At 37.9% G+C, this 121,896-nt stretch overlaps 5 protein-coding genes and 4 long non-coding RNA genes across 17 annotated transcripts in view; 4 read left to right on the top strand and 5 right to left on the bottom strand.

Moving 5' to 3' along the window:
* Nucleotides 1-3,210: 3,210 nt before the first annotated feature.
* Nucleotides 3,211-16,677, top strand: hnf1ba (HNF1 homeobox Ba). Of its 2 annotated transcripts, none has more exons than XM_082178931.1 (9): nucleotides 3,211-3,727; nucleotides 5,997-6,196; nucleotides 6,967-7,237; nucleotides 7,324-7,559; nucleotides 10,935-11,095; nucleotides 11,817-11,943; nucleotides 12,021-12,200; nucleotides 12,294-12,412; nucleotides 15,017-16,677. In XM_082178931.1, the coding sequence occupies exons 1-9, from the start codon at nucleotides 3,360-3,362 to the stop codon at nucleotides 15,035-15,037; spliced, it is 1,683 nt and encodes a 560-aa protein (XP_082035057.1). In that variant the 5' UTR covers nucleotides 3,211-3,359; the 3' UTR covers nucleotides 15,038-16,677. The 2 variants fall into 2 exon arrangements, with proteins under 2 accessions (XP_082035057.1, XP_082035058.1); XM_082178932.1 differs by lacking the exon at nucleotides 3,211-3,727 and adding an exon at nucleotides 3,754-4,950.
* A 5,618-nt stretch (nucleotides 16,678-22,295) lies between these two features.
* synrg (synergin, gamma) lies at nucleotides 22,296-69,671 on the top strand. Of its 6 annotated transcripts, XM_082181008.1 has the most exons (24): nucleotides 22,296-22,361; nucleotides 27,596-27,636; nucleotides 27,806-27,930; nucleotides 28,032-28,159; nucleotides 28,237-28,342; nucleotides 29,279-29,390; nucleotides 31,106-31,408; nucleotides 33,345-33,620; nucleotides 34,922-34,996; nucleotides 35,095-35,291; nucleotides 36,867-37,106; nucleotides 37,190-37,326; nucleotides 38,670-38,788; nucleotides 39,073-39,135; nucleotides 40,136-41,095; nucleotides 50,043-50,588; nucleotides 53,117-53,280; nucleotides 53,449-53,502; nucleotides 56,536-56,632; nucleotides 57,489-57,637; nucleotides 59,221-59,331; nucleotides 59,998-60,036; nucleotides 65,044-65,076; nucleotides 68,570-69,671. In XM_082181008.1, the coding sequence occupies exons 1-24, from the start codon at nucleotides 22,327-22,329 to the stop codon at nucleotides 68,699-68,701; spliced, it is 4,242 nt and encodes a 1,413-aa protein (XP_082037134.1). In that variant the 5' UTR covers nucleotides 22,296-22,326; the 3' UTR covers nucleotides 68,702-69,671. The 6 variants fall into 6 exon arrangements, with proteins under 6 accessions (XP_082037134.1, XP_082037135.1, XP_082037133.1 ...); XM_082181009.1 differs by lacking the exons at nucleotides 59,998-60,036; nucleotides 65,044-65,076; XM_082181007.1 differs by lacking the exons at nucleotides 65,044-65,076; nucleotides 68,570-69,671 and having other exon boundaries at nucleotides 59,998-60,836.
* Nucleotides 41,102-46,782, top strand: LOC309507021. The gene is made up of 2 exons (XR_014208997.1): nucleotides 41,102-44,339; nucleotides 44,787-46,782. It is a non-coding gene; the product is annotated as an uncharacterized lncRNA (long non-coding RNA).
* A 1,013-nt stretch (nucleotides 69,672-70,684) lies between the features above and the next one.
* Nucleotides 70,685-79,807, bottom strand: dusp14 (dual specificity phosphatase 14). The gene is made up of 2 exons (XM_082181076.1): nucleotides 79,557-79,807; nucleotides 70,685-72,402 (listed from the first exon to the last, which is right to left on the bottom strand). The coding sequence occupies exon 2, from the start codon at nucleotides 72,282-72,284 to the stop codon at nucleotides 71,634-71,636; it is 651 nt and encodes a 216-aa protein (XP_082037202.1). The 5' UTR covers nucleotides 72,285-72,402; nucleotides 79,557-79,807; the 3' UTR covers nucleotides 70,685-71,633.
* Nucleotides 79,808-87,441: 7,634 nt separating this feature from the next.
* The window catches only part of LOC309507011, a 53,227-nt gene continuing 18,772 nt past the window's right edge, over nucleotides 87,442-121,896 (bottom strand). Inside the window, exons 2-7 of one of the 2 annotated variants that reach the window (XR_014208985.1) lie at nucleotides 89,271-89,349; nucleotides 89,148-89,181; nucleotides 88,978-89,064; nucleotides 88,680-88,835; nucleotides 88,259-88,518; nucleotides 87,442-88,166 (exon numbers count right to left, since the gene is read on the bottom strand). This is a non-coding gene — a long non-coding RNA (uncharacterized lncRNA). The remainder of the gene's footprint in view (nucleotides 88,167-88,258; nucleotides 88,519-88,679; nucleotides 88,836-88,977; nucleotides 89,065-89,147; nucleotides 89,182-89,270; nucleotides 89,350-121,896) is intronic. The other variant, XR_014208986.1, reaches the window with a different exon arrangement.
* On the bottom strand, nucleotides 90,657-94,306 carry LOC309507012. 2 transcript variants are annotated; one of them, XR_014208987.1, is made up of 4 exons: nucleotides 93,220-94,306; nucleotides 92,280-92,477; nucleotides 92,093-92,142; nucleotides 90,657-90,793 (listed from the first exon to the last, which is right to left on the bottom strand). It is a non-coding gene; the product is annotated as an uncharacterized lncRNA (long non-coding RNA). The 2 variants fall into 2 exon arrangements; XR_014208988.1 differs by lacking the exon at nucleotides 90,657-90,793 and adding an exon at nucleotides 91,731-92,047.
* tada2a (transcriptional adaptor 2A) lies at nucleotides 97,413-115,322 on the bottom strand. The gene is made up of 15 exons (XM_082181040.1): nucleotides 115,009-115,322; nucleotides 114,392-114,498; nucleotides 114,229-114,288; nucleotides 113,891-113,982; nucleotides 110,667-110,830; nucleotides 107,914-108,002; nucleotides 107,743-107,815; nucleotides 107,399-107,462; nucleotides 105,904-105,947; nucleotides 101,842-101,952; nucleotides 101,450-101,521; nucleotides 101,156-101,288; nucleotides 99,288-99,331; nucleotides 98,024-98,097; nucleotides 97,413-97,917 (listed from the first exon to the last, which is right to left on the bottom strand). The coding sequence occupies exons 1-15, from the start codon at nucleotides 115,031-115,033 to the stop codon at nucleotides 97,732-97,734; spliced, it is 1,338 nt and encodes a 445-aa protein (XP_082037166.1). The 5' UTR covers nucleotides 115,034-115,322; the 3' UTR covers nucleotides 97,413-97,731.
* On the top strand, nucleotides 99,342-100,858 carry LOC309507019. The gene is made up of 2 exons (XR_014208995.1): nucleotides 99,342-99,845; nucleotides 100,028-100,858. It is a non-coding gene; the product is annotated as an uncharacterized lncRNA (long non-coding RNA).
* LOC309507009 (uncharacterized protein) overlaps nucleotides 115,984-121,896 on the bottom strand; it is a 9,890-nt gene continuing 3,977 nt past the window's right edge. The window contains exons 6-9 of the mRNA XM_082181078.1: nucleotides 118,238-121,896; nucleotides 116,889-117,013; nucleotides 116,313-116,365; nucleotides 115,984-116,170 (exon numbers count right to left, since the gene is read on the bottom strand). The exon at nucleotides 118,238-121,896 is cut by the window's right edge and continues 964 nt beyond it. The gene's annotated coding sequence lies outside the window, so the exon portion shown is untranslated. The remainder of the gene's footprint in view (nucleotides 116,171-116,312; nucleotides 116,366-116,888; nucleotides 117,014-118,237) is intronic.

The raw sequence follows: 121,896 nt of genomic DNA, 5'->3' as shown, positions 1-121,896 counted from the left end.
TTCCCCAAGACATGTATTTCCAATCAGTGTATTCGGTCACCAGCATATTTTAAGGAAACAAAGAAGTCAACAAGCCAATAATTCAACCTCAAAGCCTGTGCGATTGGACAGGTCTTAACAAATCAAAGCGGTTGATTCACTGGCCCTACACACACCTCTTGTGCTTGTAAGAATAAACACAACAAGGAGACTTTCATGTTTTGGGCACCATTCAGGATAAGTGTACACATACCCACACTTACACTCTAGTGTGTGTTGACTGAGCCAACAGTGTGTCAGTCAGTCGGTCAAGGCCCGAGACAGAGAGCCACAGCCAATCACAGGCCCTGTTTGTGTAGCGGGAGGACAACCTGCAATCAGAACTGCACTCTATTGGGCTTCGTCCTCATGTCGTTTTCGGCTGTGTTGTTTCCACATCTGTTTTAGACACTTTTCAAAAGTCTGATTCAACATGAACTCCAGCATCTTCAGATTCTTTCATAAATAATCTGCTCTTTAGAGACATTTTATAGCTTTTCGCTATTATGGTATTGTCTCATGTATGTCTGTTTTTATTTCTTCCATTTTAGGAGAAACAGTAGATTCAAAATTGATCCTTAAATGAAACGTATAGTTGAGAACTCCCAAGTTTCACTGGGACAGATCAAAGCTTCATTTGCTTTCAGTGGAAACTCTGTGATCCAATCAGATCCCCTCTTAATCAGCGTCACTCATGCTTCATTCAGCGTTTCACAGTGAGAGGATGTATCAACTCTTCCCAGGTTTTAAATCAGCTTCTCATATCAGAATGTTTGTGTCACTTTGGACACTAATAGTCAAAATGGCCAAATTTACCGCCATTTACAATTCCAGCAAGTTGGATGTTTTAAAAGAAAAACAGGCTCTTCAGTAGAGTGGAACGGTCGGAGGGTGCATGCTGGGGGTAAGGTCCAGGTTACTGTGTGGAACGAGACATGATCAGCGGCTGCTGAATCTCTCACACACACACTTCGCTGCCCTTTTCGCCCAAAAAGTTTCCAAGCGTTCCGCTCTGTGCCCCAGACTGTGATGGAGGGAGGTTGAGGGAGGAGGAGGGGGTCACCGATCCAAATGGCTGCCAAGCACAGTTTGGGTCAACCTGCTATGCTCATAGTTAACCTAAAACCTCTTGCTTCATCCCATTCACACTGAAACCACCATGAACTGACTTAAACCGGATTAAACTTGCTTTTGAAATTGGCCCATTTTTAGAAATCTTTAAAAAAAAAATGTAACACAAATCATGGAAGTACCAGCGTGCATACTGAGAATACAAAAGAAAATGACTCCGTTCCATCTGTTGCTATTCTTTTACCACATAGTTTTCATTTACAAATATAAAATCTATATTCAAATATCAGTACCAGTATATACAAATATTCCTACTTCGAATTGTTAGGAGTAGAAATTCATAGAAAAACTTTACTCAGAATTACTTCGAAACATTGGATGTCTTTAAAATCCTGTGTTCCTGTGATCATGAATGTCAGTTATGGAGCTCAGGCAGCTGGCAGCATGTCAGGCCGTAAATTATATTTGCATGCGCCTTTACTGCCCTTCCAACTGTTCCACAAACCCACATATTCAAAGTGCCCCTGCTGGTGCATGTATGAATAGCAGTTATGTCCTTCTATATTTTATGTTTTGCTGTTATTTAGAATAATGATGTAAATGTTTAGAGATGCATCATGGATTTTTTACTCTCTTCACTCTATTGAAAATTCATTTGAATCCAGTTAAGACAAAATTTCGACTATAGGCATAGCTGTTTAAGATGGTCTCTAGTCTGAACAGGTAAAAAGTGTCCAAAGTCATTCTAACTGACCAGACTGGGACACCGACAAAGACGCAGACGGTTTAAGCATCTTCTGTTTTTTTTTCAGTAGTGCAAACATATCTGATTTTTATAGTCGTGTGGGGTAATATATATGGTCTACCTTCTCTCTGTGAGATGTCTGTTTCTCGATACGCTTTACTACACAACCTGCTTTCACAACAGAGATGAGCCATTGCTTTTTTGCTGTTTGTTATTATTTGTTGTTAATGGTTAAAAAAGACATGGGAAAATTACTCATCCAAGCCTATCTTCATGTGGCCTTGAAATATGTTTTGGGAGATGAGTAAATAAATGAATAAATATTTTGTTTTTGCTGTCAAATCGATTAATCGCATCTAACATAAAAGTTTGTTAATATATGTGTGTGTGTGTGTGTGTATGTGTGTGTGTGTGTATATATATATATATATATATATACACACACAAAACCTTGTTATATGCGTTTAATCGCAATTAATCAATTTGACAGCACTAATAAAAATAAATACACACATATAAAAGCTCATACCATTAGTAAAAAATAAATAGCCAGAATTACCTATTTAGAATTTTTTTTTTTTTAAATCAGATTTTGTAATCATAGTATCTATCTGTTGTTTGAAATTGTCTGACTCTCTGAAAACTTCTAATTAACTCTTAAATCACAGTGATTTATGTTTTATTTCTGTTCACTTCTGCAGACCATCCTGAAAAAAGGAGTGAAGTTTTATCAGGCGATAGAATTATCATGCACCACGGCTAAAGAATTTAATCACATTCTTCTGAGGAACTTATTGTTGTTTTTAGTAGTGAAAGTGCACATATACTATCTCTGCTTCTCTGGAATTTTGCATTACATTTGCAATTTTGATGATAGTCACTTTGTCTTTATCCCTAGAAAAGATGTTAAGAAAACCTAAATTGATTTTTTTTTTTAATAGAAATCTCCTGTTATTTGAGAACAGACTATTACTAGTCTGATGAGCTGAGACAAAATCAAGCTAATTATTAAATTTAGATAAAGTTATTATACATATTGAAATATAGTTAGTCTAAATCACTTGGCGTTTGTTTTATCAGTGTGATCTCAGTTATGACCTATAAGTTTATACAGCAACATTTAGCCTAATAAATAGGTAGCCTACAGATTCTTCTAAACATATTTAATAATTTATTATTATTATTATTATTATGTGCTTTAACAAGAGTCGACAAAGTCCAAAGTTCTTTGGAGTTGTGCTGATAACAGCCAGTCAGTGTAAACACGCTGTACCTGCGCGTTAGTCAGTGTGGCCCAGGACAGCTCATTTGCATAAAGGCCCTCAGCAGACGCCCACTCATTACCATATTTTATATCGCCTGTCCTCTGGAAGCATCATGGCAAGTTATATCATTCAGTCCGACAGGGAAGTGGCCTAACTTTTCGGAGCAGGTGTCTTTGGAGGAACTCATTGGAGGAGTGAAGAGGGAAAATTTCACTTTCTGCATTTCCCTCTTTACACCTCCCTGCGTAATAAACATTTAGATGTTCGCAAAAATGGTTTCCAAGTTGACGTCTTTGCAACAGGAGCTTTTGAGCGCCTTGTTGGACTCTGGAGTTACGAAAGATGTGCTCCTGCAAGCTTTGGAAGACCTGGACCCAAGCCCGAGCGCTTTTGGAGTTAAACTGGACAGTCTTCAGATGTCGCCCTCCGGTTCCAAACTCAGTGATACGGATTCAAAGCCGGTGTTTCACACGCTGACCAATGGACACAGTAAAGGGAAGTTATCAGGGGATGATGAGGGCTCGGAGGACGGGGATGATTTCGACACACCGCCGATACTGAAAGAACTGCAGTCTCAAAACACAGAGGAGGCAGCGGAGCAGAGGGCAGAAATAGATCGGATGTTGTCGTAAGTTTTTAACTTGTATAATATAATCATAGGCTATTGCTACAAATCAAAGAGATAGAAGTGAGAAAGAGACAAGGAGCAGCTGAACTGACATTGTAATGTAATGCGGTTAAAGGCCGACTGTTACTGTGAAATTAGTCGTTTGACAAGCAGATACTTTTGTCGTTATATGAAAGCACAGTTCATTTATTCGTTATAATACAAACATTTTCACAGAAAAAGTTCACATTTTCAAAAAATGTGCGGACATAAAAAGTTATTCATAATGAAATCATCCCACTAAAACGTTTAATTGTTGCCTTCTAAAATCACAGGGCGTTGATAAGGTCATGCACTTTTTATAGGCTAGGCTACCACTTTTAATTTAATTTCTGATTGAAGTTCTGAAAACTGATTAAATGTAGCCTAGTAGGCTAGTTTATAAATCACTGCGATACGTTAAATCGACGGAAAATATGTGGTTATAATGTCATGACCAAACTTTTCTCAACCGCGTAACATTGGCCTGAAATCATGGAAACGAAATTCAGTGGTTTTTCAGAACAGATTTAAACTAGCTTACTGACTGCAGTGTGTTTACAAATTTAAAAGCACGCGCCAGTGTTTCCTCTTTTCACATTCTGGTTACTAATTATCTACGTGAGTTATTTCTTTAGAGATATATCAACTAAAGAAGATCTATTTATTATTAACCACCTCTGCCCTCTCGAAAGAAAATAAATACACGCGCTCTGTTGTCTGATTTCATCTCTTTTGACTTTGTCCGTAAATGTATTTTAGGCCATGTAAATACAATTATTGATGATAATTGTTGTATTTCTTATTATTATTTCTATTATAGGTCCACTATAATTATATTGTTATTTAAAATACAATTGCAAAAATAAATAAATAAATCAAACGTCTAAACGAATGTCCAATTGCATTTTATATTATAGGCCTAGGCTATTTTTATAATTCAGCAAATGCTATAATCAACATCGACGTCACGAAATAAAGCTGAAAATCAAAACTAAAGCACGTGGAGTTGAGTTATTAATTTTATCCTATAAATCATCAACTGAAAGACACACAGTGACGAATGATTAGCGTGAAAGGAGATCTAGTTATTCATTGTCGAAAGTTATAAAGCAAGCTCGCGGACGGACATATATGTTGTCAGTCTCCAAATCAAACCGTCTGGACAGATTTCAAGAGCAAAGGTTTAATCTGAAATTACTATGGTAAGACTAAACCTCGTTTTAATGCATCTTAAAGCATGTCTGCCGCTTTTCGCGTTTTCTCTCCTTTCTTATTTATTTAGGTCTATTTTTTATTTAACTTAGTAATAAACATTACACGGCTTTTAAATTAGTTTTTAATTTTTATTTTTAGGAATAGCCTATATATTTAATAATATATTATGTTGCATTAACAGCAAACTTACCAGCCTACGGACTCGAAAATAAGCTAGGCTATAGGCTACATGATTCTGTCTATTCTTATATCTTTCTAGATATTTCTCTTTGATTTTAGGCTATAGCCTATATAGGCCTATATCACGTAAAGTTCATGTAAAGCTCTTCAAATTCACCAGATAAATTGAAATGCTCTCTGAATGTGAACGGTAGACTAATGTAGGCCTATTTCTTTTGAAATATGAATGGAGTTCTTTGGATTTATTAGCATCCAACAACTTTTCTGTTGATGAATAAAAATTAGCCTATTGTTATTATCTCGAAGCTAATTCCATAATGCTATATTTATTTATTAAGCCATGTCAAATTCGTTTAGTTTCTCTAATCCTATAACCAGCTTTTTTTTGTTTGAGTTTTTAGCAATTTTCGTCTCACGCAAAATGTTCTCCTTCTCTCTAAAATACAGAGCATTTTAAAAGCATGTTTGATTATAGCCTACTTTAGGGCCTTCTAAGTATTATTGTTTTTGAAATGGCTTTACAATGTTCTCGGTGAACAATATAGCTGTCGTGAAGTCCTTCAGTTGTCTCTAACTTGTCCTTTTGTAATTAAATCACAGTAGTTGGATTGCGTGCAATGAAGTCTTTAACCTTTGGTATTATTTACAACCTATTGAATACACTGATTAACGATTGTTTATTAGCGCTGGGAACAATTGACCGCACTTAAAAAACAAATAACATGTTAAACAGATTAATAAATTCACTATCATAAATATAAAAGAATCGAAACCAACAGTTAAAAGGTGACTTAAACTAATGATATAAAATGAGTTTGTTGTAGTTATTGTTTTATGTTTCCGGTCTCTTCAGGGAGGACCCGTGGCGCGCGGCCCGCATGATCAAAGGATACATGCAGCAGCACAATATCCCTCAGCGCGAGGTAGTGGATGTGACAGGACTCAATCAGTCGCACCTGTCACAGCACCTGAATAAAGGCACGCCTATGAAAACGCAGAAACGCGCTGCGCTCTACACCTGGTATGTCAGGAAACAGCGGGAGATCTTGCGACGTAAGTTAATATTTGTATTTCTTGCTGCATGTGACAGTTTACTAGAGTGCTACAGTGAGAATATAGGCCTTGTAATATTAAACTGCCTGAATCAACTGCATGATATTAAAAAGTAGCCTAAAGCACCACTTTCCACCGGAATTCATGCATGAATTATGAGGATTATGCTAAATCTATTTATTCTTGTTCTTAAATATCATTTTCATTCTTCTTATTTTTTTTTCATATGTAATTTTAGAGAGATACGTTTTCTGTTCTCCTAAGAACCTCCCAGTCAATGGTTCTAAAAAGAACATTCTTTGAACAACAGTGTGAAGAACATTAAAAAAAATCTTAAGAACCATTTTCCAATATAAAGAACCTTTTGTGGAATCGAAAGGTTCTTCATGGAACCAAATATGCCAACAAAGAACCTTTATTTTTAAGAGTGTAGGCCTATTATTATAAAAATTGTATAATGTTTTTGGGGGGAGACTGACTACTTATTGCATCATCATTTTGAATTTATGTTGTCATAAAAAGTGCAATGACATATAAAAAGGACAGTCATATAGAATTATGCAAAGTTCAAAGGTTATCCCCCATGGTGATTCGGTGTAACATCGCACCCTGAAAGCTTAAAAATGACTGCATCAAAGGGTTAAATATCCATTTCTTTCAAGAGATGTTACCTTATTTATCTAGGATTAAAAGCATATGCTCATTTAAACTTTATGTCCTATATGAAAATTCTGAAAGTGACATCAAAATTCCTCTCTTTTACGTTTCAGAATTCAACCAGATCTCACATGGCTGTGGCAGCAACATGTCAGACAAAGGCAATCAGGATCAGGTGCTACTTTTTTTCTCAGACTTTAGTCAGTCTGCGCAGGGTATGGTGCAGCCAGGGGATGATGCTACCGTTGAACCTGCTTGCAAGAAGCTCAGACGCAACCGCTTCAAATGGGGGCCTGCATCCCAACAGATCCTTTACCAGGCTTACGAACGGCAGAAGAACCCCAGCAAAGAGGAGAGGGAGGCACTGGTAGAGGAGTGCAATCGGTACGGAAGAACTTGCTATGAATGTCAAAACTACTTCCTCACTTTCATCCCAGTTATGCTAATATGTTTCTCTTGACTACATTCAGGGCTGAGTGCCTCCAGAGAGGAGTATCGCCATCCAAAGCACATGGGCTTGGCTCCAACCTGGTCACAGAGGTGCGAGTCTACAACTGGTTTGCCAACAGGAGGAAGGAAGAGGCTTTTAGACAAAAATTGGCCATGGATGCCTACAGTGGGCCAACGCACAGCCTGAACTCCCTCCTTTCACATAGTTCCCCACATCATCCACAAGCCAGCAGCTCCCCACCAGGAAAGATGCAAGGTATTGACACATTCATTGTAATCTCTTGTCTATTATTTGATATTGCTGTTAGCCTGTGAATGTGGCTTAGGGTTGGAAAATACATTTATTGATCATTGTCTCCTCTGCGGTATGGTGTGGCAACGAAGTTGAAGAAGAGATGAGGTAGTTGATGAGATCAGGGGGAAAGAAAGAGAGCAGGGCAGTGATCAATGAGTGTGACAGAGTGAGCTGAGCAAATGGCATTGTTATTCCCAGCTTTGAAACACATACCAAGAACAATCTGCATTGTACCTGCAATCTCAGCTCTACTGAAGTCAGCAGGCAAGAGTGAGGCACAAAGAGCAGCCACCCTTGGACAGGACACAGGGTCAACCCTGGGTCATGCGGCTCAACTCACTCTCGAGTCCTAGTTATACCTGTAGGGTCACTGTGGTTTACTGCAGGCCCACTCCTCTGTTATCTAATGAATTGTATTCCCAGAAGGATTTATTGACTTAGTTTGATATGGCAAAACTTCGGCAGTAAAAGCAATACACTCTTTGACTCAACCAGCTTATTACCTATTGTTGCTCTTTCATGTTTGAGCGGCAAAGAGCCAGAGTGCTTTCGCAGTGGGTGTTTTGCTTGTTTCTACGCATGTGGCACAGCAATGAGTGGCTTGTCTGTTTGCGTGTGGTGTTTCCCTCTGCACACCTGACCAGTCAGTGACCTCAGGTTGTGTTAATTTGGAGGAGAAGGGGGAGGAACGGGATGGTATCGGTCTTCTCTTCCGTGCTTTTAGTCGAGGGTCTTACAAGGTGTCCCGCCAGATCCCTGCCAGCAGAATCAGCTGTTTTTTGGTGTCAGAAGCAGGCCTGACAAGAATGGCTCAGCAGGACCCCTCATCACGTTGCCAGGGCACAGCCTGTATTATGCATGCTTAATTGACAATTAAAATCCTCAGCTACTACATCTCCCAGGCCTTTGATAAGGGAGTCCCTTCTTCCCTGCTCTCTTTACCCTGTCTCAGCAGGGAACCCTTTTGTTTATGGTATATTAGAAGACTGTAGTGACTGTAACCGAGGTTCATTTATCTCTGCTGGGCCAGGGGGAGGGACAACTCGGATCCCCTCTCACCTTTATGGGCTGTGGTATAGAAGCAGTAGCTGGGCTCTGAGCAGAACAGCAGGAGCTGTCCGCTGGGCTTTGGCTCTTTTCGGTCCAGACAGGACTGATGAGCCCCTTCTGCTCGAGGTATGGAGGGTACTGGGTGATTCCCGGTCTCAGCCCCCCTCTCGGAAACTACGCAAACCCAGGTTTTGTTAAGAGGTCGTTACCAGGTCAGATCGGAGAGAGACTCTACTTTTTTTTTTTATTGATTCAGGTTTGGCCTGTTGATAACAGACAGGCCATTTTGCCGCTGCTGGAAGGTCAACTGATATGTTTTTGGGGCCTGACTGTGATCTTCCCTATGTTTGTGTTGTGGTGCCGTTGGGAAAGCAAACCGCTTCCAGAATGCTTTTTGATAACATTTAGGTAGAAAATGTTGGAGTGGTTGTCTAAAGCAATAAAACTGTATCTATTAATCTAAATCTTGAAATCTATTAGTAAAGAAACTTGTATTTGAGACCGTCACCTCATGACCAAGGAAACTAGAAAATGTACCCTTTAAGTAATGATTTTTAATTTACCCTCGATATATAATAGCAAAAGAGAAGCAGAGAACAGGAGAGTTCAACTATCCTTGCTCAGTCTATTGGGGGCCACAGAAAGGCTGAAAGGCCGAGTACGTCCTGCTAAGACCCAGGAGGCCTCTCATATGCGGCAATGCTATAATGAGCACTGCCTGGGGATGAAGAGCAATGCTTTGATATTACATGCATCCCAGGGAGAGCTGAACCCTTTAAAATCTGCTGCAGTCTAATGCTACCACTCCCCTTTAGGATTTCCCACCGCCTTCTGCCTCTAACCAAAGTTTGCGGTTGCAGTTTTTGTATTGGTCAAGCTATACTAAAAGGCGACTACAACGTGAATTGTTAAAGTTGAAAACAAAGTTGATTCGTAAGTAGTGACAGAATAAAATCTTGTCCAGGGAGATTGATAAGCCAATATTTAGCTATTTTGAGAATATTGTATCAGCCAATAACCTTATACACTGTCTAGATATAGCAACCAGCAATGGTTGCTGAAAGTGTCTGTTGCTTTTCTGAATAGCGTAATTAAGACTTGGTTTATGATACCATTCCATGTAACTTTTATGTTGTGGTCTCAGAGGTTGTATTTCGGTTCCTGGTTCCCTCAGAAACCGAGCCCTCCTGCTGGTCAGCATGGCCCAGACAGCGCAGACCTGAATGATTGAGCGTGAGAGGAGATCCCTGCAGTCCGAGTGAATGCCTGACGGAGTCAGACAATAGCCTGTTCTCTCTCTGACACTTTTAGTGGGTGCGCGGTAGTAAAGTAAAGACTGTTTATGGTTGCTGGCCCATTGTGTGCTGAGCAGGTTGTAGGTCCAATGGAGTGCTTTATTGTCCTGCACTGGTGTTTACAAGACACTGTAGAGAGCTGGCAATGCTGTAAGTGTGCAGAGGGGGGCAAAGTTGTGTCTGCAGAGTTTCCCTGCACAATGAAACACAAAAAAGGATCAATCGATTTGTTCTAAGACCTTTCTGTCATATTTTTGCTGTTCTGCTAGTCTTTTTGTTTGGTGCGTCACTCTGGGAGCACTCTGGGAAAGAGGTTATCAAAAACAAAGCCTTATTTCATTTAGCTGTGTCGTCATCTTGCTTGGCTAGCCAAACCTGGTATTTGAATGTAGGAGTAAAGACTTTTGGACTGAAAAATGCGTATGACATTAGCATTAATTGAGTAATGTTTACCTTGTTCATATCTGTGGAGCTTGGGGTTGGCAAACACCCATTCGATAGGAGACAGGCTGAATTCCTGTGGCCCTGAATGTTCAAGAGTACCCACAAAAGATAAAAGGTCTAAACAGAGAATTAAGCTTCAGTAGAGCATTATTATCTCATAAAGCTTTATTTCACGTAGATTTCACATAGACCTCTCTGCAGAGTTTAGCCTGGAAGTTTCTAGTAATCCTGAAGACCTTGAATAACAGGTTTGGGTGTTTAATTCGGTTAGCTGGAGCCAACCTCAGCTAGAAAGTGACCCTCCAGGAAAAGGATTGGATACTCCTGACGTAGATTATGAAGTTCTGAAGATCAGTGCAGCATAGTTTTCAGAGTTGCAGACAACCCACATGTACACATTCAGATGACCTTGACCGTTCAGGGACCAGGTGCGGAGGGCACTGTTTGTTTACTCTGCCCTAACTAATAGATACAAACTGGGCCAAATTGGCAAAGCATTTAGGAGACTAAATCTGATAATTTTCTCTCTTGCTTTCTTCCTTAATAGGTGTCCGGTACAGCCAACAAGGACCTGGTGAAGTCAGTTCCTCCTCGACGATCAATCACCATAGCAGTAATGCCATGGTAACCAGCCAGTCAGTATTACAGCAGGTCTCTCCGGGTGCAATGGACCCCAGTCACAGTCTCCTGTCACCTGACGCCAAGATGGTGAGCACTTCTGAGCCCAGATAAGATAACACATGCCTGCTCTTGACACAGAAACACAAATTAGGGCCTAATAGATACCTACCTTCACCCTGTAAGTGGGATTACAAATGCTGCATTGTACTTCCCAGTGCTAAACCTAGAGGCAGACGGCAGGCCTTGGCCCATAGTGCACTGCATGGCCGATCTTAGCAAATGTTAGTCAGTGGAAGTGAGAAAGGGGCACGGCCGTGGCTGTGCCAACAAACCTGACAAAGAAACATTCTGTTTGTATTGATTAAATGCCCCACAGAGGAGGAGAAGGGTGCAGTTGTGCTTGTTCTCTGTCGGTTGAGTGACACCGGCGCTCAATGGAGTTGGTTATCTGAATACTAATGTTTGAGTTGGGCGAGATTTTCATGTAGCTTTTTGTTTTAGGACAATTTTCTATGCATTAATTTTTCTAGCAAGGCTGCGGTGTTATGTTATAGGTCAAATTCATCATGGTTTAGGGTGGGTTTCTGTCAACGGCAGGGTAGGAGGAAGGGAGTATGACAGCAGCTTATCTGAGTAGTCAGACGGTTGTCTGAGCATGGCCAACTCTTAACTCGGCTTATTCAAATAAACCTCTGTGTCTCTGTCAGGGCTCCGACACCTTCTTAAGATAAGAGTACAGTTGAAACAGTTCTGACAGAAGCATTCATTCTAGTCAGTCCGTTGAACTATTGGTGCATTTTCTTCACAGATCTCTGTATCAGGTGGAGGTCTTCCTCCAGTCAGCACCCTGACCAACATCCATGCATCTCACCATGTGCACCAACAGACCCCCAACCTCATAATGCCCCTCTCTGGAGTCATGGCCATCGCACAAAGTGAGTGACCCACCTTGCTTTCCTTTTCAGATTATTGATACATTCTCCACTTGACGCCTCATTGTTCTCGCATCCAGGTTTGAATACGTCGCAGGCACAGACAATACCTGTCATCAACAGCGTTTCAGGCAGTCTGGCAGCGCTGCAGCCGGTGCAGTTCTCGCAACAGCTAAACGTCCAACACCAGCAGCTCATGCAACAGTCAACTGGCCACATGAGCCAACAGCCCTTCATGGCCTCCGTCTCACACTCACACAGTCAGTCCACGTTCCCTGTCCAGTATCTACTGATCTAGTCAAGTTCTTTCAAATACCTGTTGATGTGAATTTCTGTTTGTGTTATCTTTACAGTGTACTCACACAAGCAGGAGCCACCCCACTATTCTCACTCGTCTCGGTTTCCCCCCACCATGGTGGTGACAGATGCCAACAGCCTCAGTACACTGAGTTCAATGTCCTCCAGCAAACAGGTCAGTCATCCACAACATTTACCAACACAGATTTAAGTCTGTTAGGCTACGTTCAAACTGCAGGCCCAAATCTGCTCACAGTTTGCTCAAACAGTACAAACCACATGGAATCTGATCTTTTCAATTCTGATTTGTGCCACTTCCATATGTGGGACTAAATCCGATACAGGGCGGATGTTTAGCAATGCGACCACAGTCTGACCAGTCATATCGGAAATCACGCAGAGCAACATTCGTCACAATTCTAAAAAAAGGTAGTCAGTGAAGGATAGTGATGTGTCAGAACCCAAAGTATTACAGTGACAGCTCTATATACAACCAAAACATGAGGGCTCGTATTATAAATGTTAAAAAACTCTGTCACTTACTTTAATGTCCTCCGTGTTTATTTCCGTATGCCAGTGTGTTGCTTTATCGTTCTTTTGCACTTGCGGGTCAGTTCAGAGCCATGATCTGTTCACACTGGAATCTAATATTGGCCACATTTAAAACAACAATGTGAACAGCTATACAAAAAAATCGTATCTGAGCAATAAATCTGAATTGAGCACTAAGGCTCGCTGTGTGAATGTGGCCTTTGATCTGTTCTAACAGAGCTGATTGGTTTCTTTGTGGGTGCTCAAGTCTATCTGCATGTCCGTCATACTTCTTCAAGCTTCTTATGGGTAAATAAAGCCATGTGGGATGGAATTGTTTACTTTAATTACTTTTAGCTTCATTAAAGCTACAAAGATGCTTATGACATGATCCACAAACCTTTTTAAGCCAGCTACTATTCATATTGCAATCGAGTGACTTTTTTCGATCATCTGCTATATTTATGACAATCAGTTGGGCAAAGTAATGGTGGCAAAGAGGGGGAAAAAACCCAGATATACCAAGAAAAAAGTTTATCATAAAAAAAAATTTCATACCAGATTCCAAAAAACATTTTACATATCTGTACAATATTACATTACATATATTAGCACAGACCCTACCAAACATTCACAGATTTTTAAAATATTTAATCCCCAATCCGTCTCCATATACTGGCAAGAGTATATTGATTGTACAGTAAAGTTTCATGTATGTTTGATGTAACTCAGAAAATTGCTTTTTCTGCACCATTTATCAACATTTAATTACTAACATTTCTTAAAGTGATCAGCTTAAGATTTCTGGATAGGACTGATGTTGAGTTTTTCAGTTAGATAAAGGCCAATGTGGTTTTAATCAGGCAGAGAATCTGCACACAAACCCAACCTGCTTCAGTGTCTTTGTTTAGCTGGGTTTGTTGCACATCTCGATCAGTGAAGCGAACCAACGTGGATACTCCTCAGAATTCCTATTTCCTTTTGAACAGCTTGACCAATCAGTCACCCGTGATCCAAGCCTGAGCACGACTTGATTGATGAAACCGCCTTTCGCTTTCTTTGTCACACTTTCTTTCTCATTCTTTCTTTCTTTTTCTTTCTTTTTCTTTCTTTTTCTTTCTTTCTTTCTTTCTTTCTTTCTTTCTTTCTTTCTTTCTTTCTTTCTTTTTCTTTCAGTAAAATTATTTTAGTTATATATACAGTATATATATATATATATATATATATATATATATTTATATATATATATATATATATATATATATATATATATATATATATATATATATATATATATATTACATTACATATATTTATGTATAATATTATATTATATATAATATTAGTTTTGTTTTACAGTTTTTTTCTATCTTCCTTTCTTTTCTCGCTCTCAATGCAGTCGTTCCTGAGTCCAGTTTAGCAGTGAGTTCAGGAAATGATCCTCACTGTTAATCAAAGCCCTCGTGCTCCTTCGGCTCCGCTGCCGTGGATGGGAGTGTATGAAGTAATTGCGTCTTTTCCCCTGCGCTCTTTGACCACTCTAGCCTGAAATGCGGTCTGCAGTCGCCGCTTTTACATGCCCAATTTCCCACGCTGCCACATCATCACTAGCAGCACAAACCCTGGTGGCTTGAACTTCCTGCCAGAATTTGCTTCACTTATCAAGATCTCGTCTCTAATTCTGAATAATATGCAAATGGCCTCAGTAATTCACTTGTGTGAGATTATTGGAAATGTCGGTTGAAAGCATTTAGATATCCCAGGTATGCGGTTCCTCAACCCCCCCCCCCCCAGTACTGAGAGAGCAATTTCAAGCTCTTATCAGCCTGCTGTATTTGGACTGGGTGGTGCAGTGGGCACTTTGGGGGACATTACAAACCACGCTCTGTCTTTATAACCCTCCTGTTTGCCGAGCTATCCCACTCAGCCCAACAACAAAACCTCACCTCCATTTGGAGACCTGCATCTAATGAGTGTAGTCTGAGCAGCTGGCCGGCACCTTTATCAGGTGCGTCTGTTTGTCGGCCAGCGGGTCACGACAGGGTCACCTGCCTCTCCCTCTCCAAAGAAAGAGTAAAAACACCCAAACAATACGAAAATGTCAGTTACAATGGAAAAGAGCGCACAGGGATGAGGTATATATTTGGTCAGGTGTGGCTGATAAGGAAATTCCACTCTCGCAGGATTTGTTCACATTTCATACGGAATGCTTATGTGACCATTTCTTGTTTCTCTCTTTATTTTGCAGTGTCCGCTGCAGGCCTGGTGAGCGTGTATCCCTGACTTCCTCGATGCCTAGCAACAGGAGCACATCGTCCTTACCTCCATTCCCCCTCATCGTGCCCGTATCTGTGGCAACCCATAATAAGTGCTCGCGGCGCGTTGGATGATGAATTTGTCAATAAACCAAGGGCTGCAGTGGAGGGCAAGACCGAACACTGTTGGGTTGTTCAAGAAGTCTGGCTCGGATGATCAACAAGAGTACAAACTTTAGTGACAGTATTTTCCTTCTCAGTGATGGACGAACCATATTAATGAACATGGGTGATCCTGAAGAACAAACAAATAGGAAAAACATGGTCAGGCAAAGCTACAGATACAAAACGGCACCAGAAAGGAACGAAAAGACACCTGCTTTCCAGCCAGTTCCTGGAATAAGAGCACAGTATGTTTCTAGATGTGCTCAGTGAACTGTATGGAAACAATGACAATCAGCCAATGTTAGAAGCATCTGTAAGGTTTTATGTAACGTATAACTGTGATGCAAAAACGTCTTCCATTAAATCTGAATGCTTAGACAATGTTCTGTACAGTTGGATGTAAATACAAGCAATTATTGTATCACTATTATTTCATTATTATGAAGGATGTAAATATTTGATATCCATGTGGTGTGCTTTTATCTGTCTAAACATGTAAACTGTGATTTAGGATGTGACAATCTAAGGAACAGGTATGACGTATTGGAATATGCAATGTGACGGAGCGCGCAGTTGTTTTTTCGACAACAATCTTAAAAGTGAGATAAATGTTAAAGCACATTCAACAAAACCTGAACCTATCGACCTACCTTTAAGCCTGGTTTTTAAAATAGACACTACTGTCAATGTTGACTATTTGCATTGGTGTCGTCAGATAGATAAGACTCATCTTTCTGTGCCAGCGCTCAGATGGAGGAACTCAGAGTAACAGACTCCCATCCAAGGAATACCGGATTAATTTTCCGGTCGATCTGAGAGACAGATAACTCTATCCGCATAGCCGGTCACCATCTTTGTGATACCGAAGGGAACGGCCATGAATCATGACGACGTGCCTTTCTAATCTAAATATTGACCAAAAATCAAACTGTCATTGTCATGGTGGAGAGATATGTGAAAAAGAGCGTCCTGTTGAATTGGTCTCTTATTGGACAGTGTAATTGTTATCAGTAGGAATTTCATGAAAGTTGGGAAATTGAGCCCGTTCGCCATTTCAAACAGTATTATTTGCTCACACACAACTCTGAACTACCAGGAAGCATTGTGAAATCGTTTTTATTGTGGCTCTTTACCTTTTTTTTTTTTTTTTACTGCCATGTAAGTCCATGAATTGAAAACTGACATAGTAATTTTGGTAAACTGAAGAAACTAGTACACACGTCCCTTTTTTAGCCCCATCTGAGAGTTTGAATACTTGTCAAAAGGTCACTTCAATGTTTTTTTTATAATGTTGTTGACTATGTTCCCACTGCCAGTTGACCTGAGGTTACAGGACTGGTTTAGTCTCCTGTTTATGCTGGATTTATACAAAATGTGATTCTTTCCACATTGTATTATTTTTGTATAAAATGAAATCAATCTTTTAAAATCACTATTTATGCTTTACAAAAAAAAAGTCAAGTAAAGTTTTTTTGCTCAAGATTGATAACAGTGTTTTGTCTCTGATTTGCAATGTGAAATTAGATACAATTCTGTATTTCTTATACATTTCCTCATACTGAATATCATAGTCTAGTATTTGCCAAGTTACAGTATTATGAATTTTACTGTTCCTTGCTTAGTTTTTCTTTTGAACACAATGATTTTTATGACATGGGTGTTAGGAATGTGTTTCCGTTCAGCAAGGGCCCATTACCAACCAACGCCTCCTTCCTGCGACAAGCACTATCTGTCTTGTTAAATCCCGTATACTTTATAGGACACATGACTTCTTCTATGGTGGTGTTCTTAAATCTTTTTAATTTGCACAATATTTTGACAATTTAAGTCCAGGTGCTTCTCATTAATTTCAAATATGTTGTATTTTGTATGTTGTTCAGCAGCGTGAGAGAGGATGGGGTGCATGTTTGGAAGAAAACCTCCCTGTTGCTCTTTGTTTTCCTCCTACAGGTCTGAAACAACAATTTTTTTAATTCCCCACATGGCTATTACTAAACTTGGAGAATGAGCCGCACATTGTTGATGGAAACAAAACCAATGCCACTCAGAGTAGGGTGGAAGAGCATGCTGGGAAAACATGATGGCTCCATGAAGACAATACACTGTAGACTAGGCGGTTGTAATTAGGTGGACTTAGGTACTTACGCACAACATTTATTTATTTTACATGGGTCTCTTTTAATAAAACAAGCATTGTAGTTTTAGTGATAGTCTTCTGTTTTTATTTAACTTCTTGTTCACAATCCTGCATACATTTTGTCTGTGTATGTAGAGATTACTTTATATTTCTTCTTTATTTACTGTTGTGACAGTGACACTCCAGTATGAATTTAAAAAAAGTGTTTATGGGAATTTGTACATTTCAGGCAGGTCTTTATGGCCTCTGACCATTTTGTTTATCATAACCACGGTTTTTGTTGTTGTCATCTAACAAATTCAATTTTTATTACCCTTGGGTGAAAAAGATTGGATATTTCAAATATGTTTTGAATATGACCAACAATTTGGAAATGAACAAATCTTTTGACTTGTTAAACCTAATTCCATAGCCAGCATTTTGCATTTCCTAAATACACCGAATTAAATAATATTTTCACACTTTTGAAGGGTTATAGCATGACTGGAAATGATGACCAATAAAAATAAGTGATATTTACAGATGTTTCTTTGTTTTCTTCAAACATCACATCTTTTCACTGACACTGTTGTCTCCTTGGATACAAAGTTCACCAACTTAAAAAAAAAAAAAAAAAAAAAAAAACCAACTGGTTACACTTTATTTTAAGGTGTCAGTATTACAGTGTAATTATACATTTTAGAACTGAGTAATAATAATTAACTACATGTACTTACTATAGGGTTAGGATTAGGATGAAGGTTTGGTTTAGGGTTAATTGCATGTAATTATGAATTGGTCAGTAATTATGCATAATTTATAGTTATTACTACAGTAATTACATGTACAATATGTAACAATGACACTGTAAAATAAAGTGTTACCAAAAAACTTTCTTAGGGGGAACATTGTTGGAAATTACATCATAGATGTCATAGACAGCCCTATTTTTGGGTAAAACAATTACATCTATGCATATACCGTTCAAAAAATGTGGGGTCGGTAAAATTTGTTAATGTCTTTGAAAGAAGTATTTTATTCTCACCCAGACTGCATTTATATAATAAAAAAAAAACACAGAAATATTATGAAATATTATTACAATTTAATATATCTTTTTTCTATTGTAATATATTTTAAAATGTAAGTTTTTCCCTGTGAAGCAAAGCTGAATTTTCAGCATCGTTACTCCAATCTTCGGTGTCACATGATCCTTCAGAAATCATTCTAATGCTGATTTGCTGCTCAAGAAACATTTTCTATTATTATCAGTGTTGAAAACAGTGTAAGACATTTGAACATTTAGCAAAAATAAAACTCGCTTGTAGTTGAAGAGACATCTAAAACCACATTTCGAGTAATTCTCTAGCTTGATGACAGGCTTATAGCAACTCATGTTAAACGTCAAAACTTTGTTCTGTTTTTTGTTTTGTTTTTGAGTTGAATGTGCCTTAAAGTCACTCATAGAGTTATGAAAGAGAGCGTCCTGCTGGGTATACACTTGTAACCCAATGATGTCGCCCTGTTTGGTTATCAATGAGGCCTTTGATTTTGCTCCCAGGGAGCCACTAAAGATCTTACTGTTGCTCTCTTTTACTGCGCTGCCCTGAAAAGAGCAGAGGAGCAGCGAGAGAGAGAGAGAGAGAGAGAGAGAGAGAGAGAGGGAGAGAAATGCTTATTAGCATTCTGAGGAGGTGCTGAGTTAACAAAGCAGTCAACAACAATAATTATAACAAGTATTAGTTCAATTTAAGACCAGCGCTGTAAAAGCTGCCTGTAATTCTTGTATTTTAACAAGGCGAATGGAAAAAATACAATAAAGTGCTAATATTGGTGAAATGACTTCAGATTAATGATGTTGAATGTGGTGAATTTTGTGGTAGTGAAACAATTACAGACTTTATATTACCAATATTTTGCTGTTAATCTGATGGTTTGTCAATATGCAGGGGAGAGTGGGGTAAACTGTGCCACTTTTGTCACAGGGAAGAGGAAATGAGATGTATAGACCAGAATACATTTAAATAAAAATGTAAAATATAAAACACAATTTCAACTGCTATGTAGGAAGGAAGTTTTTATCATAAAATATCACTCATGTGCGTCTTGCAATCACAGGCAGTTGTGTTTCATTTTCAGTTCAAACATAAAGCAATAAGCATTTGGTACCCAACATGGCAGGGGAGGACTGGATCTTCGTTTCCGAACAAGACTCAGAGGTCAACACAAGAGCAAGATGGACACACAGAGAACAGAGAGACGGGACAAAGGGACAGAAAATGGAAGTTACAAACTGAATGTAGCTGTGTATTTAGTGGTCAGAAGAGAATGGGCACTACATCAACTCCAGCTGAGCCCCAAAGGGTTTTAATGGGCAGGAGAACCCAGCAGGGGTCAGAGGTCAGGAGGCCAATCTCTGCCAGGGCTAATTGGTAACATTGTGTCAAACTGAGATCAAAATTAGCCTTTGAAGTTCTGAATCTGAACAGTGTATAATACGCTTTGAAATACAGTTATATTTTATTACATGTTAACATAATTTGTATATGATATAAGGTAATAAAACATAATACAGGCCTATGATTTATAAACAAATTACATAGTATAAACTGTAAACTATTTATGTTTTTTTATGTACTATTTATGTATCTCATAGATATATGAGACAGATGGATTATATCCCATACTTTTGATTATTTAAATAAAGAATTATTTTTTGGATTCATTGTTATTCATAATATCCAGTCTTCAAAAAAAAAGAAAGAAAAAGGAAACAACAAACTAGAAATTCACAATGTTCATAAATTCAGTGAATTCAAACAGTTCATAAATATCAAAAACATACAGTCAGTGAAATAAATCATAAACAGCTTAATGGCTCGACAGGTTGACAGTAGCTGGAAGACTTGAAGCAAAGATGGCAGAGAGGAATAAAAATGTCATTATTAATCACATCATTGTTCTGCATCTATTGAGGGGAAGCACACTGCATTCAAAATACAATTATAGTGAAATCCTTACAGATGAGAAACTGTACGTAAACAGACATTTTCATGACCCCACACACTCCGTGAAGGAATTCGTCATCCCTGCCTGTGTGATCCTTTGGCAGTTTATTGATCAATTCTAAACTCAAGACCCACATAGAGGATTTTGGAATGAGAATAGATCCATTCGAGCCATTTGTGTCTAAATGGGAGTGAATAACTTCAGCCTTTCAGCTCAGAGACGAATCATACAGTAAAAGGGAGTCCTGTCGGAGAGCAGTGTCCACGCTGATGTGTGATTTATGGTGATTGGTGGGATGCTCTGAGTCAGTTGTGGGTTAATGTTCACCTGGGTCACAGGGACACTGCTGGAACCTGCCTGTATTCACATCAGGCTCTCTGATGAGGCTGGCCTCAAGCTAAACCCACTACTCTCAGTGGGGAAACAGTGTCCTTCAGAGCTCCTCAATGGACCCTAATGGTAATGTAAGGTGGCTATTCAGAGAGCTGAATGGGCTTGGGTAGAAGAGAAATATCAATCTTGTCCAATGTATTAACACAGCCAAACTCAATAGCCCCCCCACCCCCCCACACCCTTTTCCATGGTACCATTATTCAAAATAAATGAATACAAAGTACTGTAACTATACTGTTTTCCCCCTCTATTCAGTGTTTAACTGTACAGATAACTAATAATCAAGTAAATATTACATTAGTTATTGGCAATTCATTTGAATTTAAGTTTATTTTATAGCTAGTGTATTTTCACAAAAAGTCTTGGCATAACCTTGTAGTTTCATCTAATTAAAAATATTGAATAATGTGGACAATTAACAAAAATAATGTGAGGGCAATATCGGGGGACAGTGTCCCAGGACCTTTTTTTAAAGCATTTGAGACACAAACAATGATTTAATTTCCTGTCCAAAAAAAAAAAAAAAAAAAAAAAAAAAAATCATGTTTATTTATGCAAAACATGCATTTATCAAATAACTTAATTTAGTACAAGACTAGACACTGCTAGCAACAGTTTAATTTAGGCCAAATATATGATTGTATGTTTAAGTATATTTAATTATTTTTGAATTTTATAAACATTGTCTGTTAAATGTTTTCAAGTTTATTGCTAGAAAATACACTCCAGGGATAGTTTACTAAAACCAAAACCACAAAAAACACATAACTTTGCATTAATTGAAATAAAATAAACATATCAAATAAAATATATAAAAACCTAAAACTATTTTATTTCAGTTATAGTTGCCAGGACAACATATGATGTACTAAAAAATAAAAAAATACACTTAAAAAAACAACTAATAAAAGCTAGTAAAAAACTAAACACAACTAGCCTACTTAAACTAAAATCAAAATGGAAAATATAAAATTTAAACTATTTCGAAATATTGATAAAAACTATAATAGTATATCAACAATAATAATATAACACTGGACTGGACCACACAAATCTGAATTTTAAATAGTATTTAGTCACGTTCCAATAAAGTCTGAAAATGAAATAGAAAATAAAAATACACAATTAGAAAATGAAATAGAAAGTAGTAGAAGAAGAAAGAAAAAACTTTTTAGCGCCTATTTTTTACCCTTGTTCCTGGAGGCCAAAGTAATGTTTAGCGCCCCCTGGGACAATCCAGAGCCCATTTACGATATCTGGGACAAATACTACAATGGCGCCATCGCCTGTACAATTATAGGTACTGCAAAAAGCACAGGTGGTAGATCATGAGAAAAAACTGTACTATTTACAAATGATAATAACGTGTAAAAAATACTCACAATAAAATAACTTAAATTTACAAATATGAGTTTACATATCAAAAGGACTCAAGTTTATTATTAGATTATATAATAAATCATGTTCAAATTGAAAAATGAAACGTAAAACGCTGTAAATAAGTATATAAAAAGTATTGAAAATAAATGCATCAGATGAGGTGACGCAACTGGTGGTGTGACCCCGGAAGTGGCGCATGTCTGTTCTCAGCGATGACGTCATTTCATTGAGCTGTTTAAGATGGCGCTTCGGCCCGGAACAGGGGGAGGCGGCAGGTACAGAATTTCATACTTTAACGCTTTGTTATTTATTTGGTTATTTATCTCGTATGACACGTATACGCTTTCTAAAGCCAGTACGTGTTAATTCACGTGTCTGTTAGAAAATTCATCCGTTGATCCCGCAGTTTCCCTTTATTTAGCGTAACGTCTGCGGTGTTAATGGCTGAGTCTGGTCAGCTGTGATGGTGATGTGACGTTTGTCATACTGCATCAGAATGATCACCCGTCACATTCATAATCGTTTCTTCTTCTTTGCGGTTTTTTCTTTGCCATACACGTGGATGCATAACGATATTGATGTCTAAACGTTATCAAACCGCTTGTCAGCAGACTGACTAACACCCAGAAATGGATATTTACTGGCCGTGTCTCAAAACCTAGTGAACTGCCTACCTAGACAGCATTTTTGGTGTTCATAGGTTTGTTCGAACGTTCTATTCGTTGATGGCGTCCTAAAATTATATACGATCGCATTGTTTCCTACAGAATTGTTCGCAGATACTGAAATGTTTTGCAGCACTTTCCACCTTCGCTGTACATGTATAGATAATACAAGCAAATGTATTCATGTTTGTATACATTGTCATTTTTTTCCCTCTTTGAAATGCTTTAACTTCACGTTGTCATATGGACAATAAGTCATGTAATGATTCTGGTTCATGAACCTTGAGTACACTAGGGTAAAATGACAACAGTGTACTGAAAACGATTAAAATCTCTGTATTATGCAATGCTAGTATTATGCGATGTCACTTTGAATTGAAAAAACTACACTATAGACAACACGTAATACGCATGTGCATGACGTCACTGTTTTCACAAATGAACGTTTTTGTAGTTTTCACGGAGACAATAACCATATCGTTTTCAAAAACGTGCATTTTGAATCCTGTTATCAAAATGCATAAAAAGTTTAAAACAGTGTCGTGCAAGCGACCCCTAAATTTCGAGAAGGACATAGCCTAACTATAGGGGCTGTTTTACATGACATCGGTTTCAACTAAAAACGAAAAACCTATTTTTATTTTTGTGCCATTCATTTAAATTTTTACAGCATTTTTGAGGGCCTGAAAACACAAACTTTTGAAAATGGGAAGTGCAAGTTTTTGAAAACGATATTGTTAATGTCTCGGTGTAAACTACTACAGAAACGTGAGTTTGTGAAAGCGGTGACGTCATGCGCAGGTGTATTACGTATTCAGTCCATAGGTGCGTAGTTTTTCTTTACAAGGTGCTTGTGGAAATGTTTTGGATTGTGTGGATTCTTATTCAAATAACTTTTTCGCCTGTGAAAATTTGTGAACAACAGTAAATTTAACCACTCCTAAATGCTAAACTGCTGTTCAGTAAGTGAGTCAAATGTTGATTCAGTGAGTTAATTCATTAAAGCATTCGTAAGACTTCCTCAGTCTGGTAACTACAAATTCTGAGAGTATTTTCAGCGATTAAAGGAACTGGCTCATAAGGGTCATTTTTTCGTAAGTCGGACTACACTGTTTGTGTTGTGTATCTTTGTTTTTGAAAGTAAGCAATCCAAAGCAATGGAGGAACCACTCAAGAGTGTTTTAATATGCCCAAATATTCTATTCGAAGTGTCCATTCTGACCAAATATACGATTTCTTTATTGATGTCCAGATTTGTTTTTATTAACATTTCAATTAATCATTTCAAAAGAGAATTTTGAGTACACAAAATGTTGATATACAAAACTTACATTTGAATGTTCGCCCGTGTGCAAATGCATCTGAAGTTTGATTCAAATATTATTGATGTAATAATATTAATGATAGATGGTGATATTCATTGTTTGCTGGTAGCTGATATACATGTCAGATTCTGCAATGTTTTGGTATCAAAGTTAAAGGGATTGGTAGACCACCAGACCAGAGCCACCCTGACCAGCATGATGGATGTTTGGAGATGAGGCATCAGGTCTGTGACGTGGATCTGGTGACTTGACAGCTCCCATAAATATTCATAGTTGCTGCTTTTCATGTTGCGTATAGTTGACTGGATCAACATAGTATCGCCCTCGTGGGTGTCATTGAGCTTACAAATATTGATATCGGGCCAGTAAGGCACTTAAAAAAGTACCAAAGTTTTTATAAAGTAGAGCACATAGCTGTCAGAATGGATGGAAAGGCCAGCTTCATGTTTTATTTATCTAAAGGGCTTTAGTCTCTGCTGAACTGCTTGAATAATGAATGTCTAGTTTCAAACGGAGCAGCTTCAGGTAATACTGATACCTGCCGTGAAACTAAATAACCACAGGGTTCTACATAGAGCTGCTTTATTTGGCAATATAATAAAAGTTCAGCAGCATAAGTACACTCTGAATTTACAGGGAAGGACTTGTAAGATGAGGAACAGGCTAATGTGATGTCAACGACTTTGTAATGCAAATGAAATGCTGTTTACCTTCTATAAAGAAGTAAACAATGCAAGAGTTATATTATGAGGCACTTTTTGGTTGATTTATATGACAGGATTTAGTAGTTTGCAGAAGCAGCAGCTCCATGAAGTTAGGTCCAGTCTGGTGGCTAAAGCTGTGATGGGCATCTTCCATATGGCCGAGGCTCTCCGACAGCTGCAGTGGAGGGCATAGGGAGCTTATTAGAACAGGTGTAATTGTATTTTTGCTGCCAACACCCTAAAAGATGCTTATCAGGTCTGAGAGTTCAGAAAAAAGACTGAAGACAGCAATGTCATAGATGCAATCTGTTATTCTGTGTGAAAGTCAGTGACTAAATAAATAAGTCTGCCGGCCCAGTGCCCAGCCTCACAGACCCAACACAAAGGAGTTTGAGGCGTTTGACAGCTCTCAAATTCCCGTATCCATTTGGAAAGTAAGAGCTGATTATCTGTGACAACCTCAAAAAGGATTTAGGGACATTTCTGAAGTTTATATCCCATTTAAAGTATTGTTTGGTTGGAAAGTTGGATTGAAATGCTATATTGTAAGATAGCCTATGTTTTTATCTCACTTTTGCTTTTGTTTCCACTGTCAGTCAGGTTTAGAGTCGGACGTGTATTATTTTCAAACCCAATAGAGCATTATAGGGATAGTTCACCCAAAAAATTGTCATTGATTATACCCTCATGTTGTTCCAAACCCATAAGACTTGTGATTTCCATAAGATTTGTGTTTCGAAGATGAATGAAAGTCTTACGGGTTTGGAACGGGTGAGTAATTGATGGCCGAAGTTTCATTTTTGGGTGAACTAACCCTTTAACGCCCCTGACATTTCATTTCCGAGCTCACTGGACACTTCTTATGAACACTTTCATATAAACCTGCCAGAAGCCACGTATTATAATTTTGCAGTAATGTCACCACATGCACGTTTTTCCAGTGAGTCTAGTTTGGAAGTATTGAGTGTTACTGGTTAATGCAGTGGTTTATGATTTGTCACATTTATTTATTTATTTTCGTAGGAAAACTTTGTGGAAAAAACAAAATAGGAAGGAAAACTTCACATTTGTCGTTGATATTCCAACAGGAGATATTTTGCAGAATGTTAATGCTGCTTGTTCCCTTGCAGTAGAAGCACACAGAATGCAGGTTTGGGGTTAATGATGTATAAAACCAACAAACAAACAATTATTGACTTTAAAAAAGTCAATTTTTTTAATGTATATTCAATAATTTACTAATTTTTACCAGAATTTCAAATTTTGTCAAATTTTAAAGCTTTTGTCAGCAAATAATTATATTAAATTTATTTATTTGAATAAAGCTAATGTATTGACAGCCCTAATACCTATTAATAAACAAGAATATATATTAGAATGAATATGTACAAGAAATATGAGATTTGAAAGCTTTGATAGAGATATGATTGTTTTGTTAGCAAAAACAAAGAAACTCATTTATGAATTGAAGAGTCAAAGATTTCCTAGTTTATTATGATAAACACTTTGCTATATAGCTAGCATGAGATGGGATATTTGGTGGAAGTCCAGTGGGAAAAGCAGTTCTTCAGTATATCACTGGGTTTTAGATAGAGCTAATAGCCTGTTCAAGCATTGATATCTTTGAACTGAAAAATGGTTCATAACTGTTTAAATACGTTTAAATGCTACTTGATTGTGTTGATTTTATATATTGGTTTGCAAATGTATTCCTTATAAATAGTTTTATTTCTATTGTGCTTATACCAGTTTATCTTAACTCTGCTCAATATTGTTAGACTTAAGAGAGAAAATCTTGAATGGACTATTATTAGGTGAATGGCTCAGCATAACGTATTAGACAGCCATTAATATGCTGTATCAAAGCTGCTGTTTACATGTTTCTCAAAGACAAAAATCCTGTCAGAAAAGCTCAATCTCAGGTTTTGTGGCTGTAACCATGTTTGCTCATGGATGGATGGATGGATGTTGGCAGTAACAGTTTAAAATGGTGGATAAATGTGATCTCCCCACCCTGATGTCACAGCAGATCTCTCTTTGAATGTTAATCTGCCTTAATCCAGTGTTTTTATTTTTTTCTCCTCCCTCTGTTGTATCACAGTCTCTTTGAGCGCTGTAAAGCTGTGAGCCTGCAGGCAAACAGATGCAACACACACAGACAGATCGCTTTGTGCCAGAGAGCCTCAGTGGAGTGTTAGCCCACATTTCATACTATTACAAAAGCAAACAAAACAAGGCTAACTCTCGATGAGTTACTTTTACTATTAAGACCCCAAATATTATTATAATTTTTTTTGTGTGTGTGCTTTTTCAGCCGAATATGTTTGGCTGCCAAAATGTCTGTTTGTGAAAATTTTGGCAGGTGCAAAGTCTTTAGCTAGTACCACAAATTTTCATTAAAGATGAGCCATGATTGTTTTTACGTTTACTGTTGTAGGATCTTCCTCTGATCATAACAATATTTGCAAAATGCTAATTTTATGCTTTCATTCCATAAGGAAAATGAATCTATTTCTGCTTTATTGTAATGTGTTTCTTAGCTGTGAAAACAGTGTAAAGAAGGGCCAATACTGGAATGATTTTGATTTCCTCTGTGGGGCAATAACATGAAGAACCTTCCAGAATAATGGACTTCGGCTGTTTTCATAAATGTTTTCTCAGTTGAATGATTGATTGGTTGCCTTTAGTCGTCTCTTGAATGTGGAGGGCGACAGAGTAAAGACATTAGCTTGACACTGAAATGAGCTTCAGGGGTTTGAAATGGGCAGCCTGGTAAATGACTACATATTGAATGTGCCTGTCTTTTCTGTTTTAGTTTTATGTACCCTGTCGGAGGGGGTATTGGACCACCGCAAGGTAAGCTTGCTGACATTTTGCCTCTATTTTGCATCTTTCCACATTAGATCATTTTGTATTGGATACGTTTCTCCAATACAACATCTTTTATAACATTTAAATACATTTTTTTGAATGGTTTTACATTTGTCATAAAAATTGACATTTTTAAACTGTTATTTAATGTCAGGAATGATGCCCATGCAGCAGCAACAGCAGCAGGGCTTCCCCATGGTCCAGGTCATGCAGCCCAACATGCAAGGCATGATGGGAATGAATTTTGGAGCACAGATGCCTGGTGCCATGCCAATACAGGTCTGTCCTGTTTCTGTTTCTGTCCAGACATGCATTAAAAATAACAAATGTGGACTCCAGAATCGTTAGATGTCCTAAATATCTTTCTCCCGTGTTTCTAGGGCGGGATGGCAATGGGCATGCAGACTCCCGGGATGCAGTTCATGGGTCAGCCTCAGTTCATGGGCATGAGGGGCCCGGGGCCACAGTTCCCTGTGGACATTCAGAAGCAGATGGCGGAGGAGCATCAGTAAGGCTTTACATATTCCCGCTGCCGGAAAGTTGTTTGCATGCCAGAACTCGTCTCTGATTATTGTGTGTCCATAGAAAACGTCTGGAGCAGCAGCAGCGGATGCTGGAGGAGGATCGAAAGAGAAGACAGTTTGAGGAGCAGAAACAGAAACTGCGTCTACTGAGCAGCGTCAAACCCAAAGTGAGCAAGTCAACATGACATAAACAAATGATCATATTTACTTTCTAAATATTAGGCCTGTGGTTGTGATTATTAGAGTAATAGAGTAAAATGTAGAGTAATATGCAATGATAGTAAAAATGAAGTGATGCTTTTAAATATGAAATTAAAACCGCCAGTAGGTGGCGGCAAGTCACTGTCTTTATGAGTGAGTAATTGATTGATTCATTCGTTCAGTAACGAAGCAAGTGGCTGTAACTATGAATTCATTGAATCATTGAATCTCACGATTTGTTCAAAGCCGCAGATTCGTTCACAATCGCTGCTGTGGCTTTCGTTGGAGCTATTATTTTGTTGCAAAAAAATATTGACAATACTGTTTAAAATGAACATCACTTAATATTAATACCTTTCGTTTGTTGAAATGTATAAAATCAATGTCACATTTGCAATCGTGTGGATATTCATATAATGTGATCAAACAGGAACTCATACAGGGTATATTTTTGCATCGAAGAGAGTTTGAATTTTAAATCTATCTCTATGCACAGTCTGTGTCTGTATTTGTTCTTTGTGCTAGTAAGTGCAAAAGATGAGGTAATTTGATCGGATGTCATGTATTTACGGCATTTTACCTGCCAGAAATACATGCTCAGTTTTAATGTTATTTTTAGTTGGGGTAGAATTAAATGAATGGCAAAACTCAGCATTTTTTTCCGCGTACCCCCTTCTGTCTGCGCACCCCAGTTTGAGAGCCACTGATTTAACCTAATCATGATTATTGTCCACTTTATATTCCAATCATAAATTGCCATCCAAATAAGGTATATGATAGACAATATAGCTGCAGGAGAAGTTAATTAAAATAATGAGTTATAATTGCTGCTGTATCACTGTCTGTCTTGCTATATACTTTTTCTTGCAAATCAACTCCTCCAAACTTCTATTTTTGTACAGACTGGGGAGAAGAGTCGTGACGATGCCTTAGAGGCCATCAAAGGAAATCTGGATGGGTTCAGCAGGGATGCCAAGATGCATCCAACACCGTCTTCACAGTCTAAGAAACCAGGTACATCCAGTGATACGTTCCAGCTGCCTGACTGCCTTCCGGCCATTTGCCTTTCAAGTCCCTGCTCATGACGTCAAGGGTCACAGCTCAGACAGCTTTTGACAAGTCCAGAGTGGCTGTCAAGAGCAGAAGGACATTACCAGGGACACACTCACACACTGTTAAAGGGATAGTGCTCCCCAAAAATAAAAATCCTGTCATTTACGCACCCCCGTTTCTTTCAAACCCAATGACGACTTGTCCCCCAGTGGAACACAAAAGGATGATTTTGAAGAATTGTACTGGATGCTGTTTTTGTTTGTGCTATTTTATATATATATATATATACAGGTTTGGATTGTCATGAGGGTGGGTAAATGATGACAGAATTTTCATCCTTTAAAAGCATTTCTGCTCTCTCAACACAAACACACCACACCTTTTTCATTGAGCCGAACAGCTGTTTTCTTCCCAGCAGCCACCAGGAGGCTCTCCAGATTTTTCCACTGAGTGTTTGCTGTTTCCTCATCCTCCATATAACACATCCTCCACCTTCACACTCTTGCAGTTTCACCCCTCACACCTGGTCCACCTGGGTCCAAAATTAACTTTTTGCAACCCCTGCAATTTGCAGGTGAATTAGAAAAAATAAACTGGTCAAATTCTTTATCACCGGCTAAAAAATTCAGTTTGAATGATTTAATGTGAAGTTTGGGGTCAGTTTTTGACTTTGTTGAAGTTTTTTAAAAGTCTCTTATTCTCAGGCTGCATTTAATTGGTCAAAAATACAGTAAAACAGTAATATTGTGAAATGTTATTACAATTCAAAGCAACTTTTATATATAAAATTTTTTTTTATTTCTGAGATGACCATGTCTTCACTGTCTATTTCAAACAATTGAATGCATCCTTGCTGAATTAATGTATTAATTTATTTTTTAAAAAATATCACTGATCCCAAACTTCTGAATGTTTTTTTTTTTCTTAGTAGAATGTTCTTGGATTTGAATTGCATGCATGTCATCAGTCAGGTCAGATTGTCGTTCTTAAAATTGGACCTAAACCATGTCTTTTTTTGAGTTTGTTGATATAAGCCAACTGGCAAAGTAACTGTTTAATCTCTTACCAAAGCCAACTTTTACTCTGATTTGGTATGAACGTTCACATCCTGTTTTATCGTGTTAATGTGACATATTTTTGAGCAAAACAGGTCAGGATATTAAATAAAAAAATGTGGGCAGTAATTAATTGGATGGTGAGAAGTCAATGTTCCATGACAGAATGAGAATGCAGTCAGAATGAGACTTTGCTCAAATAATGCTTAAATATCTATTTGGGTTTTGTATAACATTATCCATCAGCATGGATGGCCTAAGTGATGTTAGCAGAAAAGGAAAGACGAGCATTTTCTTTGGAATAACATGCACCGGTGAATCATTCACAGTAAGACCAGAAATGAGTGTCAAGTAAATGAATAGGATCAATTTTGATTTTAATTTTGGACCCTGTCAGTAGTTGTTTATACATTTTTCATTTTAATACAACAATTCAATATCCATTGACATTTTCATTTTCATTGAAAGGTTGAGTTTGTTTTTGTTAACACCAGCACCACACCTAATGAAATTCAGTACCTTCCTGTTGTTCTTTGTAAAACTGTTTCTCTTTTTTTTGTGTGTGGTCATAACTCATGATGTGCGTTGTGTCTGTTTCACTCTCTTGTTTGGTTTTTGCAGACTCATCGCCATCTCATACCTCTGTCACCTCTCACTCGCTTCCTCCTGCTTTCCCCGATGACGACGATGAGTTTAGTGACTTTGTGCAAGGCCCCGTTGATGCCTCCTCTTCTTTCCCCCCTTCATCCCTCCCTCCATCCTCCCCTTCACTAAGAGCCACTCAAGTTAGCCAGCCATTAGAGTTGGGGCCTGGCCAGCATCCCCCTTCCTCTCCTCTTCCTCACACTGTCCCTTCATCCCTCCCTGTCTCGCCTGTCATCCAACACTCTTCTGTCATCTCCAGCTCCCAAACTGCATTCCAAGGTAACGCCCCTCTCACAATCGCTCTTTTTCTATCATACCATCACTTGTTAGAACACGTACCCATGGGTCAGATGCCATAACTACACAAGGGCCGTTAACACAGAACGCTTTTTTCCAATGCGCTACTTTTCCATAGTTTTTCTATGTAAACGCTAGATGGACGTGTATGACCATTGTGCTCACGTATTGCGTCTATTGTATTGCAGCAACGAGTGCCTCGTTTTTAAGACGCCGTGTCAAGATAAAAATATTCAACTTTTACACGCAGCGCCACTCATCAATGTCAGTTCCAAAACAGTGGACCAATCAGAAGACCCCGGACGCGGGGCAAGCGTTGCAACATTTTGTGTACTATGACAACTGTTTTATTTGACTGGAACTAGCTTTAGCTCTTGATGGTATGCCCTGTATTTATATCTGCATTGGAGGATGGGGTGAACCAAAATGGATCTCGGTCCTGGCGTTCTGACACAGTTTTTATTAGGGTCAAATGCCATAGCTGGTGCAATTTATTTTCTTTTTTTCCCTTGTCAATAGTATCCATCTATTCTGCTGTTTAGCTATTTTTGTTATTGCATCACGTCTCGAAGTGCATCTCAAAACCCTTGCGTTCTGTGCTGTATTTTTTTTTTTTTTAAACCATTCCCGAGCGCTGCATCTCGCGTTTTTAGATGCAAAGATGCGTTTTGTGTGAACGGCCCCTTAGTGTTTGTTTCTCCGTTGTAGCCCATTTGAAGTTTCGGATCGGTAGATTTTTTTTTAATGTTTTTGAAATCTCTTGTTCTCACCAAGACTGCACTTATTTAATCAAAAATAGTGTCATGTCATATTGTGAAACATTATTACGATTTAAAATATTTTCTATTTTAAAACGTGCAAATGAATTGTTCTTTTGACCTGGTGTTTTACAGTAAGCTAGTTGATTGCGTTCTCAAACCAGTTCTAATTTCGAATGATCATTCACATTTACAGCTCATGTAATGGGCTCAGATAAAAAGTTGTGTACAGTAAGTTGGGTTTGTATGCGCCAGCCAAGCAACTCTTATTGAGATGAATGTGAATGTTAACAGATACCCTTCTCCAGTTCTTGAGGACCTTTTTGCCCATAAACGCTAGCTTGCTGTGTTCTTGACGTAGAGTCAAAAGTCTGTCGGGGTTTCTGATTCAGATATGATGGTCACCATCTGTGAGATTTGCACTGTGATTCTGACTCAACCGTCACCTCCCTTCAGTTTTGTCAGGTTGCAGATGGTGTCCCATATGCTCTTATAATTTAAGCTGGAGTAATATCAGAACACCAGCACATGCACACAATGCCGATTGTGACAGCGCCCTGTTAAGGCTCAAAGTGAAGCCTGCGTGGAAGTGTGTGTTTGAGTATTACTGGTTCAAAACAAGTTAAACTCTACTGACAGAATTTATGTCATGAATGATGTCTGTTACCACAGAAAATAATTTAATTTGGACTAGAGCATATCACAGACTGTGGCTTAATATTTTGTGATGTTAGCAAAATATTAAAAGCATTTAACATTTGCCAGACAATTGTATCATGCTTAAACATTTCTTGTTTCACCCCGGGCTTTGTGAAAGGGGTCAGTAATTAAAATAGTCAATATAAAGGTACATTTATTGTTAAAATGAAGCTGTTTTCCCACTGACATTGGTTACTTACCTGGCTCGCTTAGATGTTTGATCAAGTGAAGTGAAGCGGTTTAGTCATAGTTGGACATTATCTGTTTCAAAACCCAGTGAGCTTCCTTGTTGTATGCTCTCTTAGGCAGCCTCATATCTCTAATAGAACATATCTTGTATCCGGTGACTATGGATGGAACTGTCAGCAACTTCTTGTACATGCACATAGTCATGTTTGGTACTCATGGTTAAAATATAAGTTACTACAGTTCAATATGGCCTCTGTTCCTAACTAATTCAGGCCCTTCTCTGGAGGAGAAGATGTTCTCATCATGCGATTTGACATCTGGTAAGAAGGCCCAGGTTAGTTTTAAGCCACGACAGGCTCTGTCTGAGCTGAGTCCGAGAGCTCAGGTCACAGCCCAGTTTCACAGCAGTACCAGATCCCGAAACTGGGCCCAAACCCAAGATGACTTCAATTCAGCCTTCATGACAGGGATGCCTCCTGAGCCTCTCGCCGCAGCTCAGTCGCCCCCTGTGACAGACAGCCCGCCCGTCCAGCCCACTAATGTCAGCGGTGAGAAAACATCTGGTTTCAGTCCCACCTCTTTTCCGAGCTTCTCAAAATTAACACCGCTTGCAGCTCGAGACTTCCTGCCCTGCCTCTGTTTGCTAATCATTGAGATGTGCTTGGTTTAGAAGGGCTGATTTCTTATCTTGTTCTTGTTATAAAAGTCTTTATTGAAATCTTAATGTGCTTATACCTAACAGTTCTCAATGAATCGCTGAAGTAAGATGAAGGATTTGGTTACTTGGATGGTAATGCAAAGCCAAGGCATTAAACAGGAGAAAATGCATTAGCCTAGATGCTTTACCTTTGAAGACAATGTGCTCTTGATGAAATATGTTCAAAGACTAATGGGAAAGTAGAATAAGATAAAGATGACTTAATGAAAATCTCAACTGGATGAAGAAATCTTCTGAAAATCTTCTACCCGCAGCACTTCTTTCTGTCCTGGAAATCTTACTAATGGTGCACGTGATTAAAAAACAAATTGTGCATGTGCGTGATTTAACTCGTATATGCTGGGCTTCATCTCTTAGCAGGGTGCTATATATTTTTTTTCCCACTTCTATGGGATTTTCCCCTCTTCACTCTTCCTTATTTTCCAATTTACCCGTAATGATGATTCTAGATTTTTCAGGGTAACATGTCTGTTTAATCCAGAGGTGTCCAATCCTGCTCCTGGAGGGCCATCTTTCTGCAGAGTTTAGCTTCAAAACTCTTGCTGGACATTTCTGGTAATCCTGAAGACTTTGATTAGCCTGTTCAGGTGTGTTTAGTTAGGATTGGGGCTACCCTTAGTTGGAAGGTGGCCCTCCAGGATTAGGATTGGATACTCCTGGTTTGGTCTGTCAGCTGAGCCCACTGGTTTCGTTAAGGGGGACCTGTTGGATGTTTAACTACTGATGATGCTTAGTTGGAGACTTAATGGCTGTAGCCTCATTTTATCTGTTTGCCTAATTTATTTCACCACAGGACAGTTTTAGCATAGTGTACACAAATTGGCAATGCAAATAATGAGATGAGTGTCAATGCTAGTACAAAGCTAATTCTTTGTATGTTTTGTCAATCTGTTTGTCCTGCAAACCCACCAGCTCTCGGCTCAAGACAACTGAGCTGACAGCAGAAACAGTGGGAGTCTTTAGTGTATCTGTGCATGGTGTCAGTAGTATATCCGCACTGGGCTTTGCCGACAGCAGGTGTGGGGGACGTCTGACTGTGTAATAATGACGTGGGATATATGCTTGATCAATCACTCTTAGCTTAATAGTCCAAAAACAACATCTCACTGTCTCCATGTCCATCACAAACAGGCGTAGGCGTCTACCCCCAACAAGACATGCAACCCATGGTGCCAGCCTGGTTGTACAATGACTCGCTCATCCCAGGTATAAACTCTTGATATCTTTGGCTTTCGTGTCATTTTGTGGTTTTCCAAGGTAAGTTTATATCCCTATATCTAATTGCAATTGGTTGCTCTTCACAGAGTTGTTCAAGAAGGTCCTTGACTTCACCATGACACCAGCAGGCATTGACACAGCCAAACTCTACCCAATTCTGATCTCATCGGGTCTGCCACGAGAAGCACTTGGACAGATCTGGGCCTTGGCCAACCGAACCACACCTGGCAAGCTGACCAAGGAAGAGCTGTACTCCGTACTGGCTTTGATTGGAGTCGCCCAGGTAAAAACTTTAGTCTCAAAGTCCAAAATTTCCAAAAATGGAATATGTGCATACTCTATTAGCTGGATCTTAAGGCCAGAGGTTTGGGGATCTCCTTATCTTCTCTTGCTACCCTTGGCAGCTACAGTCCCGTGAAAAGATACTGTAGCTCTTTCAGCAACTCAAGGGACCCTTCCAGTATTAATGCATTTGTTATGCAAATTTAAAAGCTCAATAAAGAGCCACTCTTCCAGAGCCTCTGTTTTGAAGAGCAATAAAAAAAGGAAAAGCTCTGGTGGATGCCAACAATGGCATTGAAAATGGAAGTTGACTTTAATGAATTTTTAGGCAAACAATTCAGACAGCCTCTTGGCAGAGGGAGAAATAGACATCTGGATGGAGAAGGAGGTCTATTGTCTGACAGCCCTGCTTTTTAATTTTGTCTCCCTGATGAAAGACGTGCTGTACATTCACCATTCCCGTTCGAGGCTTATTAAAGTGCTCTTGTCTAATAGCTCACTAAATCATTGTTATGTGTAGGGAGAATATCAGCTTTAATTGATTGTCTTATGTTTATAGCAGTGCCTCATACCTCAGCTTAATGACTGTCAGTAATCAGCGTTTATCAGTCGGCACTCAAAGATCTGTGCTACTTATCATTAATGATATCATGCTGCTTTAACGCTTCTTTTTATAGTTATTTGGCTAACGGGGGTGGTATAGTGTATTGCAGGAACCTTTAACTCCAATCCTGGAGAGCCAGTGTCCTGCAGGATTGACTACCAATGCCAAATTTTGCCCACTTGTCCGTAATTTCAAGTAATTATGAAAACCTTGATTAGCTTGTTCAAGTGTATTTGGATTAGGACAAAAATCAACAATCTTATGTCAGACTGTTTGATATAGATCCTAGCCTAAACTTTGATCCTATCATTCTGTTGACAGCTTGTAGGAGCAGTTACAATACATACAATTCCTGACACTACCAGAAATTCATCAGGGTCTAAAAAAAGTAATGAATTGGCTCTCTGTCACTCTTAAGCCCAAGGTGTACTTCAGTTTTTGTGTACGCTAGGGTATGCGTACAGTGCACATAGTGTAAGTTCGACCAAGTCGTCTTTACTAGGTGCAGACTGGGTCACTCAAGACTTGCACATTGGTTTATATTGATTGGCGAAGTTTCTCCTTTATGTGTCTCGTGTCAAGTTCCTTTGACTGTTAAACATTCTGTTGAACTGTAATTTTTAGGATACTGCTAAAAAAATGCTTTTATTCAGAAACATGTTTACATGGAATATTTCAGAATGTATTACCCAAATGTATTAGAGATTTTCTATCTTATGGCAAGTTGAAATGTTTTAGTGAAATTTTATGGATTGTGATATTGACCTTGTGTTTGCCATGTAAATGGCCTGGAATGCTAACATTGCGTTAAAAATATAATGAACAAACAAACAATTGACCTGACATGCCTGAAATTTGTCTTTGGTAACAAAATTGCGGCCAAATAATCCAACGTGAACCCGGTTTAAGCTGCTTTGAATGACTTACTACTAACTAAACTCCTTTGTTATATATTATGGTTGTATTCTCTAGAGTGGTCTTACAGTCATGAGTTTGGACATCCTGGGGCAATTCCCCTCCCCGCCTGTGCCCAATCTCCCCGCCATGGCTATGGCCATTAATGCTGTCCTGCCTCAGCACCAGCAGCCTATCATGACCCAGCCACCCGTGTCCATGGCCATGCCTGTCACTGCGCCACCTGTCATTGGAATGACCCCTAACCCGGCTGCACAACCACCAGCCACTTTCATCACCAACTTCCCTCCAGTTCAGGTTACCATTAGACACTTTATTACAGATAATAACTGTGTGCTGTTATCGCAAAACTGATTGATTGTTTCGTTGGCTTACTTCAGGCTACCAAGCCTGATGACGATGATTTCCAGGACTTCCAGGAAGCCCCCAAAGCTGGAGCTGGAGATGACTCATTCACAGATTTCCAAGGAGAGACAGGGGGAGCGTTCCCCAGCATGAAATCATCATCCCAGAGCTGGTACGATCGTCGCTTTTCATCAAGCTACTTCCTCATGAGTTGTGGCATATTGTTGCATGCCTGTGAAAGCATATTTTATACGTAATGCAAACAGCTCAGAGAAATGCATCGTAAAACAGCATCCTGTCATCTCTCTTTAGTAGTTTATGATATTGTTTTTATGCTTTGTTGATTCCTCCAGACTGTGGTTGCTCATCTGGAGCATGGAATCACACTCTGCTTTGTAATAGCTTGTAATAACCCGCCCGGCGCAACAATTAAACCCCTGCTTTCTTTTTTTAATGATCCCATTTCAATGGACAGCTGAAAATCTCATCCCATTTTATTTCTATTCACATCTGCACGATTTTATGCTCCCAGGGAAAAGATGGCGAAAGGCAATTATGGAAAGCAGGGAGTGAGAGGTTGGAAAGTGCTGAGTGCGGTGGCCTTCACCGGTCGATTGGCCTCACTAAGCACAAAAGATCCTTTGTTTTAGAAGAATATTTTGGTGCTTGGATGTGTCAGATAGCTCTCTAATTAAATCAGTGGAAATGAGAATGGTGAGAATAATACAGGAAGTGAGGGTGAGCACATCGGTGTTCTCCCGTGCCAGGAATATCGCTCTGTTATGAGGGAAGTGATCCAAGACGGAGGGGAAGGGGAAGGCAGAAACAGACTTTTTTTTAGAAGAGAACTTGAGCGGAAAGTACAAACTTTAATGACAATGGAAAATTAGCTTGGTGTCACTACATTTGAAAGAAAATATGTTTTAAGCCATAACTGTTTTCAACATTGATAATAAGGAATGTTTCTTGTACACCAAATCAGTATATTACAATGATTTCTGTAGGATAATGTGACTGAAGACTGGAAGTGCAGTTCCTTAAGAAAAATTATTTTAAAAACCGACCCCAAACATTTGAACGGAAATAATACATGCTTTTCAGTTGAGACATACTATCACTGAATTGTCTTGATATTAGACAGACACTAATATCACAAACTGTATGCATTTATGTGTAAACATTAACATTGAGCTAAATGTATTATTTTAAATTCACTTTCAAGATGTTGAAAAATCCTTTCTCATTTCTCAAAATCTAATCGATATAGTGTATCTGTCAACTTTAACATGCTGTTTTCAATTTGTTTTGATTTTGGACACTAAAGCCCTGTATGCAAATTAGGATTGTGCCCTAAGACTTCATGTGTTTAGTCTACAGTTAACAGCATCAAAGAACAAAAAAATCTCAAACTGAATATAATGTTTTGACTTGTAAACGTTTTAAAAACTTTGTAGCTTGTAAAAGCACTTTGATCGTTTTGTATTGACTCGTGTATGTTTTTTCTGCTTCATACAGTGTTCCTGCCATGCTGACTCCAGTGTCAGGATCTTCATCCTCCTCCTCCTCTGATAAATATGCAGTGTTCAAACAGCTGTCAGTGGAGCAGCCTGCAGAGCCCACAGCTCCTGTCTCAGGTAATACACACACAAACACACACACAGCTCTATACACCTCATTAGTCCTTTGAGGACGGCAGATCTCTCAGAAGACTGCTGTCATATCAGTTTAACTTTAAAGACAGATTCTCTTGTCTAAATGCATTTGAGATAAGACTTTGAATTACTGTGTGGCTCTCAGACGTGTTTTGCATAAATTTATCCTGCTATTTATCACCACCTTCCAGCTCCTGCTATATACAAAGCACACTTTACTGCCTCTACACACTGCCATTGTTCACTGTGTTTCTCTTTTGTTCTAGATTCAGGGGACAAATACAGTGTTTTCAGAGAGCTTGAGAAGCCTTCAGACAGAAAACCAGTTGGTAAGCAGATGCATGTTTGACAGCATTGTATACAACACAGATCTGCATTCACAAAATTATTTTTAAAACAATTTCACCAGCCTATAGTGTGTTTAGTTTCATGAAGGGCTCCATACACTGATGTAGGCATGTGTGCGTGTCCCTGTCTCACTAGAGCAGAATCCAGTGGGGACAGCTCTGAGAGAGCCAGTAAGTCCATGGTTGCAGTGATCTCTTTTCCAAAACTCCCATTCTGTTCTGAACTCTCTCTGCCTGTGATTCATTCTGTAGATCACAGCTGAAATGGAAAAGTTTGTCATCTGCGTGTCGTTCACTTCTAGTGGTCGATCAAAATGGGTTTTCATTGGCCCATATTGAGAGGGCGTGGGAGCTAATGACTGATATCATGCCAGTATTTGATAAAATGTAATATAGGGACTGCAAACGTGTTAATGACCTTAAGCAGTCCTGCAGTGTGCTGATATTTTTACATGCTGCAATTGACATGGTATGGCAAAATATCTGTCGATAGATTGCTGTCACGATATATACAGCCCTAGGCTGTCGGTACATTTTGTAAGTAACTTAATCTGCCAAGCGGGCAATCTCAAAATGGCCAAATATCTCCGATTAATTGTTGTGCACTTGTCACTTCACTTCAAATGAAATGAGAATGGATTGTGGTTGCACCTGAGTGTGTTTGTTTGTATGGTGGTGTTAATGTGCTGAGACTGAAAAATGCTGTTACAGTATGTGTGAGATATTCTATCAGGTTTATTTCTGTCTTCACAGTAAAAGTCGTTTCATTGTGCCACCATTTCATTTCAGCAGTCAAATGCAGCTTGTTAAGCATTGCTAATCCGTTTTTCTTCCTTGAAATGAGCCTGTGAAATGAGGCTTTGAGCGACTTGTAGGCTGTTTTGAAACTCTGTTTTGTGCCGTGCCACGTCTTTGTCCTTTGTTTTGGTGTGAAATGCATTTTGCCATGCTCTTCAATTGTTTTCTTTTTGTTTTTCCGCAGGGGAGGGATTTGCTGATTTCAAGTCTGTCAGTGCCGACGATGGCTTTACAGACTTTAAAACGGCCGACGCCGTCTCTCCACTAGACCCACCAGACCAGGCCAAGTTCCAGCCAACTTTTCCTCCTCCTTTCACTTCTTCTCAGTCTCTGTCTCATTCGCAGCCATCCTCTCTGGCTCAACCTAGAAATCTTCTCAACATGGCAGACCTGGACCTCTTCACGACAATGGCTCCTCCTGCTCCCACTTCCACTGCTGACTCCAAACTCAATCTGTTCCCTTCAGCACCTCCATCCCTAGTATTGCCCTCCACAGTCGCGAAACCTCCCAGTGTAGTCGGTGATGACTTTGGCGATTTTGCCCTTTTTGGCTCCTCCTCATCCTCTGAAGTAGCTCCTGCCACCTCTGTAGCAGGTAGAGGAGCCGGGACAGTGGTTCAGGACGACTTTGCTGACTTCATGGCATTCGGCAGCTCAAGAGATCAGAAAAGTGAGACCGACTCTGGAGACTGTGGCGGCGAGAGCCAGGCAGAGACGTCCCAGCAGCGGCAACAAATTGGCGGCGATAAGTATGACGTCTTCAAGCAGCTTTCACTTGAAGGTGGCCTGGCCTACGACGATAACAAAGAAAGTGGTGGGGGCTCCTTCTCGTCGCTCAAGAGTGACAATGACGACTTTGCGGATTTCCAGTCCTCCAAATTCTGTACGGCGCTGGGCGCGTCTGACAAGAGCCTGGTGGACAAAGTGGCCGCCTTCAAGCAGGCCAAAGAGGACTCTGCCTCTGTGAAGTCCCTGGACCTCCCGTCCATCGGGGGCAGCAGCGTGGGGAAGGAGGACTCAGAGGATACACTCTCAGTACAGCTAGACATGAAGTTATCAGACATGGGTGGAGACCTGAAGCATGTGATGTCTGATAGCTCCCTAGATCTCCCTGGTTTGTCGTCGCATCAACCCCCAGCTGCAGGTGAGGAATTAGTACGCTTGCTCTGGTGAAGTCTGGCCCACTCTGTCTTTCGCCACTTTCTCTATTTCATACATGCTCAGGCCTCTCAAAGGCTGAACAACCGCCCTATCAGACACCAAGTTGGAACACTGTATGTGTGTTCAGTGCGGCTGAGTTATAGTTACATATCAAAAACTTGCTACACATCATAACATGCCGTCATTCCCATCGAAGTTATATACATTTCCAGTTTAATCATGCACAATTGTAAACCTACAGTATTTATTGTTGTTTATATTTATGTATTTATTTATTTATTTATTTATTTAATTTAGCTTATGTATTATTAATTTTTACCAGTCAAACCTTGTGCTTGTGAATTTGAATCTCATAAGATTAGTATTATTTCTAACAGCACAATAACTGGTTTTATCAGCTCCTAGTGTTATCAGGTGATCAGGCAGTTACGGAAGCACATTTATATACAGTATTTAATGCGAATAGCTCGTGACTTGGTTTTCTCTCCTGTCGTCCGTCTGTTCATTTTGTCATTGTCGCCATCTCTCATTAGTTACCCAGTTTCCCTTGCTTTGATTGTCATTGTATCCAAATCACAAACCAAAGCAGCATGTAATCATGAAGAGCGCACAAAAACTGTTCACAATTTTAATTTCTTTCACGTTTAGGACTGATTGCCCACTTATTTTTGCAACTGATAAAATCAGATCCATTTGTTCAGTTGCCATAGTAATATCTACATCAGTTGCCATAGTAATATCTACATCAGTTGCCGTAGTAATATCTACATCAGTTGCTGTAGTAATGACTTACTGTAACACAATGACAAGAGAATGAGAATAGCTGGAACGGTAATGTGGCAAGAAAAGATTTTGGACAGGAAATTTGGAATTTTGCTTCACATGTCCATTCTTTACATCTGGACATAATGAACTCCGTGAGATGCAACACTGAGGCATTATGATAATGTCTAAAACATGAATTTGAAGGCATTAGTGTATTTTATACAATATGCTGTGTCTGAAATCATACTGTTAACTATATAGTGAATGCCACATACTGTAGTTTGCTTTGTGGGAAAATAAATATAAGTGAAAATAAACATAGTGATTTCTGACACAGGCATTATTGCACATTGTGTTTGACACTATGTACTTTTCCCAAAATTCCTAAAAATATATATTTTTTAATTTGATCCAACAATTAATTTCCAAAAATTTAATCAGATTTCGTATCATGTAGTTGGGATTAGATTAGTAAATATCGGATTTCATGCTTTTCAGACAGCAATTAAACTGATTGGAGTGGGATGTAACAAAAAAGGGCTTTTGGCGCAAAGCCAAACTTTATAATGTTCACATTTGACTTTATAATGTTCACATTCAAATCTTTGATTAGATGATTATGAGAAAGACAAAAAGATTATTGCACAAGATGGTAATATTCATTTAAATTCTGCAAACACAAGACATCTGGCTTTACATTCGTTCAGATTTTTGACTCTGAGCCATTTTGTGCTCATCAGAATTTCAAATGGAATATATGAACTGCCAGATTAATATGCTAATGACGCTGAAGCCGTTTTTCCATTGCAGGCAACTAGGTCTTAGCATGATAAATGAGCTTAACATTTCTCTGCTTGATCTGATCCACAATTCCACCTTCCTATCAAACCATATCACAACCTCTCTTGGTTATAAAGAACAGGTGTTATAGTTAATATCATTTTGGATACACTTGTTTTGCATGTAACCGTTCATCCGTTCATGTGATGGTTATCCGTGTTTGCATGTGCATGGAGAAACCTCGATGCCGTGCCTCAGTGCACTGCATACATAAGGAAAAATGACAAAGCACTACTTATTTAACACGAGTCATATCACATAAGCATGAACTGGCTGCCCTGTACTTGAGCTGCATACCTCAGGCATCTGATACTAGTCTAAATGGGAGTGCACATTGGGGCGCCAATGTAGTGAGATTTTCCCTTAGAGGCCTCGGTGACTGGCAGGAGCTCTTGATCGGCCGGTTTGCAATCAGCTGTCTTTTCCTAATGTCAGTCAGTCAGCATTTATTTACACTCATTCTCTGCTTCTCATGTCTGCATGAAATGCATCCCTCAAATGTGTGCTTGTGTTCCCTTGATCATTCATCGTCATCATGTATCAGGGTGAGAACACAGTCACAGTATTTCATTCAGTCAGCCGTCATATCAGCCCTCGTGTGCACAGACTGGTTGGAGTTGAGGAAGCACAGTAGGAAGAGTTCCCATACACTTGTGTGGTCTCACCAGAGCCAACAACCAGACCTGAAAATAATAGACTGCTGCTACATCTTGTCAGAATTTCTATATTTACACGTTTCTTACTAGTTTTTGACTAGTAGAAACCATTTACATTTATGTCAGACTTATTTAAGTTTGAAATGTAATGAAAGCTCTGACTTCTCAGATTTGACTCTTGTACCTTCACATGAAAGCGACTAAAATGACTGCAGATTCAATATGTGAAGGTGAGGTTTTCATCTCATAATTACGCTAATTCCAACATGACATGAATGCAGCAATAGACATTAGCCAGAGTACATGTATTTAGTAGCCGTATTTAGACTTGAGCAAATCAAGGCCGTGAGGGATGGAAGTAGTTTGTTCATTATGTTGTATTCTCTAAAGGTCTTAGGTCACGTTTAATTTTAGAGATACTTCGTGTATTTCTAGAGATGATATATCGGTACTATATTGATATTACACATTTTTCAATTTATCGGATTCGGTCGATATTGGATTTAATTCTCGTTTTTCCTGTTTTACATGTAGATCACCTTTTGCCATCATGTAATGCTAAAACGAAGATTATTGGAGAACATTTTACAAGAAAATACTATTTCAGCCATACAAAATTTCACCTTTTACATTTTTTACTTCCCATTTCTTTGTAATTAATTGTGAAATTTATTAGCAAATTTTTTCAGTGCACTAATTTAATAACAAATTTGGTGATGCATAAATTCACTTATAGTATTTTAAACAATTGATTGTAGTGTTTACAGTTTATTTAGGCAAAATAATATATCATTTTGATATCAGCTATTTATCCTTTTTGGCGATGAACATAAAAATCAAATGCCAGTATTGACCAAAATTTTAGTATTGGTGCATCACTATTTCCACAACCCAGTGTTTTCGAGAAATTTTGTTCCTCTCAATTTTCAGTTTCTTGTCCGCTGAATGTTAAGTAACCAGATATATGTGACCCTGGACCACAAAACCAGTCTCATGGGTCATTTTTTAAAAATTCAGATTTATACATCATCTGAAAGCTGAATAAATAAGCTTTCCATTGATGTATGGTTTGTTAGGATAGGACGATATTTGGCCGATATACATCTATTTTAAAATCTGGAATCTGAGGGTCCAAAAAAAAATCTAAACATTGAAAAAAATCGCCTTTAAATTTGTCCATTTATGTTCGTGATTGAGCTGCATCCTCTCACAACAATAAATGTTTTATGTATTTACGATAGGAAATTTACTAAATGTCTTTATGGAACATGATCTTTACTTAATATCCTAATGATTTTTGGCATAAAAGAAAAATCGATAATTTTGACCCATACAATGTAATGTTGGCTATTGCCACAAATATACCCGTGCGACATGTGACTGGTTTTGTGATCCAGGGCCACATATGTTTAGAATATAACATACTGAATGAACTGTAATTCCATCTGACGCGGCCTCATTTTCGTTTACGTCGTGTTAAACTTGCCTTCCACGCCGACTGAGGTCTGTAGGAATCCCTTTTGCCTTATCTAAATGAATTCTGTCATCATTACCTAAACCTTGTCAAACACTGTTGATTTTAGTTAGATCGTATACAAATGCTTCCAGCTCAGTTACTGGACACCTCTAGAGCCCCAGCATAAATATTGTAGCAGGTTGAGAGTGTTGGGTTTCCGAACACTTGCCCTACGCCCTTGGATGTGTAGCTAACCACCACAGAGTATCTCTTTTCCAGGCCAGAGCGCTTCTCGTGGTCTTTCCATGAGAAGGTGACTTTACTTCAGGTTTGTTGCGGTACGTGAGAGTCTGCATCTGCTCTCGTAGACCACACTGAAGGTGGAACTCTTTCTAACTTTGCTTTTCTATGCTCCAGTGTGTGCCAGCCTTCAATTTGTGAAATTGACAAGTATATACATGCAGTAAACAATTAGTAGGATTAGTCAGTTTTTCTGGCATACTAACAAAATAGGTTGTTTTTATTAAGAATGGAAATATATACATGCAAATTTAATAGTGTATTTTTATTACAGGAAAATAAGCTCTTATTTATTTTGAATATAGATAGACTTGATTAATACTCCTGATTGTGTTGCATTTATGCCAGAAAGCATATTATTTGTATTTATGAGGAGAACACTGCTTGCCGTGATATGAAATTGTTACCTTTTTGACTTGTGTGGGTCAAAAATGGCTCCTACTGAGATGTACAGGATGGCGAGAGAAAAAGGGTACTGTCTCTTTTTGTCGTTCTTTACCTGTCACTCAAACCAATAAATGCTCTGATAGGCTAGATTTATCTGGTTTCTTTTAACCCTTTGAGCACCTAATAGAGTGATGCCAACCCACGCCCATTTAGAAGAATTGGCTCCTGATTTAAGTAGGCTGCACGATTATGACAAAATATTGAAATTGCGATTAATAATTCTGATTGATAGAATTTAATTAAATACAAAAATATGGCATGGAGTTGCCCCAAACAAAATTATTATATGTAGGCTACACATCTAAATCAAAGAACTACAGAAGTCAACATTTGAAGTGGATCAAAAAAGTTGTCCTAAGACAAGAAGGGGTATTGTTCAAAATGTATAACTTTGATGAAAGGTTTTGATCCACTTCAAATGGTGACTACTGTATTTGCTTAATAAAATTAGATAAATACATCATTTTATAATTTAATTAATCATTTAATTATATTTGACTAATTAAATGGGAGCATTTTAGCTTTGTCTCTTGCTTCACTTGCCCCTTCATTCATGTGGACACTGTGATTGGTTACAAACTACCATACTCAATAGTTGTACACCCAAATTGAACTCTGTAATTGACGCTTTACACAATTAATCAGGGCAGACCTAAACGGATTCTCAATTATTCTTTTGATTAATTGTGCAGCCCTAGTTTGAAGTTTTGATGAGTTGTTGCAGGTGGTGGCTTGCCAATTTATCACTAAATTTAACAACGAGTCTCTCCGTAAACGCTCTCAGGTTCTCAAAGGGTTTTAATAAGCTGCATAAAACCAATATTAGCATCACCTTGATCTTTGCTTAAATGTTCTGTATCACCTTCCCTTATTTCTGGTTGCTTTTTCCTTTTATAGTCCAACTACAGTGTGTCTTTGACCAATGAGAACTAATCTAATCTTAATCTGTGAATGTGCCTTCTCAATGCTGGGTTCTGCATCTGGATTTGGGATTTTCTGTCTTGTTTTTGTTTCCTTCTCACTTCTGCTTTTTCTGACTTTGCATGCCCTTGTATTCTTATAATGCAAAAAAAAAAAAAAAAAAAAACTTTTTAATTGTTAGTTTGGCAAGACTATTGTAACAAGATCTTTCATGGAATTTTGTGACCTCTCTCTCTTTCTCTCTCTGCCAATGTTGTCGTAATAAATATGAACAATGGTACAGCAGACATGCGTGCCGTCTTGATTTCTCTCTCCATCCTTCAATCTTGCCACCCAAAGCAGATTTAGTCATCAGAATTATCACACTGCACCAGCTTCTTGTCAATTTCACAAATGATTGAGTGTGTGAACAGTCGTGCCCCGCTCAACTGTGAGGGAATTAGGTATTGTCATGCATATGTGATTGTTTTTTTTCTAGAGCTGCCAATCAATTATAAATTTTAGTGTTTTAAGTAGAATTAGGTGTTTTCAAATTTGTTAATTTTAATCAGCTTTATGCCCTCAAAATGAAGCCAGTTCCTGCTTATTTATCTGGATTTGAAATAAGTGCATGCAGTAGCTTCAAAGTGCACCGCACAATGCAGCATTGCAGTTCTTTTATCAGTCTGTCAGTGTGTGGAATGGATGATTGTATGGTATTGTGAATGATTGCACATCATCACTACACTGAAAGCCAGAAAATTGGCAAACATATCTCTTGGTAAGGCAGTCTAGTTGCGTCTTTAAAATGAATCTGTTTTGACTTTTTTTTATAAAAATGAAAGGTGCAGAATGACTGACATGGTTATTTTGACCTTCCAAAATGAAGTTTTACTTCTAGTAACAAATCAGAAAAGCATTCATCAATCCTCATATGCAGATGTCACTCACCCCAATCTAGTGAATAAGAAGTTGAGCGTTTCTTCCCCAGCTCAGAATGACTTCTGGATGTAGATAAGGACTCAGGAAACATTAGAGTGGCTTTGTGTGCCAGAAGTCTCTAGTTAATGAACCAGGGCTTCATCATATGATGATATCAGGAATAATTCATCATGACCAGGGAGCACTTGAGACCATCCTGAATCCGTAACCAATAGACAAAATGACACTTTCATTTGTCTGTTTTTTAAGCCATTTGTAAATATACATAAAAACAGCACAAACTTGTGTGATTGTTGAGTTAGTGTTTTGATAGTTTTGACCTAATGCATGAGGGATTAAACAAATAAAGTGGAAGTTTAGTTCGCAACGGGGTATCAAAAATTGGTATTGTGAAAGCTGTCATGCGGACCCCGGAGCGCACCAGGGTACCGAACCCGAGACTAACTCTAGCAGGTGGTCTGAGTTTGAACTGGAAATGTGTCGCGGTTCACAATTTGGACACTGGTGCACACTATTTCAGGAAGTAAAGTAACCTGCACATGCGTTTTAGACAATGATGATGTCATTAGTTCAACAAAACACATGTAGGGGTTGACCGTGGTGATGATTTAACTTTGATGATTTAACCTGCACCAGGGTTCGATAGAATCAAGTTGAATGTGAAACCAGACCAACGCTGTGGGAACAATTGCACTCGGACCGCAGCAAACGTGACCAGTCTGAAAGACCCCTAAGGCTTAATGATATGTACACGATATCTTTAATAATAATTACAAATCTTGAATTTGTAAAAAAATTTAATAAAATGCAATTTTAACTTCAAACTAATTTAGATAAAGGGGAGAGATTTAAAGACTGTTTGCCCCACTTAATTTTAAGCTTTCTTCTTTTATAAAGAAAGTTGAGGGTTCAACACAAGTTGAATCTGTATCACTGTCTTGCTGTTTATCACCACAATAAATAATTTCAACTCATTTGTCAGTTTGTAAAAAAAAATCTTGTGCACTATAATGCCATTTTAGTGGAAGTCTGTAGGGCAAAAGGTTGCACAGATTTTTTTTTTAATACATGTTTCAGAAATATGCCTCCAAAACTTACACATGCGTTAATGTGAGTGTTATAAAGCCGCTTATTCTAATCCAGTCTTTCAGCTGCTGACCATGGAAAGCTGGTAAACATGGTAAGTTTCACATATGTGGATATCAAAAAGGGACTTTATATCAGTGGTTCTCAACCTTTTAGACTCAAAGGCCCCCCGATATTGGCTATTTTTTGGTATTTCTTCAAAGCTGTTTGTTTTCAAACTTTTTATTGACCGAAACTAGGAGTGTTGATATATTTAATCATCCATGATTCAAGAATTGTGCTCAATTGAAGACAACAGTTATTCTGAGAGAAACTAAATATTTGTATTATTTGTTTTATTATATTCTAATATTCTAATAGACTTTTTTTATATCTTGTTTTTTAGCATTTAAATTTAGTTTGGAGTTTCATTTCATTTCAGACCCCCTATTGGCCCCAGCCTCCTGGTTGAGAACCACGGGTGTAGATTAAATAAAATCCGAACCAGAAGTTTATCAGCGTAGAAAGTTAGTCCCACCACTAACTGGGCAATTTAGACAACTTGACAGCCTAAATACACATTTTTGTATGGCCTTGCTTCATATACTTTTGAAAGTGTATTACTACTATAAATGCTGCTTTAATTAAATGCAGATTCTGTCAGTAGAGCTAAACTTTTATTGAACCTAGAACATCCTCTTCTACAATTATACAACAACAAGAAAGTACTTAACTGCTAAACTGTAATATAACTATAAATGTACTAAAATTTGTTAAAGGGTTAGTTAACCTAAAAATGAAAATGTCATTAATTACTCAACCTCATATTGTTCCAAACGTGTAAGACTTTCGTTTATCTTCGGAACACAAATGAAGATATTTTTGATGGAATCTGAGAGCTTTCTGTCCCTCCATTGACAGCTACGCAACTACCACTTTGATGCTTCAAAAAGTTCATAAAGAGATCGTAAAACTAATCCATATGAATTAAGCGTTTTAGTACATTTTCTGAAGAGACTTAATCGCTTTATATGATGAACAGATTGAATTTAGGCTTTTATTCACATATAAACATTGATCAGCGAACATAAACAGAAGCTCAACTGTACTTGCTTGACGCACGAGAACAAACCTCTTACTGAAGCTCAAACGTGCCGTGTAACACGAGAATGAACCTCATTGGTTCTCGCACGTCAAGTGAACATGCTTGAGCTTCCGTTTACCACAACTGATATGTGCGTTGATGGATGTTAATATATGAATAAAAGTCTAAATTCAAACTGTTGATCATATAAAGTGATCAAGTCTCTTCAGAAAAGTTGGACTAAACCGCTCAATTCATATGGATTAGTTTTAAAGCTTTAGAGTCAAAATGATAGTTGTGTTGCTGCCCTCTCTCAGTATTTCATCAAACAGATCTTCATTCGTGTTCCGAAGATAAAACCGAAGTCTTAAAGGTTTGGAATGACATGAGGGTGAGTAATACATTTTTGGGTGAATTATCCTTTTAAGACACTGAAACCTAAAAGTTCATGGATGTTCCATGTTGTCATTTACAGAGTCTGATGATTTGAAATTTGACCCCTTTGGCACATCTGCCGTCAGCAGTCTGGGCAGCTACGACTGGTCCGACAAGGACGATCTCCCATCTGGTCAAGGAAAGAAGCACCAGGGAGAGTCTCAAGGTGGACTGCCATCTTCAGCTGTTGTCCATAGGAAAGAGACATCTTTCGGGAGCTCTGAGAACATCACCCACACCACAGTTGCCAAGGTGACCACCTTCCCAATCGAAGACGGTGGCTCCACCGCTGAAAACCAGTTCGAAGCCTTCGCTGACTTTGGCTCCATTGAACAGGGCGGCCAAGATGACGACGACGACTTTGGTGACTTTGCCAGCACGGTTTCTGAGAAATCCGACTCCCCTCCTGGAATCACAGAAGCAGAGAGCAACCAGGGCGAAATGACAGATGAGTTTGGAGCCTTCCAAGGAGACAAGCCCAAATTTGGCAAGTCAGATTTCTTGAAGGCCAGCACACAGGCCAAGGTCAAATCCAGCGAAGAAATGATCAAGAACGAACTTGCCACCTTTGACTTGTCTGTGCAGGGTAAGTGTCATCACAATATTTCATGCTAAAATATTAGCATAACCGTAGCTGTATTATTTCAAAGTGCTGCGTCCTCCAGAGGACATTTGTCAGTCGCATACATTATCAAGGATGTCTCATTTCAGAAAAGTAACCATTAGAAAATGTACCATTATTTCTTGTAAAGTGTAAATTGTTGTCATTTCTTTTGACTTTGCAATATAATAGTTACTTTTCTGAAATGAGGCAGCCTCAATGACGTATGCGATTGACAAATGCGACCTCCGGAGAGACACAGCAAATGGATCTCAATCCCCAAGGGAATTTGTGCATGAAATCTGCATGCAAAATGTTTTTACAAACAAATCATGAGTCACCAATAACTTTTGTACAAAAATGTATTCTAAATTTACAAAACCAGTAGGAATAACTTAAACCACACGAATGCAAAAATCACATAATCGAGATGACTTAAAATTCATTATAATGCAATTATAATGCATGGATATTTAATCTTAAATATTTCTTAATAAACAGTGAAAGGGTAAGAAATGCTGCGTTATAGCTCTCTGTATAACAACACTGATACATGCATATACAGCTGCAAATGAGAGCTCTGTAATCTGGGTCTGTATAAAAGGTGTATATTGTGTTGGAACTGGTTTTGAGGAGTGCACACTTGCCATTTTTCAAGGATCTTGTTGCACGTGCTCAGAAGAAAACGCGTCTTTAGAGTAAGCATCATAGGCTCTCTGAGAGTGACGAAAGGTTGTGAAACTTGGTTTTGTGAAACACGAAAGCACGTTTTATGCAAATGACTAACCTTGGGCACTTGGTCGCTCATTTATAATCCAAATTCATTAACATTAGAATGAGGTTAAGAACAAGTTCTCTTGTTCCAGTAACAATATGGAAATAATCCACGCAATTATTTGTGAATGAGACCCAATGAGTGCATTGGATCCAGTGCATCTCCACAGCTGCATTCTCCCTGAAAGTCAACAGATGGCAGAGTGGCATCTGATGCACACGGCAATGTCAATATATAAACATTACCACCCGAATCCCTCATCACTTTGGTTTTTCATCCTCGCTCCCCAATAATGCATTAGCACTTACTCCATGAGATAAAAGCTTATTTGCCTCTTATTGATCCCCACCCACATCTGCCAAATTTCATTTGTTCAAACAAAAGAGGGTTTACTCCTCTGCCGACCTCCTATCAGACAGTTAATCTGAGGAGTGAGGTTTGTGCAGGAATGGGTTGGCGGCTGAAACCATGCCGAGACTGATGTGGTTCTCAGCGGGGGGGTGATTTACCTGCCGCTGCGTCACATGAGCTTGTTGTGCCGCTGTCCGTCTCCTTGCTTATGTGTGCACGGCATGCTTTTCGTGCCAGTTTGACTGTGTGATGCCTCATGAATAATGTATTTCTGTATTACTATGCTGCTCTTTTGCACATAATTATCATTTGTTGCAAATGAGGTGTTTGTGGTCTGTGTTGTGGCCCCACCGTGGATTAGCAATGACAGTTTGTGTGCTTCGGAAAGTTTTAATTATACAGCAGGATCAACAATTAAACTCATACATTAAATATAGAGCCAGTATGGGGTAAGATGTGTCATCCCCTTTGTCACATGATCTCTCTAAATATTTAAATGCATATGTATTAAAAATACAATTCAAATAGACCTCTTCTGTGAAGTGCATGTTTTTAATTTCTTTTTATAATTTTTTTCCAAGACATGTCGGGGTGGTACAGCTCATTAAAATAATTAAATTTTTGAACCGAAACGCTAAAGTAGTTTGACAATCCTATCATTTCTTAGAAAAAAAAAAAGTTTTAACAAAACCTTATAATTAATCTTTTTTTGATATTAGGTATATTATAATGATATATGTCCGCCAAAGTCATGTGGTGCGATCAACATGCATAAAAAATACCCATAATAGGAAATGACAAGGCAAGGTTTTACAAGCTAATGTTGTGGTATGACTCATGATGTGTTTTTATATTATTTACATACTGTTATAAAAATATTAACTAATTTAAAATATGAAAAAATACTATATTTTCAGTTTTCATTTTCATTTAAGGTTTAGTAATGTTTTTTTTTTGCAGTCTTAGTACTTCCAACTTGTTTCAGTCTTAGTACTTCCAACTTGTTTCAGTTTCTAATGTTTCTATTTCTAATTTGTTTGTCATGTAATATTTATATTTTATTTCAGCTTGATTTCAATGACCAAAAACATTTTAATGTTTTTTTTTTTTTACCTTGAATAATATACATTTAATTTTTTATTTTAAATAATATTCTACTATATTATCAGTTTTACTTGGTAGTTATATTACATGATGTTTTACAGTCATTAAATTGAAACTTTCTTGCAAATGGTAAAAGATTTTATTTTATTTTTTACTTTAAAGTTTCATATAGTCCCACAAGAATACAAAGAGTATGTACTTGGCACTCATTTTAAACCTAGTTGTTTCATGTTCTTTATCATGGACATTCCCATTTGTCATTGACCCATATATTTGTACAAAGGTTCCCATAAGCGTAGCCACAGTCTGGGAGAGAAAGAAATCGTACGGTCCATCCCTTCTCCTGCCCCTGAGCAGCCCTTCAGAGACCGCTCCAACACCCTAAATGAAAAACCAGCGCTGCCGATCATCCGCGACAAGTATAAGGACCTCACAGGAGAGGTGGAGGTCAGTCACTTGCTCTCTGTTCTTCTCCTCCCTCGTTCTCTTTGAGCACACAGACCGGTTCACCTTGTTGAATACAGCCTGAGGTTTCTCAGTGAACAAAGCTCTCATTCGGCTTCATCTTTTTTATTGTTTTTCTCCCACTGTCTCTCGTCCAAACACTCCTGGCAGGAGAGCGAGCGATATGCGTACGAATGGCAGAGGTGTTTGGAGAGCGCACTGCAGGTAACGTATACCTCGACACACATACACACATTCATAAAGAGCTTTGTCTACACTTTAAAACTCTATCAGTCTTTAGATAGATTCTGATTGCTTGAGGGCTGCTTCAGCCAGATCATAGATTCAGCAGTTGCTCATTTCACAAGCAGTAACGATAGCCAATCATCAGAGGTCATTTAAATACTGTTTCAAAGGTATAGTAGCAAAAGCTGCCTCGTTGTTAAGAGGTCACTGCCAGTCAAAACATATTTGATGTTTAATATAAAGTTATACAGAGTAGGATTTTAGAACCCAACTTGTTGCCACAAATATAAACCTGGGGCCTTATTTATAAAATGCACATGCAATCGGAATTGATCCTAAATTCCATATCTTTGATCCTGCATCCTAAGTGAGTAACAAATAGGGATTTATAAAGGCAGAAACTGATGTGAAAATGTTTTATGCGTACGCCAACTGAAGAGCATGCGTACAAACTTTTTGGTGCTTGTATACCAGTAATTCAATTAATTCATAATTATGTAATGATATGCATTAATATAATTATATGTGCAAATTAAAACTGCTTTGTTATTATTACATCACTGAAATGAATTCATAACAATAATAAATGCCTACAAACACACACTGAAACCAGGCCATGCCATACATTGTCTGAGAGCGTGCTTGGATTTCCTTGCCTACTGATGATGAGTGCCAAACTTTTCTGAACCATAAAGGGATATTTGTGGGCGTTCTGTAGGTGGAGTTGATGCGCTTGTACACATTGCTGTGAATTTAAGATGAACTGTGATTTATAAAGAGGGATACATTTATGAAAAGAAATTTGTGCATACAGAGATTTTATAAATCTTTCATAGAAACATTTTAGAAACTGTTCTATGTCCGCATTTGCGATCATTACATATACATTTGATTGACAACATGTCTTGTTGGTTGTTAAGAGGAAAAATTTGTGGATTTACAGAGAAGGACTGTTTTAGGTGCGGGAAACCTAAAGGGAATATTTCAGGCTGGAAATTTAAAATCTTTTTAACATAAATTCAGTACATATTTCATAATATCCCCCCTTTTTTACTACTTAAAGGGATAGTTCGCCCAAAAATGAAAATTATGTCATTTACTTTTCCAAACTTGAATGAGTTTCTTTCTTTGTTGAACACAAGAAGATATTTTAAATAATTTTGGTAAGCAAACAGTTGACAGTAGCCATTGACTTCCATAGTAGGAATAAAATAGTATGGAAGTCAATGGCTACAGTCAATTGTCTGGTTACCAACATTCTTTAAAATATATTTTGTGTTCAAGAAAAGAAAGAAACTCATACAGATTTGGAACAACATGAGGGTGTGTAAATTACAAAATTTTCAATGTTGTGATTTAGAAAATGAAGTCTAGACGACAAGTGCTGCTTTGTTTATGGTTTGTTCATCCACAGTCCTGATGATATCTACCGCCACCTGCTGGAATGGAGATTTCTTATTTCTTCTCTAACAGAGACGCAGAATGTACATTAGTTGGCCGTTGGCTTTTATTCTTTGTGGTGTGTTCAAGGTCAACTGGCTTAAATGCAGGTGACACCGCAATTGGCCTTCATTGCGTCTAGATTTTTGTTGGTTTGGTGTATTCTGGGCCTTATGGCTTACTGTGTTCTGCGAAACACAAATAAAGGTATCGAATAATTATCAGTACAGTGTACCCCTTTGACTTCTATTTTTTGACTTCTATTTTTTCAGAGTTTTTGTTTAATTTATATAAAGAGCAATAGCAATGGCAGGTGTTAAATAAGCCCAAATTGAGAAGCTATGTTCACTTTAAAAATGATTATTCCACAGAGCCTTATGTTAAATGTTGGTTAACTAGATTACAGAGGTCTTTGTGTGCCCAGCTCAGAGCAGGGGTGTTGCCCTTGCAGATCGAGGTGGGGCGCTATAAAGGTGTCCCAGAAGAGGACAGATTATGTGTTTTGTGTGATTTAAGGGTCGTTGAGGATGAATGGCATTTTTTGTTTTTTTGTCCTGTATATCATGATTTAAGAATGGGTATGTTTGAGAGAATTCAACATAAAAAGCCTGATTTGTTTTGGATGACGGATGGGGATATGTTGAGCTGGTTATTTGAAAATGAAATTTATAGTTTGGCTAGATATGTGGAAAAGGCGTGGAAACTTAGGCAAAGGAATTTATATCCTGGCCTAAATTGACAGTGTTTTGTTTGTTTATATTGTGAAAATTATGGTAATGTACTTTGTATGATGGTCATCTTCCTTTGTACTTTGTATGATGGTCATCTCTCTGTATGATGTTTGTTTTGTGTCAATAGTGTCTTTTAAGCCTAGTTGGGCTGGGCATGTAAAATTCAATCAATCTATTGTAATGGCAGAGACGAATCTTCAAAATATCATCTTTTGCGTTCCTCAGAAGACAGAGTCAATATGAAGGGGAGTAAATAGATACAAAGTTAATTTCAAGTCATTCACGTTAGATGCATTCTTGTGTTTAGACTGGAGTAATAGTCTAATGTTCAATGATGAGGACACAAAAGTACTTTTTTTTAACGTCTACTGAATCTACTTGCTTTCCTCAGTGTAATGTCTTTGAATAACAGTATTCATTTGGGGGCTTTTCTCTGGAAATATTGATATATAAAATAATTTGTGATAATCCAGGATCTAAATAAACATTTAGGCCTGGTTTCACAGACAGGGCTTAGATTTAAGCCAGGATTAGGCCTTGGGTTGGACATTCAAGGAGCTATTTTTTGGGTTTGTTTAAATGTGTGTGCATCTTGAGACAAAACAATGGCAGATCAATTTGGACATTCAAGGGATTTTTTAAAAGATTTTTTTTATAAATGTGTGTGCATCTTGAGACAAAACAATGGCACTGACATATTTTAAGATGTTAGTGCAAGTTGCTTTAGTTTAAAGCAGATAAAACGTGCTAGTCTAGGACTAGTCTTAAGCCTTGTCTGTGAAACCGGGGGATAATGTAAAATATGGTCACTTTACAGCCATGTCTTTTCTTCCCCTTTCAGGTCATCAACACTGCTAATAACACCCTTAATAGCATCAGCAGTTCCACAGTGTGCACAGAGGTCATCCAGTCAGCACAGGGGATGGAGTACCTCCTGGGTGAGACTACGCCTACATTCATTTCATTTACTCATCAGAGACCAGCATTACCCATCATAACCAATCTCAGTAAATCTCATAAGATCAGCAATGTCACACAATATCTTCATGCACATTCATTCCTGCTCCTCATGCGTCCCTGCAGTCCTCCGTCAAACAGACAGGCCAGGTGTTCTGGTTATCTGCTTCCTATTTCTGTAGTCACACACACACACACACACACACACACACACACTCAGGGTGGCTTTAATGAGCTGTACGTGCCTATGCTGGCGGGAAGGGAACACGGGGTGCTGCTGTTACATAGAAACAAACCGTTAAAGCTCTTTGATCCGGCTCTAGCGATTGTGACTGGAGACAGAGCAGGGCATTGTGGGTCTGACCGGGGGAGTCTAGTGTTACAGAGCAGAGCAACTATTCTGGGACGCTTTTATGGGTTCAGCTTAAAAGGACATTCAGCACTGGGGAGTGCTGGGAACGGCACCGCCGTGTTATTGTTTCTCCTGTTTGGTTATGCACAGGGTCTGTTCACACTGCACACAAATCCACACAGTGTTATCAATATCTGTAATACTTTCACTTTAGTTGCTATAGTAATGACGGCAAGAGAAAACTGGAAATACTGTTTCGGCAAAAACTGACTCAAAAGGAAGCGCATATTTGAGTTGGCTGCTATGATGAATAGCCTCCAGCCTTTCTCATGCCATAGCAATCACAACTATCATTATCATAGCAAATTTCTATATTCATTGACACTCTTGGTTTTGCATTTCATTGAATTGTGTTCTTTGTGTGTTTGGGAAGGTTTTTACATGACACAAATGTTGTTGTTGTTGTTTTTTTGTGTATATATCAGGTGTGGTGGAGGTGTATCGCGTAACCAAGCGTGTGGAGCTGGGTATCAAAGCCACGGCCGTTTGTTCAGAGAAACTACAGGAGCTACTTAAAGACATCAGCCGTGTGTGGAACAACCTGATGGGCTTCATGTCGCTGGCAAACCTCACTGTGAGTTTATCAGATAAACATTACCAGATCTTGTAGTAAGTCCAGTAATACACAAATATTGATTAATGCATAACAGATGATTGGTTGATTTAAAATTTTGTATGAGTATAACTGAGGTAAACTGTGCTTTATGTGAGCGGTGAGCTATGAAGCAGTAGGCACTTCTATAAATGTGGCACAAAATACAGCCTAAAGCTATTATAAAATGAATTTAATTGATTTTTTCTTTCAACAAATGGTGTGTTCTGAAGGAGCTTAACCAGTTTAGTGTTGGTACTTGAAGTGGGTTGGCAATAACACTAGTTTAATAATCACTCTTCACATCCTGATAGCAATCAATAATAGAAGTCGTCTAAATATTAAAGAATTGACATCTTCTGTGGAAGTCTCAGGACCCAAAAAAGATTTTATCCAATCATTGCATTCGGTCCAACAGACACCACATGTCATCAATGTGTCCCATGAGGCTATGCAGAGTTGTAGTCAGTCACCAAGCACCACAAACAAACAGCAGACACCTTTTACAGTTCCTCCTGATGCAAAAACAACGAGCTTATGCTACGTTCACACCATGTCGTTATTACCCATGATGCTCTACCCGGAGCTGTTCACGTCCTCCGGCTCAGAGTTATGCGTTTCTATGTCAACACTATCAACACTGAAATGAGTCTGTAGCAGTCAGGTGGTACAAGTCAGAGCTCTAAGTTGTTTACGGTCATTATTATTGTAATGTTATGTGCTTTGAGACATGAGGCAATTTAACACCATCTCTCGTGATGCTTTGCAAACTCTGCTGTGCTTGTTGCTTGCTATTGATAGCCTCTCCGAAATTTCCTACTCTAGCTTTAACCATCTTAAACCATTTTAGTATATTATTTTATAACAGATAGTCAGTAAACAAAAACATAAAACAATTAATTTATTAATCAAATAAAATATATCATATAAAATGTGACTAACTCAATTTGAGTTTGAAAGAATTATATCAAGAGTTAATGAGAAGTGAAAATCAACATTTTAATGCTTAATATTTCAATGCATATATCATAGTTCTTACAAAAATCTAGGTATTTGTATCATGGTATCTGTATGTTTATATCTTTATTATACTTTGTCAGTATGTATAACTATTCTAAGTCATGAGGTATTAAAGTGTACCTTATTTGTGGAAAGTGAAATAATTGCATGACAAAGCTCTCTGCAGTGTGCTTATGGGAGAATATCGTTGCCAGCAGATAATATTAGAGTTGTGCGGTCAGATAATATCAGCTTGGGAAAATGACGTCTGGGCACACTGCCGAAAACCCACAAACGCTCTGAAGCATAATAACAATGAACGTGGTTAGAGAGTGGAGGGTTTGTCTCTGCTCGGATCCTGCTATTTTGGCCAGATTCTGTAGCTGATGTATTGATCTGCAGGGCCAATCAACTGCTGTGAGGTTGTTCAGTGGCCAGCCGTTCAGTGGCCTCTGTGATCTGAAGTTTGAGTGACAGCCGGCCATTTGTGTGGAGAATGCAGTGTGGTCCCAATTGCTTTTTTAGAACTGAATTCATGATGATTGTGTGTGTGTGTTTTTCTTTAGCCCGATGAGAGCTCACTGGACTTCTCCTCCTGTATATTGAGGCACGGCATTAAGAATGCCAAAGAACTGGCGTGCGGAGTGTGTCTGCTCAACGTGGACTCGCGCAGCAAGGTCTGTACGCACCAAGCACACACACATCTGCATACAGTCATTAGCAACACACACAAAACACAAATATATTGTTATTTTATGTTGGATAGTTCACCCAAAATTGAAAATTCTGTGTTTTATTTATTTACCCATGTTGTTCCAAACTCTCTTATATTTCTTCTGTGTAACACAAAAGCAGGAATTTGAAGTATGTTCTGGTTGCTCTTTTCCCTATCATTACAATGAATGGGAAACAGCACGAATTCAAAAGCACTATAAAAGCATCATAAAAATATATCAGTTGAGCTAATCAATGTTTAAATGTGTATAAAAGCCTATTCAATCTGTTCATCATATAAAGCGATCGTGTCTCTTCAGAAAGTTTTGGATTAAACAAAAAAGCTCATAAAGAGATCGTAAAACTAATCCATTTGAATTGAGCGAAGCGTCAAAATGGTAGTTGCGTAGCTGTCAATGGAGGGACAGAATTAATCTACAGATTTCATAAAAAATATCTTCACTTGTGCTCTGAAGATAAACGAAAGTCTTACGGGTTTGGAACAATATGAGGGTGAATTAATTAAAGAATTGTCATTTTTGGGTGCATTATCCCTTTTAAATTTCCCATAAAAAAAAAAATAAAAAAAATCCCTCCTGACTATTTCTTTGATTTTCACAATTTTACAGAAGAAAAACGAGAACACTTTTGGACGCCTGTTTAAAAGAGTAGGATTCACTGAACTGCCTCAACTCCAATTTGCAGCTTGTTGTAGGGGTCAGACAGACAAACCCGTGTGTTGCTGCCAAAATGACCAGAACTCACCTCTCGCCACTCAACTCCTTTCAGACTGCCAAAAACAGCTCTCTGAGACGCGCTCTGACTCATGCATCTAAATCTACAGACGCTCGGTCAAGGCCACGCTTTCATTCAAGTAGCTTTAGGTGTTTAATTTGGCAATAAGCTCTTAGCGCCTGTTTTCTGAGCATTTACAGAAATCTTTCATGTCGAGCTCGTATTGCCTAAGAGGCCAGTAAGTCTGATTGACGGCCAAAAAGCATGAGGCAGGCAGCAAATAGGTGATGTATTCGTCATTTTGGCACCCCGGGGCGGTGAAGAACAAGTGGTGTGGGGCAAATTAAATATCATAAGGGAATAGTTCACACAAAAAATTGTGTAATTTACTCACTTTCATTTCAACCCAGACCCTTATTTTATTAAATTTTTTCTATAGGACACAAAATATTTTTAGCAGAATGTCCTAGCTGCTCTTTTCCAGACCATGCAAGTGAATTAAAAGTGATGGCATAAAAACAGCATTAAAGTGTTTCATATGACTTGTGCACTATATTTGGTCATGAGTTTGACGTCAATAATACTTTGACTTTAAAAAGCAGCCACCTGTCAGTCAGACAGTATGCTGTTACCAAATTGACTTACATTTTTCATTTTAGTATTGACTTGGTACCAAAGTAGTTTTAGACCATTGTAAATGACAGAATTACAATTTTTGGGTGAACTATCCCTTTTTAATTATTAATTATTCTATTCATAAGCACAATCCAATCCTGTACTGGTTTAAACGCGTAATTGTCACTTTGCCATTCGCCCTGTTAACATATATAATGGCCAATCAGCTCATTAAGATTCCTTGTCTCACTGAAACCCTCCTGAATCTCCCTCACATTAATGTGATGGTCAAGGGTTGCTGATGTAATAAGGAGTAAACATTGCTCAGAGTGCAATCAGGAAAGGAGGGGCTCAGAGCCGTGAGGAATCATGGGACGGATGTCTGAGGAGCAGATGCAGCTCAGTCATCAGTCACGGCAACCAAAAACACAGGTGCTAATAGATCCGCCGAACACATCCAGCCCGCCGCAGATTAATAGAGCCGTCTCCGTCTGCTCCTGACATCCGATTAATATCCCGCTTTTTTAATTACGTTTTTGGTGGGTTTGGGAGGCAGCGTCACTGTCTGGGGCGAATGAAATCAGGGTTTTGAAGGTGGAGCTGCATCTCTGAGATGAGATGTTTTTAAAGGTGGGGGTGTTGGGCTACAGGTGGAGATTTTCACTGGGGTGTGGATGATTCACTCTGCTGACCTTGGGCTAGCGTTCAGTTTCTCTCCCTGCCGGGGAAGGATGTGATCCTGCTGCATCTGCTAACAGGATTTATCTGCAGGAATGGGCAACAGTGTATTAACTTTGCACTTTGCATAGATTCACTATGCAAACTAAAATAAAATGCTATATACACTACCAGTCAAAAGTTTGGGGTTGGTAAGTTTTTGTTTATTTATTGTAAATGAGTCTCTTATGCTCAACAAGGCTGCATTTAATATATTAAAAATACAGTTAAAAACAGTAATATTAAAAAAATGTTGCATTTCAGCATCATTACTCCAATCTTCAGTGTCACATGATCCTTCAGAAATCATTCTAATAGGCTAATTTACTGCTCAAGAAACATTTCTGATTCTTATCAATATTTGGTTGTGCTGCTTTATGCTTTTGTGGAAACCATGATGCATATATTTTTAGGAGTCTTTAAAGAAAGGTTTTGACATAGAAACATTCTTTTGTAACATTCTAAATGTTTTTGTTGTCACTTTTGTTACATTTGAATGCATCCTTGCTGATTATTAATAGAGTACTAATTTAAAAAACAACTTACTGACCCCACATTTTTTAATGTTAATTTTAAAATAAAATGGTTATGTTTTACAATGATTTAAAATTTATATTATAACTTATTATCATAAAATTAAGCTTAGTCAGAAACTTATTTTATAAGACATAACATTTTTACTTGCTTTTCCAATGTAACTAGCTAACCACACAGCTCAAGTTGTGATCTCTGTAAAGGTTTTTGCAACACTAGCATCACCAAATTGAACTGCAAAAACAACGATTGTTTTCCATCAGGTTTCCCAAACAATCTAATCGGTTTCCCACTCCAACAAACAGCGTTTAGGAAGCGTCCCATTGTTTACATGCTTCACCAAGTCAACCTGCGAATGGCATACTTTTAATACTTTCTCATAGTTAACTGTGCAGAGACAATTACGTGTTTTGATATAAAAAATTTGCATACTTCACAAGTCAATTAACTAGAAGTAATTATAGATTCTCAAAAGACTGTGTGCAGGAAACAACTTTCAGAATGAATATTTAGATTATATGCTTTATGTCCAGAATATAATATGAATTTGTTGTTCAGAACGATTTGAAAGTCTGGTAGTGTATGATCCTCAGTCATTTAGTGTATGGTTCCCAGCTTTTCCTCGGTAACCATTTACAAAGTCGACAAGTGTATGATGCCTAGTGTTTTTAAATCTGTTCAGAATTTAAGTAATGTAGTGTATATTCCAGCCTTAAATGTCACACTAATACAGCGTCCTATTAAAAGCCCTTACTCTGTGAGGTGGGCATCCATGCTAAAATTAGAATAGATGCCAGGTTATTTAATTCAAGTACCTGTAGCACAGCTGGTTGCCCCTAATGTGAAAAACAAAAACAAGTAGCTGTTGAAAGGAAGCCATTAGTTTGTATTTATGCTGTATCTACTGAAGCAAAGTTTAGCCTAGCACACCTTTTGCATTATGCCATACAGGAGCTGTCTCAAATGTAATAAGAATTCTGGCAGAGTGGAATGTTTCAGATTTCAGAAACAGCAGTTCATCGATCTTTGATAGATATTCGGCCTCTATGCTTTTTTTTTATTATGCAAAATCATTGAAGCAAAACATGCAAGAAGTCTTGAGTTGTTTTGAACGTCCTCCCATGACATGGTTGATAAACAAACAAGCTAGTTACTGTAGTACCCTTTCAGCTAATTAAATGGAAGTCTTGCTCACAAAAAAACATGCAACCTGTTAGTTTTGCATTTATAAATGGTTGCCACAGTCTTGGAAAAGTCATGGTCAATTAAATAGTGAATCAACAGTAAGAAATAAAATGTTTTATGTTTTGTAAAATCAATACTTTTATTCAGCAATAGACATTTATAATGTTACAAAGGTTGAATTTCAAATAAATGTTCTTTTGAACTTTCATCAAAGAATCCTGATTTTATAAAAAATCATGGTTTTCACAAAAATATTAAGCGGCACAACTGTTTTTAACATTGGTAATAATAAGAAATGTTTCTTGAGCAGCAAGTCAGCATTTTAGAATGATTTCTGAAGGATCATGTGACACTGAAGACTGGAGATATGTGGACATTTTAAATAGTAATATTTCACAATAGTACAGTTTTTACTGTATTTTTGATCAAATAAATGCAACTTTGGTGGGCATTAGAGACTTCTTTAAGGGTGTGTTCACACTTGGCATGTGTCGTTGGATTAAAACGAACCCTGGTGCAGTTGCTCTGTTAGTGCGGTTCATTTCAATAAGTGTGAACACTGCCATCCGAACACTGGTGCGCACCAAACAATCAGACCAAGACCCCTGAAAAGATGGGTCTCGGTCTACTTCCAAACGAACTCTGGTGCGGTTCGACTGATATATGATCGCAACGAGAACCAAATACATGTAAACGAACCAAAAACAGGAAGACTTGACCCTAAAAAGGGCCGAATGATCACGAATATCGGTTTTCATCTCACCATAGTCGCAAGTTTGCCCGTGATCATAGTTTGGTAGAGGCACATACGACGAGCGCATAGGCTATATCCCAGCACACAGCATTGTTTTGGATGTTCCGTCTCAAAATATTGGCAGTACATCATAAAAGCCGACCAATCAGGTTGTGAACATATCTCTATGCCTTTAGGTTCGGTGTCCTTTGGTTTGGTGATAAAAATGCCAATGTGAATGCTAATCGGACCAGGACTAAATGTTTTTGTTTTTGTTTTTTTGGTCCGGACCAAGTGAACCGAACTACAAGTGTGAACACACCCTAAGGGTGCTTTCACACTAGCACTTTTGGGTTCAATTGGATGTGAACGCGGTCTTCCGAACTCGGGTGCGCAACCTGCAAACCGGTTCATGTGAACTCAGAACGATTGCGTTCATATCAGCAGCGAAATGTACCAAAGTGAACCGCTATTAATGGCGTTTGATAATCATAAGAATGTGTGTTTGTGTTTCACTCACTTTCCTGTAGAGCGTGACTGGCGTACTACAAGCAGAGAGAATGTATCATTTCTGCTCGCCTTTAGAGCATTTGTAGTACATTCGCAGCAGATAGAGGCAAGTGGCGTTGCTTAACGAAGCTTTAAAAAAATATATATATATATATAAGCGAGGTGAGCAACGCTATTAATTTAGCTGTCTTCTCCTGTGCCGTCATGCCCAAGCAACGGGGGTAAAGAGCTGCTGCTTTGACGCAAACGCACCGCGGTTCGGACCCAAATAATATAATCTGAACACCATCCGGGAGGGGGAGCTATCAAACTCCGGTTCAGACCAGGCAATCGAACCAAGTGTGAAAACACCCTAAAAACATTTTAGAAAATGGTCGTATATGCATTTCCGGTGCTCGGCACAACCCTTATTAATGGTACAAGCTATCTTTGATGATATTTAGGAACTCTAGTTACATGTCATTGGTTTCACAGTTGCCCTTTCTTGTCTTGTACTGTAGCTAATTTATAACAAGCTTCTGCCTTTAAAGGGACACTTTCTTCCACTGTGGGCTCTGGTGCTCTAGTTTTGCTCATTAACCAAACAAAAAGAGAAGAAAAAAGCTCTATACTAACGCTGATGCTGACTTGTTTATGCTACTTGCAGGCACTGACAAAAGACAGTCGCTCCAAATTAAGGGTAAATATTCCACTGTTTTTCTCAAAGCTTCACTTTAGTTAATGTAGGTTAAAGCTGACGTGTCCCTCACTGTCCTTCAGACTTTGTTGTAAGAAGGGTTGTCATCTATGCAGGTAGGATGCACTCTGTGTTTGCAATCAGATAGTAATTAACCTTTCCGCCAGCTAAACAAGGTCGGTTGAATTAGGATGACCTTTTCAGTGATTCTGAGCCACCTGTTCATCTGAGAGGAGAGAGAGTGCGCTTGTGCAGCAGCTGCCGTCCCTCTGTGTAACACAGACACATACACACGTATACACACCGCGGGATCAGCCGTTCATCACACAGCATTGTTCAGATGTCCACTCAGACACGTACATTCTCTCTCACTGTCTGCTTTTCTTTTCCTAGTACAGAGATGAGCAAGTGCATCAGAGAGACAGAGTATATCATTTATCTTTGACTATAGTTTGGTATTCCCAACTATCTTACAATGCAGTAGACATTGTGATGGAAACATTTTCACTAGTGGTCTCAATTCTAGACCCCACTGTATTTTGTGTAATTTGTATTCTTATTTTTATTACAAATATTTTATAATTCAGTTTAAAATAAAAAGATAACTGATTAAATTAATGTTGAAATTTAATAATAGAAATGATATATGCAGTATGTATGTATATACTGTGTGTGTGTGTGTGTGTATGTATGTATATATATATACATATACACACATATACATATACACACATATACATATACACACATATACATATACATGTATGTTTGATTAGTGACCTAGAAATAGTATTTAATAATACTATAAAATTATATTTAATAATTTAATAATACTGGTTTAAAACAAGGCAATGCAATCACACTGTGAGATATATAGTTGCAATTACAATAAATTTAAGTTGCAATTATGAGAGTGTCATTTGTGTGATATAAAGTCACACTGTGAGATAGTTGCAATTACGAGAAAGTCGAAATTATTAGAAATGGTGTAATTTGAGAGATATGAAGTCAAACTGTGAGATATTAATTCTCAATAACGAAAAATAGTTGCAATTAAAAGAAAGTGTAATTTGCAAGATATAGTCGCAATTACGAGAAGGTCACAATTATGAGTGTCTTTTGCTTGATATAATCGCAATTATGAGAAATAAGGTTGCAATTGAGTGTCATTTGTAATCTAGTCGCAATTACAAGAAATAAGGTCGCAATTATTAGTGTTTTTCGCTAGATATAATCGCAATTACAAGAAATAAAGGCGCAAGTGTCCTTTTTTAGAACATCTGTAACGGGAATGTACACAAGTAAAAACAAATTGACACGAGACAAATATCAAGATCCCCCTCTTGATTTTCATTTCGCTTTTCAACAAACATCCTTTAAACAGGACAATATTGTTTTACAAGAGAATTTAGAAGAAATTGTGTGTGTGTGTGTGTGTGTGCGCGCGCGTGCATGCATAGTATCAGTGTGGGAGGGCATGATTCACAACATGAGTCATTTCTCCTTCCAGCATCGGGAGCTTCATTCTGCATAACATCCATATCATCACTGCCTTATCACAAATGCACAACTACAGCTGTGACTTTCAGAATGAAAGCACACTCGCACGCTTCGCATCGATATATTGAGTGAAGTTCACTGGGTTCTTGTTTCGTTTCTCTATATATAGAGCTTATGTAGGAGGATTGCGCACTTCTTTTTCTTTATTGATCCTACAAATTATGTCAGTACACCGCTGAGCTCTTGTCTCTTTCACGAAGAGTGGTGATATGCCACCCTGCAGTCAGATACTATATGACTAGTTCAGTGTGCGGCCTGACATGTAGTTTAGGGACGCAGGTTGAATGTAGTACTTGTTGAAACGAGTTGGAAGGAATTTTCTGGGTTCAATACAGTCTGAGCTCTAATCGGCAGCATCTGTGACTGAGTTTCCACAAGGTCATTTTGATAAGTTGCTTATATGAATTCTTCCATGCAGAAATGTACATTATGGGCAGACAGTGTTATTTTAGTATCATTCATATACTATTATAGTTTCATATTTTTTAATTCGATTTTTATTTTAGAAATTTTGTTGCGCATGTCATTTTATTAGTTTTTTTGTTTGTTTTTGTAAATGCGTCTATAGTTTAAGTTTTAGTTATTAATACTTCATTTTAATACATGAACTAAATGAATATGAGAAATGGTACATGAACTAAATGAATAAAAGAAATGTTGCATTGGCAACAAGCTGAAATAAACATTAAGTGAAATAAAATAAATCTATAAAAACATTTTCATTACTTGAAATAAAATAAGTTTATGCTTTTATGGCTAAAATAAATTGGGTAATGATAATATCATTAATTAGGTAATGATGATAACCCTGCTTATGAGCTGAACTTCTGGTCACAGTGTTTAGTGGCTTTACATGGTCATGACAGAAGTTGAAATATTGTATTATATCAGAGAAGGTTAGTAAATGAATATTACTAGTTTTATAGTAATAAGTGTAATGTTCAAGTTTATTGAAATTCTGGCCAATACAGATAAGTGATGTTTTCTTATTCACGACAACAGCGTTTTGGGGGCCTGAAAACGCTAACTTTTGAAAATGGGATTCAAAGTGCAAGTTTTTGAAAACCATACCATTTATCGTCTCCATTTAAACTACAAAAATGCACATTTGTGAAAACTGTGTTGCATGTCACATCACATGTTCGGTCTATAGGCTCGTAGTGTTTCTCTACAAAGTGACATTGCGACGCCAACTACTGGCCTGGCAGCAGAATACAGCGTTTTTAGTCGTTTTCGTGGATCTGTGTGAACGGATTGTTTTGACATTGGTGTAAACAAATGCGAAGCAAAACTTTTCAGTTTTTAGTGTATCGTTGTCATGTAAACTTACCCTTAGACATCAAAACATTAACACTGTTAAATGTAATTCTTAGAAAATCTCGAAATGAATATACATTTTTCATACAGTACATTTAGTGTTATTAATTTAGTGTTTTTAAAGATTACCTTTAATTAGATGTTAGATGACTGCAATGCTAATCTAAATGTAAAAATAGGGTAGATAACCGACATGATACCAATATATATTGGATTAAAAAAAGCATAATTTGTATTGAACCTGGAACATTCTTTTAAACCCACTTTAAAAACTTAATCCCCCGGTTTCACCGACAGCGTTTAAGACTAGTCCCAGACTAAAATCCATGTTTGAACTGTTTTAACTGAAAGCAAATTGCACTGGCATATCTTAAAAACATTACTGGTGTGCATCTTGAGACAAAACAATGGCAATGACACCATTCTTTTCAAAGGCACGTTTATAAAAGCTGCTAAAATGCCCTAATTGAAATGAGGCCTATTCCTGGCTTAATCTAAGCCTTGTCTGTGAAACCAGGCCAAAATCCTAGTAGATCAACCCCAACCTGTCCCTATCATAAGTCGTACTTTATCTTATAAAATATTTTTTCTTACCTTTTCTTGCACAAATCCTCTGCAGGCCTTTAATTCGGAGACGGACAACTTCAAGCTCATGTACGGAGGTCACCAGTACCACGCCAGCTGCGCTAACTTCTGGATCAACTGCGTGGAACCCAAACCGCCGGGTCTCATCCTGCCCGACCTGCTCTAGAACCCTGATCCGCTGCCTGAAGGATCATGGGAGTCACACTAACTGTTTAACGCTGTTTGCCTTTCAACCGGTACAGCTCTCTCGTCCACTTGAAATTGGGACGCAACTAGATCTAGATCTGCCATTGTCTGTAGGAAGATCAGATAAGATGTACTACTGAATAATAGTTTATTTAAAATATTGTAAATGTGTCTTTGTCTTTACCTTTTTGGATCTGACTCGGTCATGTACAGATGTGTCTGGTTGGTTGATTCTTTGCTGTTGATTTCTCTACCATGTGAAGTAAATACTGCAGAGCTGTTCTGCTTGTTATGAATATTAGACTTGTAATATAAAATCCATTAAACAATAAAGGGAAAACATTGGAAAGCATCAAAAACGTGTAGCAGATATTACTGACATAACAGAGAAACATTTAGATATTGGTATTTTCTTTTATGTGTCATTATTTTCTGTTATTATTGTGCTGGAACACAAGTCACTTTTGTAGTGGGTCTGGAAACGGTCTTTGAATGCTTGTGAGTTTCTGAGAATCTTTTCCAAAGCATCAAGCCTGGGAGCTGGTCTGAAATGTTTTGATATTTAGTGTTCTGAATTTAGATGTGACGCTTTTAAAGGACCTTTTTTTTCTGGCACTTTGAAGGAAATTCAAGAGCTCTTCTTCCAGCTCAAGCAGAATGACCCTAAACTTTCATAATGAATTCATTTATTTTCATTGAGGCACTATTAATGAATTGACGAGGATACAAAAACGATTAAATGGCTTTGTGTTACACGATGGTCATTGTTAGTTTTTTTTACTGAGGTCTTAATGGTCTTTATTGTCATTGTATCATGAATCAAGTTCAACTCATTAATTCTTCTTAATTTATGAGCCTTTTCTGCTAAAATTATCCTGTGTGTCCTTTTATGTCTGTATTTCTGTTAATACTTGAAGCCAGTAAGGGCAAATTAAAATCTTTGAATGTTAGTATTGAATACAAATGTGAAATTTCTGTGTCCCACATTAGAGTGATTAGTCTGTGTTTCTTCATCTGTATCTAGTGACAACACGTCCCTCACACTGACTCCCTCCCATTCATAGCAATATTACCTTGGCAACAGTTTCCAAGGATAAAAGACTTTAAATTTGTAACATTGTAAAAATATATTAAGATTTAGTCCCAGTCTGTGCATACAAAAGAAGAGTGATTTCTTTAAATCTATTTTTTCCCACCATTTTGATGCTGTTTTTACAGGGTTAGCTGTCAAAAGTACAGAGTGGATGATGTTCTGTACTTGTCTTTATACACACATGACTAATAACCTTTATCCACCTAGTCTTCGCTGAACAACAGGGATTAGATTTAATGAGACGTCCTGCTCTGTTAATCCAGACATTCTACAGACTACACAGGAAGAGAAATGAAATTCTGTTCCATGCTCCTACACACATTTTTTTTGCAGAAATGCCACTGAAGAAAAAAATGTGGGTTCCCCAAAGAACCTTTCAGTAAACAGCCTCCGTTTACCGTATTGCGTTTGGGTCCGTTTTGACCCGGAGGTGGTAAATCTTTTTTTTTAATTCATAGTTTTTTACGAAAATTAAACTTTGGTAGTGTGTTAAGACTGTAAAAATACACACTATTTTTTTTTTTTTTTTTTTTTTTTTTTTTTGAACCTTTTGCACTCGGGTTCATTTTGACCAAAAGTGATCTGTGGCTTTACACATGAAGTTATGCCACATATATATATATATATATATATACATTTAACAATTTAGGTACCATAGATTCTTTTAAGAGTGTAAGCCTACCATCCATTTAACAACAGCCAGTTAATCAGTCATGTACAGTATACAGTAGGGATATATTACTTACTCAACAAGTAAAACTGTAGCATTGCTGTAATTTGTACACATTAAAGATGTAAATATTAAAAAGTGTTCAACAGAACAAGTAAAAAAAACAGTAAACGAATCCTGAAAAAAGCACGAGGAATGCATTAAAATTTTACACCCTTTATTCATTTTATCACACTAATTAAATCTGAACTCTTTTACATGAATTCTGTTCTTTTTAACATGAATTAGTAAAAGCTTTGCTAGGAGTTCTGTGACTGATGTCCTCCGGTTATAATTACTGCTTCACTGCAGAAAACATTTGAAAGAAACATCTTGAGTTAAAAATTCAAAACTGAGTAGAATTGCAAAAAGACCAAATAGACAAAATATAATTCATTGAAAATATTACTTGTTTATGACTGCCATATTTATTCAACCTTTCAAAATGCAACTGTTTTGTATTCGCAATTATGTTACAAATCCCAACACAGGGTTTATGGTATGTTCATTAAATTTTCTTTTAATATACACAAATAGTTTACAAAGTTGTTAATCTTTTTAGCTTCTTTCTAACTCTTCACTGAACCTTCCAAAACGTTTATCTTTTTTTGTTTACTTTTTTTCTGCACACGTTTAAATACACCTTGGAATATAATATTTTTTATATATATATATATATATATATATATATATATATTTATATATGTATGTATATGTATTATTTGCAAATGCTACCAGTTATCAAGATCAGACTGCTGCCTCAACAAAGACGACAGCCAAAAGTGAAACAACATCCTCAGAATATTACGTTTTGTAAGTCTTGAATTTCTGATTCTCAGCACTACACTTGGTTCCCAAAGTGCTCCAAAACCTGTTATCCATTGCCAAGATTCATTTCAGCATTCTAGGATGAATTGTCACTCCTGACCTCATAAAATATGGAGTCAAAGTGACTTCTTCCTCTTGAAAATGGACATAAGCACAACCGTCTCGCTTTATACTCTGGCAGAAGGGACACGTGGACGTACGGAAAGAGCCCGGAAGACAATAGAGTCAAAGATGGGTTATTGGACCTGTCCTCTATGCTTGAACCAAAGTCCAAACCCCTCTTCACAAGCCCCAGAAAGGTGCCAAGTTCCTGCGGTCCCTCTCGTACACGTCAGGAATGACACCGTATGGTGTCTGGATCATTTTCACAGAGTTCCTGCCAAACAGTTTCCTCTCGTACTCAATGAGCTGTCGCCAGAACCCTCCATTAGGACGAATGACGGGTCGCCGGGCCTTGACCCAGGCGTGAGCTTCGGCCAGGGAAACTCTGTGGTACTTCATGAGGTACGCCAAACAGAGTGAGGCGGAGCGGCTCACCCCAGCCGCGCAGTGCACCAGGACGGCTCCCCGTTTGCGGCCCACGCTGTGGATCTTATCAGCCACACTGTCAAAATAAAGCGAGATCGGCGAATGAGGCATGTCGGCCAGTGGCACTTTCACATACTCCATGTGCGGCCAGTTGAAGTTGGGCAGCTCGATGGTGGCGTTCACCACACATGTAATCCCTTTGGACAGGAGGAGGCTGCGGTTGGATGCCACATTTCCCCGCGCAAGGAACAGGGAAGGAGTGATCTGGGCGATGCCCCCCAACAGGCTGCTGGTCTCGGGCACCAGTCGGGGGACAGCCGTGGGCACCACTGAACTGCGGTGATGGTGGTGGTGGTGGTGATGGTGATCTTGGTGGTGGAAGAACCCCTGACTTCGGGAACCCATAGAGGAGCGGAGAAAGGAGACAGAGAAATAGAAACCTTGAGGTGGCGCCAGGATGAATTTCAGTTCTCCGTTGTCATCTCAAAGTGAATGATGAGATCATACAGACCGTTGGGTGCACCTAAAACAAACCGAGAGCAACACAAGTCAGTTTGTTTGGAATAACAAGTAGTCCAACCTCTGGAACAAGTGCCTTGCACACGCACAAAATGTATACATTATATGTCCATTGTGGGTTATGAACCTACAACCTTCTGGTTAGTCGTTAATAAAAAGCACATATGATCAGATTACATCATTTTAGGAACATCTGGATGTATAAAGGCAAAAATTATGATATGAAAATGTTCTTATGCATATGCCAACTGAAAAGCATGTAGTTGAAATTGAGGTGCTTGTTCACATGGAGCTTGAATTTAAGATTCAAGAACTGTGATTTATAAAATGGGATGCGCTTATGATTTTTTTTTTGCATTTGGACATTTTATGATTCGTTTTTAGGAACATTTAAGAAATTGACGTACATTCACATTCAGGATCATTGTACGCACGGCTTTATAAATGAGGCCCTAGAACTGAGTCCCATGGAAACAAGTAGGCCTACTGTATATGCGCTTTTCTACTGCGTGGTGCGACGCGGCTTCCACTGCAGTTTATTACTGCTTTAAAGTGGATGGGATTATAGACTGATCGTTATAGTTGCCCCGCCTATACTGCCGTGACATCATCGTAAACGCGACAAAAAAAAAAAAGTTTTAAAAAAAATTTGTGTGAACAAATGATACTGGGGGTGGCTGTTGCCAACTATTTATATCTAGTGGGATTAGTGTCTTGTGTTGCAAATCCAATGATGCTGGTAGTGGCGATTCTCTCTGACCAATCAGTGATCTGCAGTGTTCACGCGTCACATTTTAGTATTGTTACGGCTCGCTTTGGAGGTGATACTAAAAAAGTGTCAAAGCGTCATATGTCCATTTTAATTTGAAGACAATTTAAGAATCCAGAGAGGTGCTTTACAAGAGTCGATGACTGAAGCTTCTTCGACGATAGTAAAACAACATTAGCACGGCTGAATGCTGGTTTAATGGACATAATTGCTGTATGTACCCAGCAGATGTGCCCTTCTGTCAGACTCGCGTCCCTTGAGCTGTGCTTGAGAGTGTGGGGGCCATACGGAGCAAGCGTTTACTGGAGCCTGGAGGACCCTTATTAATCAAACCAAGAACAAGGCTCGAAACCTGTTATACGCGAATACACTGTCTGACAGTACGCTTGATGTATCGCACAGAACAAGAGGGCAGCCAGGTGCCTCAGTATTCTAGAGGAAAAACACCTTTTGGAGTTTGGAGTTGTAAAACTGACAATGATTCGACTGAATAACAATTCTTTACTAAAAAAAAAACATACATTATGAAACTTTAAATTTGGTCATGGTTTGGTTCAATCTGAATAAATGATTTTGCTTTGCAGACATCTAATGAATCAATAAGCCCCAAGAAGTTGTGGATTACAGTGATTTTATAAAAGCTGAAGGGCATTGTTAGGCACGAAGCGAAGCGGAGAATCACTGCAATCCACAGCTTCGTGGACTTGCTGCCTTTATAAAAAGGTTACCACGTGTTGCGCATACCTGGCAAGATCTCGTATAAAATAAACACACAGCAACAAAAATGTAATAATTTATTGATAGCAAATAGCAGAAAGGTTGCTAAGAATCACACATGCAATGAAAAGCATGCTTGGTGCAGTACTACTATTGTAATGAGGTGACAGGTATGTGTTTATAGAGTATTTTACAATAGCTTTAAACACAACTCTCAATCAAGGTTAAATAAGAATCTCTTTTTTTTTAAAGCCAAAGTTAATTAACTGCTAGCTAACCTGTGTAGTGATTGCAAGTCCAAGGTTATCCAACTTTTTTGCCTCAGAGAATTTCTTTTTATTCCCATTACATTATACCAAAATCTTTAGGGTTGATCCAAGGCCATGATTAGTTCTTTATTCAGGGATATGCAATAAATGTTTTAACATAGATGAAGTTTTGTCAAGATTCCTAATTGAAGAATCATCCATTAATGAGTGCAAAGAGTATTACTATAATTTATAATAATATAATTGATGCACTGAATTTTCTTTGTCAGATTGATGCATGCATGCACCAACAAACATTTCATTGTGATCGGAGTAAAGGCATGGCTGAAAAAACTCTTTGTCTTCTGATAATGTGACTGAAGCACACAGCTGAAGGTTGTGTTCTGGACCCAACGATCATGTTCTCAGGTAACACAATCATTCAGTCTTCAATTTTGGCCCTCAGAAGCCCCTGTGGATTCCAAGTGTGCTTTAATCTGCATCCTCCAATTTCTTGTGCTCGAGTCGCTGGCAGGCATGAAAAACTACTGAGTGCAGAGCATCTGTTTTTACAGCCTACCTTTCAGACATCAACATGTTTTATTGAAGGGCAGACGGTCTACTTATGTCTTGTGTGCTGCATCACGCCTGAGGGCTCTATAACATTCATATAATTTGCAGTGGACTGACCCTTAATAGTATGCCACAAATATCAAACCAATCATGTTAAATAAGAATTACATCTGATGTCTGTGCAAACAGCAGCTGTGGTGTGGTAGTTCCCCACCGTTTTTCAGAGCTACAGATGGCTTGATGCTTTATAGCATCATGTGGCCACTTCTGCAGTGCGTTTCACCACATATGTGATCCTGGATCTCAAAACCAGTCATAAGGCGCACGGGTATATTTGTGGCAATAGCCAACAATACATTGTATTGGTCAAAATTATTGATTTTTCTTTTATGCCAAAAATCATTAGGATATTAAGTAAAGATCATGTTCCATGAAGATTCTGTAAATTTCCTACTGTAAATATATATAAAAAATATATTTTTGTGAGTGAATGCAGCACAATCGCGAACATAAATGGACAATTTTAAAGGAGATTTTCTCAATGTTTTGATTTTTTTGCACCCTCAGATTCCAGATTTTCAAATAGTTGTATCTCGGGCAAATATTGTCCTGTCCTAACAAACCATACATTAATGGAAAGCTTATTTATTCAGCTTTCAGATTATGTATATATCTCAATTTAATAAAATTGACCTTTGTGACTGGTTTTGTGGTCCAGGGTCACAAATTTTATTTAACTGAGTTTATTTTATTTGAGTTTAATCGAATTAACAATGTTATATTAATAATATATTATTAATGCCATATTTGTATTATTTATTATGTTAATTATTTTTTTATTATGATTATGATCTAATATTTATAATAAATAAATATTGTATTAATTAATTGCATTAAATTGACAGTATTCCTGAAATGCACACAGTGGCAAAAGGACTGTGCCCTTGTGCCCAGTAGTCTGCTATACTGTGTCCTTGTGCCCAGTAGTCTGCTATACTGTGTCCTTGTGCCCAGTAGTCTGCTATACTGTGTCCTTGTGCCCAGTAGTCTGCTATACTGTGTTTGCATTAATAAAACCCATCTGCCCCAGTTTGTGCTGGCTGTCTCCCTGAGCCTTCCTCTACATCAATGAAAAACCGCCCGCCTGCCATTCTCAAGGGACTCTGATCGCAATAACATCTACAGTCTCTACCATCCTTTCAAACGGGGCACACAATCTCTCTATCTGGCTGTCACTCAATTCTCACACTGAAATCTCTGAGTTTCGGATCCCACGTGTGGTGCCGCACAAACTCTTCTTCACAGCTTATGGGCTTGTTAACACAAAAGGGCGGGCAGTGTCATTGTGACTAAGTGTTCTTGGGTAAATTGTAGCTTTCGAATCAAATATGGCATCATAATCATCCCAGACAGCAACATAGTGTCGGCCCAGATCCGGCTCTCTTCTGGTACCCGTTGAATCCACATTTACCAGATGTGACCCGGATCTGGGCAGATACTATGTTGCTGTCTGGGATGTCAGTTCAGATGTCATCATGTCATTTGTTCTAGCTTATCTTGTGAACGAATGTCATTGGTGCATATTTGACTACTGTGCTTTTTTATTTTCAACTATACTTTCAACTCTTTAGTGTGAAATGTTTCTGTTTGAGCATGAAAAAGGTCTGCAATGTTACAAAGCACAAAGTCACTCCAAAGGGAGTTATTCTCTATATCAGTGCGCACTGTTTCTGAACTCCCCGAAATGCCTCGATTGTAGCCTTGAGTTTTCTTCCAGGAATGTACACATCTCAATATTTCTCATTTAAATAATTCCTGGTTGAGTTGCATTAGTAGTGAGTTGTCACAATGTCTAAGAGACAATATTTTTCCAACCCGAATCTAAACCCCCTATTTTTGGCCTGCCTAAGGCGGACGAACTGAGGAAACAGTGGTAAAATGTATTCTTAACACTATTCCTCAGCACAACCACAACCTATTGTTGTTCTCACCATTTTTTCTGCTTTCTGAACCATGCAGTTTGATGCAGGTCAGATGTTATAAATGACACCGTTATCTAAAATGTAAGAAATGTATAAAATAAAGAATTACCACTGTGAAACATCCTGCACAAGTAGTGCATGCGAAGGTGGTTTGGGTTCATCTTGTTCTTCTTGACTTTATTGAACTCAGACTCGAACTGATATTGCCAAACTGACACCATTACAGTAGTGTTTACAGCAGGATGACTTCAGAGCTGATACTCTCTGGTTATGGTAAGGGGCGTTACATTTCCAACACACCAATAGGTAGACCAATGACAAAGAAACAGAAACTAAAGCAAAGCAGCAGGTGAAAAAAGGTGCGGCAACAATGTAAATTGTAAGAAAAATACGTTTTTTTTTAAGTTAAATATGTAAACATATTACCCCATAAACAAAATTATGAACTTGTAAATTAGTATAATAGGACCCCTTTAAGAACTATTGTGGAGGGGAAGCGGAACGTTTTTTAAAAGATTAATTTCTGGTGCCGTGACCCATGACTACTGTAGGTGTTGAGGAATAAAGGCTTGATATATAAGAGCAAAGATGAAGTGCTGATGGAGTCAAAGGCCTCACTGCTGAGTCTGACTATCACAGCTATTTATACAAGTGAGTGAGCAGAGAAGTGGGAAGAGCAGAAAGAGAGAGGAAATGAAGGAACATAGGCCTGCTCTTTTTGCTGTATTTTCATTACTTTTTGCTGAATGCATTGCTTCTAAATATAAAGCATATAGTTGTAGGAATATGAAAATGTCATTCAAAGTCTTCTGTATAACAGCAAAGAAAAGATTTTGAAAAACGACACAATAAAAAACAGAAAATGACCAGGCGATGGATGTCAAGCTTAAAAAAAACCCATCTATATAAAAGATATTCATATGACTCAATATGAAAGTCACTCTGCAGTGGTTCGGGTATGAGACAAAAATATAGGCTATGGGGAAAAAAAGCTACAAGATATCTTCTTTTGTTTTCCATGGTGGAAAGAATGTCATACAGGTTTGGAATTACATTTATTTACACTGAACACAAATCAATGAATTGCAACTATTTCTTCAAAGATAAAAGTGTGCTTCTTGTATTTTATTATCAAAACACAAAAGGCACAAAAAATCCATCCCCATGTACATTACAAGTAAATAAGAAGCAACCACTCAATCTTAAATTGATGTATTTTCCACTGGGCGCCAAGCAATTTTGCTACAAACGCAGTAAATCATTTTCTCCACCTGTGGAGTGGCGGGAACACATATTCATGGCATGACAGTAATGGGCTGCTATGTCAACCTCATACGCTCACATACAGGCACTCATCACTCAGTGTGTGACTCTGGACCTGCCAACACTAGTGCACATCACAGATTCAGTGCCGCAGGTCTCGGATGCTGTGTGTGGAAATACTCCCAGAGTCTGATTCCACCTCCGCAAGCATTAATGGGAATGAGAGACACCTGCTGAGAAACTCGAGCCCCAAAATGGCAGCCCTTCTTCCACACCAAATGTGGAAAACAGGAAACTAATCCTGAGCCATGTTTACTCAACCAGCTTAATCTTGTCAATGGCCTAATGAAACAATCCATGCTCATTCAACAAGTGGTTCCGACATAAAGATTTAGTGACATTTTAGATGCACATATTTTAAAGATTAAAATTTTTATATGCTGCAGATAAAATAGACAATCTGCCTAATAGGTCTATCAGTCCTGTTTCTCCTTAAATAATGGGTTTTCTAAGAGAATCATAAAAGAAAATACAATACTTGCACACTGTTCATTTTTACATTTCTGTGTATTTCTAATTATTACGGTCGACCAATTATTATTTAAGTGGTCGACAAATATAGGTTTATCAGTGACCGATACCCATGCCGATATCCATACAGCAAGGTGACTGATACATAAAAATGAAATCCCAAAATTACTGAAATGAATATTAATTTTACACGATATAGTTTGTTTTAAAGTACCAATAAAACAGAACACACTTGGACAGATTTGTGATGAACAGAATTATTTAAAAAGATGCAACACAAAGATTTATTTGTTCACAAACGAGATATAGCTTTTAGAGCCTACAAGGATTTTGAGTTGTAAAATATTTATTTGGATATGTCAAATTAATTTTTTGTATTTCATTTTATCCAGGTGTAAAAACTGCGAGTTTCTGGAGTGCAGTTAGGCTATTTGTTAAGAGTGAACAACATGATTGTTGGGAAAAAAATCATTAAACAAAGCTGGCAAAACCTTAGCGATAATAATATGAGAAGTCAACATGTAAGTAAAATGTAAGTCAACACTGAGGTGGAAGGAAGAGGTTAATGCCAGTGAAGGAGTGTAGATCGTATTTTGTTGCATTGAGCGCTTAATGTCTGACTCAGTCACGCACAGCAACCTGTTCCATCAATGGCATCCATGACACATTTTCAAAAAAGCATTTGAATGAGAAATAATACTATATATCCACAATACCACGGTGACCCTGTTGGCTGCTCAATTCGAAAGAAACAAAGTGTAGTTCAAACTCTAGTGACGGAAAATTATTGAAGCATCGTTGAAAACATGGCAAAAACGTCGCGCAAAATTACAACTAGCTCCACGCACGCGAACTGTTTGTCTTCACTTTGCGCATTTTCTTTTTCTTTCATTAGAAGCAGAAAACGCACAACATTTGTGTCGGACAAACACACTTGTAAATACGTTACATTCCGAGATTTAAAGACATAAACATTACAAAAGCGACATACTACATTGTTGCGTCAACATCAGCGTAGACTCTGTTTAACAAGATTACTCGTGTTCCTCTGAACCAAAGAACAGACTCAACTTACCTCACACACAAAACATTGTCTTCTGAAATTATACACGGGTTACACATTCACTTGATGGCAGAATGTAGGCTATCTCTATCACGCAAACAATCTGATATTTCGGGAATATTCCGTAAAATTTGACAACTCCGCGCACTTCCCCGTGATGGAGATGAGCGCGCGCGCGTATCTATGGTGCGTATGACAACAGGAAATTTTCTATTGGGAAAACATAAGCTTAAAGAGAACAGAAGCTCCTCCCCCGTCCAACACTACAGCCAGTCAGTCTTCATACTGTCACATCGCTATCCACACTCAGCTACAAATATGACAAGACATTCTCAGCAACAAACATCATGTGGACATGAGAATTACGCCACTATAATAAATGTAAAGAGCCTCAGGCGCATCAAATTTATGAGGGTGGTGCAAATATACAAGTCATTTTACTGTAGTTCAGAATATAATCTCTATATTAAACTCATTTAGTAATTACTGTTGGATTAATTGTATTTTTAGACCAGTTGCCAGTAGTTTAGAAGCTGTTTGTCAATATAGGACTAAAAGGAACCACTAAAAAGATAAAAAGCAACGAATCATAACTTAGTTTGTGGATTGTACTTTTCTCAAATAAAACACGATCTCATATTGTCAAATTATAAAGATGTTTAAAGAAATAGTTAACTCATGATTTAAAATTCTGTCATTTACTCGCTTTAAATGTTGCTCAATGGCCTTCTTTTGGAACATAAAATGAGTATTTTGCGTAAAACATAAAGCCGATAAAACATGAAATTGTCTTGAATTGTCATGACTTTCTAAGTAATGATCTTTTAGGCGTTTTATATGTAGCAATGTTGTTTTTCTTTAAAGTCACTATGAAATCAAAATGGACAATTATAATTTTTTACAGAATATTGCAGTATTTATTATAAAATGCTTTATCTGTGCACATCATTATACTTTTAAAATTCCATGTGCCCTCATAATCTTTAATTAACTTAACATCTCTTCTCTGATGATCCGTTTACTGGCGTGAAGGCAGGACAACCTGTCAGTCACATGAGATCGACCACTAATAAACCACAACCATCCAATCATTTCCCCACCGAGACAAAATCAAGTCCCAGCCTACATTTTTCTTGTTCAAGGAGCCGTTTCATTTGGATATGTCACAATAGGGAAGAAAAGACTATCGCATCGTCTGTTTCATGCCAACTTTAAATGGCCCTATTATGAATTTTTTTAAATGACCTTTCATGTAGTGTGTAACATAACTCTAAGTGAATGAAAACATCCTGCAAAGTTTTAAATCTGAAAGTTCACCGTATATAAAGTTATTGTCTTTCAAAACTAAGAGTCGACTCTGAGTCAATTAAATTAATCGTTTTTCAAACGAGTCATAAGCCGTTTCGTTGTGACGTCAAGACGAAGCATTAGCATATTGCCCGCCCACTTATTGCGCACGCAGACACCAGGGAAAACTTGAACCTCAAACACTTCAGCTGACTCCTGAGGATACTGGACAGCATCATGTTGAGAAGAAGCTGTGCTCTACAATGCGAAGGTAAAGCCCGTTTTTTTTCACTGCCCAAGGACGAGCACATGAAGAATCAGTGGTTAACATTCATCTTTACCAAATTACCACGATACAGCAGCATTATAATCATAAACTTTTGCTGTGTTCCCTTTATTTTACTGACGACTGCTTCTCAAATCTGTGTTCAATGCAGGATTCGCTAACATATCACTGAGAAATGTCCTGCTCGAGTTGTCCTTGTGATGAAGGTTCGGGTTGAATAACTAGTTCTTCCAATGTTTCATCATCGGACTCGCGCTCGGATTGATATGGACAAGCAGAGCTGATGTTGTTATGGCAATGGGCATTTTTGTTTTCGACACGCGCGCTGTATGCGGTAGACCAAACACAACAGACTGAGCTGTCTGGCCAATCAGAGCAGAGTAGCTTGCAGAAAGGAGGGATTTAGAGAGATTGATTAATCTGACGAGTCGTTTGAGAATCACTGAAAATGTGGAGATGTGCAAATGTATACTATGAGAAAATGAAACCGTTTTTTGACCTTTGATTCATGTAAACCTGTTATAGGAGACTCCAAAACAACATTAGGAAACTTTAAAATAGCATAATAGGGGCATTTTAATGAAATTTATTATAACGTGTTACTGAGAACATTTTTATTGTAGGCTATGTGTAACCGGTCCTACTCGACCCGGTCTGAGCGGGATTGGAACCAGGGTCTCCGGACATGGGAGACGGGTGCAATAACAAGGACACTAAAGACTGCAGCCTCTAGTGCGCCTCTTGAGGCCAGGGGAGTGAGGTTTACACCCACAGATCTTACTGGTCTATGTCCGTTACAATCAGCCCCCTACAACTCACTCTCATCCAGGTCACAGCCCGAAATGTAACCGGTCCTACTTGACCCACTCTAAGCGATATTCAAACCGGGGTCTCTGGCAAGGGAGGCGGGCGCGATAACAAGAATGCTAAAGACCGCAGACTCTAGCATCTAGCGTCACCTCTTGAGATTAGGGGAGTGAGGTTTACACGCACAGCTCTTACTGGCCTACATCCATTACATATGGAACAAAGCAGCCTGAACATTCTGCCTAACATCTTATTTTGTGTTCCATGGAAGAAATTAAGTTTGGAAAACATGTTTGGAAAAACATGAGGGTGTGTAAATTATTACATAATTTTCAGTTATTTCTGTTTCTCTGCCCACCCATCTGATGAATGGTTCAATCTTGACTCATACACAAATAGATTATCAATTGAATCAATTGAATCATGAGTCTGACACTTTATAATCACTGTAATAACACTTAAGCCAGAACATATTGGCATGAGCAGTTTCTGGAATGGCACATCTCAAACGCAAACGTCATGCTTATCGAGGTCAAGAATGCTAAGCTTCAGTCTGACAAGAATTTGAGGCACAGAACTCAAACTCTTTATTTGAGATACCTCACCTCGGAGGCAAACACAGAGCTGTACTGTTTGGATTTCCAGGATAACCGTAGTGGCGTCAAAGGCAGGACCATTTTGAAAAGAGAGAGGACAAAGACTGAAAGAGTCATTGACACACCTGATACTCTCTGCTGGGGAGAGAGCTCAAGCCCAAGGGAGGGTCACTGCTTTCCTGTTGCTCTGAACAATGCAGGCATTGCGACTACTGGTGTGTGTATATATATATATAAACTGCTTGTGTAAAGGAGGATGCAGAATAATGTAATTTATCTTGATTTCTTTTAAAGACCATACACTCTTAAAAAGGTTCTAAAATGTAACATTTAGGTACTAATATGTACACTTTTGGTACCAATATGTACCTTTGAGGTACTAATATGCATTCTTTAGGTACAAAGGTGTAACTTTTGAAAGGGTACAGCCTCAGTGATAGCTTTTGTACCCTTTTTTCTGTAAAATCTAAGTTTTGTGGCTTTAAATCCATGTCTATTAAGGCTGAATAACTAGTTTTACTAATAACTAATAATAACACATTGCTGCCAATGCTCAGACATTCAGCAATAGACACTGTTCTCATGTCACATATCCATTTTCTTGTGCACTGAAAAAACATCGCAGAGCAAAGATTACACTGACAAAGCGCTGACAGACAGAGCAGGTTACTTGAAAAAGTCTCAGCTTTCAAATTCTGTCAATTTTATTTCAAAATTCAAACAATAAATACTGTTTGGTGCTCTTAAATGTGGCGTGCCAATCTGTCTTCTTCTTTATTAGTACAGCACCAAATAAACATAAATATACATATCAGAAGGAATGTTGAAAGATACAGTACAGCTTACTGAAATGCATCATGTGTCATGTAATCGTTCAATGAGTGTTTCAACTGTGGAAAGACATGATTAAATCAGCTTGTGAACAATGTCACGTAAAGCCAACCAACCAGCATGTTAGTTGGCTAGAAAAATCAACTCTAGAGAGTAGCATTATCCTAAATATATGCACTATATTACATATTTATTATATTTTTAATCTAATTTCATGAAAAAAAGTATAACATTATTATAAAACCGCATTGTATTAATTGTATAAGAATGAGTTGTACATTTTAACCTACATGCATAAGCTACAAATTAACATACACAAAACAATCCTACACTTTTGACATTAAAGTCAACATGAAATCAAAACGGACCATTATTTACTTTATGAACAACGCATACTTCTGGTGTACATTTTTTTATTCATAAACATTACTTTTCTCCACTGCTAAAACAATTTAGCCCTCATATAGAGACAAACTTTCACAATCCAGAATATTCCAAGGTGATAAGTTCACCATTTTAAATATTCTATGTGCTTTGATAGTCACGTTTCTGTTAAACTGAGCAACTATTTATGACATCCAGAATTCTATGTTGCTAGTTAGCTGTTGCAACAATAATTATATTACTAAACAATGTAATTGATGTGCATCTGAGAAGCCAAATACATTAATAAGAATCAGTTTAGAGGAAACATGATTGCTGGAGAGGAATGTGATACTCGCTGGCATGAGGATGATCATTGTTTAAAAAAAGGAACAGCGATAGATGAAGAAAATGACAGAGAGAGAGAGAAAGAGAAAGAGAGAGGGCTGAGCCACAGAGACAAGACTAAAATGAGACTAAAATGTCAGATGAGTCACAGTCGTTCCAGTGAGACTGTGAGCTTTAATATGTTTCTACTGGCTTAAATGGAGGCAGAAAATTTACTGTGATACTGTTGGGAAACAAGCCATAATCTGATCTAAATGGAGCCTCTCAACACCATACTCAACGAGGAGAATAAAAATATAGATCTGACCTACTGAAAACAAAAGCCCATGACACATTCTCAGAGTTCAGATGCCACCCTGTCACCAAGACAACGCTAACTCATCTCTTTGTATTTAGTCAATATTTAATTAAATCACTGGAAAAGTATTTCGAACCTGGCAGCAAACCCATTCCACTGCCCTTATGTGGGAGCTGGACCAGAAATAGATGTGGTGTGCCAAGCATGCTGGAAGAGCTCCAGAGTATCCCAGCTCTCCAGAGACAGACACTCTCCCATCTCCCAAAATCTCCCTTCAGATGGACAGGCTGAAGTTGGGTGGTTTGGCCTTGCCTCAGGCATCTGTTAACACATCTAGATATCTTGCCCATGAGCACACAGATCCAGTGCCTACAGCTGTAACAAGATCTCTGGATTAATTGAATGTACCGGGTTCAGAACAAGTTAAGCTCTATCAACAGCATCTGCGCCGTGATCAATTACCACATTTCATTTCGGCTTAGCCCTCAGATTGTTAGCAAATAAAAGTGCAGTTACAGTTATGAACATACAATGAAAGTCTGTGGTGTTTTGGAGGGTTTCAATGCAGTGTGCAACTTGTAGTTTTATTAAAGCTTTATTAATGTTATAATGTTTAAGTCTTGTTGTGCTACTTTTTTAACTTTTGTGTAAAACCGAGAGAGAGAGGGTCTGGAAAGTGATTTTGTACCTTGTTGTAGCAAAGTCACCCGTCGCCGCTCATTCACTGGGGTTCAGCTCTTAGTCACAGTGCTTTACTTACAGCCTCAAATCAATAGAGTAGAAGAGAAAGAGGGAGGTAAACAGCGCTAAGAGCATTTCCCTCAGACGGCTGATGTAATTTCCATAAAAATGGAAGTGGTGATTATTATAAAACTAGGACTGAGGGCCGTGGAAAAGACGACAAATCCATTGCCAGAAACATGCATCCCCACAAGCCTTAGTAAATAAACTATATGTGAACCTGGACCACAAAACCAGTCACATGGGTCAATTTTTTGAAATTGGGATTCATACATCACATGAAAGCTGGATAAATAAGCTTTCCATTGATGTATGGTTTGTTAGGACAAGACAATATTTGGTAGAGATACAATTAATTGAAAAATCTGGAATCTGAGGGTGCAAAAAAATCTAAACATTGAGAAAATCACCTTTATAGTTGTCCATTTATATTCGCGATTGTGCTGCATTCACTCACAAAAATAAATGTTTTATATATTTACAGTAGGGAATTTACTAAATATCTTCATGGAACATGATCTTTACTTAATATCCTAATGATTTTTGCCATAAAAGAAAAATGTATAATTTTGACCCATAAAATGTATTGTTGGCTATTGCCACAAATATACCCGTGCGACTTGCTATGTCCAGTTTGTGAATAACTGTTCTTCTGAGTCAGATCTTTTAAAATCAATCATTTGATATTGATTAATAAAAATAATTCCCACCTAAGGCATAGGCAAAAAAAAGAAGAAGGGTGAGGCCTGCTTGAGTTGCAATAGTAGTGTTGAAATAAGGATATTGTAAGGTGTTTGACACAAATCCCAAATGACCCAATTTTCTCTCTAAAACACATTATGGTCTTATTGTCAAATATTCATTAGTACATGTAATTCAATAAATATAATCTGCATAATTACTTTTCCATTGACATTACCAGGACACATCTTAAGATGATGGGTGTCTGGTAAGTATGGACAATTTTCACAATCCAATCAATGCCATAATGATCAAAATTAAGTCCAGCTCTGCATGTTTTTCTTGTGAGCATCCCGTTTGATGTCACATTACAGAAGTTAAATGGGTAGAGAATATCATTTCAAGTGCAAATTCTAATGAAGGCATGCATGCCCAACAAACTATAGTGTTCAATGTCTGTAAGAAGGAGCCTAATTTGGAATCCAATTAATGCAACGCTCCTGCTGGTGGTACAAATATTCATTCTAGCAGAATTGGATTAACAATGAATAGACATGAAGCCTATTTTTGGCTACTGACGCAATTCTTCCCTCACAGAGAGCTGCTAATGCAGTCCGGTGTCTGATCCCAAAGGCACCTGTGTCTCTCCAGCTGTGATAGCAGCGGTGAACAGACTCCATGACATTACTACAGTCCTCAGCTCCAGCTGTCCCTGCATGTCAGACATCTCCGCCTCCAAGTAACGAATTAGCAAGCGGATTTATACAGGACTGCGTGCGTATAGCCGATTAACACACACCAGTTCAATAAACGCTGGCTGTGTACAGACTAAAGCGTGCTTTTAAGAGCTCAGTTACAACAACATCATTGTTGTTTCGTTTTAGCAAGTACACATTGAACAAACTGAATGTCTGAATGAGGATTAAGGTGCTTATTCTCAAGTTAGAGAAGGATTTGGCGGGTGAAAAGACGTTGAGGAGAGATGCAGAGCTTCAGTGCTGAGCTCAGTCATGACTCCTCAGCCGAGCAATGAGCATGTAACAGTATGAAGAGAGTGTGTGTGTGTGTGTGTGTGTGTGTGTGTGTCCGCTCTCTCGCCGTCCCTCCTCCCTTGAGCCGATCCTCTTTCAGACTACAGCTCTAGAATGCCACAGACCTGGTTTCCAAGGAAACCGGGAGTGTTGACAATAGAAGACGAGTTTATATCCATGTTAATCACTCCCTAGCAATAAAGGCGAAGCATTTGCCAATGGCTCAGACACTTCCTTAAAAGCTGAAATATACTTTCTTAACCACGTTCTTGGTTATATTGTGAACGATTTATCCCCAGATAGCAATGAGTCGGCGGCCCACCGTCGGCGCTCCGGCGGCAGTAGAAGCGGCAGAACGGCGACATCGCAAACACGTTGGACGGCGCACCGCCGGCGGCAGCCGCTTTTTAAAAGCGGCAGCCGCCTTCCTACCGCCTTCGTTCCGCGGCCGGCCCGCGGGCCAACCGCCGTCCCGCCGCCTTTATATTGAAGGCGGCCCTTCCGCGGCCCGCCGGAGGCAAGCGCTATTTTCGAGCGATCTGCCGCCGCTTATTCTGGCTATATATAATATTTAATATTTATAGCATGCAGTTTATCAAGAATAATGATTGCTCAAACCAGACAAATATCCATTTGGCATTTTTATTCCACATTTCAAAGTACATTAACTGTCATTTAAACAAGATGTGTCAGATCACTGAAACATAACAGAAAAATAAATAAATCAATATACTAACATGCAGGTTTCTTATTACATTTTGGTAAAACAAAAAACAAAAACAAAAAACAGCCTTACAAGCAAATTACAACTCTTACAATAATTGTTCATATAAAGAGGACAGCTCTAGGGTGAAAACAATTACCTGTAAACATTATGACAAGTAAAGAGAATACTTGATACAAAATAATGTGCAGGATACCAAATAAATCAAAGTATGACATCACATTTACAAGCCATTTCTAACAATAGGTTAAGTGGTAGTAATTTATAGTAAAGCTCTGGAGTAGAATAGACCATTATAGCTGCAATGCTGACCTGTGGCACAAGGACTTACAAGCATTATTTGAAAAAAGAAAAAAAAGAAAGTAATTTCCACAGTTAGTGAGTATAGTGTGACACTTCTGACTTCTTTAGGGGTCTTGATGTTACTGACTGCAAGATAAAGAAAGGATTCCAGTTGTCAGTGATTCTGGGGTGTCAGTAGTTAGCCTAAGTGGTCGGCTGTGGGTCCCTCTCAGCTGTGCGGTGCCTTTTTCTGCCTTCACGGTCAGATGCTCCTTTCAGGTAACGCGAAACGTTAACCTAGACCGCTTCATCAGTGGCATCCTGGGTTGCCAGGTTCTTCAGGATGGCTAATTTAGAAAATACAGATCTGTCATTTCATTTGAATTGCATGAGGCCATACACATCTACTTAAATATAATAAAAAAAATATCCAACTTACTTTGAACAATGGTCTAAAGCAGTGGTTCTCAATTCCAGTCCTCGTGACCCACTGCTCTGCACATTTTGTATGTCTCCCTTATTTAACAGACCTGAACCAGATCATCAGCTCATTAGGAGAGACTCCATGAACTGAACTGAGTGTGTCAGATAAGAGAGACATACAAAAAGTGCAGAGCAGTGGGTCACGAGGACTGGAATTGAGAACCACTGGTCTAAAGGAACATGTCTCTTAAAACATGCTTTATCCCCTACACCAAGCTGAAAATCCAAAAAAGTGTTACAAATTACATTTCTCTGAAGCTTCTCATAAATAAATAAAAAATGTGAAAGGCTAAGGATTCAGACTGTAATATATGCAGTTTACAATCTTAAATTTTACTTTTTAGATTACTCTATGGCGTTATAATCAGCAAACTTACAAATTGTTCCTGGAGCTTTTTATCCTGCTTCAAACTGTTGTCAAGACACGGCAAATCTTCCTGGGTGTGTAGGGGGAGTAACAGATCCCCTGACAGGGATAACTCCAACATCGCCAAACTCTGCAAGACGTCACAGCATAAGGGTCTGATCTGCACCTACAGGGTTTCCCAGAATAAAATAGTCAGTCCTGGTCCCTCAACTACTAAACTATAACATTTATATCTAGGTCTACTACATGTACAGGTAGCCCCAGTGGGAATTAAACCAACAACCACAGGTGCTGTTTGCAAGTTGTACCTGATTGCCCAGTGCAAGCAAACGTCTTCAACATTGTTTGTTGAACTTGCTTCACCTGCTCTTGAAGTAAGCCGCTGTCATCCGAAGCTACAAAATGAAAGGCATATGGTAATTTTGGACTTACATCACACACAAAAAAGTACAATTTAAGAAACAGTGCAAGTTCTCACCTGCTCGTGCATTGCTTTCCCTCAGGGCTTGGTTCTACATTTTAAAAATAAAACAAACAACTAAAGGCACTATTTGCAATACTGTTAAAACACTGGACATTAAGACATAGGGCTAGAATATACCTTCACAGCTGAAAACTTCATGCTTGACACGAGATGCCATTGGAGTACAAGGGCCAACAATAGAGCAATGACTTTCTCCCTCCTATTGATAATCATTGACATTAGGGCTGGGACAACGCGTCGAGGTCATCGATGACGTCGACGCAAAAAATACGTTGACGCAAAATATGCGCATCGATTCGTCGACCTGTTTTTATTTCTCTAAAAAACGTTTGCAAAACGTTTACCTTATGTGCGCTGAATATACGCGATGGCCGGATCAACATTCTGTCCAACGTTATATAACCAATCCAGGGTTTTTTCTGCATTGATCTTTTTTTTGGCGGCTGTCAAATCCTTATTTGATCGGTGAGTGATGTAGAATAGAATGACTGCTGGGGCGCGTACGAGAGAGAGCCCCGGCCGCGCGCGCGCACTCACAGTCTTCAAACAACACGAGCGCTGCTTGCTCTTTCTCTCCCTCGTGCATATTAATCAAAATCATTAAACACGATAGAAAAAGGGCGAAACACCAAAGTTTCACGCGCGCTCGCGCACTCACAGTCTTCAAACTACACGAGCGCTGTCTTGCTCTCTCTCTCCCTCGTGCATATTAACCAAAATCATTAGACACGATAGAAAAAGGGCGGAACACCAAAGTTTCACGTGGAGCATTCGGAGATTTTTTTTTTCTCCATGACAGGCTGCTGGCTCCCACTATTAATTTTTATTTATTTTTTTTGTTGGAAAAGCACTCTCTGTATTAGCTTAAAGCCCTCAAGTTTACATTGGTTACTGTATTCTTTCAGTTGCTCTAAACAAGTATTTTGGGTGACCTTTTTTATTTTTTTATTGAATGCTAGTCATCAAGTTCATTATTTTCATCTGAAAGAACTTTTTTCAGTAAGCTAGGCCCTATGTGTTCAGTAAGCTTGTTTCAGTAAGCTATGTGTTTTCAAGGCTTTAGAATGCATTACTTTGCACTTGTATAGTCTTTTATTTTGTCATTTTAAGAGCAATAAACATATTGCAATGTTAAGGAATTCATGTTTTTTCATTCAGATATGTAAATCAACATGTATAAATTCTTAGTAGTCAATTAATGGGGAGATAATCGATAATCGAAATCGAATCGGTCTGGAAAAATTAATCGTTAGATTAATTGATGCATCGAAAAAATAATCGCTAGATTAATCGTTTAAAAAATAATCGTTTATCCCAGCCCTAATTGACATGTAAAAATATGTTTGAAGTTATTGCATACATTTAATGAATTGGACTTAAATGTAACACTTAGTTAAGCGCAACGTATTACATACCTCCAGAGTTTTCACCCATATGCTGCCAGGGTAAATTTGCTGCTGGGGGAGTAAAGCTTAGTACTTGATGAGCTGGGGGAGCAAACATAACAGCTTTAATTTCAATGCAGAGTATTGCATATTCAGTAATGAAACAATAATTGAACTGTGCAAAGCTAATGGAATGTACAACACACCTCAACACCTTTCATCCAGAAACTGCTGCAGCGAATCCCATCAAGTGTCCTAGTGAAAAACAGATTATGATTAAAGGAGAAGTTCACTTTTGAAAAAACTTTTGCTGATAATTTACTCACCCCCATGTCATCCAAGATGTCCATGTCTTTCTTTCTTCAGTCGAAAAGAAATTAAGGTTTTTGATGAAAACATTCCAGGATTTTTCCACATATTATGGATTCCATTGGGACCCAAACGGTTCAAGGTCCAAATGACAGTTTCATTGCCGCTTCAAAGGGCTTTAAACGATACCAGACGATGAATAAGGGTCTTATCTAGCGAAACGATCGGTCATTTCAAAAATAAAAAAAAAAGTTGACGTTTTATAAGCACAAATGTTCGCCTTGCTCTGTTCTGTGATGCGCGTTCGTGACGTCACGTAATACGCAATTACGTTGAAAAGGTCAAGTTTGATGTGTTTACAAATGTGCGGAAGGAGGACCATATAAACATTTTCAAATGTATTTGTGTCAGTTTATCGTTTAAAATGCCCATTTCGTGTGCGCATCCTGAGTGTTTTAATATTAAAAAGCCAAAAAGAACATTTTCTTCAATTTTTCAAGCGTGACCTTTTCAACGTAATTGCGTATTACGTGACGTCACGAACGCGCATCACAGAACAGAGCAAGCCGAACATTTGTGCTTATAAAACGTCAACTTTTTATTTTATTTTTGAAATGACCGATCGTTTCGCTAGATAAGACCCTTATTCATCGTCTGGTATCGTTTAAAGCCCTTTGAAGCGGCAATGAAACTGTCATTTGGACCTTGAACCGTTTGGGTCCCAATGGAATCCATAATATGTGAAAAAATCCTGGAATGTTTTCATCAAAAACCTTAATTTCTTTTCGACTGAAGAAAGAAAGACATGGACATCTTGGATGACATGGGGGTGAGTAAATTATCAGCAAAAGTTTTTTTAAAAGTGAACTTCTCCTTTAAAGGATTCATCATCTTAAAGTCAGCATGAAATCAAATTTTACAATTTGTATTTTTATATGTAATATTGTAGTGTTTATGTAAATGATTCATCTGTGCACTTCATTTTTTATTCATGTACCCTTATAATATTTAATCAAATACGTTACCCTTCCCTCCCCCCTCGAAACGACTTCTCTTCCGGTCATGTGCAATGGCGTGAGGGCGTGGCAACTCCCCTCAAACCATTAGTCTGCTATGAGCAGAGATGGAGAGGAGGAGCGCTAGAGTAAAACCCTGCTCCTCTATTCAATATTCCCTTTCACTTGGAAATACGTCACAACACTGGAGAAAAGTCGTTTGTATATATGTATAAATAACATCACTTACTTGTACTCAAACTCTTGGCGGATTCTGGATTACTGGGGAGAAACCTGGTTCTAAGAAAGAGGAAACAGAAATTTGATGATAATAATAATAATAATGAATGAAAGATTCCGCTATCCACAATAAACAGACAAATAAATTACACAGATGAAATAAAGGAAAATCAAATGTACAAGTCAGACCCATTTACCTGCTCCCTTCATGAACTTAAAATGATGTTTCTCCCAGGTGCTGTGTGGAGGTGTGCAGCGGATGGCTAAATTGTTCCTTTGTCTTTTTTGCAGAGGTTAAACGGGGCAAATGGCACATGCCCTTCGCTGAGCCACTCTTGCGGAACAACTGCAAATGGCAGATCCTCCTTGTTGATAAACTGAACAATGTGAAGCATCTAAAATAGAAGACACATTAGCATAAAGTATACTTTTTGATAAAAAAAATTCAGGCAAAATCAACAACATTAAAATGCTCACACCTTCGAAAAAGCAGTAATTTTCACAAGTGGATCAACAGAAAACCATGTTCAGACAAACAAAATCATATAAAAAACCTATATACATCGTTATTTTTGTAAGAAAACACCAAAAGTTAAACTAGTCTTTCTAGATGTAAAGTTTGGCTACCTACTGTAGCTAGATACATTTAACATGTAACGTTAGAACATGCTTGAACTCAGTGTGTAAAAAAGGTGAAACAGCATGTGGTAGCGAACACTGTAATCTAGACTAGCAGCATAATTATGTTTAGTTAGAAAACAACACAAGTTATAACGTTACTGATCAGTCTTTCTTGTCGTGAAGATTTTGCTAACGTTACCATTCCCACCGTAGTTCAGGAACTGTAACGTTAGTTAATTCGACTGACCAATACTATCTTAAACCACATGTACTCACACTTGTATAAACATACAAAACAGTTAAACATACTTAGAAGAAGAAAAAAAAATCAACGCCAAGAAACTAAGTAACGTTAGCCTAGCTATGGCAGAAGCATGGCGGAAACTTTGCAAACAAGGCTAACTTACTTTAGCTTGACTAGTTAGGCAAGAACAGATTTTAAGAAGAAGAACTAAAAACAATGTCAAAAATGAACATATATATATTGCGTTAAACAAAAAGGAAAAATGTACTTACTTAAAAGATCGTATATTTCCTCTCTCCAAATACTGAAACCGTGTGACGAGACGAGTAAATCTGCTTCAGTTTTTTAGATGCTGCCCCTCTCGACCGGTGGAGGTACTTCTCTGTTTGTGCTTTAACACTTTCTTAAACATTTGTACAGGTCGCAAAACTCGCAATTGCAAACTGCAAAGTAATTCCTTATACATGTAAAAGGTAAAATAAATTAAAAATTTAGCTTGTAAAACAATGAAAGACATAACCACAATTTCCTGGAGTGACAGAGAGACAAAATATTTATAAATATTTCACTTTATCCTTCAGGTCAAAACAGGGATTTTCATGTTTCTCATAGACATTACCATGGTTGCAAATTAATAAAAAAAATATAAAGCAAACCCAAGATTTTGGCCAAGTTGCAGATGTCTTTCACTGTTCACTGATTTCAAGCATTGGTGAAAAATCTAACTTCATCCATTTATTCTGCTAAATTGTTCATACCATGAATGAAATATTTATTTTAAAAACTAATCAGAATCAGAAAGATATTTATTGCCAAGTAAGTTTTACAAAAGGAATTCTTTTTGGTCTATTGGTGCATCTCAAATTGTGCATAAATCAAAGAAATGTAAAGAATTGTCACCTTAAGTGAATAAAATAATTCTATATATTTTACATATTATCGCTTCAGAGTTTCAAAGTAATTTAAATGTAATTTCCTAAACCTTATCATGGAATCAGAGTCAAATCTGTTATAACCCCTAATGGCTTTGGAGCAACAACAAAAATGTATATAATTCACATAATAATTATAATCGCTTTAAATGTGAAAAGTAGTTAAGATGCTGTCAGTTTCACTCATGGCTGGTCGATTTCAAAGCGGCTTGCCGCCAGCCGGCCGCGGTTCATTTAGACGGCGGCAACCGCCAGAGAGAATGAAGTCGGCGGCCCGGCGGCTGTTCGCCGGCGGCATCTCGCAAGAAATGGGAGTGACGTATTCGGCGGCAAACGCTTCATCGCCGCCAGCGGGACGCACCTATAGCCGACAGCTTGGGGCCGGCGGCAAAAAGAAGCCGTGCCGATATTTTTTGCTATCTGGGTCAGTGCATTTTACTTCAAATAATACAAAAGTCAAAATGTAATAATTAGTTTCACCGTTGAAATGACTTTTCCTTCTTCTAACTCTCACCAACCTATTGCTTTAATTAATAGCGACCAATTTTCTAAATTTTGTCAGTTCCAATTGAAGATATTCTACTTGGCACCCGTTTTTACCCAAATCTACAGTAGGCTATTTGCTTTACATGTTATTCCAAAGACAACAATATATTTATCATCTGCATAATCATTCATCAAATTGCCTCTGGAACATAATAAAAAAAAAAAACACTTAAACCAGTCGGAGCGCGTCTCTGTTTAACTGGTCTTTCGACCTAATCTGATCTACCTTTTTATGGCACTTAGTCATTCACATTTAGGTATTAATCAGACAATTCATAATTCCTGGTCAACAGTGAAGGAGTGCTGAGATTGTGTGTAATGCTAGCGGTATGCTTAGCTAGTATGCTTGCACAGTTAGCTTGCAAAATGTAATAACGTTACAGGTTTTTAAAAAAACACAAAGAACGAAAAATATGTAATTTTACAATTTACTGTACAACATGATTTGTACGATTCACAACTCAAAATTGAGCGGTTTTAAAAAAAACATGTATGTTCATAACAGTTCAGGTGACACGTGACAGACAAAGTGATTTAGTGATTTCTAATCAGGCACTGAATAGAGTAACGTTACCCACACTTTTTCAGTCAACTGAATCTCTTTAGGGTGCCTGTGCGGTCTTGATTGAATGAGCAGGTTGAATACTTAATGACACAGGAGGTTGGAAGCTCATTCCACTACAGCGGAACAGAGAGAGAGAGGGTCTGGAAAGTGATTTTGTACCTTGTTGTGACGAAGTCACCAGTTGCCGGTCATTCACTGAGGTTCAGCTCTTTGTAGAAACACAGTGCTTTACTTACAGCCTCAAATCAATAGAATAGAAGAGAAAGAGGGAGGTAAACAGCGCTAAGAGCATTTCCCTCAGACGACTGATGTAATTTCCATAAAAATTAGACGATTAGGAAGTGGTGATCATTATAAAACAAGGACTGAGGGCCGTGGAAAAGACGACAAAACCATTGCCAGAAACATGCATCCCCACAAACCTTAGTAAATAAACCATATCACCATCCTGTACAGCATTCATGAAGCTGCTATGTCCAGTTTGTGAATAAACTCTTCTTCTGAGTCAGATCTTTTAAAATTAATCAATTTGACACAGATTAATCAACTCACTGACTCAATCGTTTGTCACACAAAGCTATCGTAAGACTTTAAATTTATCAAGTCAGAATTTAGAACTTAAAAGATTAGTTAAAAGATTAGTTCACTCAAAAATGTTAATTCTGTCATCAATTACTCTCACACCTCAAACAAGTACGTCTGAACTTCCATTTACCATGTTTGAGCGCTTGATGTGTTGCGATCAAAGTTTATATGTGAATAAAAGCCTAAATTGCACCATTCATCAAATAAAGCCATCGTGTCTCTTCATAAGACTTGGATTGTGTCTTTATGAATTTTTTGAACCGTCAAGAGTTTTGGGTGAATAGACTCTGAATCAAGAGACAGAAATTGCTCAGTTTTCATTGAAAATATCTTCATGTGTGTTTCGAAGATGAATGAAAGTGTTTGCAACCACAATTTGAGTAAATTATGATAGAATTTTCATTGGGTGAATAAACTCTTTAAGAGTAGTCATATGGAATACTTTTGTGATACTTTTATGGTAATTATTATTATTATTTTTTAGGTTTGAAAGCTTCAGCCCCCATTCAATAGGTGAATTATTCTTTAAAGGATGGAAATGAACTCAAATGCAGATGACAATGAACTGTGGGTGAAAATTGAGTGCATGAGGAGGCATCAGATCTCATTTAAAGACAAGCCAGTGTGGTTTGATGAAGGAATGAGCATGCAAAACAGCAGATCTACCTCCTACACAGTGAGCCGACGCCATAATCTGCTCTCTTTCTGCTCTGCTGCCAGTCAGCAGCCGTTCTCTCACACGCCAAACGCTTTACGGATCAGGGACATTAAAGCATGCATTCCCAGTCTGATGCTACGCTCTTGTACGAGGACCGTTTCTGCCTAGAATGCCAAACGAGATGGAAGTCAAATAAAATTTAGATGGAAAAATTTGAATCTAGACACAAAATTCAGTTCAGTTCAATTCAAAAGCAGTTCAGATTCAGAAACTATTTAATGTGAGACCTCCATGCTTTATGAAATGTCACCTAGAGGAATGAGGACGCAAATAAAAATATCAATTCCAAACCCCACACCTTTCAGCCATCAAACAGGCCTGCATTTCTCCATGGGGCTTATTCTCATTTGGACAGGGGCTTATCATCAAAGGTGGGATCTGGAGCATTAATCAGGTCGCTCTACGCTGTAGTGATAAGCTTTCTAAAGGCTGGTGGTTGCTGCTGCTTCTGTCACCCGTGTGCTAATGCTGCTAGCGTTAGTCACGGTTCTCGCAGGTCATGCCGTTTCACTCGAGCGAGAGGCGACAGTAATAGATTTCACACTCAACTGGTGGAAATTTTGCCACTCGAGATTTCAGAGCACTTTTTCCTCAGCCTTGACATTAAAACTAGCCACAAGTTTTAAAGAACATATTTTTGTTGAAATATTATAGTAGTTCTAACCTGGTTCTAACACAACTGTTGCACACATTTTTTAAAATAAATTATGCATAAATAATAACTGAAGTGTAATGAATTAAGTTGTAATATTACGACATACTCTGCAGACACAAAAGAGTGAGTCTCACAAAACCTGCCTGGATCATATTTCACCTCAATAATAACAAGAACAAAATAATATATTACACTTTGAAACTGAAAAGACTTGGATAAAGAAATTGTAAATTATTTTCAAGACAATTTTTCCCTATTGATTTAATGTATTATTTTATAGTGCCGGGTATTGAATTGTCATAAAAAAAATATTTAAAAAAATCCCAATAGTATAAAAATGATTAAATTTTCTTTAAGAAAAATATAATTTCTTATTTTTTTGTTAAATTCGGAGTGAAATGTGATCCAGGCATGTTCTTCTAAGACTTTGAGATGTTCATCAAAAAAAATTCAGACTTCCAAAAAATGATTCAACAATTTTAAAGGCATGTAGATTAAATAGTAAATAAAACGTGTTAATGTTACAGCGTGGTGTTATCAGATTCTCCTTGGCACAAACAGCTGCAGACTATCAACTTATACAGTCCAGAACACACAACAAAGCACCACCCAGTCAGTCTTTCAATAACAAACAGGTGCAGATGTGTGAGGAATGAATGACTTTGAACAAACTACATTTAACCAGTACTCTTAAAATCTCTCATTGCTCTTTCTCAACATGAATGATCTACAATGAGCATGATTCTTCATTTATCAGATGTCCTTGCAGCAGTTCAATCATCACTAAGCCTTATTGATGTAGCCCTCTTTGATAAGGAAATCGTAGATTTTGCGCGTCTTGTTGACATCTATCTTGATGAGCGATCGGGCCTGTGCCAGCCGTAGACCCCCCTGCCGCCGGCACTCGTTCAGCAGTGCCTGTTTGTACTCCAGATACGCTCCAGGCACCAGACGAACCACCTGACATAACTGAGAGAGATGATGACAGAATCGTTTAGGATCCATTATATCCCATCAATTAGGCAGATGTCTTCAAAATGAGCTTGTGCCAGAAGCAAAATCATGAGTTGCAAACCTCTTTTTCTCTCTCGTTGAGTTTCTCAGTGCCAGGCAGCCCTGTTAGGTTGAGAGGAGGTGCGCTTCTTCTGCCTGTGGATCAGAGGAGCCAGACTTTTCAGAGCTAACATCAAGAGCTAACACTGTTAGCAACAGATGTGTTGCAATCATCTAATAAAGCAATAAGCCACAATGGGCTGTGCATTACAGCAATTATACCACGGATTAATTAAACGTTGTGCTGCCTTTAACAATAATAATAATAATAACAACAATCAATCAATCTCAACTCTATTTTTGGTATTAATAATGGTGCTTATTATTATCAATGCTGAATATAGTTTTTTCTGCTTAATAACCTTGTTGAAACAATAACCTTCTTTGATGAACAGGAAGTTCAAAAGAACAGCATTTATTTGGAATATAAATCTTATGTAATTTTAATAATGTTTAAATGTCAATTTTTATTTTTAAATCTTACTTACCAAACTTTAGAATGGTAGCGTATCAGTTTCTACAAAAATATTGAGCAGCACAACTCTTTTCAACATTGATAATAATAATAATAAGAAATGTTTCTTGAGCAGCAAATCAGCATATTAGAATGATTTCTGAAGGATCATGTGACACTGAAGACTGAAGTAATGATGCTGAAAATTCACAGAAATAAATTACGTATTAAAATATATTATCATAGAAAAACTAGTAATAATTTTTTACAATATTGCTGTCTTTACGGTATTTTTTTAATCAAATAAATGCCTTGGTGAACAGACGATACTTCTTCCAACAATATTGGAAATTCTTTAACTTATAATGTAAAATTTTAACATTAAAGATCTAAACTTTTGACTGGTGGTGTATAGCAATATTAAATACATTACATATATCATTCAATAAATTAATTAATTTAAAATAAACTAATGTCTGCTTAATCAGAAATATGCTTTGATTTCTCAACTTATTTATCAGAATCTGCCAACGTTGTATGCAGTCAGAGTGTGATCAGATTCATATGCATTTAAATATGTCCTAGTTGTGCACTCAAGTGACAAAAGGAGACAAAATGTGAAAGTATGAGAGAGGGAGAAATACAAAGAGATGTGAGTGGCTTCCTTTTTTGTTGAGCGCATTTACAGTAGTGCATCTCAGAGAAAAGATGAATGTGTTTGAGCCGGCGGCTTCACGGCTGAAGAGGACATCACAAAGATTGCAACAAGAGACCTGAGTGGAAGAGAGGAGACATAGCGTGAAGGAAATGGAGGAAATAAGCAGCACTGTACCTGAGGTAGTGATAGTGGTGACCACAGGAGTGATTCCAGCGTCGCTGTGAGAGAGAAACACAGTCAAAGCAATACATTCTCACACAAATGCTTCTGAAACATCTCTGAAAGACGGGCTGAGGCTCTTGGGGTTCTCAGCTAAATAAAATTTAGCCTGATTCATCATTCACTTTTACTTTGTCTACTTTTGCTGAATATCAGCTACCGCTGGAGCTACAAAAACACAAACAAACTGACAGCCAAAGCTGTTTGAATGAGAATACACTGTGGACTAGTAGGCAGGTAGAGACATGAATCACATATGTGATACCAATAAAACAGCAGAAGAAAGAACACTAGAAATAAACAGCAGTGCCCTCATGGCAGCAATACAATAGTAGAACTGAGTATGAGTGATTGTGTCATGCTGGAATGACAGTTATTATACGTTTACAAATAACAAAAACTGTGTTTTTATATATGTTTTATTTGTCTCATACAATACTGTTGAAAAGTTTGGGGTCAGTAAGGATTTTTGTTTGTTTAAAAGAAATGTATACTTTTATTCAGAAATGATTAGTTAAACTGATCACAAGTGACAGTAAAACATTTATGTCGAAAAAGATTTCTATTTTAATTAAATACTATTGGTTTGAACTTTCTGTATCAACAATATTAAGCAGCACAACTGTTTTTAACATTGATAATAATAAGAAATATTCCTTGAGCAGGAAATCAGCATATTAGAATGATTTCTGAAGGATCATGTGACACTGAAGACTGGAGTAATGATGCTGAAAATTCAGCTTTGCATCACAAGCTACGTATTCATTCAAAGTTGCGAATTGAACTAGTGTGCAAAATATTGCATAAAACATTTGTGAATAAAGGAGTTTCAATCTCGACCAAAATCGTCACTTCCAGGGAAATTGCCGCAAAATATCTGCAATAAAAATGCAAGTTGCTGCAATCGAGAAAGCCTCTGTGGCTTCTTTTCCCCTCCATCATAAAAGACTTGCGTCTTAGAGTGCGTAGACGAAACACAATAAAGGCTGTCATGTTATCTTGCTTTCGGATGATGGTGTTTGTGAACTCAATAGGTAAGACGCTTCTAGGAGGGGATTAAACCAAATGTGGATGTGATTGGATAACTGGACTAACCAGCTGACCAATTTCATGCACATCATCTCAAATGATCATTCTGAAATGCCTGAACCAAAGTCTGTCATCAGAATGATCATTTGAGATGATGTGCATGAAATTGGTCAGCTGGTTAGTCCAGTTATCCAATCACATCCACAGTTGAGGCAAAGTCACAATGAGTTTTTTGTTGAACATTGAGAGATTTATTTGGTAAATGTGTCTCCGTTGTAGTTTTTTGCGCATATCTTCTTATCGGATGAAAAATGTATCCGACTCAATTGAGTGCGTACTTTTTATTATGCAAATTTTTGGAATTTATGCGCATCATGGCGTTTCCATCCAGCGTTTTTTAATGCAAAATCCCCAAATGCATATAAAAATAGGCAGATGGAATACATTAAAATATATAAATGTTGACATGGTCAGAATAAGAGACTTCTTTCAAAAACCAGCATGATAATAAGAGAAAAAAACAAGTACTTTGGTACAAAACTGATACTAAATTAAAACAAAATATAAACAGACAGGATAAAAATCTGATGTAAATAAATTTTGGATCAGTAGCAGAATAGTTTTTTATTATTTCTTGAAGAATACTGTTATAATAAGTAGCCCAGCATTAAGTTAATTTGGAGCTGAATTAATTGTAAAATAATTGTAATAATTACAATACTACATTGTAATAAAGTATTGCAATAAGAGAAGTATAGAGAGTGAGTAAGGTGGCAGTAAGGAAGTGATCTTACATGGCAGCCTGTTTGTGCAGCCACTGTTGGCAAGCACGGGCATCGTGAATGTACTGCAGGACGTCACACAGCACGTTCCTCTTCCTGCGCTCGTCCTCTCGAGTGCGCTTCACTCTCTCATACACCTTAGCACCTGCAGTCCAGATGACACGGGTCAGATCAGATTGCAAATCTCACTAGCTAATATAGATCATATTTGGATGGATCTGTTTTTATCGTGAAATACTCTGCAAAATCATTGCTGTGTTGCTTTTGAATGAACTTCCTTTAGATTTAGGCTACCACCCATCTTACCACAGAAGGACTGAATTCCCTCTCTCCTGTACTCCTGCAGTCTGTGGATCTCCCTCCTCAGCTCAAACTCCACTGTCAACAAGTGAGAGAGAGACACAGAGAGAGAGAGAGAGAGAGAGAGAGAGAGAGAGAGAGAGAAACAGAGCAGATGGATCTGTGAACTTTTCACCCTGGCTGATTCAGATACTGGGGCGGACAGACTGAACTCATGAATGACATGGGGGCTTGTTCATCTAACCCCAACTGTCCTGCACATGCTCATTAAACCACAAAACACAGGGCTAGACTGATCCTAGGTCAGCTGAGGAAGAAAACTAGAGTGTCTCGTAAGTATAGACCAAACTGATGACATCCTATATATCAAAAGTGTAAAAAGAGGATTAAACACTCACAGGCGTGACTCTCGATGAACTTGTCGTGCTCTATGGGTCCCACCACACGTGCAAAGCGCCTCATGACATCATAAAGGTCCTGCACTTCCTTGGGATAGCGCCTCTCCAGAACTGATAAAGCAAAAGATGCACAAAATCAATCTGATGAAGTAGAGAAAAACCCAATGGCTTTGTTCTAAAACCTTATTGGCTACCTTGCTGTCTACATAGGCAGCTACCTTGTAAGTCAGCATTTTAAATGGAATGGAACCTTAAGTGATAGATTTGGAAAACGGTACCCTTACATTGTCGTGTGTACCCTTACACTCTCTACAAAATGTGGAACTCTCTCCCCCGATCACTCTGTTCTGTTAACACTATTTCTGAATTCAAATCCATGCTCAAAACACTATTTTCTGAATGTCATAATTCGTAAGGTTTTTTTTTATTATTATTTAAAAAAAAAGTTATATCTGTTTGTATTGTGCTGGTTGCCACCCCATCTACCCATTTTTCTTTTACTGTACTTACATTCTCACCTACCTACTGTTGTTTTTTGTGCTGTCTTTGTCAATTGCCTTTATTGTTGTTTGTTTATTGTAAAGCGTCTTTGAGCCCTGGAAAGGCGCTATATAAATAAAACTTATTATTATTATTACATGAAGAGCAGAGGAGATGCAAATCACAATTTTTTCAAATGTAGTTTGACTAGTTTGTGTACTTCAGTGCGTTCGAGCCCTGCTGGGAAGTTTGTATTTATGAGTGAGGAAGTCCTAATTAGAAAGTCTGTTGCGTTCAAATGACTTTTTTTGGAGCAAGATGGCGATGTACCTTTTCTGCCTAAAATTCAACAAGATTTTTGTATTCTACATCTACAAAATTATGTATGAAGAATGCGTATTGGGCCAGGTGTGTTTTTGCTTATGTTTTTATTAAATTTATGAAGGTGCTGTAAATTGAATCGCTATATATTGTCTTACAATGTACAATACTATAGTACTTCGTACATGCAACTTGGATAGTTCTATTGTTAATAGAAAAAAAAAAAAAAATCACTAATTTTAACAAATTTGCATCCATTGTGTCCAAAATGCTTTCTCACTGACATGCCACCAACTCGGAAACTTAAGGTTTAAAGAAAATCCAGGTTTTCCCACTCGTTATTAGGGCTTTGTGGTTTTGGAACAGAGCAAATCTGCTACATCAGAAAAACTGCATTTGATTGTCTTTCTTCGAGAAGCAAATGCCATCAGCAATGTATCAAGAGTCCAGCTGTGCCAAGCGGCCCTGTGAAAGTCTCCCTGATGGTTCTTCACCCACCACTGAAGCTCAGCTCCCTTGGAAGGGGTTGAGTAAGCAGCACTATCAGCGATCAACCCTGCTGCTACTGAGCGAGAGCGATAGAAACAGAAAGCTGCTATGTGGGTGAGCGTGAGGTGTGATATTCTGCCTCCACTATGCTGTGATGTTACCGAGAAACACAAGCGCATACACACACCTCTGCCTGTCACTTATATATACTGTGTGTGTATATATATATATATATATATACATATATACAGTGAGGAAAATAAGTATTTGAACACCCTGCTATTTTGCAAGTTCTCCCACTTGGAAATCATGGAGGGGTCTGAAATTGTCATCGTAGGTGCATGTCCACTGTGAGAGACATAATCTAAAAAAAAAAACCCAGAAATCACAATATATGATTTTTTAACTATTTATTTGTATGATACAGCTGCAAATAAGTATTTGAACACCTGTCTATCAGCTAGAATTCTGACCCTCAAAGACCTGTTAGTCTGCCTTTAAAATGTCCACCTCCACTCCATTTATTATCCTAAATTAGATGCACCTGTTTGAGGTCGTTAGCTGCATAAAGACACCTGTCCACCCCATACAATCAGTAAGAATCCAACTACTAACATGGCCAAGACCAAAGAGCTGTCCAAAGACACTAGAGACAAAATTGTACACCTCCACAAGGCTGGAAAGGGCTACGGGGAAATTGCCAAGCAGCTTGGTGAAAAAAGGTCCACTGTTGGAGCAATCATTAGAAAATGGAAGAAGCTAAACATGACTGTCAATCTCCCTCGGACTGGGGCTCCATGCAAGATCTCACCTCGTGGGGTCTCAATGATCCTAAGAAAGGTGAGAAATCAGCCCAGAACTACACAGGAGGAGCTGGTCAATGACCTGAAAAGAGCTGGGACCATCGTTTCCAAGGTTACTGTTGGTAATTCACTAAGACGTCATGGTTTGAAAGCATGCATGGCACGGAAGGTTCCCCTGCTTAAACCAGCACATGTCAAGGCCCGTCTTAAGTTTGCCAATGACCATTTGGATGATCCAGAGGAGTCATGGGAGAAAGTCATGTGGTCAGATGAGACCAAAATAGAACTTTTTGGTCATAATTCCACTAAACGTGTTTGGAGGAAGAAGAATGATGAGTACCATCCCAAGAACACCATCCCTACTGTGAAGCATGGGGGTGGTAGCATCATGCTTTGGGGGTGTTTTTCTGCACATGGGACAGGGCGACTGCACTGTATTAGGGAGAGGATGACCGGGGCCATGTATTGCGAGATTTTGGGGAACAACCTCCTTCCCTCAGTTAGAGCATTGAAGATGGGTCGAGGCTGGGTCTTCCAACATGACAATGACCCGAAGCACACAGCCAGAATAACCAAGGAGTGGCTCTGTAAGAAGCATATCAAGATTCTGGCGTGGCCTAGCCAGTCTCCAGACCTAAACCCAATAGAGAATCTTTGGAGGGAGCTCAAACTCCGTGTTTCTCAGCGACAGCCCAGAAACCTGACTGTTCTAGAGGAGATCTGTGTGGAGGAGTGGGCCAAAATCCCTCCTGCAGTGTGTACAAACCTGGTGAAAAACTACAGGAAACGTTTGACCTCTGTAATTGCAAACAAAGGCTACTGTACCAAATATTAACATTGATTTTCTCAGGTGTTCAAATACTTATTTGCAGCTGTATCATACAGATAAATAGTTAAAAAATCATATATTGTGATTTCTGGATTTTTTTTTTTTGATTATGTCTCTCACAGTGGACATGCACCTACGATGACAATTTCAGACCCCTCCATGATTTCTAAGTGGGAGAACTTGCAAAATAGCAGGGTGTTCAAATACTTATTTTCCTCACTGTATATACACACACACACACACACACACACACACACACACACACACACATGTATATACATCACTAAAACTGTATCAAACTACAATATCAGTGCCCTCCATGCAGCAGTGGCTGATGGGATATGAGACTGGCTGGTGTGCGCACAGCCAGGTCAAGCTGTCTTGCTCTTTTGAATCGGGGATAAACCAACACCGCTGCGAGCCATCAGGTCTTGGCCACTGCTTCCATTATCACTCGTAACACACACACACACACACACTTTCTTGCAGTCTCCATGACAACAAGGCTGCAGTTCCACGGCAGCTATCGCCTCGCTTTTGTCTTGAGAGTGCAGGGAGACGAGGAGGGCGTCTGGGAGCCGATAGATAAATAAAAACGACTTAAAGCTCTCCTTGCATCACAAAAACTCAATACGTCTCAGGAAAACATGCAAACCTGATTGGATTTCCCAGTTTGTTTCGCTGCATGAAGAGGAAATAATTGGATAAGAGTATTCCTATCGAAACCAGCTGGCCAACCGTAATGTCCAGTGGGAAATAGTCAGGGATGGGCTTCTATTTACTGAGAGAAACAACACAGTGCCCAGAGGGCCTAGATCAATAAAGACTCGAAAGATGCAATCTCCTTTGTCATTACATTCGAAATGTTCATTTCATGCCAAACTATTCATAGGGGAGCAATCACAGCTGGCAAAAACAGCTCTGGGATCAGTGTTGATCTGGGATCGCAGTATTTCGGGCATTCATTGTAAACATTTCACACAGATGTCTCATGTAATTGGGGGCCAGGGAGAGTTATCTTGTGGTAGATACTTCTGAACATTGCCTCACATACTGATCATATAAATGGAGGACAAGAGATGGCAAGAGCGTTTGGTTAACATGATGCACAACAGCATGAATTTAAAAAAGAAGTCTTACTCTGAAACTTGCGTAGGTTGATTAGGCCATGGTCTCGAATGATCCTAAAAAGACAACAATTTAAACATTACACAGTTGTAATCAAAATCATTCAACCCACAATAGACTTTCAACTGTGCAGTGAACAAAACAAACAAAAGTAATTGAAATAGCTCAACACAACAAATGTTTCAAGTAGTTTCCCCAAATTCAAATGCATTGAAAATGCAACTTTTAATGACTTCTGCCGTCTCAGAATTATTCAACTCTCTGAACTGAATCCCTCTGTAACTGTACATGATGGTGAAAATTCTGCTTTGCCATCACACAAATAAATTACATTGTAAAATAATATAGTAAAATACAAAACAGTAATTCATTTTTTTTTATAATTTCACAATATTACTATAGTTTTGATCAAATAATAGCAGCCTTGGTGAGCAGAAGAAACTTCTTCCAAAAATATAACAAAGATCTTACCAACCCCAATTTACATTATAATGATTTTTTTTCAGTAATGATGCATATTTTCCATATAAGTAATTTCATATAAGTCATATAATATATATATTTTTTAATTTGACTTATTCCTACTTTTAAAAGATGACGTATGGAAAATGTGTCATGCTGCAGTTTTTGGCACCTTTGTATATTACTTAGTGGTATAATTGTTTATTGTTATTAATATTAATAAATGCAATGCTGGTGTTGCCTTCATTTTATTAAAGCAACACGCCACTTTAGGCTGTGCATTAGTGACTTTACCATCATTAGGGAGCTTCACATTGTGCCTAGTGCCTAAAACCCTTCTAAATACATTCTCTGTTATTGATTAAAGTGTCATGTACAGTATATTGTTCACAGCATTTACAGACACAAAGAACTAATTGCATTGGGAAGGCAATCAAATTTACTTAACCATGGTAAAATCACTGTAATGCACAGCCTTGGTTTGCTGCTTTATTGGTTGCTTGGCATTATCAGCTGAGGGCTTTGTTTATTAAAAGCATCTCATTGGTGGTGTTTGTCTGGTGTGGTGGTCTCAGATGTTGTGTGGAAGCGTCGGGTCACTGGTCTGTTAGCCGCTCTGCAGGAGATCTCAGACGACAGCTGCGGCTCCAGTTCAGTACACAACTGAGGTCAAGCTCACCTCGCAGTCGCACACATACCACAAGCCAGGGCTCATTAATGCTGATTTACTGTTACCACTAGAGCTGTTTGTGTGTTTGTGCTAAGAATCAGGCTAGCTGATCAGTTGCTATGGATTAGGTTACATAATAAAACACCAGATAAATTCCAGGAATGCATTTCAGTGAGTTGTATGTGCATGTGATCATTTGATTCAATTCTTCAATTTGTAACAGTATAGCATATAGTATAGAAATATTCTGTTTATTGAGAAACATATGTTTAAATGTAAATGTAAATAATGCTTGAATTTTTTATATCATTAAATAGTCTAATGTGGCCCTCTAGTGGTTGTTCTATCAGTACAACGTGTGTTTTTCCTACTTACTTTTTTCTCCTCTGTCTCTCTTTCAGTCTGGAGTGATAAATATCCACTACTGCAACCTTGAGTGCTTTGAAAAACATACCACAAACATGGTAAAAAGAAATGAACAAGAACTCAGCTTTAACTACACTGTGATCTCATTAACATTGCAAAAATACAAATTAATTAATCATTTTACTGAAATATATATTGCTATAGCATTTTTGCGCAATCTTGCTGACCCCAAACTTTTGAATGCTAGTATGTGTCGCTAAGGAGTGTATCAGTGCATTACTGTGAGAACCACATTTCATTTCATTTCAGTAAAATGAGAGAATTGATTCATATTTTTGTATTGTTGCACTTACCATGAAGAATATCAGAGTCATCATCAACAAAGTCAATATCTTTCAAATCCCATTCAGCATAATTATCAAACTCCTAATTTTAGAGACAAAGAGAAAAGAGGGAGGTTGCTTTGAATAATGTATGAATGAATTTGTTCTCAACAGACAGCACATTAACAGTAGATCACTCACCTCCATGAAGTCTGCTCGAGCCGGCATGTATCCAGCCATATCTCTAGACAGCTGAGAGTCGAATGAAGGCCTTGGAGGATCATCAGTGGCTGAAAGAGACAAGACACAACCCTTACCTAAAAATATATTTATATATTATAAAGAAATCATTATTTCATTTCCCCAAGTGTGTGTTTACATTCTCAAAAATGTGCTAAATACAATATACATTTTGTTTTCACTCATTCCTTTCTAAAAATGATGCTTAATCCCTGTAACCGTTGAGTTGTAACCTATTCATCAACAGAAAAAAAAACTATAAACAGCTGAGAGTACAATGTGTGTTTTTCCTACTTAAGTAGGAAAGTAGTCAAAAATAGTCGATCTCCGATTGTGAATGAACTGACTCTGAATTTTAGTATTGCTTCTTATATGAGGATCCTTTTTCAAATACAAGGTCAATATTGATTTTCACTAACGACAAAACAACATATTATCCGTGAATTTATATGGAACTAAGCTTTAGGAGCTTTCCATCTTTACTCTCCTCCCTGTTACGTTGCATTCGGAGATCGACTATTTTTGACTGTCAAAATGCCGGCGGACACAGCTACAGTGAATTGTTCAAAATCTTTCTTTTTAGTAAACTCTGTGAACACAAACAATGTTCTCAATGCTCGAGTTCATGTGTAGAGCCCCTGGTGATACTTCGAGCAAAGTTTCATGTTGTGTCGAGCCTTCTTAGTGTTTTAAAAATAGCGATTTTGATGCTATCATAAAAGTGCCCCATGCACTCCCATTCAAAAGGCAATTTGACTGAAAATGAAAATACGGTCAAACTTAAAAGTGGCGTTTCCATTCAAATTATGCTTTTAAACGAAAGTTTGCCTCGGGTAGATTAACAAAAAGAGCCTAGGTTGCATTTTGGCGACAGTTATCCTTTAAGAAATAAAACCAGTTTAGATGGAAAGGATCTCAAGCTGACCAGCTGAAGATGTTACTGTAGCTTTACCCATTAATAGACACTGTACTTGAAAATAAATTCCAGCACAGCGTTACGACAACCATAATGAAATGAGCCTTCATAATAGATAATGCTTTACAATGAACTCTGTTTGGCGTTTGTTTAAAACTGGTGATTCCCCAGAGGTTCAAGATTTAGTGGCTCCATCTCAACCGTTCTCGCTCGTTGTGACAACAAACCTACGCCACCCCCACACCATACACTTCTCTATTTACAGATATGACGAGAGACACATGGGCAAGTGACATATGTACACAATTTCCCACGAAAACCATCATAAAATGTAAACACTTATAATAGGCTTACCATAGTGAATCAGGGTAAAGACAAAAACATGTTTTGGAATAAGGACTGATGATGTGTTGACACTAGGGGTGTAACGATTCGTTTTAACAACGATTCGATTCGATTCACGATTCATGGTTGTCGATACGATTCAAGGACGATATTGGTTAATTTAGAACGATACGATCCGAAACGATTCAGTGACTTGAAATCGATTCAGTGACTTTTTAGCCAAAAATTATTGTAAGTGAATCAGGTATCAATTAATTATGGATATAAACAAACAAGTAAAACACAAATTAATGTCAAATGCATTCACATTTTATTTTAATAAGTAGGACTGAACGATTATGACAAAAATGATAATTGTTGATTATTCCCTTGAAATTGTAATTGTGATTATTAATTACGATTATCACAACATTGAATGATGTTTTGAATAGTTTGGCTATGGGACCCACATTTCCCCATGGTCATCAAGCCGCGACCCACCTTTTTAGGAATTATATAAGCCTATTATAATGACACACAAGTTCTGTCCCCCTTTACTTAACAAAAAAAAAGTAAGAATATGACAAATACTGATAGACAGTAGGCACTGCGAGATTAAGCTATTAAATAGCAGTCCCAAACTAGTTTTTGTTAATACAATCTTGGTATGAGCCACCACAGTCATATAAAAATATACAAAATAACCAGTAAGTGGCATTTTGTTATGGAAACAAACAACAATTAGGCTACCATGGTGATACACAATACTTAGAAGCACTGGTAAAGAAACATGGAAACTGCTCCTGATAAATAGCAACACACATGGCGTACCAATAACGTAATTTATTGGTATTTTACTTTTATTTCTTAACTTACTAATTTACGACGTTGCATTCTCGTATGACTTTAGTGAAGTGATACAGCGCGCTCCGCCGCATTTGCGCGTGCAGTTGAAGAGTGCGCGCTACTGCAGTATAGCGGCTGAGAGGACAGGAAAGTCCGTTTTTCAGGTGAGAGACTTTGCGCTGCTTGACAGTTGTTGCGCTGCTGCTGGCGCGTCACGCATGGCGACGACGACACAGATAGGCAGACTGAATCAAGTCACGTTTAACGCCTTTATCATTAAATGTGCAAAGAAAAAACATCCATATAAAGTCTAACGTGCTTAAATCCAATGCGCTATTTCCTAGTATCGATACAATCGATTCATTACCTTTTAAAACGATATTAGATTGATATATGTCGTCCGGAAGGCCAACTTGCCGAGCACAGATCGATCCAGTTGGATCGTAGGAATATAAATCGATACATCGATGTAGTTGATGAATCGTTACACCCCTAGTTGACACTATCGATAATTGTACATAGTGTACCTTTAATGAAATTTTACTGGACTGATTAAACTTTTAGTTTGTTTATACCTTGTGTGTGCAAATTTTAACACAACAGTAACTTGTTTCTGGTGCTCACTTACGCTTAAAAGGAATGGCAGTGTCTGCTGACCGGGACAGATGATCTTCCATCTGTCTGAGATTGAGCAGAGTGGAGGCGAACAGAGGATTGTTGATGAAGTTCTTCATATAGTGGCCTTCACACTCCTCTTTGGTCTTGGTGCGCATCTGGTAAGCCACATCCTGCCTGAAGAAACAGAGAGGTCATTAAGTAGGCATGGGCATTGACACAAATTCGATTTTGATTCACAAGCTTGCAATTCAATTTGGCTCAATGCTGATTCATCTGAATATATCAGATACAGTACATCACAAAATCTCTATCAACAAAAGCTGTAGGTAGGCTACATTATTATAGTATTAAAGGTTGACATTAATGTTAAAGGTATACAAACATTTAAATAGCAGTTTAAATTGCACTTTTTATAATAATGATTTAATAACTTTTTAATGGCATATTTAAACATACATTAAATACTGAAGAACAGTTTAAGTAAAAATATGAATATGTAATATAGTGCATATATTTATCAAAATGCTCCTCTCTAGAGTTAGTTTTTTTTGCGCTAAATAATGAGTTTCTGGTCACTGAATGGCGTTTCTGAGGTAAATGTAATGTTACGAGATATTGCTTACAAGCTATTTTAATGATGTCTTTCTGTGGTTGATTGAGCGATTACATGAGACGTGATACTGATTTTGATAAGTTGTACTGTATCTTTCAACATACTTTCAGATGTTCATTCATGGTTATTTTGTGCTATAACTAGTATTTAAAGGTGCTGTCTGTAAGAATGACAACTAGTGGTCGAAATAGGTACTGCTGTCCAAATTTTAAAGGTGCCCTAGAATGGATTATTTTATTATTTTATAATGTTTCCTAGTGTGCCCTTATAATGTTAGTATGTTTTTTAGATCAAAATTTGTTATAATTTAGAAATAAAAGGCATATTTCCTAGCCTGATTTTATCCTTTGATTTGAACACTCAGTTTGAAGGGGCGTGTCTGCTGTGAGACTTCAGTGTAAACGCCCTCTGCTGTGATTGGCTGACATGCTTGCATATGAAATATCTGGCATTAAATGTAGAGCTATCAGGAAAACTTTTACTATTACAGCTTTTATACGTTTTTACTATTACAGCTATCGGGATTAATAAATCGTGAGAAGTTTAAGTATTTAGATCTATTCCCATCACATAAAAGGTTGCAGTGAGCATTGAGCAGATGACAGTCTGTTGATTGCGTGAATGAAGATCTTATCACTGCAACGCGATTTACTGATGCATAAATAGTGTTGAACGACTTTGAGAGAAAGATTATCTGTCTGAATTTGAACAATTACACATCAGAAATTCACATAACCCACTGGTTCTCCAGAGGCTCGGATGAAGGAGCTAAAAAATATATGTTTGTGTTCATTTGTACATCCAAACACTGAGCAACTGCCATGCTTCGTTCGCTCGTTTGCAAGCCACAATGTCTCTCGAGTAAAAAAACAATATCGCGCTGGATCTAAATAACACAGTGTAAATTACCGTTAGTAAAATCACTACTTACCGCTTGCGGGAATATAACGTTAGTTGAAATTGCCCCCTTCGTCAGTATGAGACGCCGAGAGAAGCCTGGCTGCTTGATATTGTTCCAGGTTAGAAAAAAAGCCCGCGGTGAAATGGGCAGAGCAACTAACAACTTCGAATTAAACTGTAGCGGTATCCGATTATATATAGATAGATTATAGATAGATCTGCCATTTTCCCTATGATCCTCCTCCTGCTTGTTTCTTCACCTGCAGAACTTCTGATGATTCGGCTGTGCAGTTTCGCCTGGCACTGAGCATGGGCTAGCATATGCAAATTTTTGGAGGCGTACATATTAATGATCCCAACTGTTGCGTCACAGTTGGTGTTATGTGGAGATTCGCCTGTTTTTCAGGGGTGTTTTTCAAAAACGAGATTTAAATAAGAAAGAGAAAACTATGGTGTTTGAGACTCACTGTATGTCATGTCCATGTACTGAACTCTTGTTATTTAACTATGCCAAGATAAATTCAATTTCACATTCTAGGGCACCTTTAAATATCGGAGATCGTTGTTTCCCCCGCCCCCTCCTCCTCAGACTCGACGCTCACACGGGTTGCCAGTTTGAGGATACGCAACAGGAACGAGCGCAATTGCCGAGGAGACTTGCACACTGGAAGTTAATGAGTTGATTTATCCGCGTTTTAATATGCTTCATATAGATTTTTAGATGGATACCGAGGCTTTTAAGGTTGTGTGGAATATGACCCATTTTGTTTGCTCATTTTCAAGGCTGCAATACGCTGTGTTTCCTGCCAACTGGCATCCCGGGGTGTCGAAATACTATTGGGTGAACTGGCAGTGGGCGAGATCACACAGACCAAAACAAAAACCGACTGACAACACGGAACGTGCAAAATAATAAGTAAAATAACTGGCTGTAGAAGTGTTTTTCAGAGAAACGAGTATGTGAACTTAGCATGTTTCCTAAATATCTGCAAACATATTATGGTATTTTTATGCTTTAGTAGAGTAAAAAATTTACACACAGCACTTTTAAAAGAGGAAGAGATTCGCGTGCGCTTAGACTGAGGCGGATCTGTCAAGCCACAATAAAGAGTGTGGAAACTGTATTTATTGTTTGAATTTGGTGATAAAACTGTCAAAATTTTAAAACTGAGACTTCGCTTCATATCAAAAGTAACAAAGCATATTGCAATTATTTAGATGGAAGATGCGCTACAACTAATGTTTAGTGAATTTGTTCATGCATCAACAAAAAAATCAGTTCTGGGGATTAATAATAGATATCGGTTCAAAATTAGAATCGATTAAAATCATAAAATCAATCATTTCAACCCAGCCCAAGTCATTAGCAGTGTTATTTTAGCATTATGTATATACTATTTTGAATTAGATTTAACTTTTATATTTTCAGTTTTCATTTTAATTTTAGGTTGTTATAATTTTGTTAGTGTATTTTTTTTTTCTTTTTTTTTTCTTGCGGTTTCAGTAATTTTAGTACTTCAACTTTTTTTATTTTAGATATTTGCCAAGGCAACATTTCTAATTTTCCTTTAGACCATTTTAAAACCATTTTAACAGTTTTTAGTAGTAATAGTACTTAATAGTGTTAGTTAACAATAACAACACTGATCACACAATTTTATCTAAAATACCTAAATGAACCCAAGTAGAGTTGGAGATATAAGAAAAATAACTAGACTGACCAGTTGCCAAAACCACAGTCCATGACGGCCTCTAAAAGAGCCATCTCCTCCTGCGCGGTCCAGCCAGGCTCTAAAACAGGGAAATCTGAGGTCTAGAAGAAAGCAGATCACAGTAAAGATGTCATTTTTGGAGTGTACAGGACACAAGTTATGGGGGCTGGAAATGTAACATTTAAAACTTAAATTAAACAATTTTATCTAAAAAAAGATTAAAACATATACAGTTTAACCAACATTTAAAAAACAACTAATCATTTATATATTAAATCTAAATGTTTATTTACATATGAACCTTTTATATTCAGTGTAATAAGTTTAATCCAAACTGCTCTCTTTACCATGATTTCATACTTGTGGTCACTCTGGTGCTTTTTATACTCATATCCTCTTGTAAAGCACTGCAACAGAAAGATCAAATCATATAGTACATAATAAATGAACAGTGAGAGTATGTGATGTATGCAGTCAGACGGTGGTGGGACTCTCGATCCAGTGACCCACCTGCAGACACAGGAGGAAAGGTGACGGTCCACATTCAGCACACTTAATGTACGGCTCTACCAGATATGATGAACATCCACGACAGGGAGGCTTATCGAAAGGATCATCTGTATGATTCACAGAATGAAGTTATCAACAGACCTAGATCCTATATCTACCTGTACCTATAGCAGTAAATATGTACAATAATAATAATAAAAATGACTAATATATGTGTGTGTGTATGTATTGTATGTATGTGTATACATACATACATACAATATATATGGAATTGTGTGGAATTTAATTTTATAATTATATAATTTTCATTTTAATGCACTACATTTTTTGTGTTACAACTTATCTTGCAAATACTGGGGTGTCACCATGGTACAGTGATGGTGTCAGATAGCATGGTACATTAATATATACCTTGGTGGATGATTACTATATTCATAAAACATGGTATTTACATACTCCAAGGTATTTCAAACAATATCATGGTACAAAAACACGGTATTGTCAGATACCAACAACAATGGTAGTACCACAGTAAGTTCATTTCGATAACGAACGAACAGTTTTTTTTTTCTTCGTATAAACGTAGGTAGTTATATGCCCTCGATAAAGCTACTTACTTCCAAAAGACGTCAGGCGATCCATGCTGTGGATGATGTCTGATCAGGAAAAATGTCCAACCTTCCTCTTCTTTGATGTCGTTTTTAGCGCAGTTGAGATTTTTATAGCCTTTTTTTCTGTTGATGAATGCAACTCAACTGTTACAGGGATTGAGCCTCATTTTTTAAAGAAGGAATCAGGGAAAACAAAATGTATGTTGTATTTAGGACTGAGAATGTAAACACACTTCTATGTCGTTCTATGCAGTTCAATGAACATCCCATGAGGAGGGGAAATGACTTTTTGCAACAGCGCCCCCAGCGGCACCAGCGTGATACGTTACCTGGACAGACTGCGTGCACGCGGCACTCGTTTATTTCAGATGAGTCAAAAGGCCTTCTAGTAAGTCTTTCAGTGTAATTTTTCCCCCCACGTGTAACTGATGCTTTTTATCCAAAAAAACTTACTGTAGCCTACTTACAGTCCCCTTCAAGTGTGTAACTTACTAATCAAACTTATACTTTGAACTTACAACACACACTAGTACAAATACCATCCCAGACCTTTCAGCTTCATCACTATTCCATCAGAAGGTCGTCGTAAGTAGGCCTACGTCGTTTTGATGGATATCTTGCTGATGACGACGTATGATATGATCCAAGCTGTATGTCAGTCTGTTATTTATATGTAGCCTATGCTTACACAATGTTTTCGAACTTTAACTTCTTAAATGATTAGATTTTAGTCATGTAAAGACTGATTCCTGAGGGAATATTTATTCAGTCTCAATTAGTTTCTTTGTGTTCAGCAGAACAAAGAAATGTATACAGGTTTGGAACAACTTGAGGGTGAGTAAGTTAAATGAAGACCGAATTTTCATTTCTGTGTGAAAAATCCCTTTAACACTAAACTGCCAATAATGTAATATTGCCACTGGGAGACCACAGATAGTTGTCATTCACTGCATTACATTAATAGAAAGACAGTTCACAAAGTATTTTTTCAAGTTTTATTAGTATTTTATTTTCTTGTGTACCGTTGCCTGTACTTTGGGAATCTTTCGTGTGCATTCTTATTGAAATGACTTTTTATTTCCCCCCTTCAGTTGCAAGTTCTTCTCCACCTTGAAAGAGGGACCATGTGAACACCTAGTTGGATGTGAGTCATTGCAAGATGCTCGAGCTGAAATGGAACAGATAAGGTGCTTTTCATTACAAGTGTTTACAAATAAATAGTGAACAGACATGCACATGAAATGACTAGGACATTTCTAAAAGCTAAAGTCATTATAGACAACAAACCGATAAATAAATCAGAATCTTACCATCATTCCAGTTGTCTGCATTAATGACTCCGACACCGAACTGATTTCGACTCCTGTTGCAAACACAAAAAAATAAGTTCATTCAAAGTCCATTCTTTGGAAAACAAAGGATCAGAAAGCAGATGTTTTGCAATTAGCATAGATTGCACACTGTAACATCTGCTTTTTAGCCTTTTTGCATATCCCACCATAAAGCCTTTAAACACTTGAGCACTGTTTGTAATACATGATGATACTATGGTGGTTTGTAGAGTAGCCTGCATCAGATTAATCTCTAGGCTCATTTACACAATGGATGATAACTATAACAATAACAATAAAGATATAATTCTAAACACAATTCTAAATATAAAAGAATAGCAGAGTCCACAACTAAAACGGCACAGAAACGATATTGTTGGAATCACTTTTTTCAGAATGTTTTTTTCCAACTGTTGAACAATAAAAACATTGACAGTAATAAACAAAATGTTATTATCCACTGGTGCGGATGCTAATATAGTTATCTTTATAGCTATCGCTATTGGAGTGAACAGGCCTTAAGACATCTCTTTCAATGAATTTTGAAAGGCTTACCTGGCTATGTATTGGATGTACCCAGTCGTGTCCGGGATACAGCCTGAGTTCACGCGAAAGGTTTCGTCTCCAATCACCACCACCCCACCACAGCCATATGGATTATCTGTACATTGTACAGATACCTTTAATGAAACACAAACATACAAAGCCGTTCAATTTACAGCAGCCTATGGAATTAGGTTTGTTTTCAGTACTAACGGACTAACTATAATGACAATAAATAATAGATAATGTATACATAACACAAAGACACATTTAAGAACTTTTTAAAGCAGAGAGTAAAACTTTATAAAGTTCAAAAACTTTGATTAAAAGTAGATATTTAAAAATGAATTGCTCTGATTTCCAAAACTTGTGTTGCTCTTAATATTTGAGGCCCTATTATTACAGACGACAATTTTTGTGCTTGCAATGACATCATCCAAGACATCATAGCCAAAATAAATAAATAAACTAAGCAATTTCAATAAGGAATCACACCATCGGTGCTCGGGCCCTAAAGAAAAGATCAAAAAATAAAATAGGAGCCTTAAATATAAACGGCATTCGAAGGTCATGGCTTTTTCTGACATCTAAAAATGCTATAATGCTAAAGCTACAATGTTTTCAACTATGTATGTTGTGATGCTTCAGAAGGATAAAAGAGAAGAAAATTCACCAAATGGAGTGGTTTTCATAAATATTTGATGATTAGCTTTGACAAGAATTTTCTATTGCTTTATTTACAGGTGGTTAGTACAGTGGATGTCCAGTCATAGCTGATTTTGTAAAGCGCAGATGAACCGCTATGTGATATTTACAACAATATGACTAACCTCTTACGTCTTGACTATAACAAACAAAATGGCTTCATAACAATAGTTATCACTTTAATCATTACCCAGGGACTTAAGACTATGCACTTAACTATGCAGCATGGGGATCAACTGCAATCAATGTCATGCATATGCCAAGCTGAAGTCATCTAACTGTAAAATACCGTTCATTTCCTACATGCGTTTAAGAACAGATTTGCAATAGGCATTCCTCCTCCAATTTTGAAAAAAACAAATTTGTAAGCTTACATGATTGTATTCAAATTGTCCTTGTTCTTTGCGGTCAGAGGCCATTTTTCTGTGTGATACGTATGAATATGAATACGTGACTGTGTGATACGTATGAATGACGTTACACGTTACTTTGCGTGTGACGTCAAGTCGTACAAATTTAACTTTAACTTTTGATTCCCTCATCAACATATTATATTATATACATTGTTTTACAATACATAGGAAATTTGTGTTATCTTTTCATTTTCTAATGACACTAAATTAATAGGAAGTATTTGTCATTGTGTTTTCTCCTACCTTCTGCGACAAGTGGTACAGCTGTAAGTTCTCATAGTTGGATCTGGACAGCCTTCCATTTCCGTAACGAATACAAAACCGAATTTGTTTTTCTCCTGTAATGAAAAGTTCACTCACTTCTATAAAAAACTTAATTTACGTCCATTCGGGACTGATATTCGCTTCATGCCGGTCTCTTCGTCCGCTTCTCCTTATGCTGTGGAATTTGCAGCAGGAAAAGGTCATCCTTTCCCAGCAGGAAAAGAAAACTTTCCTGTATCACCCACCCCTTCCTGTATAATCAAACCACCGTGAAATAAACAGAATAAACAATTTTGCTTGAAATATGCCCTGTACTCTTACAATCAATAATACTGGCATTCCAGCGAACAGCAGATGGCTTCATCTGAGAATGTTAGGCTGGGTCTTTTGCATTTTCTGTTCCTCTGTCAAAACCAGTTTGTAGCTTATTTGCATTTATGGTTTTGACTGACAAATGAAGTGATCTTTATTTTGACTTATTATGATCAGTTATGTAAGTAAACAAACTCTGCAGTGTGCAGATCTTTTCAGGTGTAAGATTGGAGAAACTGGAAGAGGGCTACTCAGAAAACAAAAGAAATGAACATTTGAACATTTGAACTCTCTTGCTATATTACCATCCCCATTCGAGACATGATCACACTTGAGTTGATCACCTCCCAATTTACACATTATTCACCCATCCCTACCTGAATTCACCCATAAATCTATATGGTTTAATATGAACAATTATCATACAGCATTATACATGTTTGGTATCATTTGAAATGTCTCAGTGCGACTGGTACAAAGGTCTCATTCCCACAGAAGTAAACCAAAAAGGTAATAAGGTGTGGAGAGTTTAGAGATACCTTTTTAACTGCTGTGGGTGTGCCCCCATGTAAATCAACATCTGTCCCCAGTAAGTCTGGGATGGTGATTAATGCAAATTCCCACCGTGAACTCATGTTTACATTTGAAAAGAGGTTTCTGCCTTGGTCTGAGTATTTAGGGAGATGCTGAAGAAGGCTTGTGGCGATTTGTAACTCAAATTAGCCTGTGATGTGGAGTGTCAAGTCAAGGCAATTCACCTTCATTTATATAGCGCTTTTAACAATATGATTTTTTTCAAAGCAGCTTTAAAGTGATGATAGGAAATTACAGTAACAGAGACTGTTTTGGCTTTACAGCAGCTCTAGGATAAAGTTATTGTCCAGCTAAAGGTTCGCATCTTCTCTCTTTATTCCAGAGCATTTGATGTTTCGTATTTATTATCTTTGAACTAATTATGAAATTGGCATGGTACATTTAACTGACATAATAAATTGTTACATTTGATTTTATTCCGACTGACTCTGAAATTGTTTTCCGAAGTAGATTAAACGGATTTGTATGTCACCACAAGTTTTGCGCCAGATTAGTGACAACTAATATTTGGCACTAATTCAAGTGTACGTGTTTTGCAAAGACAAGAAGTGAATTTCTGTTTAGGGCAGCAAAAATGCTGCTTGACCAACCTAAATCTGGGTGTGTCTTACCTCTGTTTTAATTTAATGTTACTTTAGATAAGTGTACGTGGGAAACCACGGCATGGCCAATCCAAAGCTATTATAAGACAAAGTAAAGTTGGTTGACTTATATCTGTAGTAGTGGCCATACCTCTACTGAAGTAAACGTTACGTTTAATTCAAGTGTATGCAATCATGGGGGCTATACCAAAGTATCTTTGATTGTGTAAGCGTGAATGCGACCGATCTCAGGTACCTTCACCCATTATATCGTAAACCCCCATTTGGACTGATCTAGACAGGCTTACACTGGTAAAAGCTCAATTAAATTAACATTAGACCCATGTTGCTGAGTTATTTCTGAAAGGGGTCATGAAAAGAGCAATCAAATTTTATTTGAGCTTTTGACATATAAAAGGTCATCATACTATAATAATATCCTGTAAGTTTCAGAACTGAAAACTTCCATGTTAGTCCAAAAACAGCTTTTATTTGAGCCCAGTGAACGACTCATCCTGGTATTTGCCTGATTGATAAGTGAAAGACTGCATCTGCAGAAGAAAACTATAAAACTACTATACACCTACTTCATCATTGCCCTGTCCACTGACGTGTTAGTGATGAGATGAAGAGGAGAGAAGAGCGATATAGGATCACTGGACTATAAATAACATTACCTTCCAAAGGATCCTAATGCTAGGAATGTGGTTATTTATATTCAACTATGACAGTCATAATGTCTCAGTTAAGCATTATTTATTTGTATTTTGGTACATTTTACTGTGAATTGTTTGGTAAATCAGTTGCAATTTCGGCACAAGCTTTGCAAACAGACTTTTACGATATGGACTCAACAGTATTGGCACAACCTGGAAGTAACTGTGTTAATTCTAAAGCCTGATCTGTGACCAGTGATTTCTGATATGTCATGAATCATGTAGCCTACAGGCAGATGTTTTTTGTCTATGTGTCAGTAAATCAAACCAGTGAATAAACGGTCGACTTCAGATTGTTTCTCTTAGCATGAAAATAGTATGTTATATAAACTGTGATTAAATTATAAATAGAAAGTGATCAAAGAACGCTCCCATACAATAGCTGTTCTGGACTCTCGCCAAAACTCCCGTTACAGTCAACAAACCGGTTATTTACATCATATTTGCACCATGTGTTGCACATTGCACTGTTAGTTATGATGAAAGCATTCATTAGAGTGCTGAATGACGAGCTCACTGCATTCATGCGCTCTACAGACATGCTATAGATTTATAATTCTATAATAAATACTTTTTATGATTTGTTAATCTGTAATTGTAAAAACGTGCTAACAATTTTTGAGAGAGTTCCACATGTAATACTTATTTCATATGCAAAGATGTAAGCCAATCACAGCAGTGGGCGTTTACACTGAAGTCTCACAGCAGACACGCCCCTTCAAGCTAAAATCAGGGTAGGAAAAATGCCTTTTATTTCTAAATTATGACAATTTGTTATGTAAAAAAACCAAAACATTATAAGTGCACCCTAGGTGTATTGTGTTAGTTTTGCAAAATCATCTGCTGAAGTCTATTGCAGAGATATTCATTCATGCCTCTAACTACAGTTGTAGATGCACAGTCAACTTGCTCTCCAGTGTTCACCGACAGGCTTTGAAACAGCCAATAGAAACTGCCACTGAGGAGGCCTCTATGCTTATATACTATGCAACTGAGCTTCTCAAATCCACCACACACCAAAACTAGCATGACTTTTGATGTTTTGAAAAAAACATTTAGAGGCAAATGCAAGTAATCTTGAGCAAATTATATTGTAGGACTGCAAATATGTTAGCAAAAACCTGTAATGCTTGATCCATGTAGCACATTCACTGTTTTCCACATCTAAGCCTGTCATTCCATCATCCTTCCACTAGAGGTCACTATCTATGAATTCTGACTATGTTCACTCATCATTACTTCACTTTTACTCAATTTCCTGCATCTGATTCACTCAAGATTTTCTGCATTGCAGACAGTTTATTTTGCTGCCACTCTGAACTTTATCGAAGTCCCTTTCAAGGAAAGTCTGTTCACTCAGCGGCCATATTTGCAATGCCTCTGGCAGCTAATTAGGGCATCCAGGACCAGTTCCTATCTATTTGAATGGGGGAAT

The sequence above is a fragment of the Leuciscus leuciscus genome (genome assembly GCF_965113295.1).
Source record: "Leuciscus leuciscus genome assembly, chromosome: 9".
NCBI classification, from domain to species: Eukaryota; Metazoa; Chordata; class Actinopteri; order Cypriniformes; family Leuciscidae; genus Leuciscus; species Leuciscus leuciscus.
The sequence above is the reverse complement of the archived record's forward strand: the minus strand, read 5'-3'. Positions and strand labels throughout refer to the sequence as shown.

Bases quoted from the DNA above. Each gene is read 5' to 3' on its own strand.
- hnf1ba (XM_082178931.1), top strand. From the start codon at position 3,360: ATGTTCGCAAAAATGGTTTCCAAGTTGACGTCTTTGCAACAGGAGCTT. The intron at 6,197-6,966 runs GTAAGTTAATAT...TTTACGTTTCAG, and splicing joins ACAGCGGGAGATCTTGCGAC to AATTCAACCAGATCTCACAT. The intron at 12,201-12,293 runs GTCAGTCCACGT...TTATCTTTACAG, and splicing joins CTCCGTCTCACACTCACACA to TGTACTCACACAAGCAGGAG.
- synrg (XM_082181007.1), top strand. From the start codon at position 22,327: ATGGCGCTTCGGCCCGGAACAGGGGGAGGCGGCAG. The intron at 27,931-28,031 runs GTCTGTCCTGTT...CCGTGTTTCTAG, and splicing joins CTGGTGCCATGCCAATACAG to GGCGGGATGGCAATGGGCAT. The intron at 41,096-50,042 runs GTGAGGAATTAG...TGTCATTTACAG, and splicing joins GCATCAACCCCCAGCTGCAG to AGTCTGATGATTTGAAATTT.
- dusp14 (XM_082181076.1), bottom strand. From the start codon at position 72,284: ATGGGTTCCCGAAGTCAGGGGTTCTTCCACCACCAAGATCACCATCAC.
- tada2a (XM_082181040.1), bottom strand. From the start codon at position 115,033: ATGGATCGCCTGACGTCTTTTGGAA. The intron at 110,831-113,890 runs GTCAGTCTAGTT...CTGTTTCTTCAG, and splicing joins GACTGTGGTTTTGGCAACTG to GCAGGATGTGGCTTACCAGA. The intron at 108,003-110,666 runs GTAAGTGAGCAC...TGTCTCTTTCAG, and splicing joins CACTGCCATTCCTTTTAAGC to CCACTGATGATCCTCCAAGG.